The sequence below is a fragment of the Kogia breviceps genome, chromosome 5, assembly GCF_026419965.1.
Source record: "Kogia breviceps isolate mKogBre1 chromosome 5, mKogBre1 haplotype 1, whole genome shotgun sequence".
Classification (NCBI taxonomy): domain Eukaryota; kingdom Metazoa; phylum Chordata; class Mammalia; order Artiodactyla; family Physeteridae; genus Kogia; species Kogia breviceps.
The window spans coordinates 29,747,137-29,858,201 of record NC_081314.1 but is presented as its reverse complement, the minus strand read 5'-3'; the positions used below and the strand labels follow the sequence as shown (position 1 = coordinate 29,858,201).

General features: G+C 40.3%; 2 protein-coding genes and 1 pseudogene across 3 annotated transcripts; 2 read left to right on the top strand and 1 right to left on the bottom strand.

Annotated features, from left to right (window-relative positions):
• Positions 1–2,987: 2,987 nt before the first annotated feature.
• On the bottom strand, positions 2,988–65,492 carry BTD (biotinidase). The gene is made up of 4 exons (XM_067033822.1): positions 64,805–65,492; positions 20,007–20,271; positions 15,986–16,135; positions 2,988–7,494 (listed from the first exon to the last, which is right to left on the bottom strand). The coding sequence occupies exons 2-4, from the start codon at positions 20,265–20,267 to the stop codon at positions 6,322–6,324; spliced, it is 1,584 nt and encodes a 527-aa protein (XP_066889923.1). The 5' UTR covers positions 20,268–20,271; positions 64,805–65,492; the 3' UTR covers positions 2,988–6,321.
• LOC131757750 (zinc finger FYVE domain-containing protein 1-like) lies at positions 35,606–37,965 on the top strand (annotated as a pseudogene).
• Positions 64,635–104,362, top strand: HACL1 (2-hydroxyacyl-CoA lyase 1). 2 transcript variants are annotated; one of them, XM_059065508.2, is made up of 17 exons: positions 64,635–65,201; positions 65,354–65,458; positions 67,666–67,706; positions 68,666–68,746; positions 70,057–70,129; positions 71,092–71,169; positions 72,121–72,215; positions 73,814–73,926; positions 77,619–77,754; positions 81,652–81,757; positions 83,165–83,248; positions 84,198–84,299; positions 93,075–93,229; positions 93,645–93,803; positions 94,629–94,736; positions 95,987–96,173; positions 104,205–104,362. In XM_059065508.2, exons 1-17 carry the CDS (start codon positions 64,986–64,988, stop codon positions 104,235–104,237), a joined length of 1,872 nt encoding a protein of 623 aa, XP_058921491.1. In that variant the 5' UTR covers positions 64,635–64,985; the 3' UTR covers positions 104,238–104,362. The 2 variants fall into 2 exon arrangements, with proteins under 2 accessions (XP_058921491.1, XP_066889922.1); XM_067033821.1 differs by lacking the exon at positions 68,666–68,746 and having other exon boundaries at positions 64,899–65,201.
• The last annotated feature ends 6,703 nt before the right edge of the window (positions 104,363–111,065 follow it).

Sequence of the window (111,065 nt, the reverse complement as noted above, 5' to 3'; positions counted from 1 at the left end):
TTTAGCTTTATTAATATGAACTAAATTGCTATAAGTTAACATGTTAGTTGGAATACCCAGGACAAACACTAAGAAGATAACTATAAATTATAAAAGAAATGACAAGAGAATTAAAATGGTACACTAGAAAATATCTAACACAAAAGAAGGCAGTGATGGAGGCCTACAGAAACAAAAAAGAACAGATAAAAAACAAATCACAAAATGGCAGGTGTAAAATCTACATTATCGGTAATACATTGAATGTAAATAGATTAAACTCTAACTATAAGGCAGAGAGTAACAGAATGAATATAAAACATCCAATTATATACTGTCTATAAAACATGTGCTTCAGATTCAAAGACACAAATAAGTTGAAAATCAGAGGATAAAGAGAAATACCATGGCAACAGCATCCAAAAGAGAGCTGTAATGGCTGTACTACTAAATAAATGAGAAAATATTTTGAGATTAATGAAAGCAAAAATATAACATTCTATTTCACTGCAGTGAAAGCAGTGCTTAGAAGGAAATTAAGCTGTAAACACAGTAAAAAGGAAGAAAGGTCTCAAGTCTATAATCTTCAGTTTAAGAAACTAGACAAAAGAAGTGCAGACTAAAATCCAAAGCAGGAAGAAGAAAACAATAGAAACTAGAGCAGAAATAAATGAAGTAGGGATTCAAAAAATATATAGAGAAAAATAAACAAGACAAAGTTCCTTTACAAAAATCAACAAAATTGACAAACTTGTAGCTAGAATGACCAAGAAAAGAAGACGACTGAAAATCAGGAACGAAGAGGGGGGACTTCTACTAACCTCACAGAAATAAAAAATTTATTAGAGTACTATGAATAATTACATACCAACAGATCTGCTAACCCAGATGAAATGCACAAATTCCTAGAGAGATAAACCATCAAAACTGTTTCAGGAAGAAATAGAAAATATGAGTAGGCCTATAACACGTAAAGACATTGAATTTGTAATTAAAAAAAAAAACTCCCCAGAAAGAAAAGCTCAGGACCAGGTGACTTCACTGATGTATTCTACAAAACATTTGAAGAATTAACACCAGTCTTTCACAAACTCTTAAAAAACTGAAGAGGGGGGAAACACTTCCCAACTTGCTCTGTGAAGTATTAACCTCATACCAAAACCAGACAAAGGCATCTCAAGAAAAGAACACTACAGACCCAATATCCTTTATGAATGTAGATGCAAAAATTATCAACAAAATAATATTGAACCAAATCTATCACCATCTAGAAAGTCTTATACATCATGAATATCCCTTATGAATACAGATGCAAAAGTCATCAAAAAAATACTATCAACCCGAATCTATCAATGCTTAAAAAGTATTATATACCATGACCAAGTGGGATTTATCCCAGGAATGCAAGATATTTTCAACATATAAAAATAAGTCAATGTAATACACTGTATAATAAAGGGGGTAAACACTTGATTATCACTATTAATGGAGAAAAAGAATTTGAAACCCTTTCATGATAAAAACACTAAACACTAGGAGTAGAAGGAAACTTCCTCACCTATGAAAAGCCCACAGCTAACATCATACTTAATGATGAACGACTGAAAGCTTTTCCCCTAAGATCAGAAATGAGGCAAGGATGTCCACTCTCACCACATCTACTCAACACTGTACTAGAGGTTCTAGCCAGAACAATTAGGAAGGGGGAAAAAAAGGAATTCATATAAAAAGAAGAAGTTAATCTATTTGTAGATGACATGATCTGGTATATAGAAAATCTTAAAAACTCTACCAGTACATTATTAGTGCTGATAAGTTCAGCAAGGTTGCCGGACACAAGATCAATATAAAAAACCAACTCTAGGGCTTCCCTGGTGGCGCAGTGGTTGAGAATCCACCTGCCGGGGGACGCGGGTTCGTGCCCCGGTCCGGGAAGATCCCACATGCCGCGGAGCGGCTGGGCCCGTGAGCCATGGCCGCTGAGCCTGCATGTCCACCGGAGCCTATGCTCCGCAACGGGAGAGGCCACAACAGTGAGAGGCCCGCATACCGCAAAAAAAAAAAAAAAAAAAAAAACAACTCTATTTTTATACACTTGCAATTAACAACCCAAAAATGAAATTAAGAAAACAATTCCATTTATAATAGCATCCAAAAAATACTTGGGAATAAAAATAAAAGTATAAAAATTTGTACACTAAAAATGACAAAACTAAATAAATGGGAAGACATCCTGTGTTCATGAACTGGAAGATTTAATATTATTAAAATGGCATTCCCCAAATTAATCTCCAGATTTAATACAATACCTATCAAAATTCCACTGAGTTTTTTTGACAGAAATTGACCTAAAAAGTTCATATGGAACTGCAAAGGACCCAAAATAGCCAAAACAATTTTGATAAAGAACAAAGAGGACTCAACGCTTCCCAATTTAAAAACTTACTACAATGCTACTGTCACAAGGACAAGTGTGGTACTTGCTTTAGGACAGACATACAGATCAATGGAACATAATTGAGTCTAGAAATAAACCTGTATATTTATGGTCAATAGATTTCAATAAGGGCACCAAGACAATATAATGGGGAAAGAATAATGTCTTTCAACAAATGGCACTGGGACAGCTAGATGCTCACTTGCAAAAGAAGGAATTTGCACCCTTATCTCACCACAACACATAGAAAAATTAACTTCAGTGGATCGTAGATCTAAGCGTAAGAGCTCAAACAATAAAACTCTTAGAGGAAAACATAGCTGTAAGCCTATGACCTTTAGTTAGGTATGACACCTAAAGCACAAACAACCAAAGAAAAAAGATAAATTTGACTTCCTGTTAAAATTTTCATAGCAAAATTAAAAACTTGTGTGTGCCAAAGAACGGTTTCAAAAAGTGAAAAGACAACCAACAAATGGAGAAAATATTTGCAGATCACTTACCTGATAACGGTCTAATATCCAAAATAGACAAAGAACTCTTACAACGAAATAATAAAAAGACAATCCAATTTTTTAAGTGGGCGTAAGATTTTAATAATTTCTTCCAAGAAGATATATGGGTGGCCAGTAAGCACTTGGAAAGATGTTCAGCGTTATTAGCAACTAGGGCAATGAAATCACAACCGCGATGAGAAACCACAGCCACTGACATGGCTGTGATTTTAACAAACAGACAATAACAAGCATTAGCAAGGATGTGGAGAAATTTGAATTCTTATACATTGCTAATAGGGATGCAAAATGATGCAGCCCCTTTGGAAAACAGTCTGACAATTCCTCAAATAATTAAACATTGACTGGTATGACCCAGCAATTACACTCCTAGATATATACCCAAGGAACTGAAAAACGTATATTCACTTACAAACTTGTACATGAATATTCATGGCAGCATTATTCCTAATAGCCAAAAAGTGGAAACAACGCAATGTCCACTAACTTAATGGATAAACAAATGTGGTATATCTATACAATGAAATGCTATTCAACCATAAGAAGGGAGAACTTACACATACTACACAAGGATAAACCTTGAAAACATTTACACTAAGTGGAAGAAGGCAGGAACGAAAGGCCACGTATTGTATGATTCCATTTATATAAAATGTTCAGAATGGGCAAATCCGTAGAGATAGAAAGTGTATTAGTAGTTGCCATGGGATGGGCTAGGGAGAATGGACATGACTGCTCGTGCGTACGGGGTTTCTTTGGGGGGTGAGGGCACTGAGCCGGCCGCCTGTGGGTCAGCACTGGCCCAGCTGGGTTTCCCTCAGCGGAGCTGTGGGCAGGCCCTCCTCTCGAGAGGCCATGGTGGGCACTGGGGCGGACAGGCTGCCCGCAGGCCGTGGCTTTACCTTCTCTAAGAACAGGACTTTTTAAGCCCATCTTTGTCTCTCACTCCCTCTGCGTGGAAGACCACAGAGAGGCACAGCTGCACCCCCACGAGAAACCACATGGACAGCCGCTTCCCCCAGGCCTCATTCCACCAAAAATACACTGGGTGTCTGCCCCTGTGCTATGGTCAAGATCGCCATCTGCTTCCTGAGTTTCAGGATCACAGCTGACATAAGCGTATCACCACCGTGAGTCATACGTGCTTTTTTTTTCCTGAAAATGATTTACCTTGCTCATTTCCCCCCTACCCTCCACTTTGTTCTGCCATCTGGCAACTCCTTTTTATCATAAAAATCATAATTTCTTGTCTCCCTCACTTCTATTTCATGAGCAGTTAGTTAGTTCTAAATTGTCAGTAGATAGTAACTCAGGGAAAGTTCTTGGTACTCTGCTCAGGAGAGCAAAATGTGCATCCAGCAGGTGCTTCAAAAATGTTTGCTGGGCTTCCCTGGTGGCGCAGTGGTTGGGAGTCCGCCTGCCGATGCAGGGGACACGGGTTCGTGCCCTGGTCCAGGAAGATCCCACATGCCGCAGAGCGGCTGGGCCCGTGAGCCACGGCCGCTGGGCCTGCGCGTCCGGAGCCTGTGCTCCGCAACGGGAGAGGCCACAAGAGTGTGAGGCCCGCGTACCGCAAAAAAAAAAAAAAAAAAGTTTTCTGGGTGAAGTAGCTCCACCAAGTCTGTATTTAGGCCTGGCCTCTGTCTCTCTCTGGATGATTTGAATCATCTCGGCAGGAAGCAACAATATGCATTTCTGAGATGATTTCTGTTCCCCTGGAGCAGGGGCGGCCACATCCGGAGCCGTGTGCCCCCCCCCAACTCGCCCCTCCCAGGTCTGCGCCAGCTTCTGGTGGGAAATTTGGGAAATTCTCCCAAATTCCCCGTCCCGTTCCGGGGGGGGACCTCCTGGGTTTCCTCAGGAATCCTGAGCTGTTCCTGCAAATTCCCTGAAGGCCGGCTTGACTCATTGTAGGCCTTTGCAAGCGGGCAGTGAGTCAGCGGGTCTTTGCTTCTTTCCCACATGGATGATTCAATACACACCCCACAAATGAGAAAACTAGGGCACAGCAAGGTTCAAACAAATAGTCGAGGTCTACATAGTGAAGAGTAAACAGGGAGGCCAAGAAAGTAAAGCTGGTCGGTCTGACCCTAGGATCTATGCTCTTTATTATCCCGCCTGAAAGCCAGGAAGGGGTCTGGAAAGCCACACTGTGGGGGGAATGGGGAAAGAATTTCATTTTTTACTTCATGTAATTATGTATAGATATATGCACATACTGTTTTTAAAAACCTAATTTATAAAGGAGATGAAACTAAATAGCCATACATTGAAGAGGCAAATCACAGAAAGCTAACTATCCATTTTCTTTAAAAGCTACAGATTTTCCACCTTAAAAATGATCTGAAACAGTTACTAGGCATAGAGTCAAAGTGACCTTGAAATGTTGGATACAAATAATACAGAATGTCTTCACACACTGACTATGATTTTGCACGTGCAGTTCATATTTTGGGAGGTCTTCGCTCTGTCCCTGGTGGGCTTTCCAAAGACACCTGTTGAGTGACTGAATAAAGACTAAGCGGGCCAAACCCCCCACCGTTCCTGCAACCCGTCTGCAAAGAGAAGGCCCTGCCAGGGGACTGGGAATGAATTCCCAGCATTGTTCCACCCTGCACAGTTGGGCAGCCAGAAGGCTCTTGCCCAGAGCTAGCGTGATTTATTAAGGTGTCTGGAATCCCTGGATGAGCCACGCTGTGCACCAGAACCCCGTGACTCATCTGTTCCCATCGCCGCCCTCTCTTCGGCACTTTTTTCCAGCCTCTCTCTCCGGGGCACTGCACTTTTTCTTTCCAGTTATTCTGAGTCCTGCCTGACACATTCCGATCACTGACAGAAAGGCAGATGTGAGAAAAGCTTCCCTTCTATTTTTAAAAGCTGCCTCAGGATCCACATTGCTGCCGCTGCTGGCGGCTCTGGCACGATCAGTCCGGGGAGATGAATTCTGGCCAACCAGAATGGAAAAGTCCCCATGGCAGCCACTTCTAACACGGCTTTTGCTTTGAGAGTTTGTTTCTTACCCTAGAAAATGTTTGAGGCTTCTGAAATACCTGTATATCCTGGGTGTCACTTGATCAACAGCAAGAACACACACGAAACCTGTGTTGTGGACGTGTAAAATATAAACTGACACTTATTTTTGTTTGCGCTCTTAAAACAATTGTGTAGTGGAAGATCTGCTGGAGGAAGACGTGGCTTGAAAAATAGAAATGTGAGTAGAAAATACCAGAAAATGTCTCACGAATTTGCACTTAAGAGGAAAAGACACTGGCGAAATCTGTCTCCCTACCTCTTCCCATGGCTCCCAGGATGGGCTCTGGGGTGAAAAAGTGGTCCCGGTGCTGTGAGCTGTGGCCTGTGCCAGTGCAGGGGGAGCCCACCCCATACCCCCTAGTCCTTCTCGTACAACCGCCCGTAGAGAGCTGCCGTCACCAGACCAGAGGACAGTCCACTCTTCCTCAGGAAATAGTGATCATTCTCCCAGCCCTGCTGGTCAGGGGTTTCCAGGGTCATCCCTGAGGTCAGAAGCATTGGAAAGATATAGGAGGTACTGAAGTTCCCCCACAGGTGAAACTCAAATATCCCCGCGGCCTCTGTGACCTCCTGCCCACAGGTTTCAAAGCCAAGACCGCCACACTTGACCAGGGCACAGACTTGAACGTAGTAAGTGCCGTGCACAGTGTGAAGGCCGTCAAAGACGCCCAGGGCATACAGCTCCTTGGACAGAGTGGGCCTCTGGTAAAGCAAATGACAGCAAAGGCTATTTGCGCAGACTCGGAGGTAGCCTTCCTTGCCCCACACGGGAACCAGGGTGAAATTGTCATACATCATCTCAGAGTTAAACGTGGGAGGGGCATTCGTGTTCCATTTGGGGGCTCCATCACAGTGGACGTCCCAGGCATCCTTCTCAGAGTATAGATCCCCTGCCAAGATTTTTAAAAACTTACTATGGGATGGGTCCATTTTCCCTGTGGTATTGCCTGTACCAATGAGACCCTGTGGATTTTTGGCTACCCGGGCAATTATAAGGTGACCTTCGGGGCTTTCCATGTCATGGTGCCAAAAGGACTTCAGAGGGGTGTGTATGCCACTTCCCGTCATCCCCAGAGATGGATGGTGGATGTTCGCAGCCAGAAAGTTGACGCCAAAGGCGATGGCGAAACCTCTCTGAATCTGAATGGCTGCCAAGAGCGGGAGCTGGTTCATCCAGGCGGTCGGATACACGACATGCTTCACCTCCGAGTCTCTGAGGAGCCTGACAGCAGGGTCGAAGAACAATATGTCAAAGCAAGTGAAGATGCCAAACTTGCCAGCAAAGGGGGTATCAAAGGTGATGTGATCCACTTCCGGGGGGGTATTGAACGCTGCTTCAAAGTAGAGGTTTTGTTTGCGGTAGCTGTCAACCAGGGTTCCGTTACTGCTGAACACCACGTTCGTGTTATACTGGTATCTGCCATCATTTGGGCACCCTGGGTCACTGCTATGACAAGGCTGCTTTGTCCCAAGATTGGCCACCAGGAACATCTCTCCCTTGACAGCCATACAACTCAGGCGCTGGAGGACCTGGAGGGGAAAAAAAAAAGTGTAAATAAAGGAAATTTTTAAACCCTGCCTTTTTCTTACAATTTTAAAATAGTACCTGTATTATATCAATAATATATAAATAGCTATCATAAATCAACAAGAAAAAAGTAACCACTACTGAAAGCGTGCAAAGGATATGAACAGGTGGTTCATAGATGAACACATACAAATGGCCAACAAACATTGACAAGATGCTCAGTCTCATTAGTAGTAAGGAGATACAAATTAAAATGATAATGAGGTATCATTTTTCACCTCTATAAGACTGGCAAAAATTAAAAAGACTCTTCTATCTTGCACTGACCAAAGGGTGAGCAAACAGGCACTCATGCGCTATTACTGGGGATGCAAAGTGCAATCAAAATCTTGTAAAGGGAAAACTTGGTGCTCTTTAAAAAATGATTTTTAAAAGTGCTTATCCTGGGGGGGCTCCAATCAATATGGTGGAGCAAAAGGACATGGAGCTTACCTCCTCCCACAAATACATCAAACATACATCTACATCTGGAACAATTCTCACAAAATACCTACTGAACCCTGGCAGAATATCTCCAACACCCAAAATCGCAAGAAGGATCTCCATACAACTGGGTAGAGCGAAAGAGAAAAAGGGAATTGGGACAGGACTTGTGCCCCTGGGAGGTAGCTGTGAAAGAGAAAAGGTTCCCACACTCTGGGAAGCCCCTTCACTGGAGAGGAGGATCAGCCAGGCCACTGCCCCGCGATCCTCAGCCTGAGACGCGTATCCGCTGGTACGTTCTGGGTCTGGGTGCTGAAACTCGGGCCTCAGAGGACAGACCTGGGGAGAGCACCGCGGTTGGCTGCAGAGACAGCCTGAAGGGGCTGGAGTGTGGTACGGACTGCAACCAGCGGTACACGTGGAGGAAGCCCGGGCCCTCCATAGAAGTGAAGAGCCTTTGTTAAGGAGTGCGGGAGGGAGGGGCGAGTCTGCCATAGTAGCCTCACTTTCGGCATGCTCATGGCAGGTGTGCGCCGCCATTGAAACCCCATTGTCAGCATGCATGTCGGCAAAGCGAGCGGTGGGGCCCACCACGGCAGCCTCTTTCTCCATGAGCTCCTCTATGAGCTCTGGGAGCGCACTAGTGGGTTGCCCACATGCAGAGGCGGGACTGAAATCTGAGCCCTCTCCCTGTGGCTGTGCAGATTTACCCTACTGGGGCCTGCTTTGTAAACTCAGCACCTGAGGGACACCCAAGCGGACAATGGGTGCTCCCGTGGCTGGGGCAGGACTGGCCTTAGGTGGGCTTTGTGGGTGCATGTACATAGAGGCTGGGCTAGGGTCTGGGCTGCTTCCATAGCTCCCACAGCAGGTCCAGGTGTGTGACTACTGCAGTCTTGGTACCTGACTTCAATGGATTTTCACTAGTAGCCTTGTGAAAACAATGCCTGAGGGCCGTCAGGGCTGACTGCCAGCATTCCCCAGGTTGAGATGGGGCTGAAGGCAGTGCCAACAACAGTGTACTTTGTAAGCACACAACAGGTGACACCACAGATCACCCTCACGGGTGAACAGCTCTGGCAGAGGAATATTCAGTGGGTCCTCTCCCAGTGGGAACACTCCAACCCTGCCTACTTCGTACCCCAGCTCAGAAATGGATCCTAGGGCCTTCTACTCCAACAACTAGGGAGCAGACCCTGCTCAATACCCAGTGCAGGCTCTGGTCACCACCACACCACCACACCTCCTATCAAGGGCATAACGGCCAACACACACTGAGGAAAGAGGTCGCAGGCATTCATAGTGAGAACAGCCCTCATACCAAAAAATATTAAACCCCCACAGGCTACACAGGGACACTCCCACATAAAAATAGCCTTCCAGGACCACAGTAGAGATTTGTTTCTCCCAAACTCACAGAGTAAGAGAAATATAAGTAAAATAAAGAAGCAGAGGAGCCACTCCCAGTTAAAAGATCAAGAGAATTCCCCTGAAAGAACAAACAATGAAACAGATCTCTTTAACAGACACCAAGTTCAAAAAGGAGATAATGAAAATACTAAAGGAATTAAGAAGGACTATTGATAGAAATGCAGATTACTGTAAAAAGGAACTAGAAACTATAAAGAGGAGCTAAGAAAAATTAGAAAACTCATTTGCCCAGACAAAAGCTGAGCTAAAGGCAATGAACAGCAGACTGAATAATGCAGAAGAACAAATAAATGATCCAGAAGGTAGAATAATGGAAATCACCCAATCAGAACAGCAGACAGAAAGCCAAATTTTAAAAAATGAAAGCAATATAAAAGACCTATGGGATAATGTAAAACATGCCAATCTACACATAATAGGGATTCCAGAGGAAAAGAAAGAGAAAAGGGGATCGAAAATGTATTTGAAGAAATTACGGCTAAAAAATTCCCAAACCTAAAGAAAGAAGGTGAACCAAAACATACCTACATCAAGACATACTATAATTAAAATGGCAAAAGTTAAAGATAGAGGATTCTAAAGGCAGCAAGAGAAAAACAGAGTTAATTACAAGGGAACCCCCATAAGGCTACCAGCTGATTTCTCTACAGAAAAGCTGCAGTCCAGAAGGGAGTGGCAAGCTGCAACGTAGGATACTCTATCCTAAGCTGCAACCTAGGATATTCTACCTAGCAAGATTATCATTTAGAATAGAAGGAGAGAGAAAGACTTTCCCAGACAAGCAAAAGCTAAAAGAATACAGCAGTAGTAAAGCTATCCTAAGGGAAATATTGAAAGGTCTTCTCGAAATAGAAAAGAAGAAGGAATCTATAGGAAAGAGGAAGATCAAAATTGGAAAATAAATCACTTAAATAAGCCAGTACACAGATTAAAAAAAAATTCTGTGACAGCAATGATAACCACAATGAACAGCAAACAGATGAATATGAAGGTGTAAAATCATAAAATAATTAAAATCATAAAATGTGAAAGAGGAGAGTATGAAAATGTAGATTATCTTTCTAGAATGTGTTTCAGTCTATATGACTACCAGTCTAAAGCAATTAGATACAGGAAAGGGTTAATGTGCTTGAAGTACAGGGTAACCACAAATCAAAACATACAATATATTCACAAAACCCAAAAAGAAGAGAACATAAGCATAATACAAAAGAAAATCATCAAACCGCAAAAGGAAAAAGAAAAAGGAACAAAGAAGAAATTTAAAAATCAAGTAGAAAACAAGTTCTAAAGTGGCAATAAATACATATCTATCAATAATTACCTTAAATGTCAGTGGACTAAATGCTCCAATCAAAAGTCATAGAGTGGAAGACTGGATTAAAAAACAAGAGCCTACAATATGCTGCTTACAAGAGACTCACTTTAGGGCAAAGGACACACATAGATTGAAAGTGAGGGGGTGGAAAAATATTTCATGCAGACAGAAATGACAGGAAAACAAGGGTCACAATACTCATATCAGACAAAACAGATTTTAAAACAAGGGCCCTAAAGAAAGATAAAGAAGGACTCTATATAATGACAAAAGGATCAATACAAGAAGAAGATATTACACTCATCAACATATATGCACCCAATACAGGAGCAACGAAATACATAAAACAAATACAGACATGAAGGGAGAAACTGACAGGAGCACAATAATAGGAGACTTTAACACCCCACTCATATCAATGGACAGATCTTCTAGACAGAAAATCAATATGGCAACAGAGACCCTAAATGATACAATCAAACAGTTGGACTTAATTGATATTTTCAGGACATTAAATTTTTTAAAAATGCATTCTGGGCTTCCCTGGTGGCACAGTGGTTGAGAATCTGCCTGCCGATGCAGGGGACACGGGTTCGTGCCCTGGTCCAGGAAGATCCCACATGCTGTGGAGCAGCTAGGCCCGTGAGTCATGGCCGCTGAGCCTGCGTGTCTGGAGCCTGTGCTCCGTGACAGGAGAGGCCACAACAGTGAAAGGCCCACATACCGCAAATAAATAAATAAATAAATAAATAAATGCATTCTTTTCAAGTGCACATGGAACACTCTCTAGGACTGACCACATACTAGGGCACAAAATAAGCCTCAACAAATTTAAGAGGATAGAAATTATTTCAAGCATCTTTTCTGACCACAATGGCATGAAACTAGAAATCAACCACAGAAAAAAAAATGAGAAAAAAAAATTACATGAAGACTAAACAACATACTACTAAAAAACCAATGGGTCAACAATGAAATCAAAGAAGAAGTTAAAAAATACCTTGAGGCAAATGACAATGAAACACAACCGTACAAAAATCTACGGGATGCAGCAAAAGCAGTTCTTAGAGGGAAGTTCATAGTGATACAGGCCTTCCTCAAAAAACAAGAAAAATCTCAAACAAACAACCTAACTTACCACCTAAGAGAATTAGAAAAAGAAGGGCAAACAAAACCTAAAGTCAGAAGAAGGAAGGAAATAATAAAGATCAGGGAGGAAATGAATAAAATGGAGACTAAAAAACAATAGAAAAAAATCAATAAAACCAAGAGCTGGTTCTCTGAAAGGGTAAACAAAATCAACAAACCTCTGCTCAGCCTCACCAAGAAGAAAAGAGAGGGGACCCAAATAAACAAAATACAAAATGAAAGAGGAGAAATAACCAATACTGCTGAAATACAGAAAACCATAAGAAAATACTATGAACAATTATATGCCAAAAAATTGGACAACTTAGAAGAAATGGACAAGTTTCTAGAATCATACAGCCCACCAAAACTGAATCAAGAAGAAATAGATAATTTGAACAGACTGATCACTACAAGTGAAATAGAATCTGTAATTTAAAAAAAAAAGGAAAGAAAACTTCCTACAAACAAAAGTCCAGGACCAGATGGCTTCACTGGGGAATTGTGCCAAACATACAAAAAATAACTTATACTGATCCTTCTCAAACTCTTCCAAAAGATTGAAGAGGAGGGGCCACTCACAAAGATATTCTATGAAGCCACCATCACCCTGATACCAAAACCAGATGAAGCCACTACCAAGTAAGAAAATTACAGGCCATTATCTTTGAGGAATATAGATATAAAAATTCTCAACAAAATATTAGCAAACTGAATCCAACAACACATAAAAAAGATCATGCACCACAACCAAGTTGGCTTCATCCCAGGGTCACAAGGATGGTTCAATATACGCAAATCAATGTGATACATCACATCAACAAAAGACAAAAAACACATGATCATCTCAATAGAGGCAGAAAAAGCATTTGATAAAATTCAATATCCATTCATGAAAAAACTCTCACCAAAGTGGGTATAGAGGGAACATATCTCAACATAATAAAAGCTTTTTATGACAAACCCACAGCCAATATAATACTCAAAGGTGAAAAGCTGAAAGCCTTCCTGCTAAAATCTGGAACAAGATAAGGAAAAAGAAATAAAAGGTATCTGAATTGGAAGGTAAGAGGTAAAACTATCGTTATGTGCAGATGACATGATACTATATATATATATATATAGTCTATAGTAACACTAAAGACTCCACACAAAAACTACTAGAACTGATAAATGAATTCAGCCAGGTAGCAGGATACAAGAATAACATACAGAAATCAGTTGCATTTCTGTGCACTAAAAATAAATTATCAGAAAGGGAATGTAAAAAAAAAAAAAAATCCCTTTTAAAAGTGCATAAAAAAAAAAAACAACTTAGGAATAAACCTGACCAAGGAGATGAAAGACTTATATGCTGAGAACTATAAAACATTAATAAAGGAAATTGAAGATGATTTAAAGAAATGGACGGACTTCCCAGGTGGTGCAGTGGTTAAGAATCCGCCTGCCAATGCAGGGGACACCGGTTCGAGCCCTGGTCCAGGAAGATCCCACACACTGCAGAGTAACTAAGCCTGCAAGCCACAACTACTGAGCCCGTGAGCTGCAACTACTGAAGCCTGTGCACCTAGAGCCCTTGCTCTGCAACAAGAGAAGCCACTACAATGAGAAGCCCGCACACCACAACGAAGAGTAGCCCCTGCTCGCCACAACTAGAGAAAGCCCATGTGTGGCAATGAAGACCAAACACAGCCAAAAATAAATAAATTAATTTTTTAAATAATTTTAAAAAAATAAAGAAATGGAAAGATATCCCATGCTCTTGGATTGGAAGAATTAATATTGTTAAAATGGCCATACCACCCAAAACAGTCTACAGATTTAATGCAATCCCTATCAAATTACCCATGACATTTTTTCACAGAACTAGAACAAATAATCCTAAAATTTATATAGAACCATAAAAGACCCAGAATTGCCAAAGCAATCCTGAGGAAAAAGAACAAAGCTGGAGGCATAACCCTCCCAGACTTTAGACAATACTACAAAGCCACAGTAATCAAAACAGTGTGGTCTTGGCACAAAAACAAACATATGGATCAATGGAGCAGAACAGAGAGCCCAGCAATAAACCCACACATTTACAGTGAGTTAATCTTCAACAAAGGAGGCAAGAATATACAATGGAGAAAAGACAGTCTCTTCAGTGAGTGGTGTTAGGAAAGCTGGACAGCCACATGTAAATCAATGAAGTTAGAACACATCCTCACACCATACACAAAAATAAACTCAAAATGGCTTAAAGACTTAAATATAAGACATGACACCATAAAACTCCTAAAAGAGAACATAGGCAAAACATTCTCTGATAGAAATTGTACCACTGTTTTCTTAGGTCAATCTCCCAAGGCAACAGAAATAAAAACAAAAATAAACAAATGGGACCTACTCAAACTTTATAAGCTTTTCGACAGCAAAGGAAACCATAAACAAAACGAGAAGACAACCCACAGACGAGGATAAAATATTTGCAAATGATGCGACTGACAAGGGCTCAATTTCCAACATATACAAACAGCTCACACAACTCAACAACAATAAAACAACCCAGTCGAAAAATGGGCAGAAGACCTAAACAGACATTTCTCCAAAGAAGACATACAGATGGCCAACAAGCACATGAAAAGATGCTCAACATTGCTAGTTATTAGAGAAATGCAAATCAAGACTACAATGAGGTAGCACCTCACACCAGTCAGAATGGCCATCATTAAGACATCGACAAATAACAAATGCAGGAGAGAGTGTGGAGGAAAAGGAACCCTCTTAACACTGTTAGTGGGAATGTAAATTAGTGCAGCCACTGTGGAAAACAGTGTGCAGGTTCCTCAAAAAACTAAAAACAGAACTACCACATGATCTGGCAACCCCATTCCTGGGCATATACCCAGACAAAACTATAATCCAAAAAGAAACCTGCATCCCTGTGTTCACAGCAGACTATTCACAGTAGCCAAGACATGGAAACAATCTAAATGTCCATCAACAGATGAATGGATAAAGAAAATATGGCATGTGTGTATAGATATATACACATATACATATATACATACACATAATGGAATACTACTTAACCATAAAAAGAATGCAATAATGCCATTTGCAGCAACATGGATGGACTTAGAGATTATCATACTAAGTGACGTTAAGTCAGAAAGAGAAAGACAAATACCTTTGATATCATTTATATGTGGATTCTAAAATATACACAAATGAACTTATCTATGAAACAGAAAGAGACTCACAGATATAAAGAACAGACTTCTGGTTGCCAAGGGGTGCTGGGGAGGGATGAATTGGGAGTTTGGGATTAGCAGATGCCAACTACTATATATAAAATAGATAAACAAGGTCCTACTGTAGAGCACAGGGATCCATACTCAATATCCTGTGATAAACCATAATGGAAAAGAATATAAAAAATAGTGAATATATGTAAGTATAACTGAATCACTTTGCTGTACAGCAGAAATTAACACAACATTGTAAATCAACTATACTTCGGTAAAAATAATAAAATTTAAAAATAAAGATGTCAGTATCTATGAGATGCATAGAAAAGAATATAGGTGGATGCACTGATGGCAGTTTGTCTAGAAAGGGAGGTGGATGAGGGATGGGGTGTGGTGAAGGTGGGCTTTCATTTTTTTAACTTTGATTTGTTGTAGAAGCATATATTCATGCATTTCTTGTGTGATTAACAAATGGAACGATCCACAGATGAGTAAATGTCTCATAATAGCAGACATTCTTTTTTTTTTTTTTTTTTGCGGTATGCGGGCCTCTCACTGCTGTGGCCTCTCCCGTTGCGGAGCACAGTCTCCGGACGCGCAGGCTCAGCGGCCATGGCTCACGGGCCCAGCCGCTCCGCGGCACGTGGGATCTTCCCGGACCGGGGCACGAACCCACATCTCCTGCCTCGGCAGGCGGACTCCCAACCACTGCGCCACCAGATAAGCCCAGCAGACATTCTTTAAGTGAATGACTGTGGCACATGGAGCTCGGGTTTGGTTCTCAAGCCCCTAAGGGCTCCTGTCAGTCTCATTCAACATGTCCTGGCTCTTGGCCCCTGGCTTGGTTCATCTCCGTGAGCCTCCCACCTCCTGAGGAAGAAGGCTGGTCCCCTTACATACTTCCGTGTCATGGAATCGGTGGGGCTCCAGGCATGGGTTCCACCTGACCAAGTGGGGAGAAGGCATGAAGTCCAAAAATGGGTAAATGGATGCTCTTGTAAAGTTGAATCCATGGATGCCATCTTCTGGAAACACTATAATCTGTACACCCTGCAAGTCAAAACATCAGAGAATAGTCTGTTAACAAATAATGGGAAGCACCCCTTCATTCCTCTGACAGCCGTCCTGCAGCTGCTCTGAACCAGGAACCATAGAGGTCCAGACATGGTAGCTGGGCTCGGCAGGGATCTGAGCCTTGGGGGAGCCGTCTCACTTGGCCTAACTCTGAGGGAAGAAAGACAAAGTCTTCTAGGGACCAGCACCGTACCGAGGGCTGGTCAGGGAAGAAGGTTACAAGTGAGTCTGGCGGAAGGGAGCAGGAGTTTGGAGGGGTTTGGAGTTGGTGGCGGTGCCATGGGAGATGGAGCGGCGACTATAACAGGCCTGAGTATCAGCCTCAGCAGATGTGCTATCGCTAGTCCAGTGGGTGGTTTTCAGCCTTCATTGTGCTTCTAAATCAGACAGGGGACTTCTGAAAACACAATCTTTGTTTAGTGGTGATGCTTGGGCCCATCCCTAAAAAGTCTGCTTCAATCAACTGTGGGTGGGGTCCCGGCAACAGGTCCCCACGTGATTCTAACAGGCCCCAGTGGGCTGGTGGGTGAAAGTCAATTGCATTGATATTAACATAGGAACCAGGACTTGCTCTAACTTGCATTTCTCCCACTGGGAGTTAGGAGACTCCCACCAGAGCCCTGACTGCCCTACAGGCCTTCTCCCACACCTGGAGACACTGGGGGTCCTTGCCTGTGACAGCCCGAGGCTCCCTGTGACAGCGGCAGCTACCTGAGGAAACCCAAACAAACAGGGCAGCCCTCAGCTCCAAGCGCCCGGGCTCCATCAGCTGCCGCTCTCCACTTGCTCAGCTGAAAGTGTTAAGCCTGGAGCAGCATCACCCCACAGTGAAGGTGGAGGAGGATGGCAGAGCAGGCATGAATAACCTAAAATAACAGGCAACTGGAGTCACTATTTCTGGAGTGCACTGCAAACTCCTTATAATTTTTTTCCTGGTTATAAAAAAATTTTCAGGGCTTCCCTGGTGGCGCAGTGGTTGAGAGTCCGCCTGCCGATGCAGGGGACGCGGGTTCGTGCCCCGGTCCGGGAAGATCCCACATGCCGCGAAGCGGCTCGGCAAAAAAAAAAAAAAAAAAAATAAAGAGTCATGTTTCTAACTTTTTGAAAATTATACTTGGACACATTTTCCTTTATTAAAAACACAACTTTGAAAGCACTGAATGGTTTCCTATGGACATTAACACTTATGGATACATATTAGATTAATATTCAAATTAAATTGCATTTCCTGAATATACATCTGCCCAGAATGAGGACTCAGACTTGAGCCGGGACAGAACTTTGGGTCTGATGTGATTACCCATCCATTCTAGGAAGGAATTTGCATTCCTGATAAAGGGCTTGAGCAATTTTCTGACAGACCAGTGAGCTCAAGAACTCCTGGGGAATTCCAGGTGCCAACCCAGCTGACCACCCAGCCTAATATCTTTAAGCGCAACTCCTTTTCTTCCCTGTAAATGACAGAACTCAAGCGAGAACTCATTTAATTGGCCTGCAGGAACCTCTGCCCTTATAGCAATTTTGATATAAAACTTTGACACATGCACAGCATCAACCTGTGTTAGAGGTTACGTTAACACATATAACCACGTAGGGGAGCCGAGATATCTGTAAGCCCTAAAAATGACTGGGTCAACAGCTTTGTACCTGCTCCTGGCCCACAAACAGAGAAGGAATGATGCCTGCTGGCAGCATGGGTTCAAGAAAAACATATGTTTCTTTTGGGGGCAGGTAATTAAAATGCAGGGGAAAACTGCAGTCACAGTCTCTGGGTTTCAGTAAGGCATCTGCCGTGTCTTAGCATGGTCTTGTGGACAGGGTGGAGAAGAAGGGGGTAACATTTCAGCTGCCTGCAAGCCAACACCTCCGTGCAGAGAACGGACCCGTGTCAGGAGGAGGCCTGCGGGCACGGGCTGGGATGTTTTTACACCGGCTTCAGTGCAGACACAAATGAGGTATGTGCCCGAAGTGTGAATGACGTGAAGGTAACTGATATGCAGGATGTCTGTCAGTAAATATCCCCAAATAGCCCACCAGGATGAAATTTAATGGCATAAATGTGAGGCTTTGCTCTCGGGTTAAATAAATTAACCTTACAAGTACAGGACAGCCATGGCAGCATGTGTGTCTGTGTGAAAAGGGCTCAGGAGCTTTGGCTGACAGCAAGCACCTGATGAACCCACAGCAAGGTGTGGCTGCCAAAAGCTTTCCTTCTGGGGACACCACCTAGAATGAGAACGGTGGCAGGTTTCCTCCGCCCTGCCCTTGACATAACCGCGTGCAGCTCAGGGCACGGACATAACCCGGAAAGTCTTGGGGGACAGGGCTGGAACCACATCCCTCAGGGAACCGTGGATGGGACTGGAGAGAGACAGCCTGGGAGAGATGTTGGGTCTGTCCTCAGATCTGGGAAAGATGGCGTGTGTGGGATGGGATTCAGTCTGTTCTGTTTGGCTACGAGGACAGGACGATGGGTGGCAGTTACAGGGAGGCTGATTGTTGCTCATGGAAAGGAAGCCCTTTCCAGAAGTTCCCAATGTCCTCAAGTGGACAGTGAGTCCTGGGCCACTGGAGGCGTCCTGGGGAAGTTGGACGTCGGGCTGGGAAAAAAAGAGCAGCGTCACCCATCAAAACAGCTGGACTGGGCCTTTAAGTACCCTTCCAACATTTTTGAGTTACATATATAGGTACTACAGGCTACATTTTAAAAGGTAGAGATGGGCTTCCCCTGGTGGCGCAGTGGTTGAGAGTCCGCCTGCCGATGCAGGGGACGCGGGTTCGTGCCCCGGTCCGGGAAGATCCCACGTGCCACGGAGCGGCTGGGCCCGTGAGCTGTGGCCGCTGAGCCTGCGAGTCCGGAGCCTGTGCTCCGCAACGGGAGAGGCTCGCGTCCTGAAAACAAAAAACCAAACCAAAACAAAAAAGGTAGAGACAGGGGCTGTTTGGGCAGGACCTGCAGGCACCACAGGTCTGCCCGCTGAACTCACAGACGCGGGCCGTTCTGCTCACAGGGAGCCCGCCTGCCGTCCGGGCGGAGCGGAGCTTCCTCAAGCAGCCGGGCAGGTCCCCCGCCCCCGCCAGGCCTCAAGGCCAGACTGCCCTCCCAGCAGGCCATTTTCCTACAGAGACTTCTGGCTCCCACACCCGCACCAACCCCCCCCCCTCCCCCGTCTGCCCCACCCTTCCCGGCAGGAGCGGAAAAGGGGCCGCGCAGGAAGCCTTCACAAAGGCGGCACCGGCGTCCTTTGTCCGCTGGGCTGGGTTCTGTCTGGACTGAGCTCTCAGGCTTCGGGGTCTGGCGCGGGGACCAGAAAAGAGCCCCACGTCATCGGGAGGCAGCAAACACAGCTCTGGGGCCGCTTACTACTTTAGTTATCCTTGAAAGCCTCCGAGAGCATGAGAGGCCGTCGTGCCTGCTGGCTTTCAGATGTCTCTGCACATCTGAAGCCACCGGGGAAGCTTAAAAAATCCCGGGCACTCCCCAGCTGACTCTGCAGGCCTGGGAGCCGGGCACACACGTTTGTTTACAGGCAACCGAGCGATTCTTCTGGCACCGCCACGTGCCTGGCCCTGGGCTTCCCAGGCTGGAGGGGAAGCATCACCTGGGGAATCTCGCTAAAATGTACGTTCTGACTCAGCAAGTCTAGGGCGGGCCCTAAATTCTGCACTCCTCCCAACCTTGGAGGGTCTGCTGATGCTGCAGACCACCCTCTCAGTAGCGGGATTCCAGCCAACTGACTCATTCAGCTCATCTTTACCGGCCGGGCTGATTTCCCAGAGGGAACGCAACACCAAGGGCTAAATCTGCCCTGCTCTGCGAACAAGCTGACCCGGGAGCACTTCTTGCCTTTTGGGCCGCGATCGTCACTTGCTGTTCATAGATGTCGAGGTTCTGGTTCATGAGCTCCAAGGCCTGCTTGCGGCTGATGAGGGCCAGCGGGTTCGGGCTCAGGATGGACCGGTGCTCGTACACGGCAGCCACGTACTGGGCAGCCTGGTGACGCTCAGCGGGGCAGTGCTCCTCGGCCTGGACCCCCAGGGCAGCCACGCAACAGCCGCAGAAGAAAAGAGTGAGCTGACGGCTGGCTCCAGACATAATGCAGACCATCAATCTAGAACGTAATGGGGCAAGGAGAAAACAGCTGAATCCAGAATCCTGCCAAGATTGGGACTTGCGCAGCTGTGATTTATTAATCCCGGCAATCAGACTCACCGGCTGCGATGCTGCAGCTCAGAGTTTGTTTCAGGTTCCTAATAAGAGGGTATGTGTTTCTCTCCAAACACGTAGCGAGTTACGTTTAAAATGGCTGTGTTAACAGTCTGGTTTTAGAACATTTCCACAACAGACCCAATGTTTGCCACGATTTGCTTCCCCAGCAGGACTCTTCTAGTTGCACACTTCAGATTTAGGCAATAATAACTATTCTAATTATTTTAGATAATTCTGTGACATACTCCACACCCCAGCGCCTGCCCTCAATACACACAAACATACTACAGGCCAGCCATCTACACCAGCTGTGACTGTCGTGATCCTAATAATACAGCTCGGCTATCTTAGCCATAAAAACCTGATGGATCACAATTCTCCCTGCCTTTCTTTGGTTAGTAATGAATATAAAGAGTAAGCTTCCCTTTACCCAGCACTGCAGTCTTTAACTTGGTGCAGAGAAACTGCTGACTTCTACTTAAATGCCAGTTTATGGAGAGTCAAAAAGAAGTCTCCCCATCAAAGCATGACCTTTTCCCCCTCCTTGCACTTGAGAATTGCCATTGCACACCATCACTTTCTCAACCTCTGTCTCTGGGACTCCAAAACTCCTGCTCAAAAAAAGCATACTCATTTGGAAATTAAATCCTTTTGCAGTAATAAAATGCAACTTTCTAGAAAATAAACTAGAATTTTCTAGAAAGTAAACTCAGCTTTGTAGCTCCTACCCTAAGAGATTAGAAGTAAACTTACAATGATACTTCTGTGTGCATTTTTTTTCCCCAAGAATAGGCATTTTAATTTCTAAAAGTTATGTGTCACTAGGTGTTTTTACACACAGTTCTGCCTTGAAGATCGGCTTGGCCTCGCAGCCACAGTCCCTCCCCAAGCACACCGACTTGCCAGGCAGGGCCAAGGCCAGGCCCCGTGCTCCGTGGAGATGTGCCCGGGCCGACCAATTGCCCAGAAATCCAACTAAATGTTAAGACAGCAGAGACAAATCGAGGAACCACATTGCTGCTCTTTAAAGACAAAACGCCACCCTGCCTAAGTCTGACTCAGAACCCCCATGTGTGCATTTCAAAACCAGACCGTCTGGGCCGCCACAAATTTCTTTTTCTCTCCAAGTTCCAGAAACAAAAGCAACCATAATTATTTTCAGCAGCAGACCACGGACTCGGGGTGCTGAGGCAGAATCCCCGGAAACTCTGATACTTCTCAGGGTGAGCTGCGCTCTCCATCCCAGCCCCGCGCCGTCTCAAACTGTCACTTCTTTCCTCAGGGAAGAAATGTTCCATCCAAATGCCAGGCCCCGGGGTGCGCTGCCGTCAGTCTGGGGCACTGTAAGCAGTGTTGGAAGATGGGAACAAGAGGCCTTTGAGTGAGCGGCCATGAGCTTTTGAGTAGAAATGGAAGTATAACTGATAAGCTCTCTTATCTGAATTTTGCCTCTGAAGACAAGCAAGGAATAATTTTTTTGAATTTTATTTTATTATTATTTTTTATACAGCAGGTTCTTATTAGGTATCTACTTTATACATATTAGTGTATATATGTCAATCCCAATCTCCCAGTTCATTCCCCCAGCCCTGCTTTCCCCCCTTGGTGTCCATACGTTTGTTCTCTACGTCTGTGTCTCTATGTCTGCCCTGCAAACCGGTTCATCTGTACCATTTTTCTAGGTTCCACATATATGCGTTAATATACGGCATTTGTTTCTCTCTTTCTGACTTCCTTCACTCTGTATGACAGTCTCTAGGTCCCAGCAAGGAATAATTTTTAAAGTCTCAAAATCGGTTTCCCATTCCAGCTCTGGTTTCAGAATGATGATAATGGGGAGTGGTTTGAGGGGAAAACGTTCATCTTCAAAGTCAAATTCACAATATTTCTAAAGTATAAGGCCATGGCCTCACTAAGAGGCGGGGAAACAAGGCCGGGAGGTGGGGGGAGCACGTGAACCAGGACCCGGTGGGGGAAGGTCAGGAGGTCCTGGAGCTGAGAGCAGCGTTTGCAGGCTCCTCCTTCCTCAGCTAAGAGCTGCATACCACTGATGCGGGGACAAAGAACATTCGTTTAAATCTCAGGGACTGGGCTGCCCCGGTGGCGCAGTGGTTAAGAATCCACCTGCCAACGCAGGGGACACGGGTTCGAGCCCTGGTCCGGGAAGATCCCACATGCCACAGAGCAACTGAGCCCATGTGCCACAGCTACTGAGCCCACGTGCCACAACTACTGAAGCCCACACGCAGCAACGAAGATCCAATGCAGCCATAAATAAATAAATAAATAAAATCTCAGGGCCTTGCAGTCCAGCAAAACAAGGAAATTGCGGAACCAGCAAGATATCCCCTTTCTTTCTACTTTGAGAAAATAAATTTAGATTATTTACAAAAAGAGCCTGGTAGGAGAGCCGTGAGTGGCAATCATTTCTGCGTGAACAGAGGGAGGTCAATAATAAGGGGTGATGCAGATTCAGCCAGGTATTCCCCCTTGAAAGAAGCAAGCCTAATGAGGTAGGAGAGAATGAGTCATTAAAATAAAAATAGGCACCAGAGTGCACCCTTGTTGAAGAGTGGTGTTCTGGTTTTCCCTCTCCATGTGGAAGCGGCTTTGAAAGGCCTGGATGGCAGCAGGGGGCGCTGGCAGGTGACAGGATGCAAGGGCACAGGTGGCCCGGTGCTGGCTCAGGACGGCGCTCACCGAGTGGCTGAGGGGCCGGGGTCTCCCTGGGAGTCACGAGGTTCTTGGTGATCCAGCAACGGATCCACCTGCAGAGCAGGGCAGGGCCCGGACCATAAACTGAATGGTGGCTGGAGATGTGCGCTCAGTCTGAAAAGCTAGCTATGAACCTCCTTCCATCGTAGGCATTTGATGGGAGTCTAAACTCCAGGAAGGGCCCAGGGTGAAGGCGCCACTGAGGTGACAGTGTGCTCCCACATCCTGCTTCCTGAGCTCCACTGAGGCGGGGGCGGGAGACGGCAGGGCTGGGAGGGCGCTCACTTCAACATCCATGTGATACCCGCCTGCGCCAGACGGAGGTGCAGGCGTCGGGGACCCAGCGGTGAAGGAGCCTAGCCCTTCCGAGTGGACCCTCCCCACGTATGCGGAAACTGCCACAATCAACACAGATCGTCCCCCAACTCATGACGGTTCGACTTTACGATGGTGCGAAAGCCATATGCGTTCAGTAGAAACCACGCTTCAAAGGTGGACCGTTCCCTGGAGGACCGGCGCGCAGTACGACCCTCTCTCTGATCCCGGGCAGGGCAGCTGCAGCCCCCAGTCACGGGGGTGAGCAACCGATACACTGACAACCATGCGAACCCGCACTCCATTCTGTTTTTCCCTTTCAGTGCGGTATTCCATAAACTCCATGAAATAGTCAACCCTTTATTATAAACTAGGCCTTGCGTTAGAGGGTTCTGCCCACCTGCAGGCTAATGCGAGTGTTCTGAGCACGTGTGAGGTGGGCGGGGCTGAGCTGGGATGTCCGGGAGGCTGCGTGTATCAAATGCATTTTTGACCTATGATATTTTCAACTTACGATGGTTTTATTGGGACGTTATCCCCACTGTCATTGCCAACTGACTGCACCTAACGTGTCATTTGGCAATAAGTACGAAGGAGCCATAAAGACAGGGAGGGGGCAGGGAGGGCCTGGCGTGGGTGGGGGTAGGTCTTAGACCAGGACGGGCTCCAGGAGAAGCCGGAGTCCGAAGAAGGTGTGAGAGGACGTCCGTGAGTGCCGGGGGAAGAGGGTTCCAGGCAGCGGGCTGCTCGCTTTAAAGGCCCGAGTGGGAGCTTTCGGGTGGTTCAAGAAACAGCCAGGAGAGCGGTGGGCTGGGACCAGGGACCAGGGACCACGGAAGGTGGCAGAAAATGAAGTCAGAGGGAGATAACCGGCAGCTCCCACAGCGCCCCACCCTCTTCCAGCCTCATTTCCATGGAGATCCGGTTAAAGCCTGGGTCAATCAAGACGCTCCTCTCAGAATCTCCCAGTGACTCCCCGCTGCCTGCAGAGTGAGAGCTGAGCCAGGAAATCATTGCTGGGGTGGGGACAGCACTGCTGGAGTGACATCTTCATGCAAAAGCATCCTGATCTTCTCACTGCCCTATAGAAGCCTCTGCTTCTCAGTTCGTAAGGAAACATGTTCCCCTGACACTAACCCTGATCAGGAGGGTTCTTATGATCTATCAGGAAAAGAAATCAAAGTCTTAAATTACATGGAAATCTATTTCGTGGAAATTTGGTAACATGTCAATCACTAGCTATTTTTACACACAAGGAACTTTTGTTTTCCATCTTGCTAAATGAGTCACCTTGAAAATTAGCTGTGGTTCCTTCCTAGCCATGCTATTACAATAGTGTCTTTTGCAATAAAATGAAAGGATTATTATGAAGGTATTCTTAATAAGATAATTTCAGAGGTAGGTATATACACTTAAAACTTTATATATAGACATACTGATCATTTTAATAAAAGATCTTGTCACTCTTTACTTGTGAAGGAGAATGACAGCCCCATGATTGGGAAGTTGGCAGAGGAAATGTCATATCCTGTGGAACAAAGTTGAGGGACCAGCTAAGTCATTAGGAGCGAGCACAGTATACGTTTCGATACTGTGTATCTGAGAGGAGGCCATGAAAAATACTGTTAAGTTCCAAATAGTTCTAAACCCATTCTCAGGAGTTTTGTGATTTCCTTATCTAAATCCTTTTACATAAGCAGGAGAAATGCCCATCTCCATCTAATTTACATAATCTGAATTTAAAGAAACCCCAAAGAGACCTTTATTTCCCAGAAAGCCTCTTGTACTCTGCCTCTGCGCTTAGTGACCTGGTCCATGACCGGCCCTGGAACAATGTAAAGCCCCACAGTGTTGTAGCTTGAACAGCTTCGCGCAAACCATCCACCACCAAGACTCTGATGCCTCGGTGGGTGTGTGTCAGGTGGCAACGGAGGGCGATGCTGAGGTTCAAGGCTGAACTTACATGGAACAGTGAGTAAATTACCAGGAACTCCTGGCTGAACTGGTAAATTGTCATTTCTCTTTTAAAAACATTCCAGCTGTTATCTCCAAAAAGCGAGTGACATACAAAAGTGTAACCGTGGACCAGGCCTTGGACTGGGGCCCCTTTCTGGTGACGGGAGTAATTTCTCTTAGAACACCGAATGAGCAATCGTGACACTTGAACCTAAATATGTCACCTTTCTTTTCCTCAAATGGGAAATTACCTTCATAATTTAAGACAAAACTTCCCCCTGAAATGCACAGGTGTTTAATGGAAGAAGTCTCTTTTCTCCACTTTGTTGTGCAGACAGAAAAGAGCACCCACGGGACTCTGCTCCAAAGAAGAGCCCCCTCCAGGTCCTCTACTGCCACCCTGTGGGCCAACGGAGTACCACTTACCCACGTGGGGATCTGCGCTGAAGTGCCGCAAGAGTGGGTCATTCTTAAGAAGTAAATGGATGTTTTTTTTCCTCCTTTCCATTCCTAACACTTCATCTATCTCTTTTTTCCCCACCTAACTCTTTTACAGTGAAAAAACTAGACAACATTTGATTTTCCAAGATTTGGGTCTCATGAAAGCTATTTTTTAATTTGCCATGTTCCTAGGATCTATTTCATCTTCTATATTCACAGGTTCTAAATTTGCTGTGATTTCTTACAGCAGTGCACCCCATAGATGTGAGTGGGTGTGCAAAGCAATGCAGACAATCCATAGATGGACAGCACTCTTCACAGGGAAATCTAGTTGAGGTAAAGGATCCAAAGGGACAAATTTTTATATGGCTGCCATGTTGCATTTTATGTTACATGTTAATGTTTTCAAACCACTTTAACATCCACTGCTTGATTTTATCTTCCTGTCACATAAAGCAATGAAAGCAAATGGTAAAATTCCATTTTCATGAAGAGGGAATCCTCCAGGACTAGTTAGTGGTGAGAACAGAATGGAAAGCACCTCTCCTGTCTCCTGGTCCAACGCTCCCAGTACATGTTCAAGATGGGGGTAATTTATCAGTCAGACCTTCAAAGACCACTGTGGTGTCTTCATTGCAGCTGTAGCAGAATTCAACAGAAATTCAAAGTACCCTCACAAGGGAGAGACTGGGTGGTCAGACCAGAGCAGGGGTTCTCAAATGGGGACGCTGACGCTGAGGCACCTGAAGGGCTTGAACATGCAGTTCCGTGGACCCCATGCCCAGAAGTTTTCACTCAGCAGACCTGGGGTAGGGCCCTAGAATATGCATTTTCTAATGAGTTCCCAGGTGATGGTGGTGCTGATACGCCTGGCCTGGGGTCACCTGCAGAGCCACTGGGCTGGAGCGTAAAGGCAGGTACATTCTGACACTATCTTCCCCTCACGTCAAAGACAGACATGAGTCAGAACCATCACCTTTATTTCCCAGGTGCTTCTCCAACAAAAGGGCTGAGAGAATGTGGGTGGATTTCAACGTGTTCCTACCACATTAGTGGAAATGACCAGCAAAGTATTTAAATACTCAAACTGGGGGGAAAAAAAGTCCCCAAAACAATCTGGTCCAGGTCGGTTAAAGGATTCAGTGCTTGTCTTTGCCTTGACAGGAACATCACTGTTGAACCCGGTTGTTACTGGTTTTCATTTGTTTAAATAAGGTTCCTGATTTTAAAAGACTAGAACAGGGGTAAGAGATAGATATTCTACTCGGTAATTACATAAGATGAATAAAGAAATATATAGGAATTAAATGAATAAGTAAATAATGTATATTTATAAATTTAAATAAATTTTAATTTAAAAATTTTAACACAATTATTTATAAATATAATTATACATTTATAGGTAAATAGGTAATCTGAAAAATCTTCCAATTATATTCTGCAAAAGTGTATCAGATTTCTCCTCAAAAACTTATGTGAAATCTTTGGGAGCCAAAAATGAATTGCTGAGGAGCTAAGTCTTAAACTGTGGTTCGTAGACCTTGGCCAAGGGAGCTAGGAAAGCACTCAGAGGGCTTCCTCAGCATCCGACAGTCTTGGGAGAGAAGAACGGTGGAAGCATTGGTAGCTGCCCTGCTCTTCTCAGTCCTCTAGAACTATCACCGGGTCTCTAAAATAAGACTCCATGGGTGTCATCAAAGAACTGTCTTTCAAAGCCCTTGGGAAATTTCTCCCCCATTTCTTTGTTGGACTACCTTCAATTAGAGTCATCAGAAGAAGCACCTTCTCGGGAATGAGGACCTGAAGACTGGAAACACAACCAGCGCATGGAAAATATGATGCCCTAGAACCACAGGTCAAATTTTTCAGGGAAGATGTGCTCAGAAGTGGGGGCAATGCAAAGGTTCTTTGTGAATTAAACGTATGGTGGATACGACATCTCTAAGGGCATGGTGGGCCAAACATCACGACACCACGTCCCATCACCCCTGTGCTCTTGTCTGCCAGTGCTTGGGGCTGAAACACCCAGATCGCAGGACCAGCAAGATGGTGAGGATGCCCTGCATGCAGACCGTGGAGGACAATGGAATGGGTATTAGAGCCAGGAAACCATGGTCCCCAAGTCAAAAGAACAATCCGTAACAGGATAGTCTGGAAACACTGAGAATGAATGATAGTAGGAAGAGTAAAAGAAACAACAAAAAAATCTAAGGTAAAACACAGCACTAGAGAAAACATGCCAAAGGCCACCTTCTCCTATGGAGGGTCCAGGAAGTATCTACTGGGGAGAGAGGCACAGTCAAGCTCACCAAGAGACAAACAGCAAAAAGCAGGCACATGGGTCCAGATGCAGTCCCTCTGAGTACCTGTGGAGGATGCTCTCAACACACGCATGGTGGCAAGCTGTAGGTGACCCACAGTGCAGTTAGAGGGCAGCACATGATCAAGAATGCGAGTGACCTTAGCCCTACTCACACACATGGCTGACTCCATGCAGGGCATGGTAAATGGCAGAGAAACGGTCAGTATCTCTGCTTTCGCCTCTCTTCCCAGAGGCACTGAGCATTTTTGTTTTCTTCTGCTTTGGACAGACTGGTAATTATTTGTGTGCCTTACTGGTAATTCTCTGTATGCCACCACACTCGGAACAACAAGAGGAAAAGTTTGATTGAATAAGTGATATTGGGATGACTGAACAACAATTTGGAAATAAGTTTAAACACCTTACACCATATACAAAAACAAACTCAAAATCAGGAGTTAAATGTTGAATGTTAGGAAAACTAGAATAAGTTATAATTGGCTATCAGAGGTTTGATGAAACAACTTTCTAAAATTTGAAGCAGTTAAAATAATAGAAGAAACAGATTGATAAATTGAAATTTACATGCAAAATATAAACATCAAGACAACACTTATAAATAGGCAATAAACAAGAAGAGATTTAAAGAAGAAAACAAATCATAAACAAACACTTTGAAAAACTCTGAACTTACATACAAAATAAACATTAACTTGTACTATTTTAAAATATTAAATTTGGAAAAAATAAACTAGTAAAGTGATAATAATAGTACTTTCTTATTGGGGAAAAAAGTTTAATAATTCATATTATAAATCACAAACAGTATTCTTCTGGGACTTTATCTTAGGAAGTCATTTAAATAAGAAAAAAGTCAGTTGAAATGACAGCATACTATGGAAGTAAAGAATATGGGCTTTTGAGTTTTAAAATGTCCGATTTGAAATCCTGGATCTGGGAATTCCCTGGTTGTCCAGTGGTTAGGACTCCACACTTCCACCGCAGGGGGCACGGGTTTGATCCCTGGTTGGGGAAGTAAGATTTCTCATGCTGCGTGGCGCAGCCAAAAAAAAAAAAAAAAGTAATCCTGGCTCTGAGACTTACTCATTATATAAGCTTGGATAAGTTATTTAACACAACGAAGCTTCAACTTCTTCATCTACAAGCTGGAAATGAAAATACCTGATATAAAGCACTTAGCATTTAATAAGTGGATGCTTATGAAGAATAAGTCCCAATAGATGAAAGCTGGAAACAATATCTAACATACAATATGAAGAAAGCTATGAAAATATATACAAACCAGGTGGAATATTAAGCAAAAATTTTAAAGATAGCTATGCTCAACAAACATAGTGAAAACTTTTCTCTGTTTACAGTGGTAATAGCTAAGTAAAACATGCATGCATGTGAACAAAGACTGGAAAAGAATGCGAATAACTGAAAACATGACAGGTCATCTTATGGAGATTTAAAATGTTTTCTTAACGCCACACTGTTTTTCTACTAAATGAAAAACATAAGGAAAAAAAAAAACAGTTGAGACTTCTGGTTTCCAGTCTGCCGTTCTATGTTAACAAGTAAAAATGTGAACAAACTGAAAACTAACAGCTCTTCTTAGATACATCTGAGAACTGAGATCACAGGGCAAACTGCTGCCTCCAAAATTTAGAGAGACAGACAGGTGAATTCAAAAAATCACAACCTAGCTGAGTAGAAACCTGTGAGCAGCAGCCTCAGTCCAGCCAGTACCAGCACAGGAAAAGCTAAACTGTAACTGACCAGTTGCTGGAGGTTCAGTGTGGACAGGTCCAAGAGTGAAGAACTTCAGGGGAGCCTGGCTTTGGCAGGGTGTGCCCACAGTTCTGAGTTCTTCCTCAAGGAGCTGTACCCGGTCCTCGCAGTACAGCTGGAGAAAATCTCTGCAGCTAAAGAGAACGGAAAAGCAGCCAGAGTACACTATTCCTCAGGAGGCCTGCCCTCAAAAGAAACTGTTTTAGCACAGCGAACCTATTGGGGTTTTATAGAACCTAAACGACCTAGGGGGAGGGAGACACCCAACTCCAGCCCCCTCTAGCCATCCTGTCCCACCAGAGAGGTGGGCTAGACTGGGCAGCATGAACTTGTCAAGTTCACTAAAAGACAGACCACAGGACAAAAGAGCACTTCTCACTTTCCACACCTGGCCAGCACTACTAAATGCCTATTTATTACAGTTCTTCTACCCAGTACCTCATGTCTCATATCCAGCTTTCAAAAAAGGATTACTAGGCATACTAGAAGGCAAAAAACAAAAAAAAAACAATTTGAAGAGACACATCAAGCAACAGAACCAGAGTCAGATGTGGCAGACATGTTGGAATGATCAGACCAGCAATTAAAAATAACTATGATTTGGACTTCCCTGGTGGTGCAGTGGTTAAGAGTCCACCTGCCAATGGAGGGGACATGGGCTTGAGCCCTAGTCTGGGAAGATCTCACATGCCACGGAGCAACTAAGCCCGTGCGCCACAACTACTGAGCCTGCGCTCTACAGCCCATGAGCCGTAACTACTGACCCTGTGTGCCACAACTATGAAGCCCATGTACCTAGAGCCTGTGATCCACAACAAGAGAAGCCACCGCAATGAGAAGCCCACACACCGCAATGAAGAGAAGCCCACACACTGCAATGAAGAGCAGCCCCCGCTTGCCGCAACTAGAGAAAGCCCACGCAGCAATGAAGACCCAATGCAGCGAAAAATAAATAAAATAATAAGAATATATATATATATTATAAAGTTACCATTTTAAAAAAATAGTGAAGATTGGTTCAAGATGGCGGAGTAGAAGGATGTGTGCTCACTCCCTCTTGCAAGAGCACCGGAATCACAACTAACTGCTGAACAATCATTGATAGGAAAACACTGGAACTCATCAAAAAAGATACCCCACATCCAAAGACAAAGGAGAAGTCACAGTGAGATGGTAGGAGGGGTGCAATCACAATAAAATCAAATCCCATAACCGCAGGGTGGATGACTCACAAACTGGAGAACACTTATACCACAGAAGTCCACCCACTGGAGTGAAGGTTCTGAGCCCCATGTCAGGCTTCCTAACCTGGGGGTCTGGCAACGGGAAGAGTAATTCCTAGAGAATCAGACTTTGAAGGCTAGTGGGATTTGATTGCAGGACTTCAACAGGACTCGGGGGAAAAAGAGACTCCACCCTTGCAGGACACACACAAAGTAGTGTGTGCATTGGGACCCAGGGGAAGGAGCAGTGACCCCACAGGAGACTGAACCAGACCTACCTGCTAGTGTTGGAGAGTCTCCTACAGAGGCGGGGGGTGCCTGTGGCTCACCGTGAAGACAAGGACACTGGCGGCAGAAGTTCTGGGAAGTACTCCTTGGTGTGAGCCCTCCTGGAGTCCACCATTAGCCCCACCAAAGAGCCAGATAGGCTCCAGTGTTGGGTCACCTCAGGCCAAACAATCAACAGGGAGGGAACCCAGCCCCACCCATTAGCAGACAAGTGGATTAAAGTTTTACTGAGCTCTGCCCACCAGAGCAACAGCCAGCCCTACCCACCACCAGTCCCTCCCATCAGGAAACTTGCACAAGCCTCTTAGATAGCCTCATCCACCAGAGGGCAGACAGCAGAAGCAAGAAGAACTACAATCCTGCAACCTGTGGAATTAAAACCATTCATAAAAAGATAGACAATGTGAAAAGGCAGAGGGCTAAGTACCAGGTGAGGGAAAAAGATAAAACCCCAGAAAAACAACTAAATGAAGGGGACATAGGAAATCTTCCAGAAAAAGAATTCAGAATAATGATAGTGAAGATGATCCAGGATCTTGGAAAAAGAATGGAGGCAAAGATCGAGAAGATGCAAGAAATGTTTAACAAAGACATAGAAAAATTAAAGAAAAACACCTAGAAGAATTAAAGTACGAACAAACAGAGATGAACAATACAGTAACTGAAATGAAAAATACACTAGAAGGAATCAAGAGCAGAATAACTGAGGCAGAAGAACGGATAAGTGACCTGGAAGACACAATGGTGGAATTCACTGCCGTGGAATAGAATAAAGAAAAAAGATTGAAAAGAAATGAAGACAGCCTAACAGACCACTGGGACAACATTAAATGCAACAACATTCATATTAAAGGGATCCTAGAAGGAGAAGAGAGAGTGAAAGGACCCAAAAATATTTGAAGAGATTATAGTCAAAAAATTCCCTAACATGGGAAAGGAAATAGCCACCCAAGTCCAGGAAGTACAGAGAGTCCCAGGCAGGATAAACCCAAGGAGAAACACGCCGAGACACACAGTAATCAAATTGACAAAAATTAAGACAAAGAAAAATTATTGAAAGCAACAAGGGAAAAACAACAAATAACATACAAGGGAACTCCCATAAGGTTAACAGCTGATTTCTCAGCAGAAACTCTACAAGCCAGAAGGGAGTGGCATGATATATTTAAAGTGATGAAAGGGAAGAAACTACAACCAAGATTACTCTACCCAGCAAGGGTCTCATTCAGATTCAACGGAGAAATCAAAAGCTTTACAGACAAGCAAAAGCTAAGAGAATTCAGCACCATAAAACCAGCTCTACAACAAATGCTAAAGGAACTTCTCTAAGTGGGAAACACAAGAGAAGAAAAGGACCTACAAAAACAAACCTATAAAAATTAAGAAAATGGTAATAAGAACATACATATCAATAATTACCTTAAAAGTGAAAGGATTAAATGCTCCAACCAAAAGACACAGGCTTGCTGAATGGATACAAAAACAAGATCCATATTTATGCTGTCTACAAGAAACCCACTTGAGACCTAGGGACACATACAGACTGAAAGTGAGGGGATGGAAAAAGATATTCCATGCAAATGGAAATCAAAAGAAAGCTGGAGTAGCAATACTCATATCAGATAAAATAGACTTTAAAATAAAGAATGTTAAATAAAGAGACAAGGAAGGACACTACATAATGATCAAGGGATCAATCCAAGAAGATATAACAATTATAAATATATATGCACCCAACATAGGAGCACCTCAATATCTAAGGCAACTGCTAACAGCTATAAAAGAGGAAATCAACAGTAACACAATAATAGTGGGGGACATGTTAACACCTCACTTACACCAGTGGACAGATTATCCAAACAGAAAATTAATAAGGAAACACAAGCTTTAAAAGACACAATATACCAGATAGATTTAATTGGTATTTATAGGACATTCCATCCAAAACCAGAAGATTACACTTTCTTCTCAAGTGTGCATGGAACATTCTCCAGGATAGATCACATCTTGGGTCACAAATTAAGCCTCAGTGAATTAAAGAAAATCGGAGGGTGGGAGGGAGGGAGACGCAAGAGGGAAGAGATATGGGAACATATGTATATGTATAACTGATCCACTTTGTTGTAAAGCAGAAACTAACACACCATTGTAAAGCAATTATACTCCAATAAAGATGTTAAAAAAAAAAGAAAATTGAAATCATATCAAGCATCTTTTCTGACCACAATGCTATGAGATTAGAAATCAATTATAGGGAAAAAAAACTAAAAAACAAAAACACATGGAGGTTAAACAATACATTACTAAATAACCAAGAGATCACTGAAGAAATCAAAGAGGAAATAAAAAAATACCTAGACACAAATTATAATGCAAACACGATAATCCAAAACCTATGGGATGCAGCAAAAGCAGTTCTAAGACGGAAGTTTACAGCATACAAGCCTACCTCAAGAAACAAGAAAAATGTCAAATAAACAATCTAACCTTACACCTAAAGGAACTAGAGAAAGGAGAACAAACAAAACCCAAAGTTAGTAGAAGGAAAGAAATCATAAAGATCAGAGCAGAAATAAATGAAATAGAAACAAAGAAAACAATAGTAAAGGTCAATAAAACTAAAAGCTGGTTCTTTGAGAAGATAAACAAAATTGATAAACCATTAGCCAGACTCATCAAGAAAACGAGGCAGAGGACTCAAATCAATAAAATTAGAAATGAAAAAGGAGAAGTTATGACACTGCAGAAATACAAAGTATCCTAAGAGACTACTACAAGCAACTGTATGCCAATAAAATGGACAACCTGGAAGAAATGGACAAAGTCTTAGAAAGGTATTACCTTCCAAGACTGAACCAGGAAGAAACAGAAAATATGAACAGACAAATCACAAGTGATGAAATTGAAACTGTGATTAAAAATCTTCCAACAAAAGTCCAGGACCAGATGGCTTCACAGGTGAATTCTACCAAACATTTAGAGAAGAGCTAACACCCATCCTTCTCAAACTCTTCCAAAAAATTGCAGAAGAAGGAACACTCCCAAACTCATTCCATGAGGCCACATCACCCTGATACCAAAACCAGACAACGATACTACAAAAAAAGAAATTTACAGACCAATATCACTGATGAATATAGATGCAAAAATCCTCAACAAAATACTAGCAAACAAAATCCAACAACACATTAAAAGGATCATACACCATAATCAAGTAGGATTTATCCCAGGGATGCAAAATATTTATATTGCATATCAATATACACAAATCAATCAATGTGATACACCATATTAACAAATTGGGAGCAGGGAGAAGTTCACTCGCATCAGCTGATCCTAACTGACAACAGGAGAGGAGGTAGCCCAGGAGGCAGTGAAGGAGGCGGGGGATGGAGATGGAGATGAGGATGGATCCACTGGAGCCCTGAGGAACAGCCCACACCTCCACCGGTGCCCCGGCGCCCCGGGGTCCCCCGACGCTGCCTCGCCACAGCAGAGCTGCTTCTTGGTGGGGTTCCCGGGACGCTGCGGTCGGGGAGGGCATGCCCCGCGCCGGACGAGTGATAGCCCTGGAGCTCTCTCTGACCCCGGAAGGAAGTGGGGGGCGGGGGCGGCGGGGGTGGGGGTGGTATAAACAGTAGGTTCATCTCTGGCCTCTGCCAGCGTGGGGGGGATTTGGGGGGCCCTTCTTTGTTCTTAGACCTTGCTCCTGCCCCTCGGGTTGTGGTGGTGTTGTCCAGAAAGAAGGAAGGGTGAGGAATCCCCGGCTGGAAAGAGGCGTCGAGGTATCCTCTGAAATACTGACTTAAGCTGGATAATATTGAAAACTTCCTGACCACTCTCTTTCATTAGCAAAACCTTGTGTTTGAGGCCCCATGCATGCGCCCACCTCAGTGAACCCATCAGATCTCTCTCAGATAGCCATAAAAGACCCTCTCAAGTTAATTTTAACCACATATTTGCCTGCACCTTATGGAGGATGAAACTATCAAGCCAAGTCAACATTGCTGCTGATACAGGAGTCTTGGCAGCAGAAAATGAAACATCTGAACGTTTGTAAATGTGTGAAGAATTCTAATAGGACATCGAATTTTTTTAAAAAACATTTTTTTAAGGGTGTTCAGAACCCCGTGGAGGCTGTGCTCAGTCTTCAGACTCAACGCCTTTGTCTTCACTTCCGGAGAAAGCCCAGGTACCGTTATATGGTAGATGCTTTCCTTCCCGGTCTGAGCATAAGTGCGCAGACTTCCCCAGCGGAGAAGGGCCTGAACCCTGGGCTGTTGTGCCAGGAGAGTTACATCTGCAGTGGGACTGACGAAGCCGTCTTCGAGTGTGACGAGTGCTGCAGCCTGCAGTGTCTCCGCTGCGAGGAGGAGCTCCAGCGGCAGGAGCGCCTGAGAAACCATGAGCGGATCAGACTCAAAGCTGGCCACGTCCCTTACTATGACCCCTGCCATGGCCCCAGTGGGCATTCTCCAGGTATGAAGCAGAGGGCAGACGTGAGGTGCCAGACCTGTAAAATCAACTTGTGCCTGGAGTGCCAGAAGAGGACTCATTCTGGGGGTAACAAAAGGAGGCACCCTGTTACTGTGTACCATGTGGCTAAGGTCCAGGAGTTGCTGGAGGAAGAAGGGATGGATGAGGACACTGAGAGGAAGAAGATGACTGAGACGGTTGTGAGTTTCCTCCTAGTAGATGAGAATGAAGAAATTCAGGTAACGAATGAAGAGGACTTTATTAGGAAATTGGACTGCAAACCCTATCAGCATCTGAAAGTGGTTTACATTTTTGGAAATACTGGGGATGAGAAGTCTCATACCCTCAACCATACTTTCTTTTGTGGCCGGGAAGTCTTCAAAACCTCTGCTGCCCAGGAGTCCTGCACTGTGGGAATGTGGGCAGTATATGATCCAGTCCACAAAGTAGCAGTGATAGACACAGAAGGGCTCTTGGGGGATACAGTGAATCTAAGCCAAAGAACATGGCTTCTGCTTAAGGTCCTGGCCATCTCGGACCTCATCATCTATTGAACTCATGCAGACCGACTGCACAATGACCTCTTCAAGTTCCCTGGGGACACCTCAGAAGCTTATCTGAAGCACTTCACCAAGGAGCTCAACGCTACCACTGCCCGCTGTGGCCTAGATTTCTCCCTGTCCACCCTGGGCCCTGCTGTTATCATTTTCCACGAGACTGTGCACACTCAGCTGCTAGGCTCTGATCACCCCTCCGAGGTGCCCGAGAAGCTCATCCAGGACTGGTTCCGGAAGCTGGGCTGCTTCCCTGAAGCCTTCAGTTCTATTCACTACGAGGGAACGAGGACATACAATCCTCCCACAGACTTTTCAGGTCTTTGGGGTGCTTTGGAGCAACAACTAGAGAATAACACCACCTGTTCTCCCGGCACCCAGGGATCATCTTCAAAGCTCTGAAGGCCCTCAGCGACCACTTCAGCGGTGAGATCCCCAATGATGAGATGGCACACAGCTCCCTTTTTCCAGATGAGCACTTCACCTGCTCCATCCTGTGCCTCAGCTGTGGGGCTGGATGTAAGAACAGCATGAATCACGGGAAAGAAGGAGTACCTCATGAAGCCAACAGCCGCTGCAGATACTCTCACCAGTATGACAACCGGGTCTTTACCTGCAAGGCCTGCTACGAGAGAGGCAATGAAGTCAGCGTGGTGCCCAAGAGGCTGCTTCGACCCACTCCCCCTGGATGGGTCTCGCAAGATATGCCTGGTCTGGGTATGTAATCGAATGTCCCAATCGCGGCGTGGCCTCTCGTAGCTGGCAGTACTAGTTTGGGAACCAATATCCTGTGGATAGTGGTGCGGACAGAGATTGTGCGTGTGTGGCCTGGAACTGATGGATTTCTGAAGGACAACAACAATGCTGCCCAGCGCCTCTTGGACGGGATGAGCTTCATGGCTCAGTCGGCGTCTGAGCTTAGCCTTGGGCCCACCAAGGCTGTGATGTCCTGGCTGACAGACCAGATCGCCCTTGCCTACTGGAGACCCAACTCCCAGATCCTGAGCTGCAACGAGTGTGCTACATCCTTTAAAGATAATGACACCAAGCATCACTGCCGGGCTTGGGTGGAGGGCTTCTGTGACAGCTGTTCATCCATGACCCAGCCAGTGCCGTAAAGGGGCTGGGGCCCTGCGCCCATGCAGGTCTGTGACAACTGCTATGAAGCCAGGAATTCTCAGTTAGATGTTACTGAGGCACAGGCAGATGGTGAGGGCGGGATGCTGATTGCTTGGAAGGTGGGCAAGTCCGTGCAGAACACTTCGGGAGCCGTGGTGACAGCCAATGACATACCACTAGGTTTGGTGAAGGATGCGGCCAGGCCAGCGTACTGGTTACCAGACCATGAGATCCTGCACTGCCACAACTGCCAGAAGGAGTTCAGTGTCAGGCTTTCCAAGTATCACTGCTGGGTCTGCAGACAGGGCTTCTGTGACGAGTGTTCCCATGACCGCCAGGCTGTCCCCTCTCGAGGCTGGGACCATCCTGTCTGAGTCTGCTTTAACTGCAATGAAAAGCCTGGTGGCCTTTAATGCCAGCCCCCAAAATTGAAGAATAAAACCCATATGATCATCTCAATAGATGCAGAAAAAGCTTTTGACAAAATTCAACATACATTTATGATTAAAAAAACTCTCCAGAAAGTGGGCATAGAGGGAACCTACCTCAACATAATAAAGCCCATATACAACAAACCCACAGCAAATATCATTCTCAATGGTGAAAAACTGAAAGCAGTTCCTCTAAGATCAGGAACAAGACAAGGATGTCCACTCTCACCACTATTATTCAACATAGTTTTGGAAGTCCTAGCCACGGCAATCAGAGAAGAAAATGAAATAAAAGGAATACAAATTGGAAAAGAAGAAGTAAAATTGTCACTTTGCAGATGACATGATACTATTTATAGAGAATCCTAAAGATGCCACCAGAAAACTACTAGAGCTAATCAATGAATTTGGTAAAGTTGCAGGATACAAAATTAATGCACAGAAATCTCTTGCATTCCTACTCACTAACAATGAAAGATCAGAAAGAGAAATTAAGGAAACAATTCCATTCATCATCACAACAAAAAGAACAAAGTACCTAGGAATAAATCTACCTAAGAAGGTAAAAGACCTGCACTCAGAAAATTATAAGACACTGATGAAAGAAATCAAAGATAACTGGAATAGATGGAGAGATATACCATGTTCTGGGATTGGAAGAATCGATATTGTGAAAATGACTATACTACCCAAAGCAATCTACAGAGTCAACACAATCCCTATCAAGTTACTAATGGCATTTTTTACAGAACTGGAACAAAAAATCTTAAAATTTGTATGGAGACACAAAAGACCCTGAATAGCCAATGCAATCTTGAGGGGAAAAAAATGGAGCTGGAGGAATCAGACTCCCTGACTTCAGACTATACCACAAAGCTACAGTAATCAAGACAATATGGCACTGGCACAAAAACAGAAATATAGATCAATGGAACAGGATAGAAAGCCCAGAGATAAACCCACGCACATATGGTCAACTAATCTATGACAAAAGAGGCAAGGATATACAGTGGAGGGAAGACAGTCTTTTCAATAAGTGGTGCTGGGAAAACTGGACAGCTACATGTAAAAGAATAAAATTAGAACATTCCCTAACACACAAAAATAAACTCAAAATGGATTAGAGACCTAAATGTAAGACCAGACACTACAAAACTCTTAGAGGAAAACATAGGAAGAACACTCTTTGACATAAATCACAGCAAGATCTTTTTTGATCCACCTCCTAGAGTAATGGAAATAAAAACAAAATTAAATGGAATCTGATGAAACTTAAAAGCTTTTGCAAAGCAAAGGAAACTACAAACAAGATGAAAAGACAACCCTCAGAGTGGGAGAAAATATATGCAAATGAATCAGCGGACAAAGGATTAATCTCCAAAATATATAAACAGCTTGTGCAGCTCAATTTTTATAAAAACAAACAACCTAATCCAAAAATGGGCAGAAGACCTAAATAGACATTTCTCCAAAGAAGACATACAGATGGCCAAGAAGCACATGAAAAGCTGCTCAACATCACTAATTATTAGAGAAATGCAAATCAAAACTACAATGAGATATCATCTCACACCAGTTCGAATGGGCATCATCAGAAAATCCACAAACAACAAATGCTGGAGAGGGTGTGGAGAAAAGAGAACCCTCTTGCACTGTTGGTGGGAATGTAATTTGATACAGCCACTATGGAGAACAGTATTGAGGTCCCTTAAAAAACTAAAAATAGAACTACCATATGACCCGGCAATCCCACTACTGTGCATATACCCTGAGAAAAACATAATTCAAAAAGACACATGCACCCCAATGTTCATTGCAGCACTATTTACAATAGCCAGGTCATGGAAGCAACCTAAATGCCCATTGACAGATGAATGGATAAAGAAAATGTGATACATATATACAATAGAATATTACTCAGCCACAAAAAGGAATGAAATTGAGTCATTTGTAGAGACATGGATGGATCTAGAGACTGTCATACAGAATGAAGTAAGTCAGAAAGAGAATAACAAATATCGTATACTAACGCATATATGTGGAACCTAGAAAAATGATACAGATGAACCGGTTTGCAAGGCAGAAATAGACACACAGATGTAGAGAACAAACGTATGGATACCAAGCGGGGAAAGTGGCAGGGGGGTGGTTGTGGTGTGATGCATTGGGAGATTGGGATTGACATGTATACACTAATATGTATAAAATGGATAACTTAATAAGAACCTGCTATATAAAAAAATAAATAAATTTCAAAAATTCAAAAAAAATAGTACCACCAATTAATTGGATATAATTATAGACTACTTCATCCAATAACACCAGAATACACATTCTTCTCAAGCTTGCATGAAATATCCTGTATTCATCAAAACAGAAAACATTATGGGCCATAAAACATACCTTAACAAATTCTAAAGAACAGAAATCATGCAATGTCTGCATTCAAACTGCAATGTAATTAAACTAGAAATCAATAACAGAATGATAACTGGGAAATCCTCAAATACTTATAGATTAAACAACTTGCTTCTATGATAACACATGAGTCAAAGAGGAAATCTCAAGAGAAATTTTTAAATATTTTGAACTAAATGAAAATACAACTTATGAAAACTTGTGAGATGCAGCGATAGGAGTGTAGAGAGGGATATTTTGAACAGTATTGAATACATATATTAGAAAAGAAAAGAGATCTAAGATCAATAATCTAAGCTTTGGTGTGACCAAGATGGTAGAGTTGGAAGGCTCTGAGCTCACCTTCTCCCATTTTAGGTACACCAAAATTATACCTATTTACAAAACAGCTATATGAGAACAACCTGAAGGCTAGCAGAAAAGATTTTCTACAACTAAAGATATAAATAAGGAGCCACAGGAGACTAGTAGGAGGGGCAAAGATGCAGTTTAGTCAACACCCACAAACTGGAGGGTAATTACAATTGTGGAGGTTCTCCCCAAGGAGTGAAGGGTCTGAGTCCTACACTGGGCTCCAGCCCAGGGGTCCTGCACAGGGAAGATGAGTCCACAGAAAGTCTGGCTTTGAAAGTCAGTGGGGATTGCATAGCAGAGAGCCAGAGGACTGAAGGAAACACAGACTCTGCTCTTAAAGGACACAAGCAAAATCTCACAGGCTCCTAGACCCAGGGCAGAGGCAGTAATTTGAAAGGACCCTGGGTCAGACCCACTTGCTGATCTTAGAGAGTCCTAGAGAGGCAAGAGGCAAATGGGGTCCCCCAGGGCACATAGATACTGGTGGCAGCCATTTTGAGGTACTTGTTCTACCAGGAGGACACTAGTGCTAGCAAGCACCATTCCAGAGTCCTCCCTCTAGCCTATTAGTGCTGGGGGCTTAGGTGCCCACCAGCAGATGGGCACCAGCCCTGAATCCCCCAGGGTCACACAGCCAGCCACCCTGGGACCCAGCCCTGTCCAACAGCAGGCCTTCCAAAACATGTAAAACAGGCCCAGATAGCTTAACTGGTAAATTCTACCAAACACTTAAGGAAGAAATTACACTAATTCTTTACAATCTCTTCTAGAAGACAGAATCAGAGGGCATACAGTCATCCCTCGGTATCCATGGTTCCAGGACTAAATCCACGGATGCTCCAGTCCCAGAGTCGGCCCTCAGTACACAAGGTTCCACATCTGTGGATTCAAGCAACTGCAGATTGTGTGGTACTGTAGTATTTATGGAAAAAAAAATCCACGTATAAGTGGACTCATGCAGTTTAAACCCGTGTTGTTCAAGGATCAACTGTACTTCCAAACTCATTCTATGAGGCTGGCATTACCCTAATGCAAAAACCAGACAAAGACATTACAAGAAAATAAAACTGCAGAAATCCTCAACAAAATATTAGCAAATCCAATCTAATAATTTATAAAAAGGATTATATGCCATGACCAAATGAGATTTATTCCAGGCATGCTAGGCTGATTCAACATTTGAAAATCAGTTCATGTAATCCATCACAACAATGGACTAAAAAAGAAAAATGGGATGCAGAAAAAGCATTTGAATACACTAATATGTATAAAATAGATAACTAATAAGAACCTGCTGTATAAAAAATAAATAAATTAAATTAAATTTTTTAAAAAAGAAAAAGCATTTGATAAAATCCAAAACCCTTCATGATAAAAACTCTCAGTAAATTAGGAGTAGAGGGGGGACCTTCCTCAACATGATCAAGAGCATCTACCAAAAAACTTACAGTTAGCATCATACTTAATGGTGAGAAAAACTAAGTTTTCCTACTAAGATCAGGTATAAAACAAGGATGCTCCCTCTTGCCATTCTTTTTCAACATTGTACTAGAAGTTCTAGCTAATGCAATAAGACAATTAAAGGAAATAAAAGACATACAGATTGAGAAAGAAGATATAAACCTGTCTTTCTCTGCTGATGACATGATTATCTATGTAGAAAATCTGAAAGAACTGAAAAAAATAAACCCTCCTGGAGCTAATAAGTGATTATAGCAAGGTTGCAGGATAAAATGTTAATATACAAAATTCTATTGCTTTCCTAGGGACTTCCCTGGTGGTCCAGTGGTTAAGAGGATGCAGGGATCCAATGCAGGGGATGTGGGTTCGATCCCTGGTCGGGGAACTGGGATCCCACATGCCACGGGGCAACTAAGCCCACACGCCACAACTACTGAGTCCACACACCACAACTAGTGAGTCCACGTGCTGCAACTACAGAACCCATGTGCTCTGGAGCCTGTGCACGACAACTACAGAGCCCATGTGCTCTGGAGCCCATGTGCCACAACTAGAGAGGAGCCAATGAACTGCAATGAAAGATCCCACATGCCGCAACTAAGACTCAATGCAGCCAAAAATAAAACAAATATTTTTTTTAAAACTTGATGCTTTTCTATATACCAGCAATTAACAAGTGGAATTTGAAATGAAAAACACAATACTATTTACATTAGCACCCCCAAAATGAAATACTTAGGTATAAATCTAATGAAATATGTAAGAGATCTATAAGAGAAACCACCAAATTCTGATGAATGAAATGAAAGGATTAAATAAATGGAGAGATATTCCATGTTCATGGCAAGGAAGAATCAATATCATCAAGATGTCAGTTCTTCCCTACTTGATCTACAGATTGAATACAATCCCCAAAAAATCCCAGCAAGTTATTTTGTTGCTATCAATAAACTGATTCAAAAGTTTATATGGAGAGGGCTTCCCTGGTGGCGCAGTGGTTGAGAGTCCGCCTGCCGATGCAGGGGACACGGGTTCGTGCCCCGGTCCGGGAAGATCCCGCATGCCGCAGGGTGGCTGGGCCTGTGAGCCATGGCCGCTGAGCCTGCGTGTCCGGAGCCTGTGCTCCACAACGGGAGAGGCCACAACAGTGAGAGGCCCGCGTACCGCCAAAAAAAAAAAAAAAAAAAAGTTTATATGGAGAAACAAAAGACCCAGAATAGCCAATACACTACTGAAGGAGAAGAACAAAGTCTGAGAACTGACACTATCCAACTTCAGGACTTACTATAAAACTACAGTAATCAAGTCAGTGTGGTATTGGCAAAAGAATAAACAAATACATCAATAAAAAAATAAAATAGAGAGCACAGAAACAGATCTACATAAATACAGTCAACTGATCTCTGACAGGAGCAAAGGCAATACACTGAAGCAAAGACAGTCTTTTCAACAAATAGTGCTGGAACAAGTAGACATTACATGCAAGAAAATCAGTCTAGACACAGATCATACCCACTATGTGTTTTGTCCAACACCACCAAACAATTAACTCAGTTCTGACACTATCTACTTAAAGGTAGTGTCAGATCCCACAGCCTAAGGGCTCACTCCTTCCCCACTTTAGATGATAATTGCAAATCCAGGTTACCTGTGCTTCTGACTGACTAGTTATAAATTAGAGATTCCCACAACCCTCTCCTCCTGTTTGGTAATTTGCTAGAGCAACTCACAGCACTCAGAAACATTTATTTACATTAACAGTTAATTATAAAAACATGATAAAAGATACAGATTAAAAAAAGCCAGATGAAGAGGTATATAGGGGCAAGGTATATGGGAAGGGGTGCCCTCTCCCTGTATCTCCAAATGTTCACCAACCCAGAAGCTCTCTGAACCCCATCGTTTTGGGTATGCTTGATTAAATCACTGGCCATTGGTGACTGAACTCAAACTCCATCCCCTCCCCTCTCCCAGGAGGTCAGGGGCTAAATTACAACCCTTCAATCACATGGTTGATTACCCTGGCAATCAGACCCCATACTTAGGGGCTTTCCAAAAGTTAACGCATTAACGTAAACTCAACTATGGTTGAAAGGGGCTTGTTATGAATATCAAAAGACACATATTGTCCTTACACTTTGGAAATTCCAAGGGTTTTAGGAGCTCTGTGATAGAAATAGGGATGAATACTAAACATATATTTGTTATTATAAATTTCATCACATACACCCTTCACAAAAATTAACTCAAAATGGATCACAGACCTAAATGTAAAGTGTAAAACTACAAAACTCCTAGAAGATAACATGGGAGAGAACCTAGATAACCTTGAGTGTGGTGATGACTTCTTAGATACAACACCAAAGGCATGATGCATGAAAGAAATAACTGATAAGCTGGACTTCATTAAAATTAAAAACTTCTGCCCTGTGCCCAGAAATAAACTCACACACCTGAAACAGGAGGGAAGGGGGCAGGGTACAACCTGTAAAAGAATGACATAGCTATTGGATAAAAAATAAACTGGTTAGAACCAACTAGGTCCAAGATGGAGGAAGATTCCACTTCCAGGGGACCTTGAGCCTAATTATATGTTTATTGTATACATTAGCATAAGCTAAATGACACACCCACCAGTGCCATGACAGTTCCAAGGTTAACCATATAAGGTCAAAAAGTGGGCAGTGGCTCAATTCCTGGAAATCCCCACTCCTTCTCCAAAATAGTTGGAGTAATCCTTCCACTTGCTAGCCTATGAAATTACCCATCCCATAAAAACTAACCACCCATATTTCTGGGCCTCTCGCCTTCGGAGATGGCCCACACTTTGTGTAGTGTGTTTCTCCCAGGGCCATTCTCGCCTTTTGAGATGGACCATATTCTGTCTATGGAATGTGTATCTCTCTAAATAAATCCATTTCTTACCTATCACTTTCACTGAAAGTCTCTCACTGAATTCTTTCTGCGATGAGACATAAAGAAACTGAGCTTAAGTCCTGGGACCAGGTGTGTGGTTGCAATTAAAAGAAAGAGGGCTCAAGTCCCAATCTGGGTTTTGGCTGGGTTTGAGTCCCAATCTGAGGTGTGCAGTTTCACACCTATGGTCAATTAATCCTCCATAAAGGAGGCAAGAATTTACAATGTAGAAAAGTCAGTCTCTTCAACAAGTGGTGCTAAGAAAGCTGGACAGCTGCATGTAAATCAATGAAGTCACAACATACCCTCACACCATACACAAAAATAAACTCAAAATTGTTTAAGACTTAAATATAAGACATGACACCACAAAACTCCTAGAAGAGAACATAGGCAAAACATTCTCTGATGTGAATCATACCAATGTTTTCTTAGGTCAGTCTCCCAAGGCAATAGAAATAAAAGCAAAAATAAATGGGACCTAATCAAACTCATAAGCTTTTGCACAGCAAAGGAAACCATAAGCAAAATGAAAAGACAACCTATGGACTGGGAGAAAGTATTTGCAAATAATGCGACTGACAAGGGCTGAATTTCCAAAATATACAAACAGCTCATACAACTCAATAACAAAAAAACCCAAATAACTCAATCAAAAAATGGGCAGAAGATCTAAATAGACATTTCTCCAAAGAAGACATATAGATGGCCAATAGGCACATGAAAAGATGCTCAACATTGCTAATTATTAGAGAAATGCAAATCAAAACTACAGTGAGGTATCACCTCACACTGGTCAGAATGCCCCTCATTAAAAAGTCTAAAAATAGGGCTTCCCTGGTGGCACAGTGGTTGAGGGTCTGCCTGCCGATGCAGGGGATGCGGGTTCGTGCCCCAGTCTGGGAAGATCCCACATGCTGTGGAGTGGCTAGGCCTGTGAGCCATGGCCGCTGAGCCTGCGCGTCCGGAGCCTGTGCTCCGCAATGGGAGAGGCCACAACAGTGAGAGGCCCGTGTACCACAAAAAAAAAAAAAAAAAAAAAGTCTAAAAATAAATGCCAGAGAGGGTGTGGAGAAAAGGGAATCCTCCTACACTGTGGGTGGGAATGTCAATGGGTGCAGTCACTATGGAGAACAGTATGGAGATTCCACAAAAAACTAAAAACAGAGTTGCCATATGATCCAGCAATCCCATTCTTGGGTATAGATCCAAAGAAAATGCTAATTCAAAAAGATACATGCACTCCTATGTTCATAGCAGCACTTTTTACAACGGCCAAAACATGGAAGCAACCTAAATGTCCATCAACAGATGAATGGATAAAGAAGATGTCATATATATACATACATACATATATATCTATACACACACACACACACACACACACACACACACACACACACACACAATGGAATACTACTCAGCCATAAAAAAGAATGAAATAATGTCATTTGCAGCAATATGGATGGACCTAGAGATTATGATACTAAGTAAGTCAGAGAAAGACAAATAGTATATGATATCGCTTGTATGTGGAATCTAAAATATGACACAAATGAACTTATTTATGAAACAGACTCAGACATAGAAAACAAACATGAATACAAAAGGGAAAAGGGGGAAGGGGAGGGATAAATTAGGAGTTTGGGATTAGCAGATACAAACTACTCTATATAAAATAGATAAACAACAAGGTCCTTCTGTATAGCACAGGAAACTATACTCAATATCCTGTAATAAACCGTATTGAAAAATAATGTATACATATGTATAACTGAATCACTTTGCTGTATACCAGAAATTAACACAACATTGTAAATCAACTATATCTCAAATTAAAAACAAAACAAAACAAAAAAAATGACAACTTCTGCTCTGTGTAAGACAATGTCAAGAGAATAAGACAAGCCACAGACTAGGAGAAAATATCTGCAAACGATAAAAGATGGTTACCCAAAATATAAAAAGATCTCTTAAATTCAACAATAAGAAAATAAACAAATCAATTTAAAATAGGCAAAAGATCTGAACAATCACCTCACCAAAGAAGATATATGGATGACAAATAAGCATATGAAAAGATGCTTCACATCATGTATCATTAGGGAACTGCAAGTTAAAACAATGATAGATACCACTAAACACCTAATAAATGGCCAAAACTGAGAATTGAGAACCCTGACAACACCAAATGCTGGCAAGGATGTGGAGCAACATGAACTCTCGTTCACTGCTGGTGGGAATACAAAGGTACAGCCACTTTGGAAAAAAAACTGGTAGTTCCTTAAAACCTAAACACACAGTTCTCTTACCATGTGATCCAGCAGCCATACGCCTGTATTTCCCCAAATGAGTTGAAAACTTACGTCCGTGCAAAACCCTGCACGCAAGTGTTTATAGCCACTTTATTCATAAGTGCCAATACTTGGAAGCAACTGAGAGTAAGTGAATGGATAAACCGTGGTCCATCCAAACAATGGAATATTGTTCAGCAGTAAGAATCAGGGAGCTATTAAGCCATGAAAAGACATGGAGGAAACTTAGACGCATTTTACTAAGTGAAAGAAGCCAATCTGAAAAGGGTATATATGTGTGACTTCAACTATATGACATTCTGGAAAAGGTAAAACTGTGGAGACAGTAAAAAGTTCAGAAGGGAGGGCTAAACAGGTGGAGCATAGAGGATTTTTAGGGCAGTGAAGCCATTCTGTATGATACTATAGTGGGGGATACATTTCATTATACATTTGTCAAACCCCACAAAATGTACATATAACACTAAGTGAATCCTAATGTAAACTACAAACTTTGGGTAATAATGATATTATCCAAATAATAATATCCAGTGCAATAAAAATAATGATATGTCAGACAAACATATAAACACCTGCCTGCCAGCAAAAGTAACTATCTGACATAGAAACTGGTACATCTCATCTTGGGTTTTGAAGGGGGGAAAAGTATCCCCTGAGAAGTTATAACAAAGGTTTCCTTATGTGGGTTTAGGATTCAAATTCACAGACGTACATGACCCAAGTAACCCTCAAGCTAAGAAATGAACACAAAATGGTCCTCAGGTGCTTATCAAAGCTAATCCACATCCTCTCTAAAGGAGCTCATCTTCACGTAATCACGAGCTCACAATCCAAAATTATTGAACATGCAAGGAAGCAAGCTATCATGTAAAAGAAACTATAATGGAAGAGAGTCAAAAGAACACAGCAACTCAGACCCCCAACAACTTCAGATGACAGTATCTAGCACAGATTATCAAATGAGTACATTTGAGATGATTAAAGAAGTTTCCAGTGGAATCTAAGCCAGATAAAACAATAAAATACTGTCAAATAAAACCAGATGGAGAGATTCTGTGACATGGGATTTAGAGCTGAAGAAATTTTTGCTTAGAATGTACCAGAGAGATGACAGAAATGAAAAAAGAGGATAAAAGACATGGAAGATAGGGATGATGCTGCATTATATTTCTAAATGGAATTTCAGAAGGAGGAAATAAAGGAAATGACATATATTTGAAGGAATAATTTTCCACATCAATGAAATACAGAATCCACAGATTCAGGATAACCAGAAAGAACCCTATACCTATTCATATCATAAAGTAACTTCAGAACACCAAATATTAAAAAAAAAAAAAACCTCTTAGAAGCAACCAGAGGGATAGAGATTATTTTCAAAGTCATGGTGATTTGAAGAACAGCAGACTTTTCAAGAGCAACCATGGAGCTAAAAATATGATCCTCAAAGTGCTGAAGGTAAATAACTATCAACTCAGAATGGTCTTGTTCACCTCCCACATAAATCTCCTGCAAATAAACAGTCCAGGAAAAACTCTCACTCAAAAATGAATAAGTAAAAAAAAGTGCAAGATCAGGTAAAAGATACTACAAAAGGGAATTCCCTGGTGGTCCAGTGGTTAGGACCCTGCTTTCACTGCTGAGGGCCCAGGTACAATCCCTGGTTGGGGAACTAGGATCCCACAAGCCATGTGGCACAGACAAAATTAATTAATTAAATTTAATTTAAAAAAGATACTTCATGAAAAGCAAACTAAGATTACTCTCCAGAAAATTGCCACAAAGCACATAAAAACTGTGACCAAACATTCTGCCATGAATGAAAAAACCCCAAACAATTGGTTTACAAAACAAAACCACAAAAAAGACCAAGCACAAAACCATTTTAAAATGGAAGAGAAAGAAGGGAGGGAAAGGGGAGGAGAGAGGAGGTGGGAGAAGGAGAACAGGGAGTCGGGGAAATGAAATGTTTATCTGGGAGAGCTCAAGACAGAAGCAGAAAAAAAAAAAAAAAAATAAAGCCATCAAAGAAATTAAGGCATACTTCCAGTTATAACATAAGTAAGTCATGGGGTGTAATGTACAGCATGGTGACTACACCTAATAATACAGTACTGCATATCTGAAAGGTGCTAAGAGAGTAGATCTTAAAAGTTCTCACCATAAAAAAGTATTTGTAATTATGTATGGTGACAATGTTGACTAGACTTACTGTAGTGATCATCTAGTAATGTACACAAATATCAAATCCTTATGTTGTACACCTGAAACTAATATAATTTTATATGTCAATTTAAAATATGAACTTAAATTTAAAAAAAAGAAATTAAAGCAAGTATGGAAACAGCGCAAAAGAATCAGACGATGCTGTAAATAACATAAGTGATGAAGAGGTCAGGAATGAGAAAGTGAGCAACACAAATGGAAACACAGAATTGCAAAGGAGTCTAGAGAAAATGATAGATAGGGAGGGCTGGTGAATGAGATCCAACATATATGTAATTGGGAAATCCACAAAAGAAAAGGGAAATAATGTGTGGTGGACACACCCTAAGGTGATACCCTTCCCTTGAGTGCAGGTAGAAACTATGCTTTGCTTCCAGCCAATAGAATATGACAAAGGTGAACAGGTTTCACATATGTAATTAAAATCCCAAATCAGTTAATTCTGAGTTATTTAAAAGATTATCCTGAGTGGGCCGGACCTAATCAGGTGAAAGGCTTTAAAAGAGGAACTGGAGTCTTCCCTGAGGTCAGACACTTTCTCTCCTGCTGTCCTTGAAGAATAAAGCTACCAAGAGTTCTACAGTTGCAAGGAAATTATTCCAAAAACCAGTTGAGCTTGGAAGAGGACTCAGCCTCTGATGAAACTGTGAACCCAGCTGACACCTTCACTGTAGTCTTGTGAGGTCCTGAGCAGAGGAGGCAGTTAAGCCATGCTCAGACTCCTTGGCCACTGAAACTGTGAGATAATAAATGTGTCATATTTTAAGCTACTAAATGTATGGTAATTTGTTACAAATAATAGCTAATACATAATGGAAGAGGAAAATTATTTAAAGATGTAATTGAAGAAAACTTTCCATAAAGAAAAGCAGATTTGAATTTATACATTGAAAGGACACACCAAACTCAGGAAGAAAAGGGACAAAATGTCAATACCAGTACATAGCCTAGTAAAATTCCTGACCTTCAAAGTTAAATAAGAATCACTTCGGAAGCCAAATAAAAAGATCAAGGGCATTTATAAGGGCAAAAAATCAGGCTATCCTCAGACTTCACCACAATTACATCAATGCTAGTAAAAGACTACACAGATTCCTTTTGAAAAAGAAAATATGAACCAGGAATTTTATTCTATGCCAAACTCTGTTTGAAGTATAAAAATAAGAGATAATAGGTTTGACAACTCAGGGAATGTTATTTTTATCAGTCTTTCTTTTTTTGGCTGCATTGGGTGTTCGTTGCTGCACACGGGCTTTCTCTAGTTGCGGCAAGTGGGGGCTACTCTTTGTTGCAGTGTGCAGGCTTCTCATTGTGGTGGCTTCTCTTGCTGCAGAGCTTGGACTCTAGGGTGCGTGGGCTTCAGTAGTTGTAGCACACAGGCTTAGTTGCTCCGCAGTACGTGGGATCTTCCCAGACCAGGGATCGAACCCATGTCCCCTGCACTGGTAGGAGGATGCTTAATGACTGCAAAACCAGGGAAGTCCCATCAGTCTTTCTTGAAAAAATTCATATAGGATAAACTGCCAACCAAGAGGTAATTTAAAAAATATGGTGTGGGACTTCCCTGGTGGTGCAGTAGATAAGAATCCACCTGCTGATGCAAGGGACATGGGTTTGATCCCTGGTCCAGGAAGATCCCATGTGCTGCGGAGCAACTGAGCCCATGCACCACGACTACTGAGTCTGTGCTCTAGAGCTTGTAAGCCACAACTACTGAGCCTGCGTGACACAACTACTGAATCCCGTGCACCCTAAGGCCCATGTGCTGCAGATACTGAGCCCATGCACTGCAACTACTGAAGCCCACATACTCTAGGACCCGTGTGCCACAACTACTGAACCTGCATGCTGCAGCTACTGAAGCCCATGTGCCTAGAGCCTGTGCTCTGCAACATGAGAAGCCACCACAATGAGAAGCCCGTGCACCACAATGAAGAGTAGCCCTCTCTTGCCGCAACTAGAGAAAGCCCGCGCTCAACAATGAAAACCCAACCCAGGCAAAAATTTTAAAAATTAAAAAATAGAAAAAATAAAATATGGTGAATGAACTGACACTGATCCTTAAATATAAAATAAATACGAAGAATATGTTTATAGAACACAACACAAATGTTTTCGACTCTGACAACACAGAAATGATTAAAAAATGTGGGTGGGAATGGGGGAAAGAGTAGTGCAGTGTGCAGGAAAGTAGAACAAAGGAAACAAAAGTAGAAATTAATAAATTAGCAAACAGAAAATGATAGAACTAATAAGTCCAAGAAGTTGTTCTTTGTAAAAAAACCAAACATATAAATAAATCATCATCTAACCTCATTAAGAAAAAAAAAGAATATATACAAAATGGGTAACAATAAGGAGGAAATATCTACAAATGAAGGAGAAATTAAAAGAATAAGAAACAAGCTCCTCATTCAATTATATACTGATAAACTTGAAAATTTAGATAAAATGGATAATTTCCTAGGAAAATGTATTTTATCAAAACTTACTCCAGTTAAAAGAGAAAACTGAATCAAGCCAACAATCACAGAAGAAATAACAAAGTTATCATACAACTATTCCCTTCCCATCCTCCACCCTCAAAGCAGGCCCAGACAGTTTCCAGAGGAATTCTTCCTAATTATAAAGGAGCAGATAATCCAAATGCTACTCAGTGTACCAGAACATAGTAAAAGAAGAAAAGTTTTTCAATGAAGTGAGGAAATTCTGGGAACAAAATATAACAAAGTTCCACGATGTTATCTAGAATCCCGGATCTTCCTCTCTGTCCTTCTCTGTCCTCAGCATGCAGCAGCTACCATTTTCAGGGTCACCTCGTGGTCACAAGAAGACTGCTACAAATCCAATGCCATGCTGTGTGGAAGAGCAGGAGGGTATCTGCCGGTTCAGTCAGCTTTCCCCATAGCCCTACCCACTGACTTCATTTATTTATTTATTTATTTATTAACATCTTTATTGGAGTATAACTGTTTTACAATGGTGTGTTAGTTTCTGCTTTACAACGAAGTGAATCAGTTGTACATATACGTATGTTCCCATATCTCTTCCCTCTTGCGTCACCCTCCCCCCACCCTCTCTATCCCACCCCTCTAGGTGGTCACAAAGCACAGAGGTGATCTCCCTGTGCTATGCGGCAGCTTCCCACTAGCTATCTAATTTACATTTGGTGGTGTGTATATGTCCCTGCCACTCTCTCACTTCATCACAGCTTACCCTTCCCCCTCCCCATATCCTCAAGTCCATGCTCTAGTAGGTCTCTGTTTTATTCTCATCCTACCACTAATCTCTTCATGACATTTTTTTTCTTAGATTCCATATATATGTGTTAGCATACGGTATTTGTTTTTCTCCTTCTGACTTACTTCACTCTGTATGACAGACTCCAGGTCTATCCACCTCATTACAAATAACTCAGTTTCATTTCTTTTTATGGCTGAGTAATATTCCATTGTATATATGTGCCACATCTTCTTTATCCATTCATCTGTTGATGGACACTTAGGTTGCTTCCATGTCCTGGCTATCGTAAATAGAGCTGCAATGAACATTTTGGTACATGACTCTTTTTGAATTATGGTTTTCTCACGGTATATGCCCAGTAGTGGGATTGCTGGGTCGTATGATAGTTCTATTTGTAGTTTTTTAAGGAACCTCCATACTGTTCTCCATAGTGGCTGTATCAATTTACATTCCCACCAGCAGTGCAGGAGTGTTCCCTTTTCTCCACACCCTCTCTAGCATTTATTGTTTCTAGAGTTTTTGATGATGGCCATTCTGACCGGTGTGAGATGATATCTCATTGTAGTTTTGATTAATGATTAATGATGTTGAGCATTCTTTCATGTGTTTGTTGGCAATCTGTATATCTTCTTTGGAGAAATGTCTATTTAGTTCTTCTTCCCATTTTTGGATTGAGTTGTTTGGTTTTTTTGTTATTGAGCTGTATGAGTTGCCCACACACATATGGTCACCTTATCTTTGATAAAGGAGGGAAGGATATACAGTGGAGAAAAGACAGCCTCTTCAAAAAGTGATGCTGGGAAAACTGGACAGCTACATGTAAAAGTATGAAATTAGAACACTCCCTAACACCACACACAAAAATAAACTCAAAATGGGTTAAAGACCTAAATGTAAGGCCAGACACTATCAAACTCTTAGAGGAAAACATAGGCAGAACACTCTATGACATAAATCACAGCAAGATCCTTTTTGACCCACATCCTAGAGAAGTGGAAATAAAAACAAAAATAAACAAATGGAACCTAATGAAACTTAAAAGCTTTTGCACAGCAAAGGATACCATAAACAGGACCAAAAGACAACCCTCAGAATGGGAGAAAATATTTGCAAATGACTTCATTTAAATTGCTCTGGCCAGGGAATTCCCTGGCAGTCCAGTGGTAAGGACTCGGCACTTTCACTGCTGTGGCCCAGGTTCCATCCCTCATCAGGGAAATAAGATCCTGCAAGCCACGCAGCGTGGCCAAAAAAAAAAAAGTTGCTCTGGCCAACAAGAGAACTCATGACCACTCCTAGCTATAAGGAAGGCTGGGGAGTAAGCTGCACTACCATCTTGAATAAAATCAAGATTTTGCCAGATAAAATATAGTAGGCACAGTTAAGTTTGAGTTTGGATGTTGGAACATATGCTGAAAAATTATTCATATTTATCTGAAATTCAAATTTAGCTGAGAGTCCTGGGTGTGTTGTTTTGTTCATTTTGTTTTTCTAAATCTGGCAATTCTACCCATAATTGGCCAAGTAACCATTACCCTGATTTTTATAGTTATCACTTCCTTTAAAAAATAAATAAAGCTTTATCACCCAATGTATATCCATAGGCAGTATAGTTTAGTCTTCTCAATTTAAAAAAATTGATATATCCTTTAAGTCTCTTTTAATCTATAGGTTCCTTTTCCATTCCTTTTATTTCCTTAAAATCAGCCTGTTGAAGAAACCTGGTCGTTTGACCTGTAGATTTTCCAACAGAATGCATTTTGCTTACACATGCATGGTAAGATTCAAACTTTTCCCCTTTCCTTGGTACTTCTTGCAAATCGACAGCTGAATCCAGAGATTGTACTGGACTCAGGTTCCATTCCTTTAGGAAGACTATGGGTTGGTAGTTCTTTCAACATGAAGCTTATGTCTGACTTTCTTTTTATGATCTTACCACAAAACATTAACCCTTAATACTATTTTCTATTCGTTGGGGATTGCAAAATGCTGGTATTCTATCATTTCACTTTTATTCATTAATTGGAATACTTTTTAAAAAGACGTATTTTATTTTATCTACTATTTGGTTATCTAATGGTACAGTTCATACAGGAAAGGCAGGATAAATGCTAGATTCTCTCTCTCATTCTTTTTTTAAAAAAAATAAATTTATTTATATATTTATTTTTGGTTGTGTTGGGTCTTCATTTCTGTGCGAGGGCTTTCTCCAGTTGCAGCGAGCGGGGGCCACTCTTCATCGTGATGCGTGGACCTCTCACTATCACGGCCTCTCCCGTTGCGAAGCACAGGCTCCAGACGCCCCGGCTCAGTAGTTGTGGCTCACGGGCTTAGTTGCTCCATGGCATGTGGGATCTTCCCAGACCAGGGCTCGAACCCGTGTCCCCTGCTTTGGCAGGCAGATTCCCAACCACTGCACCACCAGGGAAGCCCTCCCATTCCTTTTTTTTTTAATTTTTAAAGATTTTTATTGGAGTATAGTTGATTTACAATGTTGTATTAGTTTCAGGTATACAGCAAAGTGAATCAGTTATACATACACATATATCCACTCTTTTTTTAGATTCCTTTCCCATATAGGACATCACAGAGCATTGAGTAGAGTTACCTGTGCTATACAGTAGATTCTTATTAGTTATCTATTTTATATATAGTAGTGTGTATATGTCAATCCCAATCTCCTATTTCATCCCTGCCCCCTTGTCCCCTGGTAACCATAAGTTTGTTTTCTACATCTGTGACTCTACTTCTGTTTTGTAAATAAGTTCATCTGTACCCTTTTTTTAGATTCCACATATAAGTAATATCATATGATATTTGTCTTTCTGTATCTGACTTACTTCAACTCAGTATGACAATCTCTAGGTCCATCCATGTGGCTACAAATGGCACTATTTGTTCTTTTTTATGGCTGAGTAATATTCCATTGTATATATGTACTACATCTTCTTTATCCATTTCTCTGTTGATGGATTTTTAGGTTTCTTCCATGTCCTGGCTATTGTAAATAGTGCTGCAATGAACTTTGGGGTGCATGTATCTTTTCGAATTATGGTTTTCTCCGGATATATGCCTAAGAGTGGGATTGCTTCTCTCCCATTCTTTTTATTTTTATTTATTTATTTTAATTTTATTATTTATTTATTTATTTTTAGCTGTCTTGGGTCTTCATTGCTGAGCACAGGCTTTCTCTAGTTGTGGTGAGTGGGGGCTTCTCATTGTGGTGGCTTCTCTTGTTGTGGAGCACGGGCTCTAGGCGTGTGGGCTTCAGTAGCTGTGGCATGTGGGCTCAGTAGTTGTGGCCCCCGGGCTCTAGAGCACAGACTCAGTAGTTGTGGCACATGGGCTTAGTTGCTCCGCGGCATGTGGGATCTTGCCGGAACAGGGTTCAAACCCGTGTCCCCTGCATTGGCAGGTGGATTCACAACCACTGTGCCACCAGGGAAGTCCCTCCCCTTCTTTTTAAAATCAGTTTTCAAGACAAGAAACTGGTATCTCTATCATTTTCTGAAGGTGACCAATTTTTTTTAAATATTATGAACTCATGGATTAAACGTATTTCATGGATTTCTTTCCATTGCAATTATTATCATTACTGAAACTCATCCTACATTACCCTAATATTTTCTGATACCTTTTTTGTAATCTAACATTAAAAGATGTCCCAAACTTACTGTGTACATTTTCTGGCTCAGCTCTGGAAGTGGCCATTTTGCCAAGAAGCCTTGGGTACAAAACGATTCTTTGAAAAGACTAATGAAATAAACAAGACTCCATCAAGACTGATCAAGGAGAAAAGTAAACAAATACACACATGAACATGAAAAAATTAAAAGGGAACATAACTGTGATTACAATAAAAATTTTAGAACTGATCATTGGATGCCCTAGAACAAACGTATGTTAAAGGGATATGTGGATGAAATGCACAATTTTCTAGGAAAATAAAACTTACCAAAACTACATCCAAAAAAGATAGAAAAATGAAGCTGACCAATTACCCAAGAAAAATTAAATTATTAGGACTTCCCTGGTGGTCCAGTGGTTAGGACTTTGCTTTCCAATGCAGGGGGTGTGGGTTCGATCCCTGGTCGGGGAGCTAAGCTCTCACATACCTTGGGGCCAAAAAACGAAAACAGAAGCACTATTGTAACAAGCTCAATAAGGACTTAAAAAAAAATGGTCCTCTTCAAAAAAAAAAGAAAAATTAAATTATCAAAGACTCTAAAGGCACCAATACTGGTATATTTTTCAGTGGAATTCTCCCAAACATTCAAGGGAAAGATACATACTGTATCTTTTTTATACAAACATATTTATACATACATATTTTATACAAACTATTCTGAAAATTTTTTAAAGACAGTATAACCTTGAAACCCAAGCTAGATAAGGATAGTTTAAGAAAGGAAAATAATGGTTGACTCTCACTCTTAAACACAAATGTAGAAAGCCTAAATAAAAATAATAGCAAACTAAGCGATGTCTAAGAAGAAAATCATGACCAAGTTGGGTTTATCACAAGAATGATGGATCATTTAATATGAGAAAGTGTATATCAACTTAATTCACCACATTAATAAATTAAAGGAAATTAAAATGTGACTTATCAGTGCTTCTTATCTATATTGTACAGGAGGTCTTAGCCAGTGCAACAAGATAAGAAAAAGAAGTATATCCAAAGAAGAAATGCAGATGGCCAACAGGCACATGAAAAGATGTTCAACATCACTAATCACCAGGAAAATGCAAATCAAAACTACAATAAGATATCACTTTACACCTGTCAGAATGGCTATCATCAAAAAGAACACAAATAACAAATGTGGTGAGGATGTGGAGAAAGGGAATCCTTGTACACTGTTGGTGGGAATGTTAATTGGTATAGCCACTGTGGAAAACAGTAGGGAGGTTCCTCAAAAAAATAAAAATAAAACGACCATATGACCCAGCAATTCCACTCCTGGGTATATATCTAAAAAAACAAAAAACACTAATTTCAAAAAGATACAAGCACCCCAGTGTTCACAGCAGCACTATTTACAGTTGCTAAGATATGGAAGTAACCTAAGTGTCCAACAGATGAACAGATAGAGAAGATGTGGTGTGTGTGTGTATACATATACACACATACATATACACACACAATGGAATACTACTCAGCCATATAAGAGAATGCAGTTTTGCCATTTGCAACAACATGGATGGACTTGGAGAGTATTATGTCAAGTGAAATAAGTCAGAGAAAGACAAATACTGTGTGATATAACTTATACGTGGAATCTAAAAAATACAACAAACTAGTGAATATAACAAAAAAGAAGTAAAACTCAGAGATGTAGAGGACAAACTAGTGGTTACCAGTGGAGAGAGGGAAGAGGGAAGGGGCATTAAGAGGCACAAACTATTATGTATAAAGTAAGCTACAAGGATATATTGTACAACATAGGGAATATAGCCAGTATTTTATAATAACTATAAATGGAGTATAACCTTTAAAAAATAAAAATAAAATAAATTTAGGAACGTTAAAAAAAGAAAAAGAAGTATAAAAGATATAAGAATAGGAAAAGAAGAAGCAAAACTTTCATTAATGATATGATTATCTACAAAGAAACCCAAGAGCATCTATAAGCAAATTATAATTAATAAGAAAATACAGTAGTTAAATTTAAGACCAGCATAAGAAAATTAATTGCATTCTAATACATTGGCCCCCCAAAACTAGAAAATGCAAATAACTAAACAGCAAGATACTTAGAAATAAACATAAGAAAATATTTTAATTAAAAGATTAAGGAAGAGTAAAATAAATGGAGAGATATATAATGCTCATGGCAAGATAGACTCAATATAAAGATACTGTTCTATCCAAATTAATTTATGAACAATGTAATTCCAATGAGTATTTCATGGAATTCGATAAACTGATTCTATAATATGTACGAAAGAGAAAAAGGCTAAGAATAAACCTAGAGGCAGAATAATGGCCCCGCAGAGATGTTCACATCCTAATCCCCAGAATCTGTGAGTATGTTAGATTACATGGCAAAGGGGAATTAAGGTTGATAATAAGCTGACTCTGAGATAGGGAGATTATCCCGCATTTTCCAAGTAAACTTAATGTAATCATCAGTATCCTTAGGAGTGAAAGAGGTAGGCAGAAGAAGGGATGGCAGCATGAGAAGGACTTGGCTGGATACTGCTCACTTTGAAGATGGAGCCAAGAACTTGAGAGGCCTCTAGAAGCTGGAAGGAGAAAGGCATGGATTCTCTCCTAGAGCCTCCAGAAAGGAATGTGCTCCTGCCAACACCTTGCTGTTATCCCAGTGAACCCCATTTCAGATTTCTGAACTACAGAACTGTTAAAATAATAAATTTATGTTGTTTTAGGCCATTAATTTTGTGGTAATTTGTTACAGCAGTGATAGGAAACTAATTACAATAGATAAGATGGTTTCAAAAGAACAAAGTGGAAGGACTTGTCCTAAAATAAAGACTTATTTTAAAAATATAGAAATTAAGATAGTGTAGGACTGGTGTTGGGACAGGAAAAGAAAAGAGAGTCTAGAGACAGACCACACATATATGGCAACTTGACAGATAACATGGATCACTGGGATAAGAATGAACTATACCATCAAAGGTGCTTGGACAACAGGTGGTTTAGTAAATTGACTACAAAAATGGCTAGCAATTATTCCTCTCTCTCTGTTCATTTTCCTTTATCATGTAACATTAATGCCATCCCACTCAGAGACTGAGCTCTACCTATAACTTACTTTGGCTAATGTTATGTTAGCAAACATGGGCACATAAAGGCTTCTGCCATTGGGATTTGTCCCCTTTTGCAACCTGCTGCCAATAAAAGAAGCCCAGGGAAGCCTGCTGAATGATGAAAGATATATGGCACAGTGGGGATAAGCCTGTCACCGCTGGGGACCGGGGGTCAACCTCCAGTGGCAGAGTGACCTAGCTGACTAGCAACTGACCACAGACACATGAAGAAGCCCAGCTGAGCCCAGCCTCACAGGATTATAAATTAAATCAATGGTGGTTGTTTCAGGTCACTGAGTTTTAGAGTGGTTAATTACACATCAAAATCTGTAATTTATATATATAAATTATAAATCAATTTCAGGTAGAAATTGATTATATAAATCAATTTCAGGTAGACCAAGAGGCTTAAATATTTAAAAACTAAACATTTTAGTGAAAACATAGAAAAAAAACTCCACATAACCTCAGTTTAGGGAAAGTTTTTTCAAGCAAGATACAAAGAGTATAAAAGAAAGGAAAAGAATTGTCAGTTATGGGAATTCCCTGGTGGTCCAGTGGTTAGGACTCCACACTTCCACTGCAGGTTCAATTCCTGGTTGGGGAACTAAGATCCCACAAGCCGTGCACCACAGCCAAAAACCAAAATTGTCAGTTGTGACCACACACTGAAAAAACACAAAATTTTGTACCTCAAAAGTAACTATAAACAAAGTTAAAAGGAAGAATAAGTATCCAGAATATACAAAGAACATGTACAGATAAATAAGAAAAAGATAAACAATCCAATAAAGGACAAAAGATATAAACAGGTAATTCACAGAAGAAATCCCAATGATAAATCCAAATATATAACTATATAATCTATACCTAGATATCTTCATTAGTAGTCAGGGAAATAGAAATGAAAATCCATTTCACAACCATCAAATTGGCAAAAAATTGTAAATTCCACAATTGAGGGTGCAGAGAAAGGGGAGTTCTTATATACAGAAGTTAGGTGTATATATTGGTACAATAATTTTTTTTCTTTTTTTTTTTTTTTTGTGGTACATGGGCGTCTCACTGTTGTGGCCTCTCCCGTTGCGGAGCACAGGCTCCAGACACGCAGTCTCAGCGGCCATGGCTCACGGGCCCAGCCGCTCCGCGGCATGTGGGATCTTCCCGGACCGGGGTACGAACCCGTGTCCCCTGCATCGGCAGGCGGACTCTCAACCACTGCGCCACCAGGGAAGCCTGGTACAATAACTTTTGTGACCAATTTGGTAATATCTAGTAAAACTGATGATGACCCACCCCTGTTAAAGCAGGCAGTTAGCTATATACGAGCACAGAAAAAGCAGCAGGGGCCAAATGGCAGGAAACTACACATCTTGTAAACAATGGGGGTCCTTGGGCAGACAAAGAAAAGCAGGAACCTCCAGACTGACAGGAAACCACACATTTGGGGGGTGATAAGTGTCCTGGAGACAAAGAAAGGTTGGAAAAGGTGGGAATCTCCAGTGTCTGAATGCAACCTTTCACTCACTATGCCCTCATTACAATACAATTAGCCTTGCAGATAAGAAGTTCCCATCATGCACCAATGTCATGACACTTCTGATCCAGGCTAAATAAGGACAGAAATCCCTCCTCCTCTGGGGAAGGTGGAGTTGGGAGGAAAATCAGGGAATATGAACCCACCCCTTCCCTCCCCAGTGAATATACCACCCCTTCCTTCACTTCTATGCCCCACAAACCAGCTTGCTGAAGAAACTCAGCACAGCTACTCACCTGAGACTGTCTGCTCTCCCCTTGAGAGCATACTTGCTCTTAAATAAATCCTCACTTTGCTTTCTTGACCTCCCTGTCTCATCTCTGAATTCCTTCTGCTATGAGACAAGAACCTACCCTCTGATAACATTGCTAGATATATACATAAAAATTCACACAAGTGCACAAAGAGACATACAAGAATATTCAAAGAAAACTGTTTATAACACTAGAAAGCTTAAAACAACCTAAATGCCAATCACCTAAAGAATGCACAAGTGGGAATTATAAACACCGAATTCAGGATAGTGGTTACCTCTATGGCACAGGGCAGGAGATGTGATGGGGGAAAGAAACATAGGAATGAGAAGCCCGCACACCACAATGAAAAGTAGCCCCTGCTTGACATAACTAGAGAAAGCTCGCACGCAGCAACAAAGACCCAACACAGCCAATAAATAAATAAATAGATTTATTTTTTTTAAAAAAAGCTAAAGGAAGGGTCTGTAATGAAAGCTGATGGCAAAACAGAAGAAACAAATGAAAACAGAAAACATTTAAAAACTGATACCATGTTTCATACGTGATGGTTGACCAACCCCTAGGCCACAGGCCACCTCCGAGTGTGGAGTACTTGCATATGGAGAAATACTGTTATGATTTCTAAGCCATTTGACATAAATCACTTATGTCCTCATAGCAGTTAGTTTACTGAAATTAAAACATAATTCTGGGGCCTAAGAAGTTACTGTAGAAGCTGCCTGTTTTAAATCTTTAGCAAGTATATTTTCTCCAGGTATTATTTTGCAACTCTAAGGAAATGACCTGGTTGCTCTCTTCACCCCGATGTAAGAAAGCCACCAAATATCTCCCTCATAATCTCAGGTCCAGAGCCCACAAATACAGTAACCAGTATGCTTTTTGGAGAGCATGTAATCATTACTTTAGCCTTTTCTGTTAAAAAAAAACCTAGACTTACTCCTCCTTTGACCTCTTTCCATGAATAAACAAACAAGGCAAAACAAATAAAATTCCATGCCTACCACCAATGAAAGTAATAAAGAACGTGGTTAAGGCTTACAATGTCTGCACAAAAGGCCTTGGGTAAGTTACAAAAGAATCCTGGAATCCAGTCATTGCCGTTGGATTGAAAACAGTTGCTCCAAGTGCCTGTAAATCTTGGGGTGAGACTCTCAGCAGTTTTGCTGAATCATCAGACCCAAGTGAACCATGGAATGTTCGGCCCTGAACTCAAAGCTGCAAAGGTGAAGCAAGTTTCAACAGTCTCACCGACTCCCTCTGCTAAAGGGCAGAGTCCAGTCAGTTGAGAATTTGTCCCTTTGCACAATTGGTTATTCCGAATTCAGGGGATTTGTTCCAATTCATAGTTTAGTTTTCTCACTTTATACTGAGTGATTCTGTCAGTGATTCTTTTGGGACAGAAGAACACATTTCTTCTTTGAACACAAGTCCACATGAACTAACTGCCATCTACACGGTCTGTGCTACTGATGTCAAACCAGCCTTGAACCCATAAATCCAAATTAAGCAACAGTTTTTGGTAACAGGCAGTCACACATTTAATTATTAACTCATGCCTCTAGCATGAGTACAGAGCTAGCGGTTCTCAAGTCAGGCTGCAAATCAAATTTAGGTAGCAGCCTTAAAAAAAAAACAGGTGCCTAATTTGTCTTAAGATGCTGATTCAGAAGATGTGGGGTAGTGCCCAAGCAACTGTTTGTTTAAAAAGCTTTCCGAGTGATTCTGATGCTTGGGGATAGAAACTGTCATACAGGTACTGATAGAAACAATCCCACATGGTAGAGAGGTATAGGGTCTATGCTTCTCAAACAGGGACAGGAGACACTGTACCAAGGACTATTCAAAGCCACACAAAGAGCACTGTGCATCCTTCTGGAATGTCAATTTTATTTGACAGGTAAATATTTTAAAATGTCATTTGTATTTTGGGTGGTGGTTACATAGGTATATACAATTGTCAAAACTCATTTAAGATCTGTACATTTAAGTGTATGTTTACCTCAATAAAAAGATCACTTTTATATTAAAATATGGATAGATTCTGGAATACAATGCAAGATCTGCATTTATTTTCTAGATGAACTCTGAGACTTCAAAGAAATCTCCCTCTTAGATGGACTACCTTAGGCTAGGTCCCCATATCCAAACGGGCCAGGGTGGGCATTAGGGCTTGAAATTCGAGGGGAAATCTTTTTGGAAAGTCCCACTGGCTTTAGAAATCCTTTCACTTCTAATGCTTTTCACTCATTTTACTACCCATGACCCACTCCTCTCTCTTGTTTTTTTACTTTCCACATATTACTGGTCTTTTTGCTTTAAAACACTCCAAATCCTCAAAAATTTAAAGTTCCACTCTTCCTTACCATTGGCAATTTTTTTTGCTGAGAAGATGGTCTATTGACCCTGAGGCCATAGCTTCATAAATCACACATTGTAAGGACATTTTTTTCTCTCAAAAATGTGTTTTTAAAGGTTCTCGTCCTGTGATAAACCACAATGGAAAAGAATATGAAAAAGAATGCATATATATGTATAACTGAATCACTTTGAGGTACAGAAGAAATTAACACAACTTTGTAAATCAACTACTGATTTTTTTTTAATCAGTAAACTTTAAAAAAAAAAAAAAAGGTTCTCAGCTGCAGGAGCTGATTGTGGTGAGGAACTGACTCTTAAGAATCACACCTCCCCCCGATTTCCTAATTTTGTAAAGACAAGAGTGGAGGGTGATTGGCAAGGGTTAGAGAAAATAACGGTCAAAAGTAAGTAGGCTCAAGGGGCTCCTCTTATCTCCTGTGGCCAAAGGGCTTAACAGTTAATAGAGCCCAAGATTGTTAATCTGAAGCACGGTCTGGTCCAATGGCTCTGGGTAAGTTACTTTTCTCTCTCGCTTGAGAGACTCCGTGTCCTCCTCTAAGACACGGCGTAAAGAGTACACATCCGCTTACGGATTTAACTGACGGGTATTAATCATCTCGGACTGCAAAGCCACAAAGATATGAGCGTACAAATCAAAAAGCGTGTAAGTCAAACCGTCGAACCTAACGGACGCGGAAGAATGACAACGTAACCCCAAAACAACCTCGCCACACACACGGCGCCATCCAGCTACCCGCGTCCCAGCAGCCTTTGCGAAACCAGCGCGCAGCCCCCAGAGCCCCGAGGCCGGGGGCAAGGCCCGGAGCGCGCGCCACGCCCCCTTCTGCCCAAGCCCCTAGCCCTCTTCCGCCCCGACTCTGCGTAAGCACCACCCGCCCTACGCAGTCTCGAAATGGCTCCGGGTGGTGGACTAAGGCGACAGGCCTCCGCGGTTCGACCTCTCTCGGCACGGGCCTCCGCCTCCAGCTAGTCCCGCCTCCTCCTGACACTGCCGGCCGCGAATGGAGAGCCCGGGAAAAGGGCCCGGTTGTGGCAGGAGATAGGGTACATGTTTACACTTCACCTCACCCCGAGCGGGCTGGTTTCAGCCCCGCCTCCTCCTCTCCGCCGTTTAAAGCGATGGGTCGCCCTCCTCCTCACTCAGAGAAGCGGCCCCACAGTTGGTGTCTCCCGGGTTGGTTTGGCTGGGTGACTCCGCGTCAGCCTGCTGTCCACTGCGAGAGAGCCTCGAACTTCAGGTGGAAGATGTCGGAAAGTAACGTGGCAGAGCGCAGCGACGAACGCGAGAGGCTGGTGTCTGGTGCTAAAGTCGTCGCCCAGGCCCTGAAAACACAGGTGTGCTGGACCTCCTGATTGAAAGGCTCCTACGGCAGCCGACGGGGCCGAGACGTTGTCTTGGAAACTGGCAAGCGGCAGGGGAGGGCAGGAGGGAGCTTTGCTGGAGGTTTTCCTTTTAGCGGCCTCATTCCTCTGTTCTTGGCCTCCAGGATGTAAATTACATGTTTGGCATCGTAGGCATACCGGTGACCGAAATCGCCCTTGCTGCCCAGGAGTTGGGCATCAGATACATCGGGATGAGGAACGAGCAGGCAGTAAGTATGGACTCGGAGAGCCGAATGCATGATTGGGGATGAGTAATAGTAATGGCAAATTTTCACTGCGGACAGTCGCCGCTTACCTCTCCTCTAATACTTTACACGTATCAATCACAACAATCCTAGGAGGCAAGAACCATTGTTAATCCTAGTTGCAAATGAAAAAGTGAGACCCAGAGGGGGTTAAGAAATTTGCTCAAGGAGGCAGCTGGTATTGGCAGAACCAGGATTTGAACCTAGGTATTCTGGGTCTGGAGTCCATGCTCTTACACTATACAGTATTGTACTCTGCGCAGTCTAGAGTGTCAGACTTGGAAGGGACATTTACCTGGTCTGAATCCTGACCTTCACTCTGTAACTAAGTATTATTATGTGTCTGTGTATTATTTGTCCGGTCTGACTTCCCTATTAGGCTCTGAGCTTCAGGGGGTCACGGATATCATTTCTTCTTGACACATCTGTATCCCCAGTGCGTAGGTAGAGCCTGCACTTGATAGGAGGTCCGGTAGTACCTGCAAGGTGAATGGGTGAAGGTCAAGTCTCATGTTGTATAGTAGGTGGCTCTGCAAGGTGACAGGTATCACAAATGGTAAAGCCGTGATTGGACTCCAGAGGTGTCCTAAGCCCCAGTCCAGTGCTCATTCCACCTAATTACCTTGCCACCCTTCTCGGAGACTTATTTGGAAGCACAAGAAAGGAAGTTAGGACATTTTGCCAGCCCAGCCTCATTTCTTCCTAAAGGGCATTTAGCATTTTTCCAGGTTATCTTGTATTTAATTTAGCACCTTCCCTGTCTTCCTGCAATGAGCTGAAGTGCAGTTTAAAAATAAAAACTAACCATATGAAGGCCATGAAGGAAATTTCAACAAATCTCCAAGGATTGGAAACAAACAATATATGTGACCTGACCATATGGAAATAAAGTGGAATTCAATTACAGAAAGATAGAAAATCCCCAAACATTTGGAAATTCAATACGTTTGAATCCTTTGTAAATATTTGAAAAGATTAATAAAAATCAATAACCTTCACGGCAGACTGATTAAGAATAAAAGAGAAAAAATACAAATTACCAGTGTCAGGGGTGAAAAAGGGGATGTCACCATGGACCCTAAATAACCAGTGGGGTGAAGAAGAAATCACAATGGAAAATGGAAAACATTTTGAATTGAATGATGATGAGAAGATGAGATCTCAAACATGTAAGCTACAGCTAAAGCAGTTCTTAGAAGAAATAGTTTTAAATGAATCTATACTTAGTAAAGAAGATCAAAAATCAATGCTCTAAGCTTACATATTAAGAAGCTAGAAAAAGAAAATCAAAGTAAAACCAAACTGAAAGTAGTAAAATAATAAGTACAAAAGCAGGAATTGGGCTTCCCTGGTGGCACAGTGGTTAAGAATCTGCCTGCCAATGCAAGGGACACGGGTTTGAGCCCTAGCCTGGGAAGATCCCACATGCCGTGGAGCATGTAAGCCCATGTGCCACAACTATTGAGCCTGAGCTCTAGAGCCCGCAAGCCACAGCTACTGAGCCCACGTGCCACAACTACTGAAGCCTGCATGCCTACAGCCTGTGCTCCGCAACAAGAGAAGCCACGACAATGAGATACCCACGCACCACAAGGATGAGTAGCCCCCGCTCACCGCAACTAGAGAAAGCCCATGCATGGCAACGAAGACCCAACACAGCCAAAAATAAATAAATAAATAAATAATTTTTTTTAAAAAAAAGCAGAAATCAATGGAAGAGAAAACAAAGAAACAATAGAGAAAAATCAACAAATCCAAAAATTGGTTCTTTGAAAAGATTAATAAATTTGGTAAATCCCTAGCAAGACTGATGAAGAATGAAAGAGAACAAACACAAATTATCAATGTTAGGAATAAAAAAGAGGACATTCCTATTGATCCTGCAGACGTTTTTAAGCAATTATAAGATGATATTATGAATAAACTAGATGATATGGACAAATTCTTTGAAAAACTAAAAATTAGAATTAGATGCTTAAACCATTATTTGAAATTTACAGGTAGAACATTACTTGTTAGAATGAAAAATGTTCCAATTTCCCCTTACTTGAAAGTGAATTATTATATACATACTTTATACATGTATAATACTTAATAATACTTATTACTTAATATGATTTAATACTATAAGAGTCCCAAAATGCTTAAGTTCCAGTGTTTTTTCTTTGTAGGCTTGTTATGCTGCCTCTGCGGTTGGATATCTGACAGGCAGGTAAACTCAAGTCTATGTTTTATCTCAACTTCTTTTTTTAAACCGAGTTATAATTAACATACAGTATTATATTAGTTTTCGGTGTACAGCATAGTGATTCAGTATTTTTATACATTATGAGATGGTCACCACCATAAGACCAGTTCCCATCTATCACTGTACAAAGTTGTTAAAATATTATTGACTGTTCCTATGCTGTACATTTCATCCCGATGACTTAACGTATCTTATAGCTGGCAGTTTGTACCTCTTAATCCCCTTCACCTATTTACCCATTCCTCCACACACCTCCCCTCTGGCAACCACCAGTTTGTTCTCTGTCTCTATTTTCTGTTCATTGTTTTGTTTTTAAGAGTCCACATATAAGTGAAATCACATGGTATTTGGTTTTCTCTGTCTAACTTATTTCACTAAGCATAATGTCCTCTGAGTCCATCCATGTCAACACAGATGGCAAGATTTCATTCTTTTTTATGGCTGAGTAATATGTCATGTGTGTGTGTATCAATCGCATCTTCTCTATCCATTCATCCATGGATGGGCACTGAGGTTGCTTCCATATCTTGGCTATTGTAAATAGTGCTGCATGAACATAGGGGTACATATATCTTTTGGAATTAGTGTTTTTGTTTTCTTCTGATAAATACCCAGAGTGGAATTGAAAATGTGCTTCTGTATGCAGTCAACTTGATTTAGCCCAAATATAATAGGAGCAAAGTATAAAGAGGTTAGTGAAATACAGTGTGAGGATGGTAGGTACCTTATTTCTTGCAGGAAGACTGATATAACCTTTTTTATACTAATTTAAAAAATATTCTAATAATTGTTTTACAATTGTAGTAAAGATCTATATATCCTGCCTTTGAAGTCCAAGAAGGTGACATTTCACCCTAAAGTGATATGAATCCAGTATTGCATTTGACCTTCTTTTAATAAAATTAATTCTGTTTTGCTTTTAGGCCGGGAGTTTGCCTTGTTGTTTCTGGCCCAGGTCTCATCCATGCTTTGGGTGGTATGGCAAATGCAAACATGAACTGTTGGTAATTACTTAAAACATTTTCTTAAAAATCTCAACCGTGTGATTTTACCTAGTGGAGCAACCACTGATCTGTGGTGGGAAGACCAAGGGTCAGGTGCTTGAGGAAATGGCTTAGTGAAAAATTAAGAGAGTTAGGAAGAAAATAAGAAAAAAAACATCAACAGCTCTTTTACCTAGAAAAAAAGACTATTAATATTTTGGAATGAATATGTGTATATTCCATATCTATCTATATAAATATATGTGTGAATGTGTGTATAAGTCTCTTTACTTTAAGTGAAGAACTGTTTATCAAAGATCCCAGCTCAATATGCAAGAATGTATTTAATTTTTCACCTTATCTTCCATAACTAGCAGGATAATTGAAATTTTATATTTATTGAGTTGGCTTTATAAGCAGATTAGTTGCTCTTGCCCTTAATCCCATCTCTAGTTCTTTACTCATAAGATCATGATAAAGGCGGCTATTTTCTTTTTTTTTTTTTCTTTTTGGTACGCGGGCCTCTCACTGCCGTGGTCTCTCCCGTTGCGGAGCACAGGCTCCGGAGGCGCAGGCTCAGCGGCCATGGCTCACGGGCCCAACCGCTCCGCGGCACGTGGGATCTTCCCGGACCGGGGCACGAACCCGTGTCCCCTGCATCGGCAGGCGGACTCTCAACCACTGCGCCACCAGGGAAGCCCAGGGGGCTATGTTTTGATCAATTCATAAAATGTTTAAATTTCCTGTGGGAAGGACATTGTTTTCTTTCTTGCCATGTGTTTCCTACTTTTCAGGGTTTGACTTCTTTTCTTTCGTCCTTCCTACACTTTCTCTTGCTTATCTACTTTAGTGTCTGATAATTTTTGTGTAACTTTAACTTTGCTGTATCTTTATTTTTTCTCCCCAAAGCATAAGAATTTTATTGCTGAGGAATTTTTTTCATTCTGCCATTTCCAAATAGACTCATTTAGGAAAGTGTGACAAAAGTTTTTTTCTTCTCTTAATTTCAAGAATAATAATAAGGGCATAACAATTCATTTTACATCATCACACCCATAGAATCAGTTTCCAAAAGAGGCAGGGGAGAGAAGGGTATGGAGGAAAAATATTTACCGCAAATTACAGATTTTTCCAAAATTGAGGAAGTATTCTCTCACACCAAGTTGTTTCCTAAATCTTTCTAAATTGGCAATTTTTAAGGGAAAATGTAATTCTCTCTCTTTCTCTCTTTTTTAACATTCATTGAGTGTTTATTATTCATTGGGTACTTGCTGAGTACTTTACATGTTGATCTCATTTGTAATTCTCTTTTAAAAAAATTAATATTTCAGGCCCTTGATTGTGATTGGTGGTTCCTCTGAAAGAAGTCAGGAAACAATGGGGGCCTTCCAGGAGTTTCCTCAGGTACCCAACTCTAAGATCTTCCCTGTATCATTTTAGTAATGTAAGTATACTCCATTAAGATTTATGGAGAAGAAATTAAAACTCCTGTCTGCAAAATAAACAATTAAAATAAAAGTACCTGAGCTATTTTAAAGGTAATTTTCCTCAACTACAAGGAACTCTCAGTGTGGTTATTAAGAAAGCTTAGGCTCTGTTGAGGAGCAATCTTCCAAGAAATACACCCTTTTGACAGAAATTTAAACTCTGAAAATAAGCTCTTCAGAGTCAAGAAAATGCAGGAATAAAAATGGTTTGGGACTATCAGACTTTGAGGAAACGTTGAGAGGAAAACTCCTACTCATACCTGTGGGACTAAGACTACCAACTGTTGAGTAGATTTTATATCAAAAAGTATTAAGAGAAACAGTTTCTATTGAATATACAATGCTTCAAAGTACATTAAACAGTGAAAAATTAACACTACTGAATGTATGCCAAACAGCATAACAACAAAATACATAACAGGAAAACTGGCAGAAATGTAAAAATAGTTTATTATTGTAATGAGATATAACAGATGAAGTTGTGTATTCATGGCTGTAGAATTTCTGGGTCCAAGGATATACTTACTTACATTTTTAGGAGATGTTGTCAACTTCCCTTCCTATTTATATTCTCATTAGAGTTTATGAGAGTGCCTGTTTTCGTATATTATGGTAGATGCTGGGTATTATCTAACTTTTTTATTTTTGCCAATCTAAAACATGAAAATTGTTTCTTGTTTTGATTTTCTTCCTGAATCACACCAAGGCAGAGATTTGGTTGTACTTTGAATAGGCTTTTAAGAAACAATCTAGGTAATGCATTTTTCTCCGTCTTGCCTCTAAACATAATAGAAAGTAATGGCTTAACATTTTGTCTTCTTTCAGAAGAGTAATATGATACATGAGCTGAATTTTAAGTGATTTTCTTTTCACATATAGGTTGAAGCTTGTAGATTATATAGCAAGTTCTCTGCCCGGCCAAGTAGCATAGAAGCTATTCCCTCTATTATTGAAAAGGTACAGTATTTAATTACAAGCTCTCCAAGTCAGCTGGTTTTTTTCAATTGCTTATACCTGTGTTACTTTTATTCTCCATAGGATGAGTAGCAATTTGGAATATATTCAGGCAGTTAGCAATGATATTAATAAATAGCTATGTACATTTTAATATTCACTGTCATTAACTTAATTAAAGAAACATAAAATAAATTATTTTGGAAAAAATTTCCCCTCTACTTTAGTTTTTAAAATTTTTTTAAATTATGAAAAAATAAAAAGAAGGATATAATGAAACCCTGGGTACCCTTTCTCTTATGCTTTTGCAAGATTATTTTTGAAAATAATACTTAAGTATTATTACTTAAATTACTTAAATTTTTTAAAATTATTACTTAAATTATTTAAGTATTATTACTTAAATTTACTTTAAGTTTTTAAAAATTAGTACTTATGTTAGTATTAATATAAGACCATCTCTTAGTTGATTAAACAGCATATTATAAGTTAGTTTTATATGTGAAGTTACATTTGAGCTGTTTCAAAAACCATGTGTTATAGAAACCACTTGATACATGTTACAACATCACAGTTTCTGAAACCTTTGCCAAATCACATTAGGATTAGGAAGCAGGTGAAAGTAATGTTATAAAGTAAAGACTTGGCAGGCAGAATCTAGTAGATAATTTCTAGGACTAAAGTGTAATAGAAAATGAATTTTAAAGCCCTAAGTGTGTATTTTTTTCTTATCTCTCCCCTTTTAAACAAAAATATCTTTTAAAATATATAGAATCAATAGAGGGCATTTCAATGTAATTAAAATTGGTTACTTCTAAGGATGTTGCATCAACTAAGGATGTCAAGAAAAATCAAAATAGTGTTCATTTCGCAATTTTAAATTATCTTTGAGTGGAATATGATAATAAGGATTGAGATTTTTAAAATATTTTCTTCCATTTGTAATGAACTTAGGCAGTGAGAAGCAGTATTTATGGTCGTCCAGGTGCTTGCTATGTTGACATACCTGCAGATTTTGTGAACCTCCAGGTGAATGTGAATTCTATAAGGTAAGTAATAGTTAACTGGAGTTCTTTCTTAATTGTGTTACCATAATGCTTACCTTTTAAAAAGAATTTACCTAGCAGTTTATAAGTTAATCTTCAATTTGTCTTAACTTTTGAAGATTTAGTAATTAAACTGAATCCTGGCCAAAGGGCTTAATTCTCTTAATTAAAATGGCATTATTTAGAAATTATTTGGGGGGTTACTTACTAAATCAAATACTTGGAGCTTCCCAAACTCCTCATTTGAAATTATTCTTTCAGTAACCATAAAAAACTAATCCTCATCTAGTATGGTTACTTAGAGTCTCCATGGTATAAACCAAGAGATGAAGTGACTATCAAAAAATAGTAATTTTCAAATAGTTCTAGTAAAAACTCAGCATAAAAACTTTTAGTCTCTCTCTGTGATTTAAAAATATTTCAACACCAGATGTTACTATGATTTGCCAACTTCCCTTATTCCATAAATAAACATTGAGTGAACAGTAAGTACAACAAACTGGTATCTAAGTCACACCTGGTAAGGATGGGTACTTGGGTTAATGCATCACCCTGAGTACCATTTAGCACATTCCTGCTGTCATGGACCTAGTGACTACAGAGAGACAGTGGGCATTTCTGCTCACTCAGGACACCAAGTAGAGGTTTCCATTTGGGTCAAACAAAAAGGACATCTATTCTTCATAATACCTGAACATGACAATCAATAATATTATTGGGGTTTGGGGGGAGATGTGCCTTAGGTAAATTAACTCTGTAAGCCATCTTTAAAATTTTTGTAAAGATTTGAATGTCTTTTTTTGGTATTATATGCCCAAGTTTTGTACAGTATGATGTTTATTAATTAGGATAAATGAAGTAAAACACTGAGGAGTTGGTGTCTAGAAATACTTAACTATGACAGTTTTAATATTTCTTTTACTAATGCATATTGTAGTACTAAACTATTGACTTACTCGGTGAGTGGAAATATAGTGAGGTAGTTAAAAGCATGGACTTTGGAGACAGAACAACCGATTTCAATCCAGTCTTTGCCACATGCCATCTGGGGACCCCAGGCAAGTTACCTACTTTTTGAGGTTTTGTTTTTTTTTTTCACAGTAATGAAACAGAGATAATGGTAATACCTAATCTCATTATTTTGAAAATTAAATAAGGATAAATGGCACATAGTAGGTATGAAATATTAACTTTTAGTATGTTTTTTATTATTACTACAACAACAACTACTACAACAGTGTGAAGCCATTAACTCATTTCCTGTCAGTGAATTGCTCCTTTGGTTGTTAGATGATCTTAGGGAATAAATATTAATTTATCAGGTATGATAAGGATATTATGGTTATATGGGAGAAAGTCTTTATCTTTTAATTTTTAAGTCTTGCTGTGGTAATCTACTGTCAGATGATTTAGGAGGAAATGTATATATATTTATGTGTGTATGTGTGAGGCAAATGTGGTAAAATATTAGTAGTTGAATTTACAGGATGGGCATATGGAGTTTATTATACTATTTTTTCTACCTTTTTATGTATTTGATATTTTCACAATAAAAAAGTTTAAAAGGTGGCCTCCTAATTAACAGAGCTCTTTATTTCCAGGTACGTGGAGTGCTGCATGCCACCTCCTGTTAGTATGGCAGAAAGTTCTGCTGTATGTATGGCAGCATCTATTATTAGGAATGCCAAACAGCCCCTTCTTATCATCGGGAAAGGTAGCATTGAATGGAACTCTAAATCTTGCTAGGCTTTCAAAAGAATGCTGATTCTGTTTAGAAATTGTCTTCATTATTTATTAGCATCAGCTCTAATGTTTGAAATGGGAATAAAAATTCTCTTTATTCATTTAGCATTATTTATTAGTTTTGAAATCAGAATTAATCTATAATGCCTGGAATATCACCTATTACATTTCTTTCTTTTTTTGTAAATTTATTTAGTTTATTTATTTTTGGCTGCGTTGGGTCTTCGTTGCTGAACATGAGGCTTTCTCTAGTTGTGGTGAGTGGGGCTACTCTTCGTTGTGGTGTGCAGGCTTCTCATTGTGGTGGCTTCTCTTGTTGCAGATCATGGGCTCTAGGCTCATGGGCTTCAGTAGTTGTGGCACGTGGGCTCAGTAGTTGTGGCTCGTGGGCTCTAGGCACACAGACTTAAGTGGTTGTGGCACACGGGCTTAGTTGCTCCTTGGCATGTGGGATCTTCCCAGACCAGGGATCGAACCTGTGTCCCCTGCATTGGCAGGCGGATTCCTAACCACTGCGCCACCAGGGAAGTCCCTATTACATTTCTTATGAATAAAATGTGTTTTTTTCCATTATGAAGATTACATATGAATATTAGTAAAAATTTGGAAAATCCAGAAGATTAGAAAGAAGAAATCCCTTCATCCAAAGAAGATCATTTTAACATGTAGTACTTTTGTATTCCTTTTTGCATGTATATTTTATACATTGTGATTGTACTGTATAGACAGTTTTTTTTAAGTATACAATCTAATATATTTTGGTATATTTACAAAGTTGTGCATCCATCACCACAATCAATTTTAGAATATTGTCATCACCCTCCCCCAAACCCCACATCCCTTAGCTGTCACCCCAAACCTCCTTAGCCCTCTGCCCCAGGTAACCGTGAATCTATTTTCTGTCTCTATAGATTTACCTATTTGGACACTTCTTTTAAATAGAATCATATAATGTATGGTCCTTTGTGACTGACCTTTTTGATTTAGTGTAATGTTTTCAAGGTTCATCCACGCTGTAGTATGTATCAGTACATCATTTCTTTTTATTGCTGAATAATGATGATAATATATTTATTATATATATATATATAATATAATAAATAGAATTCATAGTTATTATTCCATTGTATGGATATACCACATTTAATTTAATCCATTCATAGTTGATGGACATTTGGGATGTTTCCACTTTTGAACTACGGTGAAAAATGTTGCTATGAACATTCATGTACAAATGTTTGTGTGGATGTATGTTTTCAGTTCTCTTCAGTATGTACCTAGGAGTGGGGTTGCTGGGTCAAATGGCCACTCTATTAGACAGTTTTGTATTATACTTAATTCATTTAACATTAGAATAACATTTTCTCATGGTCTTAAATTTTTTTCCCAAATATAATTTTTAATGTCTATTCATGTATATACTAATACTTTACTGGCAAATATTTAAATCTTTGCCAGTTTTTGCAACATACTCATTTGTACTTAAAGCTTTTTCCATATTTAGGATATAAGATAGATTCCCAGAAAGAAAATTAACTAAGTTAAAATGTATTCATATTTTAAGGCCTTTGGAACATATTGTCCAATTGCTTTCTCCCAAGGTATTGTACCAATTTATACGCATGTCAGCAATTTATTATAGTAGCCATTGTATGTTCTAGACCTAAGGGGGCTATGAATCATCTATGACCATGCTAGTCATTTATCAACTACTTAGGAGATAACGACATAGAAACTAAAAACAGTTTTAGTAAAAATGGTGGACAACAGAAAAAAATTGAAGTCAGAGCTGAGTTATGTATAGCTATGTGATATATTAGCTCTGTGACCTTGGCAAAATCTGCTTTGAGTCTCAGTTACCTCACTTGTAAAATAGAGATTAGCTATCTCAACAGTATTGTTACAATTAAACAACAAAATAATAGAAAGAGCTCAGTGGATGCTAGTTTTTGTACTTCCTTTAACCACCATTTAATGAGTCCTTATGATAAGGCAGGGATTATAGAAAACATTTGTGGGGTATATAGAGAAATAATGGTTCCTACTTATATGTAGACAGAACTGGTCACGAATAAGTGGGGTGTGTGTAGAGAGCTGAGGTGGATTCCCAGGGGAAGCAGCAACAATGTTCTTGTGTAGGTGGTGTGGAAAGACTGTTCTGAAGAGATGACACTGTAGCCACCCCTTGAAAAAATGGGTGACCGGTCATTGAGTGGACACAGAGAACCCACCCAGTCCAGGAAAAGGGAACTGAATGGACAAATATTGAGGCAAGAAGGAGAATACAAGGAAATTTTCTGGATTAAAATAAAGGGATTTTTTTCATCCTACATGGATGACAAAAGATTCTAAGGTAGTTTTATAGGGGGGAGCATTAAATTGAATCTGAACATACTATACTATTTACTGAGACTCAGTAGAGAATTATAAGTTCTGGATATGGAGTAATATTCTACAAATGCTGAGAAAGAGCATAAAGTTAAATAGCTAAAACAATGGCCTTGATGACATTAGAAACGAAATCATTTCTATATTCAAACAGTAAGTTGTTTTCAGTGCCATTGAGGGCATAAAGCATATGGTTATTCTGCAGGCACACAACTGTAAAAACAAATGATGTGGGAATTCCCTGGTGGTCCAGTGGTAAAGAATCTGCCTTACAATGTAGGGGACGCGGGTTCGATCCCTGGTCGGGAACTAGGATCCCACATGCCGCGGGGCAACTAAGCCTGCGCCCCACAACTGCTGAGCTCAGGCGCCTCAACTAGAGCCCACGTGCCACAAACTACAGAGCCCACGTGCCCTGGAGCCTGCGCACCACAACTAGAGAAGAGAAAACCCCACACCACAGCTAGAGAGAAGCCCGCGCACCACAACGAAAGATCCTGCATACCTCAATGAAGATCCCGCGTGCCACAACTAAGACCCAATGCAGCCAAAAATAAATAAATAATAAATAAATTTTTTTAAAAAATGATGTGACCCATTCGAGTTAGTCCTGTTGTGATCACAGGATTATAGAGCCTATGAAGCGATCTACAGAGTTTTAGAAATGTAGGCCCCTTGTTAGAATTTCCATACTCAGACTAGATGATGGTGCAGTCCTGGTTAGCTGGTGGTGGGGAGCAACGTGTGAGGTTGCTCTTCCCTGTCAGGGCAGAGTCCTTCCTTTCCTACCTGCGGCTACCAGTAGATGTGTGTCCAGGGCATTGTGAGTAGTAATCCAATAGGAAAGTAGCATACAACTGACAATTAAGAGCAGCAAGAGATGTGAAGTGCAACTTTTGTTTGGGGGTAGACATCTTTCAGAATAATTGATAATATTACTTGGGGGGGTAATTAGAACTATTGCCTTCTTAAACATTTTAAAATACCAAAGATAAAAACCATAGTCACAGGACTTCCCTGGTGGTCCAGTGGTTAAGACTTTGTGCTTCCACTGCAGGGGCACAGGTTTGATCCCTGGTCGGGGAACTAAGATCCCACATGCTGCGCGGCGTGGCCAAAAAACAAACAAAAACCATAGTCACAATTTGTTTTGAGTTTAAGCTCTGAGCAGGAGAATGTTTGAGAAGTCCTGAAAGCAATTTCACATGAACTAGTTTAAGGGCCACAGTGTCTGGAGCTTAACTGACTTGTCCAATACATTTCAATTTCTTGTAGGTGCTGCTTATGCCCGTGCAGAGGAGAATATCAGGAAATTGGTGGAGCAATGTAAATTGCCATTTCTGCCCACCCCCATGGGAAAGGGTGTTATCCCTGACAACCATCCAAACTGTGTAGGTGCTGCCAGATCCAGGTACGTGGCGCTCCAGATTTTAAATACAATGGCTTCGCAGATTCCAGGCTAATTTAAATTATTTTGTGACTTTAATGAATCTAGGAGAAGTTCTGAAAGAATCACATAACTTTAAGCACATCTGTTTCTTTTTAGACTTTTCAATACTTTAAAGATGTTGTCCTCTATCTCCTCTCATGGTTTCAGATGAGAAATCTGTAGTCATTTGAATCTCTGTCTGCCGATGTAGTTGTCTTTCTGTGGCTCCTTCCAGAATTTTTTTTATCTTTGTTTTTCAGCAGTTTGATTATGATGTGTCTGGACACGGTTTTCTTTTAGTTTATCCTGTTTGGGGTTCTCTGATCTTCTTGAATCTGTACATTGATACCTTTCACCAAATTCGGAAAGTTTTTGGCCATTATTTCTTCAAATATTTTTTTCTACACCAATCTCTTTATCCTTTCTGGAGTAGCACAAATATTAGGCATGTTGATATTGTCCCATAGGTCCCTGAATAACTTTAATTCTTTTTAATCCTTTTGTCACTTTATATGTTCTATTTCTCTGCTGAGAACGTTTATCTTCCCATTTATTTCAAGAGTATTTTTGTTTACCTTATGGAACATAGTTATAATAGCTGATTTAAAGTATGTGTTTACTGATTCTAACATCTGGGTCACCAGTACAATTGGCATCTATTCATTATATTTTCTTTTGAAATTGGTTACATTTTTCTGGTTCTTTGTGTTTTGAGTAGTTTTGTATTGTATCCTAGAATTTTGAATACTGTGTTGTGAGATTCTAGGTCATACTAAAATCCTCTGTAGAATGCTGATTTTGTTTGTTTGTTTTAGCAAGCAGTTAGCTTGGTTAGATTCAGAGTGCAGGTTCTGACTCACTCACTGTGAGCATGGTTCCAGGGTCAGTTGATTTCCAAAGCCTTTGCTATGTTTCTTTGGGTCTGTCCACACATGCCCAGCCCAGAGGTGAGCCCCAGCCCCAGTTCTGGATATAAACATGCTGGTTCATATCCAGAACTAGGGATTCCTTTTCTCTTAAGACATAGCCCACCCATTTCCCAGAGTCCCTTTTCCTGGCCCTTGCTGCTACCTTATCGTATCACACAACAGGTGCTGCTTTTGAGGCAAAGTGGCAGGAAAAAAAAGAAAGATGAAAGATAAGGGGGATGCCCCCATACTCTCCAGACCACAGGGGCCCCTTTTCCCAGTTCCTCTTGCCTGAAAAATGAAGTTTCTCTTGGGATTTTAGCTGCTTAGTACTTACCACAATGCCGCTGTGCAGCCCTCAGAGCACAGCTGTGAGGAATAGAGAAAAAGAAAATTTTGGAGGTTTCCCCCCATGGTCTCAGGCATGCAGGGTCCCTTTTCCTGATCTTCTGGCCAGAAAGACACAGTTTCTCTCCATGTTTTTGCTTTCCTTTAGTTCTTCAACTAGAACTGCTCTGAATCAAAGTGAAGAGATAAAAGAGGGGAAAACGTTAAAAACTCACCGCCTGCATGGGTCACTTCTTTGATCTCATCCCAGTCCACCTACTGTTGTTTACTTTTCAGAAGCCTCAGGTGGTTGCTTTTTATAGTTTTTTCAGCGTTTCCACTGTATCAGTGGGAGAGCTAGGCTGGAGTGGGGTTACCCAGCCTTGGCTGACACTGGAAGTCTCTTCTTAGATTTTTTTTTTTTAATTGACTTCACCTCATTCTTTTAACTGTTTTTTTTTGCCCTGCCACATGCGGCATCTTAGTCCCCAACCAGGGATCAAACCCACGCCCCCTGCAGTGGGAGCTTGGAATCTTAACAACTGGACTGCCAGGGAAGCCCCTCTTCTTTTTAAATTTTTAAAACACACTTTCTGATAAACCATGTATTTTTTTCTTTGAATTTCTTTATTATGAAATATTATAAATATACAAATGAGAGAGTAATTTAATGAGCACTATGTAGCCACCACTCAACTTTATCAAATATAATATTAAGTAGTATGTTTGCTTTAAGTTTTTTTTTTAAGAAACAAAAAATTACAGATTTGTTTGTAGTTCCTGCATATCTTACCTGATCCCATTTCCTCCCTCCCTCTCCACAGTTTACCACTGTTCTACATTTGGTAATTTTCATGTTGTCATGCACACACTAAATTAATTTTGAGGGGTTTTTAAATGTCATGTTTGCTGTTCAATCTTTAATGTTGCTCATTTAATGCTATTTTAATAAGCTATACATTTACTTTTTTCATATTAGTATACATTGTACAGTTGCCAAATTAATTATTACACTGTTTTTTTCTTTTAATATACTTTAACTTGGGTTGAGCTGAAGTTTATCTTCATTCCTGTTGGATTTTAAGAAGATAATATTAATGACATTAATAATATAAAAAAGGTTGTAAGGGACTGTAAATAATTGCATCAATAATTTCAAGGGTTTTGGAGTATCTATAAGCAAATCTATCCTTCCATTTTCAGTTTTTATCTCTTAGTTAAATTGGGTCCCACAGGACCAAAACAGTATATGAGGATAGCTTTTTTGACTATATAGTTGAAATAATAACTGAATTTCTGGAAGGGTAAGCTGTGACGATGTGAGAGAGTGGCAGGGACATATACACACTACCAAATGTAAATTAGATAGCTAGTGGGAAGCTGCAGCATAGCACAGGGAGTTCACCTCTGTGCTTTGTGACCACCTAGAGGGGTGGGATAGGGAGGGTGGGAGGGAGGGTGACAAAAGAGGGAAGAGTTATGGGAACATATGTATATGTATAACTGATTCACTTTGTTGTAAAGGAGAAACTAACACACTATTGTAAAACAGTTATACTCAAATAAAGATGTTTAAAAAAAAAAAAAAAAAAGAAAGAAAAGCAAAAAAACAGATCCTCTTTGGGCAAAAGATAAGAAAAATGGGAAATAGCCAAGAAGTAGAAAAAAGAAAACCCACAGCAGTTAATATAATAAAAATTATCCTGGAAAAAGGCACGACATTTCAATTGGATCAATAATAATGACAGTTGTATGCATCATTAGAGCCACATCGGAAACGAAATGATACAGTGTAAAAGCAAGCAAAGATGTATGAGGTAAACAAAAGCAAAGGTTTTTAATATCAGAGTGGATATCAAAGTAAATATCAAAAAATTAAAGTTATATTGACAAAAATACTAAGATATATAAAACTATTAGAAATATACTTGGTGTAATATTTTTTTAAAGCAGTTGGGGAAAGTGAATCATCATAAAAATACCTGCTTCAAGGAATCAATATGAAGTATGTATTAAGATTCAAGTAAAGATGTGTAACCCAGTACTGTTAATAACAAAGAAAATATCCAGCAGTTGAGAAGAGGTGAAATAAATTTGTGTTCAACAAAATGTGTAGCCTTTAGAATTTGTATTTAAGAAGAACTTAATGATAAAGGAAAACATTTATGGTAAGCAAAAGTGCATGAGACATTTAGTATATAAGCTCAACTATATAAAAATACACATGCGTAGAAAAAAAGACTAGATGAAATTATGCCAGGATATTAATAATAGTTTATAAGTTGATAGTATTATTGGGAGATTTTGGCTTTTCTTTATACTTTTCTGCTTTTTCCAGATTATCTACAGTATACTTGTATTAATTTTTCTAATGATAAAAAAGTAATAAATGATATAGAGTATAGATAAAGTCTTATGGTAGTATTTTCTACTTATTTCATCTTTTGGATTACCATTTAAATAGAATGGCTTCATAAATTATTTCAGTTTGAAAGATCAAATTCACCATATAAGCTGATTCTCAAGAACAGTACAAGATCCAAATTATTTAGACTTTTCCAAATACTTTAGAAATTAACTATAGAATAATGCAAATAAGAATGTAGATATCCCTTTTGTTATATAAAATTTTTCTTTTTAATAGGGCTCTGCAATTTGCTGATGTAATTGTGTTATTTGGTGCCAGATTAAATTGGATTTTACATTTTGGACTGCCTCCAAGATATCAGCCAGATGTGAAGTTTATCCAGGTACTCAAAGAGGAGAGATTAATTGATTGATTGATTGATTTTTGGCTACGTTGGGTCTTCATTGCTGCACTTGGGCTTTCTCTAGCTGCGGCGAGCGGGGGCTACTCTTCATTGCAGTGAGCAGGCTTCTCATTGCAGTGGCTTCTATTGTGGAGCACAGGCTCTAGGCGCACAGGCTTCAGGAGTTGTTGTACGCAGGCTCAGTAGTTGTGGCACGTGGGCTTAGTTGCTCCTTGGCATGTGGGATCTTCCCGGACCAGGGCTCGAACCCACGTCCCCTGTATTGGCAGGCAGATTCTTAACCACTGTGCCACCAGGGAAGTCCTAAGAAGAGAGATTTAAAATCAGAGCTAAGTGTAAGTTTATTGTTCTCTCAGCCGTTGTCAGCTCCACTTTCTTCTTGGCTTTTGTAAAGAACTGTTTCTCTTTTTACAAAAGTAGAATTTTATAAATTGTCTGGCATAATTACAGGTACCAAAGTAAGCTGCCTTTTCAAGCCTATGAAACATAATGTACCACTTTACTGCTAACCAGAAAACCTTTCAAAATCAAGTTTTAAATAGTTTGAAAAGCATAATTTGCCTCTTCTTCATAGTTCAAGTATATTTAAAGGTAGACAAAAGAGGTTCAAGTAGGAGGTAGATTAGAACAAAACATTCAGCATTGTTAGGGATCAAGTTATTCTTTTAGATTCCAAAACCTTCAAACACCCTTTGGCTGGAAATCTCTAAACAGTGGTGCTAAAACTATGTGTTTGGAATAAGCTCTTGTATCTTTATGACCCCTCTTTATAAACCAGTTTCCTTACTGATGTGAAAAGTACTGCCTACAAAACCTGTTTGCCCTACACAGATTGTGTAAAGGTATTTTAATGGCCTCGCTGTAATTGCTGGTCTTCTCCCTGCTTACCTTTTACTTCCTAAGTCAACTTCTAATAGGGGCCATTGAAAACTAAAACCACAAACAAGCAAGACCTGGATTGTACTGGAAGATGCTGCCTCTTGATTACAGAATAAAGTGCATCCCCTTTGGGGTGCCTAAATTACTTTTCCTCAAGAAGCTGTTTCCCTGTGCCACCAGGGAAATCCCCAGAGTAGATTTTTAAATGAGGGAAGATAGTGAGGTTTCTTTTTTTTTTTATGAACAATTACACCAAGTTAATAAAATTTTTAATGTTCAAGCCTAACTGACATAGCAATTTTACTTCTTGAAGTGATAGTGAGGTTTCTATACTAGCTATGATACTCATGTAGTTCTGTAGATTTATACTTTTATCAAGGAACTTATTGAATATCAAATCTTAATCATATGCTTATGTGTAACATGCACAGTCCATTTATTGTCTTAATTCTTAAAGATTTTTAAGAATAAACACAGCTTGTTCTTTAGCCTTGCCTTTTTTTTTAGGTTGATATCTGTGCAGAAGAGTTGGGGAATAATGTAAGACCTGCTGTGACCTTGCTAGGAGACATAAATGCTGTCACTAAACAGGTGAGAGCTTTTGTCTGGGTTTTAGTTTATGTGGCTTGGTCTTTAGGGAAGTCAGTTTCTTGAAAATGTTTCAATCTTGATTCCCTTGGTGACAGGTCTATTAATATCTATTTTAAATAAAATTTATGATGGAAAGCTATTCTTAAATGTAACTGTGGAACTTGGTAAATCCAACTTCTTATGTATAGATAATTTGTGTGTGGGTAAGTTAAGCATTTTTGAAAGGTGATTGAAAATTTAAAGGCTTTCAGTCGGCAAACTGATTTCAGCTATCTGAAAGATTATAATACAGCTTTCAGAGGAACTGAACTTACAGCCAAGAAATGGCTTTATGTACTGGAAGAAATCTAACAGTATTTCTTTAGGCAATAAAGAGATTTTTACTCTTCAAACTGTAATCAGTGACTTACCCAGATTCTTATTATTTATATATAATTTATACATTTCACTGTGACAGATAAAATATAGGCCCATTTGTCACATGACTTTGGATACAAATTGGTATCATTATCATGATTATACAAAATTAGGATGTAATCCCCAATATTAAAACACTCTGGAGCATTTGGTCTGTATCATGGGAATTCCTAGGTATTGGGGCTATGAGTCTTCTTGCAGGGGTTCTTTGGCAGGGTGATTTTCCTTCTATTGTCAGAGGCAGAGGAAGGCTTACAAGCCCCCCTGCCTGTGAAGTATGGAGGGGGTTACAGTTCTGCTTTGTCTTATGGGATCCCAATTTCTGGTAGAAGTCGTCACTGAACCAAGCAGAAGCTTTCTGTGGTACCTATTTATCTTCTATCAGTTGTTTACTGCCCAGAGGAAAAACAGAGTATGAGTGATGTGAAAGGTAGGATAGTGTAGCTGTGTTGTCTTTTTTAGAAGAGATTTTTATACTAATCTGATTTAAATTTATTTTCAAAAAGGAAAGAAAACGTTTCTGATTTTTTAGCTTTTAGAACAATTTGATAAAACACCATGGCAGTATCCTCCTGAGAGCAAGTGGTGGAAAATTCTGAGAGAAAAAATGAAGAGCAATGAAGCTTTATCCAAGGTAATATGGGACCCACTGAAACTCAAGAACGCTTCAGGTTCATGGTTCAGTTAGTTGTCATAGCATGACATTTGCATTCCTAAAATCATAATGTGTAAGATACACACACACACACACACACATTCATATATGTATTACAATAAATATGGCACCTGAAGTTTCTTGTGGAAGTGGGCATTGGAAAGGTTATAGCTCGTGAGTTACTGTGAAGCGGTGGAAAGAGGGAATCTGACATTGGACAGAGAGCCAATGTGGATGGGTGTGGCTCCTTGTCCTCAGTTTGACCTTGGCACCAAATCACAAGAGATCTTTTGGAACCTTAAATCATGGGGCATGTTAGGGCATGTTTGTCCTGTAAGATGTTAGTCCTCCAAGGCATGCATTTATAATAGATGTTTCATCAAAACTGAAAATTTGATCTAATGTATAGCCACCTTTTTCTTTTTTTTAAAAAATTTCCACTTGAGGTATAATTTTTAAAAATTTATTTATTTATTTTTGGCTACATTGGGTCTTTGTTGCTGTGCGTGGGCTTTCTCTAGTTGCAGTGAGTGGGGGCTACTCTTCGTTATGGTGCGCGGGCTTCTCATTGTGGTGGCTTCTCTTTGTTGCAGAGCACGGGCTCTAGGTGCTTGGGCTTCAGTAGTTGTGGCACATGGGGTCAGTAGTTGTGGCTCATGGACTCTAGAGCACAGGCTCAATAGTTGTGATGCACGGTCTTAGTTGCTCTGCGACATGTGGTATCTTCCTGGACCAGGGCTCAGAGCCATATCACCTGCATTGGCAGGCAGATTCTTAAGCACTGAGCCATCAGGGAAGTCCCTATGGAGGTGTAATTGATGTATAAAATTGTAAGGTACATCATGGTGCATTGATAAACACACTGTGAAAGAGTTCGCCCCAGCTAGTTAATTAACACATCCATCCCCTCACGTTTATTTCATTTCATTTCATTTCATTTCATGTTAGTGAGACCATTTGTAGCTTTCTTTTTCAATTAACTTTTGTATCACTGCTGGAAATTCTTTTGCAACTTCCTCATCTGCACTCATGGCTCTGCGTGATAGCTGAAGGCTTTGGAATTTATAGTAATGTATGAAATTACCAAACCATCCACTGTTAGCACTAAAATGAGCCACTTCTGCAGAATTTGGCAATTTTTGTTTAAAGTCTTTGTATATGGATAGTGTTTTCTCTTTTTTTAAACTATTTTTTATTTTCTATTTTTTATTATTTATTTTTGTGGTACGCGGGCCTCTCACTGCTGTGGCCTCTCTTGCTGTGGAGCACAGGCTCCGGACACACAGGCTCAGTGGCCATGGCTCACGGGCCCAGCCGCTCCACGGCATGTGTGATCCTCCCGGATTGGGGCACGAACCTGTGTCCCCTGCATCAGCAGGCGGACTCTCAACCACTGTGCCACCAAGGAAGCCCTAGTGTTTTCTCTTTGATTGTGAGAAAAGTTGTTCCTGATTTTTTTTTAACATCTTTATTGGAGTATAATTGCTTTACAGTGGTGTGTTAGTTTCTTCTTTATAACAGTGTGAATCAGTTATACATATACATATGTCCCCATTCTCTTCCCTCTTGTGTCTCCCTCCCTCCCACCCTCCCTATCCCACCCCTCTAGGTGGTCACAAAACACCAAGCTGATCTCCCCATGCTATGTGGCTGCTTCCCACTAGCTATCTATTTTATGTTTGGTAGTGTATATATGTCCATGCCACTCTCTCACTTTGTCCCAGCTTAACCTTCCCCCTCCCCGTATCCTCAAGTCCATTCTGTAGTAGGTTTGTGTCTTATTCCCGTCTTTCCCCTAGGTTCTTCATGACTATTTCTTTTTCTTTTTTAGATTCCATATATGTGTGTTAGCATACGGTATTTATTTTTCTCTTTCTGACTTACTTCACTCTCTGTGACAGACTCTACGTCCATCCATCTCACTACAAATAACTCAATTTCATTTCTTTTTATGGCTGAGTAATATTCCATTGTACATATGTGCCACATCTTCTTTATCCCTTCATCTGTTGATGGACACTTAGGTTATTTCCATATCGTGGCTATTGTAAATAGGGCTGCAATGAACATTTTGGTACATGACTCTTTTTTTTTTTTTTTTTAACATCTTTATTTGAGTATAACTGTTTTACAATAGTGTGTTAGTTTCTCTTTTACAACAAAGTGAATCAGTTATACATATACATATGTTCCCATAACTCTTCCCTCTTTTGTCACCCTCCCTCCCACCCTCCCTATCCCACCCCTCTAGGTGGTCACTAAGTACAGAGGTGATCTCCCTGTGCTATGCGGCAGCTTCCCACTAGCTATCTAATTTACATTTGGTAGTGTGTATATGTCCCTGCCACTCTCTCACATCGTCACAGCTTACCCTTCCCCCTCCCCATATCCTCAAGTCCATGCTCGGGTAAGTCTGTGTTTTATTCCCATCCTACCACTAATCTCTTCATGACATTTTTTTTTTTTTTTTTTTAGATTCCATATATATGTGTTAGCATACGGTATTTGTTTTTATCCTTCTGACTTACTTCACTCTGTATGACAGATTCCAGGTCTATCCACCTCATTACAAATAACTCAGTTTCATTTCTTTTTATGGCTGAGTAATATTCCATTGTATATATGTGCCACATCTTCCTTATCCATTCATCTGTTGATGGACACTTAGGTTGTTTCCATGTCCTGGCTATCGTAAATAGAGCTGCAATAAACATTTTGGTACATGACTCTTTTTGAATTATGGTTTTCTCAGGGTATATGCCCAGTAGTGACGTTGCTGGGTTGTATGGTAGTTCTATTTGTAGTTTTTTAAGGAACCTCCATACTGTTCTCCATAGTGGCTGTATTAATTTACATTCCCACCAACAGTGCAAGAGGGTTTTCTTTTCTTCTTTTCTCCACACCCTCTCCAGCATTTATTGGTTATAGATTTTTTGATGATGGCCATTCTGACCAGTGTGAGATGATATCTCACAGTAGTTTTGATTTGCATTTCTCTAACGATTCATGATGTGGAGCATTCTTTCATGTGTTTGTTGGCAATCTGTATATCTTCTTTGGAGAAATGTCTATTTAGGTCTTCTGCCCATTTTTGGATTGGGTTGTTTGTTTTTTTCATATTGAGCTGCATGAGCTGCTTGTAAATTTTGGAGACTAATCCTTTGTCAGTTGCTTCATTTGCAAATATTTTCTCCCATTCTGAGGGTTGTCTTTTCATCTTGTTTATGGTATCCTTTGCTATGCAAAAGCTTTGAAGTTTCATTAGGTCCCATTTGTTTATTTTTGTTTTTATTTCCATTTCTCTAGGAGATGGGTCAAAAAGGATCTTGCTGTGATTGATGTCATAGAGTGTTCTGCCTATGTTTTCCTCTAAGAGTTTGATAGTGTCTCACCTTACATTTAGGTCTTTAATCCATTTTGAGTTTATTTTTGTGTATGGTATTAGGGAGTGTGCTAATTTCGTTCTTTTACATATAGCTGTCCAATTTTTCCAGCACCACTTATGGAAGAGGCTGTCTTTTCTCCACTGTATATCCTTGCGTCCTTTATCAAAGATAAGGTGACCATATGTGCATGGGTTTATCTCTGGGCTTTGTATCCTGTTCCATTGTTCTAAATTTCTGTTTTTGTGCCACTACCATACTGTCTTGATTACTGTAGCTTTGTAGTATAGTCTGAAGTCAGGGAGCCTGATTCCTCCAAGCTCCATTTTTCTTTATCAAGATTGCTTTGGCTATTCGGGGTCTTTTGTGTTTCCATACAAATTGTGAAATTTTTTGTTCTAGTTCTGTGAAAACTGCCAGTGTTAGTTTGGTAGGGAATGCATTGAATCTGTAGATTGCTTTCGGTAGTAGAGTCATTTTCACAATGTTGATTCTTCCAATCCAAGAACATGGTATATCTCTCCATCTATTTGTATCATCTTTAATTTCTTTCATCAGTGTCTTATAGTTTTCTGCATATAGGTCTTTTGTCTCCTTAGGTAGGTTTATTCCTAGATATTTTATTCTTTTTGTTGCAATGGTAAATGGGAGTGTTTTCTTAATTTCACTTTCATATTTTTCATCATTAGTCTATAGGAATGCAAGAGATTTCTGTGCATTCATTTTGTATCCTGCTACTTTACCAAATTCATTGATTAGCTCTAGTAGTTTCCTGGTAGCATCTTTAGGATTCTCTATGTATAAGTATCATGTCATCTGCAAACAGTGACAGCTTTACTTCTTCTTTTCTGATTTGGATTCCTTTTACTTCTTTTTCTTCTCTGATTGCTGTGGCTAAAACTTCCAAAACTATGTTGAATATGAGTGGTGAGAGTGGGCAGCCTTGTCTTGTTCCTGATCTTAGTGGAAATGGTTTCAGTTTTTCACCATCGAGGACAATGTTGGCTGTGGGTTTGTCATATATGGCCTTTATTATGTTGAGGAAGTTTCCCTCTAAGCCTGCTTTCTGAAGGGTTTTTATCATAAATTTGTGTTGAATTTTGTCACAAGCTTTCCCTGCATCTATTGAGATGATCATATGTTTTTTCTCCTTCAATTTGATAATATGGTGTATCACATTGATTGGTTTGCATATATTGAAGAATCCTTGCATTCCTGGGATAAACCCCACTTGATCATGGTGTATGATCCTTTTAATGTGCTGTTGGATTCTGTTTGCTAGCATTTTGTTGAGGATTTTTGCATCTATGTTCATGAGTGATATTGGCTTGTAGTTTTCTTTCTTTGTGACATCTTTGTCTGCTTTTGGTATCAGGGTGATGGTGGCCTCGTAGAATGAGTTTGGGAATGTTCCTGCCTCTGCCATGTTTGGAAGAGTTTGATAAGGATAGGTGTTAGCGCTTCTCTAAATGTTTGATAGAATTCACCTGTGAAGCCATGTGGTCCTGGGCTTTTGTTTGTTGGAAGATTTTTAATCACAGTTTCAATTTCAGTACTTGTGATTGGCCTGTTCATATTTTCTATTTCTTCCTGGTTCAGTCTCAGCAGGTTGTGCATTTCTAAGAATTTGTCCATTTCTTCCAGGTTGTCCATTTTATTGGCATATAGTTGCTTGTAGTGATCTCTCATGTTCCTTTGTATTTCTGCAGTGTCAGTTGTTTCTTCTCCTTTTTCATTTCTAATTCTGTTGATTTGAGTCTTCTCCCTTTTTTTCTTGATGAGTCTGGCTAATGGTTTATCAATTTTGTTTATTTTCTCAAAGAACCAGCTTTTAGTTTTATTGATCTTTGCTATCATTTCCTTTATTTCTTTTTCATTGATTTCTGATCTGATCTTTATGATTTCTTTCCTTCTGCTAACTTTGGGGGGTTTTTGTTCCTTTCTCTAATTGCTTTAGGTGTAAGGGTAGGTTGTTTATTTGAGATGTTTCTTGTTTCTTGAGGTAAGATTGTATTGCTATAAACTTTCCTCTTAGAACTGCTTTGCTGCATCCCATACATTTTGGGTTGTTGTGTTTTCATTGTCATTTGACTCTAGGTATTTTTTTCTTTCTTCTTTCATTTCTTCAATGATCTCTTGGTTATTTAGTAGTGTATTGTTTAGCCTCCATGTGCTTGTATTTTTTACAGATTTTTTTCCTGGAATTGTTATCTAGTCACATAATGTTGTGGTCAAAAAAGATATTTGATATGATTTCAGTTTTCTTAAATTTACCAAGCTTCGTTTGTGATCCAAGATATAATCTATCCTGGAAAATGTTCCATGAGCACTTGAGAAGAAAGTGTATTCTGTTGTTTTTGGATGGAATGTCCTATAAATATCAGTCAAGTCCATCATGTTTAATGTATCATTTAAAGCTTGTGTTTCCTTATTAATTTTCATTTTGGATGATCTGTCCATTAGTGAAGGTGGGGTATTTAAGTCCGCTACTATTATTGTGTTACTGTCGATTTCCCCTTTTATGGCTGTTAGCATTTGCCTTGTGTATTGAGGTGCTTCTATGTTGGGTGCATAAATATTTACAATTGTTATATCTTCTTCTTGGATTGATCCCTTTTCATTATGTAGTATCCTTCTTTGTCTCTTGTAATAGTCTTTATTTTAAAGTCTATTTTGTCTGATATGAGAATTGCTCCTCCAGCTTTCTTTTGATTTCCATTTGCATGGAATATCTTTTTCCTTCCCCTTACTTTCAGTCTGTATGTGTCCCTAGGTCTGAAGTGGGTCTCTTGTAGACAACATATATACAGGTCTTATTTGTGTATCCATTCAGCCCGTCTATTTCTTTTGGTTGGAGCATTTAATCCATTTACATTTAAGGTAATTATCAATATGTATGTTCCTATTACCATTTTCTTAATTGTTTTGTGTTTGTTATTGTAGGTCTTTTCCTTCTCTTTTTTTTCCTGCCTAGCGAAGTTCCTTTAGCATTTGTTGTAAAGCTGGTTTGGTCGTGCTGAATTCTCTTAGCTTTTGCTTGTCTGTAAAGGTTTTAATTTCTCCATCAAATCTGAATGAGATCCTTCCTGGGTAATCTTGGTTGTAGGTTTTTCTCCTTCATCACTTTAAATATGTCCTGCCACTCCCTTCTGGCTTGCAGAGTTTCTGCTGAAGGATCAGCTGTTAACCTTATGGGGATTCCCTCGTGTGTTATTTGTTGTTTTTCCCTTGCTGCTTTTAATATTTTTTCCTTATATTTCGTTTTTGATAGTTTGATTAATATGTGTCTTGGCGTGTTTCTCCTTGGATTTATCCTGTATGGGACTCTCTGTGCTTCCTGGACTTGATTAACTATTTCCTTTCCCATATTAGGGAAGTTTTCAACTATAATCTCTTCAAATATTTTCTCAGTCCTTTTCTTTTTCTCTTCTTCTTCGGGGACCCTTATAATTCGAATGTTGGTGCGTTTAATGTTGTCCCAGAGATCTCTGAGACTGTCCTCCATTCTTTTTTCCTTATTCTGCTCTGCAGTAGTTATTTCCACTATTTTATCTTCCAGGTCACTTATCCGTTCTTCTGCCTCAGTTATTCTGCTATTGATCCCTTCTAGAGAATTTTAAATTTCATTTATTGTGTTGTTCATCACTGTTGTTTGCTCTTTAGTTCTTCTAGGTCCTTGTTAAACGTTTCTTGTATTTTCTTCATTCTATTTCCAAGATTTTCCAAGATTTACTATCATTATTCTGAATTCTTTTTTGGGTAGACTGCCTATTTCCCCTTCATTTTTTAGGTCTGGTGTGTTTTTGGCTGCGTGAACACAGCCCCCTTCAGGCTGTGTTCATGCAGCCAACCCCAGTCCTCTCCCTGGATCCGACCGAAGCCCAAGCCTCAGCTCCCAGCCCCTGCCCGTCCCAGCAGGTGAGCAGACAAGCCTCTCGGGCTGGTGAGTGCTGGTCGGTGCTGATCCTCTGTGCGAGAATCTCTCCGCTCTGCCCTCTGCACCCCTGTGGCTCCTTTCTCCTCTGTGGCTCTGAAGCTTCCCCCTCCGCCACCCTCAGTCTCCACCCATGAAGGGGCTTCCTAGTGTGTGAAAACCTTTCCTCCTTCACAGCCCCCTCCCCGAGGTTCAGGTCATGTCCCCATTCTTTTGTCTCTGTTTTTTCTTTTTTCTTTTGCCCTACCCAGGTACATGGGGAGTTTCTTGCCTTTTGAGAGGTCTGAGGTCTTCTGCCAGCATTCAGTAGGTGTTCTGTAGGAGTTGTTCAACATGTAGTTGTATTTTTGATGTATTTGTGGGGAGGAAGGTGATCTCCATGTCTTACTCTTCTGCCATCTTGATGTTCCCCTCCAGCTGTTCCTGATTTTTTTTTTTTTTTTTTTGCATCTTGGTTCATCTGGGTGTAGTTTTCTGTGTTCATGTAGTGTTTCTAACTGATGGAATCATGCATAAGCAAATACAAAATTCCAGGTGTACTCATATTGTTCCCTAATATATCAGTCGTCTTGGAATAAATTTGCATTTTCCAAACAAGTAGAGTTTTTTCTACATGATTCTTTCTTTCTTTGGAATTTTAATCAATGACTTTCTTCTATCAGGAGCCAGTCTCGGTTCTCTTTCCTGAATGGTATAGTTATTAATTCCTTCTTTTTCCTAGGAATCACCTTAGTTTAAGATGGAAAGATCTTGCCTCTCATCTCTGGTGCATGAGTATAGGAGGGTCCCTCATCCATCTTGGGTATAATCTCCAGACCAAAGTAGTACAGGTGAAGAGGCAGTGGGGCTTTGCTGCTGAAGCTCTAAAAGGCACTTGGCTAGACAAGGGCAATAACCTTTCTGTTTCCCTTCCATTAGAGACCCTCCAGAGTAGTGGGTGAAGCATATCCTCTTTCCAGTACATGTGGGGAAAGATTAGATTTTCTAAAACCCCAACTTCATTTTTAATTTTAAGTGTAGGGTCATATTTTAGATGAAAATATTCTAAAATAAAATTTTCACTTTTTCTAAGGCAGTGTTTCCCTGGAAATGCTCAAATAAGACTGTTTAGTTTTGCTTAACCCAGTGTCTTCAGCTATCTTTACTATAGGATGTCTTAGTCTTTAATATGCTAGTGTGCGTTGTGGGTCTGCAGGAAGAGAGATATTTCCTGCCTTATTTGATTGTGTCCCAAATTGGGACTGGGACCCGTTTTTTTTAACCTGTCCCCTAGGACTGTTTACAGATAAATTAGCTTCTCAGAGTCATCATCTAGTGGCCATTTGGGAATTTCATAGCCTTTGGCTGTTGCAAGTAAGTTTGAAAGTAGCTTATTGATGCTGTTTAATTTCACTGTATCTTAATCTAATTTGATTCTATTTCCCTCTGATATTTTAGGAATTAGCTTTCAAAAAATCCCTGCCTATGAATTATTACACAGTATTCTACCACATTCAAGAACAACTGCCCAGAGACTGTTTTGTGGTGAGCGAAGGAGCAAATACTATGGATATTGGGCGCACTGTGCTTCAAAACTACCTTCCTCGTCACAGGTAAAGGCAATTTTACTGAATTGGAACATGTTAAATTAGAAACTACAAAAAGCAGATTGAGAAAACATTTGAAAATTATACGTGGCCAGTGTAAGGACATACTTCATAAAAGTATTCGTAGGTGACATTTTGTAGCGTTTCTATGCTTGGTATAGCCTGAGATCATGTGATAATTTGTATACTCAGTGTTCAGAGGATGTATTCACAGTCTTACAAGAAATCATGAGTGATTTCTCCCATTCATTTGCTTATCCTTAACAAATTAGTTCCTCACAGTCTAAAGACTTAATATTAAGGAGAATGTTTTATTGTTCTTTATTTTTCCATGAGCCATGTAAAAATGACTAGATTTGGGCCAACTCCACCATCTGTGATATGCCCCAGAGGGTTTCATTTTAGCTCTGTTCCCCAACAGGCTTGATGCTGGTACTTTTGGAACAATGGGAGTCGGTTTGGGATTTGCCATTGCATCTGCTCTAGTGGCTAAAGATAGAAACCCAGGGCAGCAGGTCATCTGTGTGGAAGGAGACAGTGCATTTGGATTTTCTGGCATGGAAGTGGAAACCATCTGCAGGTAAAACAGCATCCTGAGTCAGCATTTCTTTCTCCAAAATATGAAAAATTATACCCAAGACCCACTTGCCTAACAAATAGTTACCAGGCGTTCACCATGTTCCAGGTGCCCCATGCATGGCACTGTGTTGTGTCCTGAGAATACTAGTATAAATACCCTGGGGTCTGTCTCATCCAGGACAGCATGTTCATGACCTCTCTACCATATGCCCAAAACCTGCAAAACTGGGGAGTAGTTTTCAGGTCACTGAAAAAAAAGTTCTGGTCTGATAAAAGCTTGTTTTCTGCAGGGAGATAGCAGAGCTTGGTGGTTAAAAGAACGGCCTCTGGGTCAGTTGGCCTGGATTTAAATACTGGCTTGACCACATCAGACCCAGGTGACTAGGGTTAAGTCTCTTAATCAAACTTAAGTCTCCTCTAAAGTAGAGACAGGAGTCGTACTAGTTCCTACCTTATAGGACAGTTGTGAGGAACAAGTGCTTCAGAGGGAATTAAGTATGGAAGGTGTCATTCTTATTAACTCCCAGATATGTGAAAACCAAGGGTCAGAAAAGCTCAGTCATTTACCTGAGGTCCATAGCTGCATAATGGTGGGACCAGGTCTGCCAACCACTAACCTTGCATTCTTTCTATTGCTCCATGATGTTTCTGTTAATAATTTGATAGTCTTTATTAGGATAACAAATGCTTAATTTTTGGTCTTACCCTAATATTACAAAAAAGCTTATAGAAAACTATCCATTTTCAAGTTAAAATTTCAATCCAATGAAAAGAAATTGCTTCAGAATGAAAAATGATTTCCTTTATATTTTGCTCTCAATTTTAGGTACAACTTGCCAATTATACTTTTGGTGGTGAATAATAATGGAATTTACCAAGGTTTTGATACAGATACTTGGAAGGAAATGTTAAAATTTGGAGATGCTACTATAGTGTAAGTAACCCAGAACAGTGTATATTTATGTTTTCTCATCTATTTTAATCTCTCTTTAAAAAGTCTGCAGGCTTCCCTAGTGGCCCAATGGTTAAGAATCTGCCTGCCAATGCAGGGGACACAGGTTCGAGCCCTGGTCTGGGAAGATCCCACATGCCGGGGAGCAACTAAGCCCGTGAGCCACAACTACTGAGCCTGCATGTTTGGAGCCTGTGCTGCTCCACAACGGGAGAGGCCGTAACAGTGAGAGGCCCGCGCATCACGATGAAGAGTGGCCCCCACTCGCCGCAACTGGAGAAAGCCCTTGCACAGAAACAAAGACCCAACACAGCCAAAAATAAATAAATAAATAAATAAATAATTTTTTTTTTTTTTTTAAGTCTGCTATACTGGAAACCTGCTTCTGTGGTGTCAGTATTGCTTGTTTTCATGGTCAGGTGCTCTAAAGGACAGGAACTCTGTCTGCATGGTTCCTTTTTGCACAACCATCCTTGACTGGCACTTCAATGAATAGTTTATGATCAGGGAGCCACTGAAGCCTCGGTGAATGAGTTTCATGTCTAAGCCTTGTTAATGAAAAGGCTTATTGCAAATGCTACCAGTCCTGCTATTCCTACTACACCATGTAGGAATATAGATGTTTACATATTGTTTATGATATAGAAGTCTTCCTTCCTTTTACCACTTAGCTAAATCTTGGTCATTTGATGACAGAGCCAAACTGAGACAATATTGTGGCTGGCTGTGGGATGAGGAAGTTGTGAATCTTGTTAGTCAGCCCCAGGGGAGCAGGCTGTGGGTATGTTTGCTATGCCTCACTGACTCTGTTTGTTGTTTTGTTGTTATTTGCTGTTTTGTAGTAACCATTCCTTTTTTCCTCTTTTTTTTGGAGGGGGGATTCATAATAGTTGATGGTATAGCCTTCACTGCCTAGTATAGTAGCCACTAGCCACATGTGGCTGTTTTAAGTTAAATTAAAAATTCACATCCTCTTTTTAACTAGTCACATTTCAAGTGCTCACCACAACAGGTCACTAGTAACTACTATACTGAGCAGCACAGATAAAAAATTTCCATCATCATGGAAAGTTCTATTGGACATTGCTATACATACAATAAAAAAATGTATGGAAAGTTTAATGTACAGGCATCTCAGTTTACATAAAAGCATGCCTTTCATTTTAGATGAAATTTTTTCCACAAAATATTTTAGACAGTTTTTTCTATTAACTTGTGACCTTCTTTTTCAGGGTCCCTCCAATGTGTCTTCTGCCACACTCACATTACGAGCATGTCATGATTGCATTTGGAGGCAAAGGGTATTTTGTACAAACACCAGAAGAACTCCAGAAATCCCTGAGGCAGAGCCTGGCAGACACAACTAAACCCTCTCTTATCAACATCATGATTGAGCCACAAGCCATGCGGAAAGCCCAGGTAAAGATGATTGCTAAGCAGAAAGCAGAAATGCATCTCCCATCCCACCCCCAAAAGTATCTACCAAACAGAACACCCTGTTATTTACTGAGTTCTGTCTAAACTGTTTCTGAGCTTGTCACTTTCATTTGTTTGTTCAGTGAATATTTGTTGAGGTATGTGTTAGGTGTGCTGTGTCAGGTGCTAAGAATAGCATAGTGAACAAACCAGGCTCAGCCCTCACCTCATGGAGTTTACTATCCAGTAGGAGAGTGCAGTCCAGTCACCTCTCAACTGAATGTATCACAATAGAGTGAGGCAATTCCTCTGAAGAAAAGAAACCCAGTTCTGAATGAACATAAAACAAAGGAACCCAAGAGGTGTGTGGAGAAAGGGAACCCTCCTACACTGTTGATGGGAATGTAAATTTCCATCCTGTGGAAAACAGTATGGAGGTTCCTCAAAAAACTAAAAACAGATTTGCCACATGATCTAGCAGTCCTGCTTCTGGGCATATGTCCGGAGAAAACCATAATTTGAAAAGATACACGCACCTCAGTGTTCACTACAGAACTATTTACAGCAGCCAAAACATAGAAGCAATCTAAATGTCCAATGACAGATGAAGATGTAGTATATATATATAGTGGAATACTACTCAGCCATAAAAAAGGATGAAATAATGCCATTTGCAGCAACATGGATGGACCTAGATAGTATCATACTAAGTGAAGTAAGAAAGTGAAAGACAAATACCATACAATATCACTTGTGTGTGGAATCTAAAATATGACAAATGAACTTATCTATGAAACAGAAACAGACAGATACAGAGAACAGACTTATGGTTGCCAAGGCAGAGAGGGAGTGGGGGAGGGATGGATTGGGAGTTGCAAACTATTATATATAAAATGGGTAAACAACAAGGTCCTACAATATAACACAGGAAACTATATTCAAAATTCTATTATAAACCATAATGGAAAAGAATATGAAAAAGAATGTGTGTGTGTGTATACACACACACACATATATATAACTGAATCACTTTGCTGTATAGCAGAAATTAACACAACATTGTAAATCAACTATACTTCAATAAAATAAATTTAAACAAACAACCCCACAAAGGAATTCAATTTATATTGGAGTCACCAGGAAGACTTCTCAGAAGTGATGCTTAAACTGAGAGCTGAAGGGTAAGCAGGGACAAACTCAGCAAAGAAGCGAGGGAAAAGATGTGCAAAGGCTCTTTGGCAGGAGAGAGCACGGCAAGTTCAAGGAATTGAAAGAAAGCCAAAGTGGCTGGAAGACAGAGAGTGGAGGAGGAAGCACAATGGGATATGAGACTATAATAGGGTAACTTATGCAATTATATTCAGAGTTAGTTACTTTGGCCTCTAAAGCAAAACTATGGTGTAGACTATAGCAGTAAAATAAATGACAAAAGTGTGTAGTATGTTCCTCTCCCATCCCAGATTAAGTTGCTTTTCATACTTTTTACTCTGATTCTGGTCCAGCTACTTTTGCTTTCTCTTATACACCTGGCATCCATGCCTGCACCTTGCATATCAGCTGCTGTTTTCAGTGTTTTACTTTTTTTCAAGTAGTTTCTGATTTGGTTCTTTATACATGTATCTGCTGTTAAATTTTTTTCTTTTTTGAACAAGGCAGTGGACAAATGGGCAGAATGGATACCTGGACAATCAATGAAATATAAATTAATTTGGAAACTATGAAATATATAGAATTCTACTGAAATTCTGTTTCTGTAAGACAGATATCAAGGACGTTGGTGAAAGGAACAAAGGGGAACTACAAAACAGCCAGAAAACAGAAAAATGGCAATAAGTACATACCTATCAATAATAACTTTAAGTATTAATGGATTAGATTATTGAATCAAAATAAAGAGTGCCTGAATGGATAAAAATAAGGCACATCTATATGCTGCCTATAAGAGACTCACGTCAGATATAAGGACACAAAGAGACTGAAAGTGAAGAGATGGAAAAAGGTAATTCATACAAATGGAAACCAAAAGAAAGCTGGGGTAGCTATACTTATATCAGATAAAATAGACTTTAAAACAAAGACTGTAATAAGGGACAAAGAAAGGCATTGCACAATGATAAAGGGGTCAGTCCAACAATAGGTCATAACATTTGTAAATATTTATGCACACAACATAGGAGTGCATATATATATGCAAATATTAACAGACCTAAAAGGAGAAATAGACAGCAATACAATAATAGTAGGAGACTTTAATACCCACTTACATCAATGGCTAGCTCATCCAGGCAGAAAATCAGTTAGGAAACATCAGCCTTAAATGACACATTAGAACAGATGGCCTTCACAGATATACTCAGAACATTCCATCCAAAAGCAGCAGAGTACACATTCTTCAAGTGCATATGGAATGTTCTCCAAGATAGATCATATGTTAGGCCACAAAACAAATCTTCATATATTTAAGAGGGTTAAAAGCATCTTTTCCAACCACAGTGGTGTGAAAATAGAAATGAATTACAAGAAGAAAACTAGAAAATTCACAAATACATGGAGATAAAACAGCATGCCACTGAACAACTGAGAGGTCGAAGAAGAAATCAAAAGAAAAATTTTTAAATGTCTTTGAGATAAATGAAAATGGAAATACAATATATCAAAATTTATGGGACACAGCAGAAGCAGTTCTAAGAAGGAGGTTCATGCAGTAAAAGCCTACCTCAAAAAACAACAACAAAAATCAAACAACCTAACTTTACATCTGAGGGAACTAGGAAAAAAACAAGCCCAAAGTTAGTAGAAGGAAGGAAATAACAAAGATCAGAGCACAAATAAATGAAATAGAGCCTAAAAAGACAATAGAAAAGACCACTGGACCTAAGAACTGATTCTTTAAAAAGATAAAATTGACAAAGCTTTAGCTAGACTCACCAAGAAAAAAAGAGAGAGGACTCAAATAAATAAAATCAGAAATGAAAGATGAGCCATTACAACTGATACCATGGAAATAAAAAATTTCATAGAGACTACTATGAATAATTATATACTAATAAATTTGACAACTTAGAATAAATGGATAAATTCCTAGAAACATATAGTAATGAAGAAATAGAAAATCTGAACAGACTGATTACAAATTAGGAGATTGAATCAGTAATCAGAACCTCTCAAACAAAAGTTCAGGACCAGATGGCTTCACTGGTGAATTCTACCAAACATTAAAAGCAGAATTAATATCAATTCCTCTCAAATTCTTCCAAAAGTTAAAGGAGGAAGGGACACTTCCAAACTCATTTTTACAAGGCCAGCATTACCCTGATAACCAAGACCAGACAAAGATACCACAAGAAAAGAAAATTACAGGCCAATATCCCTGATGAACATAGATGTAAAAATCCTTAATAAAACATTAGCAAACCAAATTCAACAATACATTAAAAGGATTATATACTGTGATCAAGTGAGATTTATTCCAGGTATGCAAAGATGGTTCAATATCTACAAATCAATCAAAGTGGTACACTTCGTTAACAAAATGAAGGATAAAAATCATATGATCATCTCAACAGATACAGAAAAAAGCATTTGACCAAATTCAACATCTATGATTTAAAAATCTCAACAAAGTGGTTATAGAGGGAACATACCTCAACATAATCACGGTCATGTGTCACAAGCCCACAGCTAAGATCATACTTAACAGTGAAAAGCTAGAGCTTCCTCTAAGATCAGGACCAAGACAAGGATGCTCAGTCTTACCACTTTTATTCAACATGAGATTGGCGGTCCTATCCAGAGCAATTAGGCAAGAAAAAGAAATGAAAAGTTTCCAAATTGGAAGCAAAGAAGTAGAAGTGTTACTATTTGCAGATGGTGTGACATTATGTATAGAAAACCCTAAAAACTCCACTGAAAAACTATTATAATAAATTCAGTAAAGTTGTAGGATACAAAATTAACACACAGAGTTCTGTTGTGTTTCTATACAGTAACAACAAACTATCAGAGAAATTAAGAAAACGATCTCATTTACAACTGCATCAAAAAGAGTAGAGTACCTAGGAATAAATTTAACCAAGATGAAAGATCTATACACTGAAAACTATAAGACATTAATGAAAAAAACTGAAGAAGGCACAAAGAAATGGAAACTATTCCTTGCTCTCGGATTGGAAGAATTCATATTGTTAAGCTGTGCATACTACCCAAAGCAATATGCAGATTCAGTGCAATGTCTTATCCGAATTTTAATGGCATTTTTCACAGAAATAGAACAAACAATCCTAAAATTTGTGTGGAACCACAAAAGACCTCAAATAGAGCAATCTTAGAAAGAACAAAGCTGGAGGCATTAAATTACTTGATTTCAAAATATATTACAAAATTTTATTAATCAAAACAGTATGGTATTGGCATTAAAACACACATATATCAACAGAACAGAACAGAGAGCCCAGAAATAAAGCCATGCATATATGATCAATTAATTTATGACAAAGGAGAAAAGAATATACAGTGGGGTAAGGACAGTGTCTTCAGTAAATGGTGTTGCGAAAACTAGGCAGCCACATGCAAAAGAATGAAACTGGACCACGATCTCATACTATACACAATAATTAACTCAAAATGGATGAAAGATTTGAATATAAGACCTGAAACCATAAAATTCCTAGAGGAAAACTGACAGCAAGCTCCTTGACACTGGTCTTGGAGATAATTTTTTGAATTTGACACAAAAGCTAAGGCAACAAAAGCAAAAATAAAGTGGGACTACCTCAAAGTAAAAAGCTTCTGCACAGTAAAGGGAATCATCAACAAAACAAAAAGGCAGCCTATTGAATGGGAGAAAATATTTGAAATCATCTTGTCTGATAAGGAGTTACCCAAAAAATATAAAGAACTCATTTAACTCAATAGCAAAAAACAATCCATTTAAAAAATGGGCAGAAAATATGAATTGACATTTTTCCAAAGAAGACATACAGATGGTCAACAGGTACATGAAAAGATGCTCAGCATCACTAATCATCAGGGAAATGCAAATCAAAACCACAGTGAGCTATCACCTCATACATGTTAGAATGGCTGTTATCAAAAGACAAGAAATAAGTGTTGGCAAGGATGTAGAGAAAAGGGGAATCCTTGTGCCCTCTTGGTGGCAATATAAATACATGCAGCCATTATGGAAAGCAATATGGAATTTCCTCAAAAATTAAATGCAAAACTACCATGTTATCCAGCAATTCCACTTCTGTGTATTTATGGGAAGAAAAGTAAAACACTAACTCTAAAAGATATATGCACTTCCTTGTTTATTGCAGCATTATTTACAGTAGCCAAGATATGAAACAGTCTACAATGGGTGACTAAATAAAGAAAATGTGGTATATATATATACACAATGGATTATTATTTAGCCATAAAAAATGAATGAAATGTTAGCATTGCAACAATGTGGATGGGCCTTGAGGGCGTTATGCTGTATGACTTAAGTCAGACAGGGAAAGACAAGTATCGTATAATCTCTTATGGAACCTAGAACAAACAAAAAAAACAAACTCATAGATACAGAAAACAGATTGATGGTTGCCAGAGTTGGGGGGTGGGGAGTGGGCAAAATGGGTGATGGGAGTCAAAGGTATAGATATTAAAAGTTCTCATTACAAGAAAAATTTCTGTGACTATATATGGTGATGGATGTTAACTAGGTTTATTGTAGTGATCATTTCTCAATATCAAATCATTATGTTGTATACCTGAAACTAATATAAGGTTGTATGTCTATTATATTTAAATTAAAATTTAGAAAGAGAGAGGCTTTGGCATAGCCTCTCTTAGGCTCTTCTCATAGCAGAGAGAAGAGATACTTAAGAAGCATGTGATGGGGATGGTGAGCACAGAAAGGCTAGGCCAGAAAGGTGATGGGGTAGGTGGCATTAGCAGGGATTTATGTGGAGCAAGCAGGAAGACTGTTTTCAGGTAGGATTAACAACTTTCAGAACCTACTCAGTACCTTTGTGGGTTTACTGATTGCCTTGAAAAAAAAACTATTTGTTGAAATGATTTCTGCAAGCTAGACACCCAATAGATAGGTTTTTCTTGTTTTTCAATAGATAGGTTTTAAAATCGCATGTCATTTTATCTGTAGCTGAGTATATGCTTTTCAATAGCTGGGATGTCAGTTTTGCAACCAGGATGCCCTCCTTCTGGCATCAGAGCATCAGAGCACTAAGGAAACTAAAGCCACAAGGGGCTTGGTAAGCACATTCAGAACACACAGACAAAATAGACCTGAGACCTGTGTTAGTCACGGAAGGGCCCTAATTTTTTGATTGTCCCTTCTCTGCTAATGCCTTTCTAAATGATCTGCTTCTGATGGTCTATTCTCTGAATTCTCTATGAATTTGGGGGCTATTGCTGGAGAATACAAGTTCTTATTTCCTCTTGTATAATTCCATGAGGATCATCCTTGTATTTTTTGCATCTACCACTTCAACATTATTTATCTTCACTCCAGTAGAATTCCCTATATATTATAGTTTCTAAGCTGTTTATTTTTCATTGATTGGTTGTGTGTCCATTATCATTTGTCATTTTTAAAAAATGAAGTATAGTTGATCTTGCAATATCATGTTAGTTTTATGTGTGCAACATAGTGATTCAATATTTTTATAGATTATACTTTTATAAAATTATTCATAAAGTTATTATAAAATATTGGCTATATTCTCTGTGCTGTGCAATATATCCTTGTAGCTTATTTATTTTATACATAGTAATTTGCATCTCTTGATCTCGTACCCATATCTTGTCCCTCCCCTCATCCCTCTCCCCACTGGTGACCACTAATTTGTTGTCTGTATCTGTGAGTCTGAAAAGATAATGCACCCTAGTGTTCATAGCAACGTTATTCACAATAGCCAGGATATGGAAGCAACCTAAATGTCCATCAACAGAGGAATGGATAAAGAAGATGTGGTATAGATATACAATGGAATATTACTCAGTCATAAAAAGAAGGAAATTCCATGATCTGCAACAACACAGATGGACCTAGAGGATGTTATGCTTAGTGAAATAAGTCAGACAGAGAAAGAAAAACACTGTATATTATCACTTATATGTGGAATCTAAAATAAAACAAATGAATATAACAGAAGAGAAACAGACTCACAGATATAGAGAACAAACTAGTGGTTACCATTTGTCATCAACTCATGGTGTAGCTGGCTTTTTCCTGCTATAAATACAGGGAAGACCTAATCTCTGCAGTTGCCTGTGTCCAGGCCACATGGGTAGGATGGTTTTAGTCCTGGGCAAGGCTTCTATGCACTGCTCTTTCTCGTCAAGTTCTTCTTAGGCATGGGAGCTCGCAGTCCTCTTTGGGCCTCCTTCATCCCCTCTCTCTCTTTTTTTTTCAATAATTAATTTTTTGGAGTATAGTTGATTTACAATGTTGTGTTAGTTTCTACTGTACAGCAAAGTGAATCAGTTATACATATACATATATCTACTCTTTTTTAGATTCTATTCCCATATAGGACATTACAGAGTATTGAGTAGAGTTCCCTGTGCTATACAGTAGGCTCTTATTAGTTATCTATTTTATATATAATAGTGTGTATATATGTCAATTCTAATCTCCCAGTTTATCCCTCTCCCCCTTTTGCCCTTTGGTAACCATAAGTTTTTTTTCTACATCTGTGACTCTATTTCTGTTTTGTAAATTCCTCTCTTCTTTTGCATGTACTTCTGGTTCTTTCAGACTCTAGTTTTTTTGTGCCCTGATTACTGTTAATGGGGGAAGATCCAGAAAGTGATGTTAGGTTGTTTTGTAGGACAAGACAGCAAGATTCACTAATGGATTTTTAGCTCCTTTTTGGGAAAAGCTCTAGACCAAAGACAAACTTCACTTTACCACCACTGTGGCTAGTGTGGTTATAGTGGGACTTTTAGATTTTAGAGCAAGCAAAGCAGGATATAGTTTGACACAGTTATTTCTTTTGACTGAATGTTTGTTGTCTTTTCTTTTTCTAGGATTTTCACTGGCTGACCCGCTCTAATATGTAAATAAAGATGCCAATGAGTGTTTTGAGTTTTCTCTTTCCTGTAAGATGGAATTTTATTTTCCACAGCAAAATTACTATAATGTTAAAATTGTTCTGCACAGAAAAATAAAAAACATTTCTAAATGACATTTTATAGCGCAGGAATTGATTAAAAACATAAAAAGATTCCAGTATTCTACCACAGAAATAACCATTTACAGATGAAAGAGGGGTTTATTAAATAGCATCATAACTGGTTTATTGAATGACACATCAGTATTCTTTTAAGTAAATCCATTCTTAAAGTCACATATCTTTTAATAACATCTTCGAAGAAAAAAGCTTCCAAGAACTATGCAATGTAGAGGCATGTTCAGTAAGTTGGAGTACCTAGACTATCTCTCCTTCATAGTTTATCCGTTGACCATTTCATACCTTAGTCTACCCAGTATTTAATGGGGCTTGTTCTACATCTTATGAGTTGGGTTTTTGTTCTGTTTTGTTTTTCAGGAAAGTACTTATTAAGCCAAAGGAGAAGTCACACCACACCCAAACTAATAATTTCAGGGTATATTTGGATTATCAACCTTAGTTTATGTGTACCACATTGAGACCAACAGAATCAACAGCCTTAATATATAAAGAACTCTTATAAATAAGAAAAATATTAATGCACTAGTAGAAAAATGGGGAAAGGGCATGAGTGCATAGTTAACAGAAAACCACAAATGATCAATAAAAGTATGAGTATGAATACAAATGAGTACGTAAGTTAAATAGAAAAACCTTTTTTTTTACCCCAGCCACTTAGCAAAGCACTTTTTAAATTGTAATTTTCAGCGTTTGGTGAGGGTGAAGTGAGGAGTGGAGTGCTGTGCTGGGGCAGAAGATGAAATTGGTACAAATTCCATAGAGGAATTCTAGCATTGCTTGTATTTGCAATCATAAAATGTTCATACCCCATAACTTTTGACCCAGTGGGCCTATTTCAAGAATGTATTTTAAAGAAATAATAAAACATTTGGTCAAATATTTATATATAAGGCCATTCAGCATAGTTTTATTTAGGAACAACCACAATGTTTAATAATAAGACATTGGTTATGTAAATTATCTGTCAACATCATAAAATAAAAATTGTGTTAAAGAATGAATATTTATTAATGGAGAAATAATTGCAGCTACAAAAATGGATGGGTCCAGGTCAGGATATACATCTTTACTCATACACAAATACATACATAAAGAAAAAAGGTGGGCACAAACCAAAATTTTAATATAACTTGGTGATGGGATTTAAGTAATTTTTATTTCCCTCTTATGTTTTTCCTACTTTTATAAGATTTTAAAGTAAAAATAATTATGTAATTGTATTACAAGAAACAGACATTGTTTTAAGAAAAATTAGAAATGGAAAAGTATCACTTATTTTCAGGGTCATTCTTGTTTATTATCTGCAGTTTTATATATGAGTTGGAGTATAGGACTTTATATCCAAGTTCAGCTAGTCTGAACCGTACACATCAGACTTATATCCGTTGGCTAGTTAGGGGCCTGAGTGACCTCCACAATGTCGTGGACTCCAGCTTCGAGGTGTGAACCCAGGAGATACTTGCAGGGAGCTGTGGCTTTACCTGACAGGCCCTTGAGATCAGGCCCCCTGGCAGGTCCTCTTATGTAGTTCTGAGATACAGACTAGAGAGCCTGGGCTGCGGAAGAGCATAGGGAATATCCAAGGAGGGCAGAGAGTGGTCGGCTTATGTAACCTCATCAGTGTCCTACTCTGCCCATGGACACTGGCCTCTGGTGGCCAAGTGCTATGTAAGATTTTGCTGAAAGGTTGAGGGCTTGGTGAATATTTGTGAGTTGAACTGTATAAATCTGGATACTAGATGTAATAATTTGGGGAAAAGCCTCCTTCTCTAGTCATATTATCTCAAGAGAGAAAAAAAGTTGGCAGGTTAATAGACTGACCAGCAGAGGTCAGTCTGAACAAAGATCAGATTAGTCCAGGAGCACTGTCCACTGACTGCCTGCTTTATAAATGGGATCTTTCCTTAGAAGGATAAGATATTGAATAAGCCCCTCTAAAATGAATCTGTTGGTTAATAGTCAAAGTTTACTTGGTATTTTGTATCCCCTAGTTTAATAAGGAATGTTCTTATGTGATCCTATTATGTTGAATACTCAAATGCCTCATAAAAACTGAACTTTGAAAGATTATGGTTGTTTTCTTAATTTAGGAATGCTGAGAATTCAGGCTTGGAAATGACCTATCAGGTTAGTTCCTCTACTGATATTCTTTCCCAAATCTTTCATACTAAATGGGGTTGTCTAGGGGTTCAAAAAGTTATCCAGAAGCCCAGTGCCTGGTATATAGAAGGCACTCAATAAATGCCATTGTGTTTTAGGAAGATGCAACTTTAGAGAAGAGGAGAATGTTGGCTGGAATTGTGTCCTATTTAGCTGTGTGGTTTCACTTTGCAAGTAAATGGGTCTTATTTCCCAAATAGATGAGTCATTTCCTGGAAGACAGGGGCTGTGTGTTTTTATTTCCTTAAACAGCCACCTACTCACTGGATAATAGCTTAATGAGAATTCATGATGTTTGGAAACAGCTCAGTGGATATTTTCTATGGTTATTTCACATATGCACCTCTGAAGTAGCTCAGCTTATTATGTCACTTGAGTATGTTTTCCTTAGGGAAAAAGGTCTCAAATCTGTTACAAAGAAATAATAGGATTTTGAACACCAAAGGAAAATGAAAATAATATTGCTTCCAAAAATGTATTTGTTCTTTTACTACTTTTAACTGAACTATAAGAAACATACAATATTATATTAGTTTCAGGTGTACAACATGGTGATTTGATATTTTTATACATTATGAAATGGTCACCACAATAAGACCGGTTACCATCTGTCACCATACAAAGTTGTTACAATATTAGTGATTATGTTCCCTATGTGTACATTACATCCTCATGACTTATTTATTTTATAGCTGGAAGTTTTTACCTCTTAAACCTTGTCCCCTATTTCATCTATCCTTCCACCATCCTTCCTTCTGGCAACCACCAGTTTATTCTCTGTATCTGTGAGTCTGTTTTATTTTGTTTGTTCATTTGTTTTGTTTTTTAGATTCCACATGTAAGTGAAATCATACAGTATTTGTTTTTCTGTTTGACTTATTTAGCATACCACCCTCCAGATCTATCCATGTTGCTGCAAATGGCAAGATTTCATTCTTTGTATGGCTGAGTAGTAGTATATTGTATATATTAACACCATATCTTCTTTATCCCGTCATCTATGAATGGACATTGAGGTTGTTTCCATACCTTGGCTATTGTAAATAATTCTGCAGTGAACATAGGGGTGCATATATCTTTTTGAATTAATGTTTTTATTTTCTTCAGATAAATACCCAGAAGTGGAATTGCTGGATTGTATGGTAGTTCTATTTTTAGTTGTTTGAGGAACCTCCATACTGTTTCCCATAGCGGCTGCACCAACTTCCTTTACTGGTTTTAAGACACTTCTCTAGGCAGTGGGGAAGCAGTGCACTGCCATGAAGAAGTGGCACATGATTAAAGTATTGATAAATGCAAACTTAGAGTGACTAGGATAGAATTTCATATGAGTGTATTAAGAAAGTTGGAAACCAGTTAAATTCCAGATGGGAATTATGACTGAGAAACTCTGGTAAAACTCCTCTGCTGACCGCTGTGGCGAGTGAAACGTATACAGATGAAGTTTGAATCATCTGGTGTTTTCTGGTTGCATTTGCTGCTGCTCATCTGAATAATGGAGTAATGTGGATAAAGGAAATTGAAGATCCTGTGAAATCCTCCCAACGTTAAGGTGCAGATTAAAGTACACCTTGGGTTCAGATCTGACAGGCAAGGCTGCCTAAGCCTCTGGTTTTCACTGGATTATCTTGGATCGTCCCTCCCCTCCAAGGCCTTTTCTTCTAGGAGAGAGGCTAGCTGGTCAGTGAACCCATGGTAAATCGAGGTTGTGTGGTTACCTCTGCAGTTAGGGAGCAGAGAGAAAAGGCACAGCTAGAAACCCCTGGATATCCAGTTTCAAAGTTTGAAGGGAACACTTTAAATTTTGACTCAGGCCTGGAAATATCCAGAGATGGCATCATCCTTGATCTTCTTCCCAGGGGTCACTGGAGCCAGCTCTGTGGAGTGCTTAATCTACAGCTACCTGGTTCGTCCTGAGGCTCATTCTCTGGTCCCAGCGTGTTCCCAGGTACTGCCTCCTCACCCCAGTGATCAGGGAGGGCTCAGGAAATCAGACCTGCTTTCACCCTAGCCTGACCTCTGTGTACTCCCCGCCGTTTGCCATGTGGTATCAGCCATGATGTCACCTCTTCCGTGAAGCTGTCCTCTCTCCCAGCCCTCCTACAGCACCCTGTGTGTACCTTCTTCACTACTCACGATATTCATGATGCATCGAATTCCCATCTCCCTTCCCACCTCGACCGAGTGCCTGTGTACCCAGATGTCTCCTGCTCTGTTTGGCAAGCTCCTCTGTGGGCTCCCCCTTGAAGAATCTACACATTGCTAAGTGTATATAGTGATATATACATCACGGACATTTTCTTGCATGGATGGCGACCCCGGGGAGGTTTATATCACAAAAGCTGCAGCAAACAATTCTGCGGGTGCAGCATGGAGAGGTGAGCCATGGAGGATCAAAGCCCAGCCCTGGTGCCTGGGTTAGGCAAGCCCCACTGTCCTTAGAGCCGTGTAGGGGTGGGGTCTGGGCCTCGAGGCCCTGACGGAACTGGGCCAAGTTCCTCCTCCAAATGGAGGTCAAAAGTAAAGTTGAGTTACTGGAAATAAATATTTCTTTCACACTTGAGTGCTGTGCACTGAAATTTACATCCACCACACTCCTAACTCCATTTCATAACTCAGTGCGGTTCTCGCCCCTGCCCTCCATCCGCCGTCCAGCTGTGCTCTCTCCCCACCACTCTGCCTACGTCATTCTTCTTCAGAGCTTTCATTCTTGTCTTCATTTGATTATTTTTCTGTATTAACTCTAGTAGCACAAAAATTCTAGTATTTTCATTGGAGTACATTTTAAAATTTAGTGCATTAATAGAAGGACTTCACATTCAGCAAGGACAACAGATCAGGAGACGATTGCCAAGAAAAGATAGTTTCTTACAGTTCTGGAGAGGAGAGGGTCCCACACTGTGCAGGGCTGCACGGGGAAAGGGTGAGGGTGGTCTCCGGGCACGGAGAAAGAGGCAACTTACAGCTGAAGCCTTTACCGTGCTTTCCTTCGAAAGAAACAGGTGAGGCAGGTTAAGCAGGTTTAGGATTGGCTAGTTTGAACAATATCCATGGGCTCCAGGGTGCAGGAGCTGCCCTGGGCATCTGGTACCTGACCCTGTGGTGATTAGGGCAGGGAGATAAGAGGCCTGGAATGTGAGAGCACAATACAAAGCACAATAAAGAGGGAGGTTGGGATCCTGGGCTCAGGGTTGATTTGCATATAAAAAGAGAGTTGTTTGTCAACCTGGAGCTAGCTAACCTGGGAGGGGCAGTCCCTGAGGTCAGCAGGCCCAGGTGTCAAAGCATCAGCATTACAGAAAATAAGAAGATGTGGTTAATACAGAGTGGCGTTAAATGGATATGTATTAAATATGAATATTTGGATAACTGGATCTTAAACTTTTATTTCTATTCAAGAATAAGGTATCTTTGAATTTATTAAAGTATTTTTTCTGTTCCTCCATGGAGTTTAAAAATTCTCATCCTATTGGCACTACACAACTTTTGTTAAACTTGTTCGTAGACATTATTCTGTTTTGTCACTATTGTGAATAAGTTCTTATCTTCCACTATATTTATATTTGGCTATTGTTTGCATATTTTGTATACTAATTTTGTACCTTAATGATTTCTCTCTAACCTCTTCTTCCTTTCTCTCATGTGGTGGCATTGGCTCGTACTTCCAGAACAATGCTAAATGATACTGGTGACCGTGGACCACTTCCTTCTAGGTGTTTTAGAGTCAGGATATCGTTTATGTGCTCTCTTCCTTCACAGGGAGCAAAAGATGGCAAGAAAATCTCCCCACAAGGAGTTACTGAGGTTGCAGGGCTTGAATATCTTCCCCAAAGGACATAACAAGATGGGGAAAGAATCCAAACTGTTGTTTGTGCTTGTGATCACCTGCAACAAAAAGTGACTTCTTGGCCATTGAATTAGGGAAAATGGGAGCGCTAGTCAATTACTTGCCACTTCGACTTCCTTCCTTCATGGCACTGAGACCAGTGACGAAGGCAAACATATTGCCTCTGTCATCTGCACCTTCAGAATCTCAGGCCAAGGTCCCCAGGTGAATCAGCAGAAGGTGTGGCCTCCTTTGCTCTCTCTTCCACCACGGTGATGTGCGCATGGCTGGGGCATCAGTGGGGAGAGGCATTACTTCAGTCCAGTCCTTTGAGAAGCAGATGCCAAGATGGGATTAAACATGAGAATTTCATTCAGGGAAACATCTGTGTGAGAGGAAAATGGGAGGGGCTGGGAAGGCTAGGAGGGCCTTCAGACGTGATGAAGACCGGACCCCAGGAAAGGAGGGCAGGAGGGAAGGTTGGGTGGGAGCACCCTGGTTGCCACGCAGTCCAAGGAAGCTCTGGCAAGGCTTCTATCCGAGATCCACGTCTCCCGGGAAGGGGCCCCCCCTTCACATCCTTCTGGACGCAGACATGGGAGGGGAGCCGCATGGTGCCTGGGAGATGCAGGCTCAGCACAGGTGCCAGAGACAGGTTTCAGGGAGCCTCCACTGCGGGTCTCTGTCAATCCCACTGCCGCAGGGCACTTA

Bases quoted from the DNA above. Each gene is read 5' to 3' on its own strand.
- BTD (XM_067033822.1), bottom strand. From the start codon at position 20,267: ATGGTCTGCATTATGTCTGGAGCCAGCCGTCAGCTCACTCTTTTCTTC. The intron at 16,136-20,006 runs GCAAGAAGTGCT...TTTGACTTGCAG, and splicing joins TGACGATCGCGGCCCAAAAG to GGTGTACAGATTATAGTGTT. The intron at 7,495-15,985 runs GTATGTAAGGGG...TTTCCCCTCCAG, and splicing joins ACCGATTCCATGACACGGAA to GTCCTCCAGCGCCTGAGTTG.
- HACL1 (XM_059065508.2), top strand. From the start codon at position 64,986: ATGGGTCGCCCTCCTCCTCACTCAGAGAAGCGGCCCCACAGTTGGTGT. The intron at 84,300-93,074 runs GTAATATGGGAC...CTGATATTTTAG, and splicing joins GCAATGAAGCTTTATCCAAG to GAATTAGCTTTCAAAAAATC. The intron at 93,804-94,628 runs GTAAAACAGCAT...TCTCAATTTTAG, and splicing joins GAAGTGGAAACCATCTGCAG to GTACAACTTGCCAATTATAC.